The 109,744-nt window shown below is 54.2% G+C and overlaps 5 protein-coding genes and 2 long non-coding RNA genes across 18 annotated transcripts in view; 1 reads left to right on the top strand and 6 right to left on the bottom strand.

The window, feature by feature from the left end:
* Positions 1-3,110, bottom strand: part of LOC138121796 (tyrosine-protein phosphatase non-receptor type 1-like) — an 11,799-nt gene extending 8,689 nt beyond the window's left edge. The window contains exons 1-2 of one of the 2 annotated variants that reach the window (XM_069035634.1): positions 2,915-3,110; positions 2,215-2,443 (exon numbers count right to left, since the gene is read on the bottom strand). In XM_069035634.1, coding sequence (XP_068891735.1) covers positions 2,215-2,350 — 136 coding nt within the window. In that variant the 5' untranslated portion in view covers positions 2,351-2,443; positions 2,915-3,110. The remainder of the gene's footprint in view (positions 1-2,214; positions 2,444-2,914) is intronic. The other variant, XM_069035633.1, reaches the window with a different exon arrangement.
* Positions 3,111-3,941: 831 nt separating this feature from the next.
* LOC138121787 (uncharacterized) lies at positions 3,942-8,449 on the bottom strand. Of its 8 annotated transcripts, none has more exons than XR_011156263.1 (12): positions 8,344-8,446; positions 8,021-8,265; positions 7,570-7,632; positions 7,450-7,491; positions 7,281-7,355; positions 7,027-7,106; positions 6,843-6,945; positions 6,511-6,604; positions 6,386-6,426; positions 5,745-6,281; positions 4,975-5,337; positions 3,942-4,751 (listed from the first exon to the last, which is right to left on the bottom strand). It is a non-coding gene; the product is annotated as an uncharacterized lncRNA (long non-coding RNA). The 8 variants fall into 8 exon arrangements; XR_011156259.1 differs by lacking the exon at positions 3,942-4,751 and having other exon boundaries at positions 4,760-5,101; positions 5,207-5,337; positions 8,344-8,447; XR_011156261.1 differs by lacking the exon at positions 3,942-4,751 and having other exon boundaries at positions 4,760-5,337; positions 5,745-6,302; positions 8,344-8,449.
* Positions 8,450-50,658: 42,209 nt separating this feature from the next.
* Positions 50,659-62,329, top strand: LOC138121605 (uncharacterized). Its single transcript, XR_011156218.1, has 2 exons — positions 50,659-50,760; positions 61,682-62,329. It is a non-coding gene; the product is annotated as an uncharacterized lncRNA (long non-coding RNA).
* Positions 50,879-57,869, bottom strand: LOC138121603 (steroid 21-hydroxylase-like). The gene is made up of 10 exons (XM_069035295.1): positions 57,650-57,869; positions 57,246-57,335; positions 56,539-56,690; positions 56,028-56,123; positions 55,643-55,750; positions 54,851-54,937; positions 54,302-54,487; positions 53,297-53,457; positions 52,108-52,211; positions 50,879-51,547 (listed from the first exon to the last, which is right to left on the bottom strand). Exons 1-10 carry the CDS (start codon positions 57,834-57,836, stop codon positions 51,279-51,281), a joined length of 1,440 nt encoding a protein of 479 aa, XP_068891396.1. The 5' UTR covers positions 57,837-57,869; the 3' UTR covers positions 50,879-51,278.
* A 1,816-nt stretch (positions 62,330-64,145) lies between the features above and the next one.
* Positions 64,146-66,255, bottom strand: PPIA (peptidylprolyl isomerase A). The gene is made up of 5 exons (XM_069035297.1): positions 66,122-66,255; positions 65,097-65,127; positions 64,901-64,989; positions 64,551-64,723; positions 64,146-64,446 (listed from the first exon to the last, which is right to left on the bottom strand). Exons 1-5 carry the CDS (start codon positions 66,188-66,190, stop codon positions 64,311-64,313), a joined length of 498 nt encoding a protein of 165 aa, XP_068891398.1. The 5' UTR covers positions 66,191-66,255; the 3' UTR covers positions 64,146-64,310.
* Positions 66,256-66,930: 675 nt separating this feature from the next.
* ZMIZ2 (zinc finger MIZ-type containing 2) lies at positions 66,931-73,590 on the bottom strand. 3 transcript variants are annotated; one of them, XM_069035293.1, is made up of 19 exons: positions 73,507-73,590; positions 72,688-72,809; positions 72,377-72,491; positions 72,149-72,288; positions 71,808-72,000; positions 71,469-71,726; positions 71,219-71,392; positions 71,062-71,127; positions 70,816-70,987; positions 70,043-70,187; positions 69,358-69,568; positions 69,176-69,281; positions 68,857-69,014; positions 68,703-68,770; positions 68,453-68,521; positions 68,093-68,337; positions 67,837-68,012; positions 67,522-67,734; positions 66,931-67,408 (listed from the first exon to the last, which is right to left on the bottom strand). In XM_069035293.1, the coding sequence occupies exons 2-19, from the start codon at positions 72,735-72,737 to the stop codon at positions 67,301-67,303; spliced, it is 2,667 nt and encodes an 888-aa protein (XP_068891394.1). In that variant the 5' UTR covers positions 72,738-72,809; positions 73,507-73,590; the 3' UTR covers positions 66,931-67,300. The 3 variants fall into 3 exon arrangements, with proteins under 3 accessions (XP_068891394.1, XP_068891393.1, XP_068891395.1); XM_069035292.1 differs by having other exon boundaries at positions 72,086-72,288; XM_069035294.1 differs by lacking the exon at positions 71,219-71,392 and having other exon boundaries at positions 72,086-72,288.
* A 1,056-nt stretch (positions 73,591-74,646) lies between these two features.
* On the bottom strand, positions 74,647-106,966 carry OGDH (oxoglutarate dehydrogenase). 2 transcript variants are annotated; one of them, XM_069035516.1, is made up of 23 exons: positions 106,892-106,966; positions 103,321-103,569; positions 96,848-97,036; positions 92,926-93,028; positions 85,600-85,715; positions 84,357-84,511; positions 83,791-83,937; positions 83,241-83,331; positions 82,158-82,337; positions 81,000-81,128; positions 80,268-80,447; positions 79,967-80,119; positions 79,173-79,275; positions 78,831-78,959; positions 77,776-77,926; positions 77,553-77,680; positions 77,287-77,465; positions 77,074-77,145; positions 76,459-76,581; positions 75,824-75,896; positions 75,223-75,386; positions 74,944-75,098; positions 74,647-74,860 (listed from the first exon to the last, which is right to left on the bottom strand). In XM_069035516.1, the coding sequence occupies exons 2-23, from the start codon at positions 103,540-103,542 to the stop codon at positions 74,740-74,742; spliced, it is 3,063 nt and encodes a 1,020-aa protein (XP_068891617.1). In that variant the 5' UTR covers positions 103,543-103,569; positions 106,892-106,966; the 3' UTR covers positions 74,647-74,739. The 2 variants fall into 2 exon arrangements, with proteins under 2 accessions (XP_068891617.1, XP_068891618.1); XM_069035517.1 differs by lacking the exon at positions 92,926-93,028 and adding an exon at positions 93,147-93,237.
* Positions 106,967-109,744: the final 2,778 nt, after the last annotated feature.

A 109,744-nucleotide genomic window follows, 5' to 3' on the forward strand; every position in this document is an offset into this window, starting at 1 on the left:
TTTTCTGTTGTTTTCACATGAGAGACAAGGACTGGCACTGGGACTTTTGGCACAGAAGCTGGGACCGTACAAAAGGCCGGTGGCTTATTTCTCCAAGCAGCTGGACGTGGTCAGCCAAGGAGGGCCCGCCTGCCTGCATGCAGTGGCAGCCGTGATCCTGAACATAGAAGAAGCTCGCAAGTTCACACTGGGACAGCATATAACTGTTTTTGTCCCTCACATGGTGTCAGCAGTGCTCACACAGAAAGAAAATCACCGGTTAACCCCATCTCGCTTTCTCAAATACCAGGCTGTCCTGGCAGAATTGAAGGATGTGAGTATCCAAGTAACTAACGTTTTAAACCCAGCAGCTTACCTCCAGGGCAAGGCTGCTGAGGAGCCTGTAAGACATGACTGCATCAAAACCGTGGAGGCGGTTTACTCCGGCTGGCTGGACCTAAAGGACTCTCCGCTAGAAAATGCAGCAAACTGGTTCACCGATGGGAGCGGTTACGTCAAGAATGGTAAGCGGCTTGCTGGGTATGCAGCTACAACCACAGACGCTGTCATTGAGGCAAAACCGTTACCTGTGGGGACATCAGCTCAAAAGGCTGAAATAATAGCCCTAACTCGAGCCTTGGCATTGGCCGAAGAAAAACCTATCAACATTTGGACTGAGTCGAGGTATACTTTTGGGGTGGTACACACTCACAGGGCTATCTGGAAAGAAAGGGGTTTATTAACCTCACAGAAGAAATCAAGCACGCTACTGAAATTGTACAGTTACTGGAAGCAGTGGTAAAACCTTCAAAAGTGGCTATAATGCATTGTAAGGGACAGTCCCAGGGTAACGCTATCCCTGAACTGGGAAATGCTATGGCAGACAAAACAGCAAAGGCAGTGGCCAGTGGGGTTCAGATCCAAGCCCTAGCTCTAATTCCTTCTAGCATCCTTATAAGTTTAAAAAAAAAAAAAAAAAAAAAAAAAAAAAAACACCATATGACACCGATGATTTAAATTGGATACAAGAAGACAAGGGACAAATGAGCACAGATGGGTGGGCTAGGATAAAGGGTCTCATAATCATACCCAGAAAACTGTTAAAATTATTTATCCAAAGCGAACATTGCATCAGATCACCTTAGATTACAGTTCTTGAAGGTTTGAGGAGGTATGAGACAAACTTACAGCATGGTTACCCAACTTACCCGGCTTAAACAATTGTTTGTAATAGCTATTTGTGTTATTGCATTGTTACTTAGTGTTTGTATTAGTAGTTACTGTTGTATGATATTATGTACCTGGAATCGAGATGCCTATGCTCCATGGCACAAGCATAAACTTAGAACTAAGATAGAGAAGGGTTCTTACTTTAAAGACATGCCAGATTTGTAAAGAATTACAAATACCCAAAGAAAAGGGGGGGATTGAAGAAGGGGCAGTCAATAACTAACTCATGTAAGCACAAGTTAACTAGTGGGAGACAGCAAATGTTAGTTCAGACAGCAGATGCTAAAAACACAACCTAAGAGGCCAAATTCAACTTAATCTTGTCAAGATAGAGGGGACAAGGATTATCTCAGAGGCTGCTAAATCATTCATTATTTAAAGCCGTGGCTCAGTTAAAGAGCAATACCAATTAAGCTCCTGGATAAAAAGCCTGGGAGATCGGGGTTGGTTTTTTTCCATTGTTCCTTTCGGTGGCTTTTTGCAAGCAAACTATGAAGCGGACAAGCCGCAAGCGTGCTACAGTGCCCCTTGCTGGGACTCGCTCCGGGCTGGCGCTGTTCCACGGTGCGAGGGGACCGGAAAAGCCACGCGACCCACGGAACCGGCGGCACTCGCCGCCCGGGGACGGCCCCGCGCTCCCGGAACCGGGCGCAGCGCGGCTCGCGGCACGGAAGCGGCTCCTCCGGCAGGCGGGGGCGGCCCCGCACCGGGAGACCCCTCCCGCCCCCGGCGCCTGCCGAGCGGCACTGGCGCCGGGCCGAGGGGGACCCGGCGGCGCGCGGCTCGCGGCACGAAAGCGCCTCCTCCGGCAGGCGGGGGCGGCCCCGCGCCGGGAGACCCCCGCCCGCCCCCGGCGCCTGCCGAACGGCACCGGCACCGGCGCCTGACCGAAGGGGAGCCGGCGGCGCCCGAGCCCCGCGCACGGACGGCACGGAGCGGGCGGGACGACCCGGGGCGGCGCGGCTCCGTGCCGCATCTCCCGCCGGCCGGCCCGGCGGCGCTCACCTCGGCTCCGCGCGGCTCGGACCGGCGCGGCTCCGTCGGTCCCTGTCGGCGGCCCAGCCCCCAAATTCCCACTCCTCCTTAGAAATTCCCCAGGGGCCGGGAGTGCTCCCGCGCGAGACATTCGGTGCCGGGGCATGGCCGGAAGCGACCTCAAATGCGGTGGCACGCTCCGATTCAAACCTTTCAAGTGCTGGAAAAGCCGGAGTTTCTTTCAATTTAACCCCTGAAACTGAGGCAACGGGGGGTGTTCACCTCAATTCAAACCAATACAATGGTAAATAAATGTGTTCTCCCTTTCTATTTAATGGTCTAAGATATCAGAAAGAGAGGAGTTTTCCTCAACTCTCTCAAATGATGGGGAAAGGGCGATTTTTACCTTCATTAAAACCCTCAAAAAGCAGGGGCAGCAGGGCTTCCCCCTCAATTTAGAACTTAGGTTGATGAAAATGGAGGGGTTACCCTCAATTCAAACCCATAAAATGGTAACATCTGTGCTTTCCCCTTCCATTTAAAATGGAAGGGGGATCCCCTCGTTCAAACACAGACAATAATGAAGGAGGAGTTTCTTCCCTCCATTTAAACTCCTTTTGTTCTCGTAATCCCCATTTTTTTCTGAGGGCACGGGGGGAGGGACTGGCAAGATGAAATCGGAAGGGAAAAATAGAAAGAACCCCCCCCGCAAACCCACGCACCGGCTCACCTGCTTAGCTGCAGCTGCCTGGCGCCTCCTTTGGCAATGCTCCGCATCTAACTGCATCCGAGTGCTCCCCCAGACCCTGTGAGATGCTCTCACCGTCCTTTCGTGAGAGACCCCCCCAGGACCTCACCGTAAGCCCCTCTCCTCCAACATAGCCCTGCAAAAGTGAGCTGAGGTAACCCCTCCTAAAACAGGCCCCGGCAGGAGCCGCCCTCTCCTCACCGTCACAGCTCACACCTGGGGCTGCTCTGCCCCCTCATCGTTCTCACGGCTCACACCTGGGGTTGTTGCCAGTCCAAGTGTGAGGGCAGGTGCAGAAAGGATTTGCTGCTCCTTCCCTGGACGGCTCATTGTCTGCACCTGACACGCTGAGGCACCGGGCTTTCCTTTCCATAGATAATAGATAGTTGATGCCAGGTGCAGGTAAACTGTCAGGGTTGGTTTTTGAAATATTTTTTTAAACTAGAAAGTGTTCCATAAGTATGCATGTGACTTTTGAGATTTGATATACGAGACTTGTTGAGCTTTTGACGGGGTACCCTTCCTTCTCGGACCGGGGTAACGGAGCAGAGGAGGCTGCTGTTCTGCTAAGTTCTTTATTTCATAGTCTCATAGTTTTCTTGAAGGCAGAGTTCAGAGGGGGCTACATGACAAAGCCAAGCAGCAACAGCAGGCAAAAACAGCCTCTTCTATATGTTCTAGATGCTCCATATACTCTATATGCTTTATATACTATACACACTATACTTGATGCACTCTATACAATGTACTATACACTCTATATTTTTTCTTACAGAAGTGTGGATTATATTTGTTAACTGACCAATAAGATTAATACACGATTCTAGTTTCTCTTAACCTATCCTGGCCTGATTCTAACAGTCGTAAGCCTTACACAAGTACTACATAGGTATTACACAGATTTGCGTATGCAGTTTCTATCGGCTCTTATTGTTTATGTGAACAGTCTAAAAAATATGAACAGTATAATTCTATCTATATTTTGTCTAAAGTAAAGAATTCTGTGAAAAGGTAACACTGCTGCAGCAAGAACTGTGTTTAAGGTCTCTGCTACAGCTTTTTAATGTTTAAGGCACTTAGCATATATTTCTACTGAAGTTAAAAATCTATGTTTCTATTTCACTTTGGTGTGGCTTCATGTATCTCAGCCTGTCCAAAGGTTTAAATTCAATCCCCGTGCTTTGGCTTCCCTCTGGGCCTGAGTCCAGAGGAGCTTTTGCTCCGACAGAGACTAAATCTCTCACCGGTTTTAGAGTACTGCATTGAAAGTCTGTGCGCTTTCTCTTCTTTCCCTGTTCTGAGCGAGTTCTTTGGAACTTCTTTCTTCATTGAATTTTTTTATTTACACTTCAGCAAAATGTGGAAATAACATATACAAACACAAGTACGAATACAATCCATATACATGCTGGCAAAAGTCCAATTTACACACGGAGCAATACATGGAAATTCAGTGGCAAACACCAATACAGAACAATACAGGGCAATGCAAGCCAAATACCTATCAATACAATAAAACAATGCTACTGTTTCTGGAAAGTTTATTACATTTTCTTTTATTGTTATAAGAAACCCAAAACAGCAACATGTAGAGAACAGAACAGTCATCCACCACCCACACCTCCTTTAGCTTACACACAAACCCACCCTTGCTTTCATCTTGACCGCTCCACTAACCCTCGGCGCTCTATGGGAATGTGGTTCCCAGGAGCCTCCAAATCATCCTCCCTCACAAAACCCCATCGCCGGCACGGTCCGCACCCAAACCTTGGTGATGAACGTCGCCTCGCAGACCGGCCAGGACCGAAGGAAAAAAAACCTGGGGGGGGGGGGGGGGGGACAAACCTGGCTGGGGTTTTTTTAATTCAAAATTTAAAAATGTGTTGAAAAACCTGAAAGGCAAAAATCTCACATACAACATTAGAACCCATCAACACACATGCTCTCACAGGCAGACAGAAGTAGAAAGACAGACAACTCTCACAGACACACACAGTCACACACTCTTCAGCTTCCTGCTTCCTTTGTTCTGCAGCCCTTACTCAAAAAACTCTACGGATGAAGATGCTTCAGCACATCTTCCAGCTGCTGCTCCTCGACATCAAACGGTAGATTCTGGGAAAATTGGTAGCATCAGTGACCACAGAGATCCAAAGCCACCTCAGGGACCTGAGAGACAACATGAGGCGGTCAGTGAGGGGCCGAAGGCTAGGAGTTATCTCCACGCTAGGCCCATAAATTTTCTACCCAAAACCCCATAGAAAAGATATGAACCTTTAAGTTTTATAACTGTTCTTCTTAACCATTACCCTGCCAGGGCAGGGCAGCTCCAACTGCAAAGAGCACATGGACAAGGTGGTGCGCCGAATATAAGCAAAGACGACACGACGGCTTGAGATAACTCTCTGGAAGATTAATTCTTGAGCCCGATATGCTTTAAGGCAACAAAACCTACAGAACTACCGCGGTCACGTGAGGAGGGTCTAATATGCTCCATATAGAAGTCTAAGGGAATAGGACGTGAACAGAAGGCACTACCAAAAGTGAGAAGGAAGATGGATGAGAACATCTCCTGCACTTCCTCTGGTCTCAAAAAGTAAAAATGTAAAGATGCTGGAATAAGCCCAATCTGGGAAAGTATACAAGGAGAGAGACCCCCCCCCCCCCGCTGCCAATACGGCCCAGAACAATGCCGATAAAGCATCAAGACATAACAAAGCCCTAGGACACAGAAGAGGGTGGACACAAACTACACAACATAGACACAAACTACGTAACACAGAGAGAAGTTAAAACTGCCCAGCAGTTTCACCTGATGGACCCAAGATTCCTGCTGCAAGATGAGCCAGAAAGTGATGATGCCAAAGGAAAGACGGCTCTATGGCAATAGCACGTGACAGTGAAACAACTCCTTACGAGAAGTTAGTGCCAAAGCTGTTAAGAGGATGCTCAAGAAGTTCAGTAGGCCTAGAGAAAGAGGTGATGACTGCTGGGCAACCGCTCCGGACCCAAAGGCAGGCTCCTCAGGCAAAAAGATCTGCAATGACATCAAGACTCAAAGCACAAAGCTTGCAAAAACATGGGTATGGAACTGCTCTGCCCGGCAAAGGGTCAGGTGATGCTAAGGAGAAACCCTCTCCCTTTACTTCCAAGGGGCCCATCCCACTACAGCCCTCTCCTCTAAGCTAACTTCAGATTGCCTCCTGTGATTCCAAAGGTTTTTCCCTTCTCCCAACCACGAGTCCCAACACTTAGCTTTCAGAGATGAGAGGAAAAAATCCATCCTCGACAGAAAAGAACACGTGGGCGCTGTGGACATCAGTACAGTCCCTGTAGTCTGCTTTGGAGGCTGCAAAAATTCAGAAAGAAACTTCAGACTGCGATGAGACATCCCAAAAATGACCCCTTGTGCAACGCCCCCCTCCCTCGTAACTGCAAAGGCTAATCGCTTACTGGCCGTTTCCAAACTTCGGCTCCACACTGGCTCATGGTACCTAAGACGACAAAACAGAAAACATGACTATCACCCTCCAGAAGATTAATCCCCAGGGCTCCTCTACACTGCTGCCCTGGCGCACCTCAAATCTTCATCCGACTCTGGAGGGGGCCTGGACAATACCCGCAAAGTGAAAAGGTACATGCTTGGCACCTCAAAGGACTAAGGCAAAAGACCTGTGACATGAGATGCACAAAAGACAAAGAACGCACAATAGACACATGACATGTACCGGGACTGCTCTGCCCTGCGCACCTCGGCACTGTGATCAAAAGCAAGACTTAAGCTTTATGGGTCCTAAGGGGTCCCTTCTTGGGTATCCCCACCTCCAAATCCGACTCAAAAATATCTCCGGTGAGTGCCAACTCGACACCCCGCTTTCACCCCTACTGTGGGTCACAGGTCTCGACTTACCTCTTGGATATCTGGGGATGTCAATCTGCCTCGGGTGCAAACGGCGGCCGCCTCACCATGCAGGCAGCTGGTGCCTTCACCAGGCTGGTTATCTCTTAGTCAGCTACAATAAACAAAACCAAACAAACATCAGTGCATGAGCTTAGTGGCACCTCAGCCAAAACCCATCAATTCTGCCACTCACCGTCTCCTAAAAAGGCTGGAGTCCTCAGGCCGCACGCTCTGGCCGCGCTCCAAGGCCAACACCATCGTTGTAGGGTATAGCTGAGTTGAGTGGAGATGGGGTGATGTAGCATTGCTAAAACTTGAGCAGACCCGCGCTCCCCCTCCCTCCCTCCCCAACGTATTGCAACTCCTCGGCCATTGCCAAAGGCAACCTGGAGGGTACCCTCACATGGAAAAGGTAAAGGCTTCGTCACAGAGTCCCATGATACTCACAGAGTACTAACGAGGGCAGCGAGACAGGTCCGTCGGCCGGTCGGTGAGGGGTACGGCATAAGACGGTGGGACGGCCTGAAACACACAAATGACAATGGATGCTTAGAGCTGTATCAGAACTTGGCACCCAAGGAATAACATGTGGTTCTTTCCACCAATGACTTCTTACCTCATTCACTTGACCTTGACTGCTGAGATCTGGCTTTACCTCCTAAGAACAAAGACAAAGAACAATCCTGTAACACAGCCACCATTTATGTTCGCCCTGCAAAGACAAACAGTGACCGACCTTCAGGTGGGAACCCCCTCAGCCGGCATGGGGCGCTCTGCCACGGATTTAATCCGTCTGCATCTGCAAGAAAGTGATGACAAAAGTCAAAGGGCTGCATGAGAACTTCACAGCTCCAGCCATCTTGTGACAATCTAGAAATATCAACTAGAGGACAAACTGCACCCTACATTACAAATTTCAAGTCCCCAAGCCTTGTTCTATTACACTGATATGCCAGAGTATGCTGCAGGGCAGAGCAGCTCTGGGCCAAACCCATGCAGGCACCCATGACAGAGGAGATGACAAACGAGAGGATACAACAAGGAGAGAGAACTCAGGGTGGAAAGCATGACTGCAAGCACATCAAAGGGCTAAGGCAAAAGACCTGTGACACAGTACACCCAAAAGACATGGCATGCACTATAGACAAGTGACACAACATGCACTCGGATTGCTCTGCCCTGCGCACCTCAGCATTGTCATCAAATGTGAGACTTTCACTTTATGTGGGCTAAGGCGCCCCTTCTTGGGTATCCCCATCTCCAAAGCTGAAGCAAAAATCCCTCCCGGCGAGGCCCGACTCGATACTCCGCTTTCATCCCCTTGACTTATCTCTCAGACGTCCTGAGATGTGAATCCACCTGGGACGCAAAAGAAGACCGCCTCACCATCCTGGAAGCTCCTACCATCGCCGGGCTTTTGTCTTTTAGACGGCTACAATAAAGAAAACCAAACATCAGTACACGAACTTCGTGGCACATTGGCCAAGCCCCCAACAGTTCCACTACTCACCGTCTCCTAAGAAGGCCGGGGTCCTTGGGCCCCACGCTTTGGCCGCGCCCCGAGGCCGATACCGTCATCGCAGGGTATACCTGAGTTAAGATGAGAGGAGGTGATGCGGGATTGCTGAAACTTGAGCGGACCCTCGCTCCCCCCCCCCCCCCACCCCGACTTGCCGCAACTCCTCGGCCGTCGCCAAAGGCTACCGGGATGGTACCTTCACATGGAAAAGGTAAAGGCTTCATCGCAGAGTCCCATGATACTTGCGGAGGACTCAGGAGGGCGGCAAGACAAGTCTGTCAGCCAGTCGGTGAGGAGTTTCAGCGTAATACAAGGGGACTACCTGAAACACACAAATGACAATGGATGCTTAGAGCTGTACCAGAACTTGGCACCCAAGGAATACCAAGTGGTTCTTTCCACCAGTGACTTCTTACCTCATTCACTTGACCTTGACTGCTAAGATCTGGCTTTACCGCCTAAGAACAAAGACAAAGAACAAGCCTATAAGACAGCCACCATTTATGTTTGCCCTGCAAAGACAAACAGTGACCGACCTTCATGTGGGAACCCCCTCACACGGTATGGGGCGCTCTGCCGCAGATTTAATCCGTCTGCATCTGCAAGAAAGTGATGACAAAAGTCAAAGAGCTGCATGAGAACTTCACAGCTCCAGCCATCCTGTATGAGTCTAGGAATACCATCTTGAGGCCAAGCTACAACCTACACCACAAATTCCACATCCCCAGGCCTTGTCCTATTACACCCATACTCCACAGTATGCTGCAGGGCAGAGCAGCTCTGGGCCAAACCCACTCAGGCACCCGTGACACAGAAGATGACAAACAAGGGGACACAACAAGGAGAGAAAACTCTAGGCTAGATGATCACAAGGACCGAGCAAATGAGGAATGAGATGACCACGGCGAGACCGACGGTGAGCCAACAAGGCTGCAAGAACCCTGGCAGAAGAGGATGATAACAGAAGGGCTTATTCCAAGAACCGCAAAGATGGATGCCCAAGAATTGGACGGGTGGAATCCTCTAGCTATCTTCACATTCTTAAAAGTCCTCATCCTCTATAATGGATCATTGCAGTGCACAGCTGACAATGCAGCTCAGAACAAGACCCGAAAGGACACCCGACTCAACGTCGCTGAAGAGAGACGCGATCCTGATGCACCTCCAAGCTCACGAGTCAAAGGATCAATGGTATCGGCACCACACTGAGGAACACCAAGAACAGAGATGCTAAGAATAATGCCCAGCGTTTGCAATAAGCATCTCAAAGGGCTAAGGCAAAAGACCTGTGACATGAGATGCACAGAAGACAGAACGCACAATAGACAGGTGACATGTACCAGGCCTGCTCTGCCCTGCGCACCTCAGCACTGTGATCAAAAGCAAGACTTAAGCTTTATGGGGCCTAAGGGATACCCCTTCTTGGGTATCCCCACCTCCAAATCTGACTCAAAAATACCTCCTGGTGAGTCCCAACTCAACACCCCGCTTTCACCCCTACTGTGGGTCACAGGTCTCAACTTATCTCTTGGATGTCTGGGGATGTCAATCTGCCTCGGGTGCAAAAGAAGGCTGCATCACCATGCGGGAAGCTCGTGCCTTCACCAGGCTGGTTCTCTCTTAGTCAGCTACAATAAAGAAAACCAGACAAACATCAGTGCATGAGCTTAGTGGCACCTCAGCCAAAACCTGTCGATTCTGCCACTCACCGTCTCCTAAAAAGGCTGGGATCCTCAGGCCGCACGCTTTGGCCACGCTCTGAGGCCAACGCCATCGTCATCATCACAGAGTATACCTGGGTTAAGAGGAGACGAGGTGATGTGGCATTGCCGAAACTTGAGTGGGCCCGCGCTCCTCCCTCCCTCCGCAACTCACTGCAACTACCCGGCCGTTGCCGAAGGCAACCTGGACGGCACGTTCAAATGGAAAAGGTAAAGGCTTTGTCAAGGAGTCCTGTAATACTTCCGGCGGGCTAACGACAGCGGCGAGCCAGGTCCATCAGCCAGTTGGCAAGGAGTTTCACCATAATACATGGGGACTGCCTAAAGCACACAAATGATAATGGATGCTTAAAGCTTAGAGTGACAGAACTTGGCATCGAAACAATAACAACCGGTTCAGTACACCGGTCACCACTTACCTCACTAACTTGACTTTGACTGCTGAGATCTGGCATTACCTCCTAAAAACAAAGACGAAGAACGATGCTGTAACACAGCCACCAGTTACACTTGCCCCGCAAACAAACGGTGACTGACCTTCCTGCAGGAAACCCCCTCACCTGGTATGGGGCGCTCTGCCACAGATTTAATCTGTCTGCATCTGCAAGAAAGTGATGACAAAAGTCAAAGGGCTGCATGAGAACTTCACAGCTCCAGCCATCTTGTGACAACCTAGGAATATCATCTAGAGGCCAGACTACACCATACATTACGGATTTAAAGGCCTTGGGCCTTGATCTATTACACCTATATGCCAGGGTATGCAGCAGGGCAGAGCAGCTCTGGGCAAACCCATGCAGGCACCCGTGACACAGGAGACGACAAAAGAGGGGATGCAATGAGGAGAGAGAACTCTCAGCAAAAAGCATAACTGCAAGCACATTAAAGGGCTAAGGCAAAAGACCTGTGACAAGATGCCCAAAAGACACAGCACGCACAATAGACAAGTGACACATCATGCACTCAGGTTGCTCTGCACTGCGCACCTCAGCATTGCGATCAAATGTGAGGCTTTCCCATTATGCGGGCTAAGGGGCCCCTTCTTGGACATCCCCATCTCCAAAGCTGACTCAAACTCCCTCCCAGCAAGCCCCGACCCGACACCCCACTTTCATTCCCTCCGTGGGTCATATCCCTCAACTTATCTCTCGGACATCTGGGGATGTGAAGCTTCCTGGGGCGCAAAAGAAGGCGGCCTCTTGCAGGCCCAGAAGCTTCTGCCATTGCCAGGCTGCTGTCTCTCAGTCAGCTACAATAGAGACAAACAAACATCAGTATATGAGCTTAGTGGCATGTCAGCTAAAACCCATCAATTCCACTACTCACCGTCTCCTAAGAAGGCCAGGGTCCTCGGGCCACACGCTCTGGCCGCGCTCCAAGGCCGACGCCATCATCGCAGGGTATACCTGGGTTGAGGGGAGACGAGGTTATGCAGCATTGCTGAAACCTGAGTGGACCCTTGTTCCTCCTCCCTCCCTGACATGCTGCAACTCCTCGGCCGTTGCCGAAGGCTACCCAGACGGTACCTTCGCATGGAAAAGGTAAAGGCTTCATCACAGAGTCCCATGATACTTGCAGAGGACTCACGAGGGCAGCGAGCCAGGTCCATCAGCCAGTCGGTGAGGGGTTTCAGTGTAATACAAGGGGACCGCCTGAAACACACAAATGACAGTGGATGCTTAGAGCTGTACCAGAACTTGGCACCCAAGGAATACCAAGTGGTTCTTTCCACCAGTGACTTCTTACCTCATTCACTTGACCTTGACTGCCGAGATCTGGCTTTACCTCCTAAGAACAAAGACAAAGAACGATCCTGTAACAAAGCCACCAGTAACACTTGCTGAGGAAACACAAACAGTGACTGACCTTCCTGGGGGAACCCTGTCACCCGGTATAGGGCGCTCTGGCACAGATTTAATCCGTCTGCATCTGCAAGAAAGTGATGACAAAAGTCAAAGGGCTGCATGAGAACTTCACAGCTCCAGCCATCTTGTGACAATCTAGAAATATCAACTAGAGGACAAACTGCACCCTACATTACAAATTTCAAGTCCCCAAGCCTTGTTCTATTACACCGATATGCCAGAGTATGCTGCAGGGCAGAGCAGCTCTGGGCCAAACCCATGCAGGCACCCATGACAGAGGAGATGACAAACGAGAGGATACAACAAGGAGAGAGAACTCAGGGTGGAAAGCATGACTGCAAGCACATCAAAGGGCTAAGGCAAAAGACCTGTGACACAGTACACCCAAAAGACATGGCATGCACTATAGACAAGTGACACAACATGCACTCGGATTGCTCTGCCCTGCGCACCTCAGCATTGTCATCAAATGTGAGACTTTCACTTTATGCGGGCTAAGGCGCCCCTTCTTGGGTATCCCCATCTCCAAAGCTGACGCAAAAATCCCTCCCGGCGAGGCCCGACTCGATACTCCGCTTTCATCCCCTTGACTTATCTCTCAGACGTCCTGAGATGTGAATCCACCTGGGACGCAAAAGAAGACCGCCTCACCATCCTGGAAGCTCCTACCATCGCCGGGCTTTTGTCTTTTAGACGGCTACAATAAAGAAAACCAAACATCAGTACACGAACTTCGTGGCACATTGGCCAAGCCCCCAACAGTTCCACTACTCACCGTCTCCTAAGAAGGCCGGGGTCCTTGGGCCCCACGCTTTGGCCGCGCCCCGAGGCCGATACCGTCATCGCAGGGTATACCTGAGTTAAGAGGAGAGGAGGTGATGCGGGACTGCTGAAACTTGAGCGGACCCTCGCTCCCCCCCCCCCAACCCCGACTTGCCGCAACTCCTCGGCCGTCGCCAAAGGCTACCGGGACGGTACCTTCACATGGAAAAGGTAAAGGCTTCATCGCAGAGTCCCATGATACTTGCGGAGGACTCAGGAGGGCGGCAAGACAAGTCTGTCAGCCAGTCGGCGAGGAGTTTGGTGTAACACAAGGGGACTACCTGAAACACACAAATGACAATGGATGCTTAGAGCTGTATCAGAACTTGGCACCCAAGGAATAACATGTGGTTCTTTCCACCAATGACTTCTTACCTCATTCACTTGACCTTGACTGCTGAGATCTGGCTTTACCTCCTAAGAACAAAGACAAAGAACAAGCCTATAACACAGCCACCATTTATGTTTGCCCTGCAAAGACAAACAGTGACCGACCTTCAGGTGGGAACCCCCTCACACGGTATGGGGCGCTCTGCCGCAGATTTAATCCGTCTGCATCTGCAAGAAAGTGATGACAAAAGTCAAAGAGCTGCATGAGAACTTCACAGCTCCAGCCATCCTGTATGAGTCTAGGAATACCATCTTGAGGCCAAGCTACAACCTACACCACAAATTCCACATCCCCAGGCCTTGTCCTATTACACCCATACTCCACAGTATGCTGCAGGGCAGAGCAGCTCTGGGCCAAACCCACTCAGGCACCCGTGACACAGAAGATGACAAACAAGGGGACACAACAAGGAGAGAAAACTCTGGGCTAGATGATCACAAGGACTGAGCAAATAAGGAATGAGATGACCACGGCGAGACCGATGGTGAGCCAACGAGGCTGCAAGAACCCTGGCAGAGGAGGATGATAACAGAAGGGCTTATTCCAAGAACCGCAAAGATGGATGCCCGAGAATTGGACGGGTGGAATCCTCTAGCTAGCTTCACATTCTTACAAGCCTTCATCCTCTATAATGGATCATTGCAGTGCACAGCTGACAATGCAGCTAAGAACAAGACCTGAAAAGACACCCGACTCAACGTCGCTGAAGAGAGACGTGATCCTGATGCACCTCCAAGCTCACGAGTCAAAGGATCAATGGTATTGGCACCACACTGAGGAACACCAAGAACAGAGACGCTAAGAATAATGCCCAGCGTTTGCGATAAGCATCTCAAAGGGCTAAGGCAAAAGACCTGTGACATGAGATGCACAAAAGACAGAACGCACAATAGACAGGTGACATGTACCAGGCCTGCTCTGCCCTGCGCACCTCGGCACTGTGATCAAAAGCAAGACTTAAGCTTTATGGGGCCTAAGGGGCCCCTTCTTGGGTATCCCCACCTCCAAATCTGACTCAAAAATACCTCCTGGTGAGTCCCAACTCAACACCCCGCTTTCACCCCTACTGTGGGTCACAGGTCTCAACTTATCTCTTGGATGTCTGGGGATGTCAATCTGCCTCGGGTGCAAAAGAAGGCTGCATCACCATGCGGGAAGCTCGTGCCTTCACCGGGCTGGTTCTCTCTTAGTCAGCTACAATAAAGAAAACCAGACAAACATCAGTGCATGAACTTAGTGGCACCTCAGCCAAAACCTGTCAATTCTGCCACTCACCGTCTCCTAAAAAGGCTGGCCTCCTCAGGCCGCACGCTTTGGCCACGCTCTGAGGCCAACGCCATCATCATCGTCACAGGGTATACCTGGGTTAAGAGGAGACGAGGTGATGCGGCATTGCCGAAACTTGAGTGGGCCCTCGCTCCTCCCTCCCTCCGCAACTCACTGCAACTACTCGGCCGTTGCCGAAGGCAACCTGGACGGCACGTTCAAATGGAAAAGGTAAAGGCTTTGTCAAGGAGTCCTGTAATACTTCCGGCGGGCTAACGACAGCGGCGAGCCAGGTCCATCAGCCAGTTGGCAAGGAGTTTCACCATAATACATGGGGACTGCCTAAAGCACACAAATGACAATGGATGCTTAAAGCTTAGAGTGACAGAACTTGGCATCGAAACAATAACAACCGGTTCAGTACACCGGTCACCACTTACCTCACTAACTTGACTTTGACTGCTGAGATCTGGCATTACCTCCTAAAAACAAAGACGAAGAACGATGCTGTAACACAGCCACCAACTACACTTGCCCCGCAAACAAACGGTGACTGACCTTCCTGCAGGAAACCCCCTCACCTGGTATGGGGCGCTCTGCCATGGATTTAATCTGCCTGCATCTGCAAGAAAGTGATGACAAAAGTCAAAGGGCTGCATGAGAACTTCACAGCTCCAGCCATCTTGGGACAATCTAGGAATATCATCTAGAGGCCAGACTACACCATACATTACGGATTTAAAGGCCTTGGGCCTTGTTCTATTACACCTATATGCCAGAGTATGCAGCAGGGCAGAGCAGCTCTGGGCGAAACCCATGCAGGCACCCGTGACACAGGAGACGACAAAAGAGGGGATGCAATGAGGAGAGAGAACTCTCAGCAAAAAGCACGACTGCAAGCACATCAAAGGGCTAAGGCAAAAGACCGGTGACACAAGATGCCCGAAAGACACGGCATGCACAATAGACAAGTGACACAACATGCACTCGGATTGCTCTGCCCTGCGCACCTCAGCATTGCGATCAAATGTGAGGCTTTCCCATTATGTGGGCTAAGGGGCCCCTTCTTGGACATCCCCATCTCCAAAGCTGACTCAAACTCCCTCCCAGCAAGCCCCGACCCGACACCTCGCTTTCATTCCCTCCATGGGTCATATCCCTCAACTTATCTCTCGGACATCTGGCGATGTGAAGCTTCCTGGGGCACAAAAGAAGGTGGCCTCTTGCAGGCCCAGAAGCTCCTGCCATTGCCAGGCTGCTGTCTCTCAGTCAGCTACAATAGAGACAAACAAACATCAGTATATGAGCTTAGTGGCATGTCAGCCAAAACCCAACAATTCCACTACTCACTGTCCACTAAGAGAGCCCGGGTCCTCAGGCCGCACGCTCTGGCCACGCCCCAAGGCCGACGACATCATCGCAGGGTATACCTGGGTTGAGTGGAGATGAGGTTATGCAGCATTGCAGAAACTTGAGTGGACCCTTGTTCCTCCTCCCTCCCCGACATGCTGCAACTCCTTGGCCGTTGCTGAAGGCTACCCAGACGGTACCTTCGCAAGGAAAAGGTAAAGGCTTCATCGCAGAGTCCCATGATACTTGCAGAGGACTCACGAGGGCAGCGAGCCAGGTCCATCAGCCAGTCGGTGAGGGGTTTCAGTGTAATACAAGGGGACCGCCTGAAACACACAAATGACAGTGGATGCTTAGAGCTGTACCAAAACTTGGCACCCAAGGAATACCAAGTGGTTCTTTCCACCAGTGACTTCTTACCTCATTCACTTGACCTTGACTGCCGAGATCTGGCTTTACCTCCTAAGAACAAAGACAAAGAACGATCCTGTAACAAAGCCACCAGTAACACTTGCTGAGGAAACACAAACAGTGACTGACCTTCCTGGGGGAACCCCCTCACCCGGTATAGGGCGCTCTGGCACGGATTTAATCTGTCTGCATCTGCAAGAAAGTGATGACAAAAGTCAAAGGGCAGCATGAGAACTTCACAGCTCCAGCCATCTTCTGACAATCTAGAAATATCATCTAGAGGACAAACTGCACCCTACATTACAAATTTAAAGGCCTTGGGCCTTGTTCTGTTACATTGATATGCTAGGGTATGCAGCAGGGCAGAGCAGCTCTGGGCCATTCCATGTAGGCACCCGTGACACAGGAGACAACAATCAAGGGGATGCAACAAAGAGAGAACTCTCGGCGAAAAGCATGACTGGAAGCACATCAAAGGGCTAAGGCAAAAGACCTGTGACACAAGATGCCCAAAAGACACGGCATGCACAATAGACAAGTGACGCAACATGCACTGCGATTGCTCTGCCCTGCGCACCTCAGCATTGCGATCAAATGTGAGGCTTTCCCATTATGTGGGCTAAGGGGCCCCTTCTTGGACATCCCCATCTCCAAAGCTGACTCAAAACTCCCTCCCAGCAAGCCCCGACCCAACACCCCGCTTTCATTCCCTCCGTGGGTCATATCCCTCAACTTATCTCTCAGACATCTGGGGATGTGAATCTTTCTGGGGCGCAAAAAAGGCCGCCTCTCGCTGTCCCAGAAGCTGCTGCCATTGCCAGGCTGCTTTCTCTCAGTCAGCTACAATAAAGACAACCAAACATCAGTATATGAGCTACGTGGCATGTCAGCCAAAACCCAACAATTCCACTACTCACTGTCTACTAAGAGAGCCTGGGTCCTCAGGCCGCACGCTCTGGCCGCGCTCCAAGGCCGACGCCATCATCGCAGGGTATACCTGGGTTGAGGGGAGACGAGGTTATGCAGCATTGCTGAAACTTGAGTGGACCCTCGTTCCTCCTCCCTCCCTGACATGCTGCAACTCATCGGCCATTGCTGAAGGCTACCAAGGCGGTACCTTCACATGGAAAATGTAAAGGCCTCATCGCAGAGTCCCATGATACTTGCAGAGGACTCATGAGGGCAGCAAGCCAGGTCCATCAGCCAGTCGGTGAGGGGTTTCAGTGTAATACAAGGGGACCGCCTGAAACACACAAATGACAATGGATGCTTAGAGCTGTACCAGAACTTGGCACCCAAGAAATAACAAGTGGTTCTTTCCACCAGTGACTTCTTACCTCGTTCACTTGACTTTGACTGCTGAAATCTAGCTTTACCGCCTAAGAAGAAAGAAAGAACAATGCTGTAACACAGCCATCATTTATGTTTGCCCTGCAAAGACAAACAGTGACTGACCTTCATGTGGGAACCCCCTCACACGGTATGGGGCGCTCTGCCGCAGATTTAATCCGTCTGCATCTGCAAGAAAGTGATGACAAAAGTCAAAGAGCTGCATGAGAACTTCACAGCTCCAGCCATCCTGTATGAGTCTAGGAATACCATCTTGAGGCCAAGCTACAACCTACACCACAAATTCCACATCCCCAGGCCTTGTCCTATTACACCCATACTCCACAGTATGCTGCAGGGCAGAGCAGCTCTGGGCCAAACCCACTCAGGCACCCGTGACACAGAAGATGACAAACAAGGGGACACAACAAGGAGAGAGAACTCTGGGCTAGATAATCACAAGGACCGAGCAAATGAGAAATGAGATGACCGCAGCGAGACCGATGGTGAGCCAACGAGGCTGCAAGAACCCTGGCAGAAGAGGATGATAACAGAAGGGCTTATTCCAAGAACCGTAAAGATGGATGCCCAAGAATTGGACGGGTGGAATCCTCTAGCTATCTTCACATTCTTAAAAGTCCTCATCCTCTATAATGGATCATTGCAGTGCACAGCTGACAATGCAGCTCAGAACAAGACCTGAAAAGACACCTGACTCAACGTCGCTGAAGAGAGACGTGATCCTGATGCACCTCCAAGCTCACGAGTCAAAGGATCAATGGTATCGGCACCACACTGAGGAACACCAAGAACAGAGATGCTAAGAATAATGCCCAGCATTTGCAATAAGCATCTCAAAGGGCTAAGGCAAAAGGCCTGTGACACAAGATGCACAAAAGACAGAGAACGCACAATAGACACGTGACATGTACCAGGCCTGCTCTGCCCTGCGCACCTCGGCACTGTAGTCAAAAGCAAGACTTAAGCTTTCTAGGGCCTAAGGGGTCCCTTCTTGGGTATCCCCACCTCCAAATCTGACTCAGAAATATCTCCCGGTGCGTCCCAACTCAACACCCAGCTTTCACTCCCTCTGTGGGACACAGGTCTCGACTTATCGCTTGGATGTCTGAGGATGTCAATCTGCCTCGGGTGCAAAAGAAGGCCACCTCACCATGCAGGAAGCTCATGCCTTCATCGGGCTGGTTATCTCTTGGCGAACTACAATAAACAAAACGAAACAGACATCAGTGCATGAACTTAGCGGCACCTCAGCCAAAACCTGTCAATTCTGCCACTCACCATCTCCTAAAAAGGCCGGGGTCCTCGGGCTGCACGCTTTGGCCAAGCTCCGAGGCCAATGCCATCGCCATTGTCACAGGGTATACTGGGGTTAAGAGGAGACAAGGTGATGCGACACTGCCGAAACTTGAGGGGGCCCTCAATCCTCCCTCCCTCCACAACTCACTGCAACTACTTGGCCGCTGCCGAAGGCTTCCCAGACGGTGCCTTCACATGGAGAAGGTAAAGGCTTCGTTGCGGAGTCCCGTAATGCTTATGGAGGGCTCACCAGGGCAGCAAGCTGGGTCTGTCGGCCGGTCAGCGAGAGGTTTTGATGTAATACAAGCAGAACATCTAAAACACAGAAATGACAATGGATGCTTAGAGCTGTACCAGAACTTGGCACCCAAGGATTAACAAGTGGTTCTTTCCACCAGTGACTTCTTACCTCGTTCACTTGACCTTGACTGCTGAGATCTGGCTTTACCTCCTAAGAACAAAGACAAAGAACAATGCTGTAACACAGAAACCATTTACACTTGCTCTGCAAACACAAAAGGTGACGGACCTTAATGCAGGAACCCCCTCACCTGGTATGGGGCGCTCTGCCACAGATTTAATCTGCCTGCATCTGCAAGAAAGTGATGACAAAAGTCAAAGTGCTGCATGAGAACTTCACAGCTCTAGCCATCTTGTGACAATCTAGGCATATTATCTAGAGGCAAAAATACACCCTACATTACAGATTTAAAGGCCTTGGGCCTTGTTCTATTACACCTATATGCCAGGGTATGCAGCAGGGCAGAGCAGCTCCGGGCCAAACCCATGCAGGCACCCGTGACACAGGAGATGACAAACAAGGGGATGCAATGAGGAGAGAGAACTCTCAGCAGAAAGCATGACTGCAAGCACCTTAAAGGGCTGAGGCAAAAGACCTGTGACAAGATGCCCAAAAGACACAGCATGCACAATAGACAAGTGACACATCATGCACTCAGGTTGCTCTGCCCTGCGCACCTCAGCATTGCGATCAAGTGTGAGACTTTTCCATTATGTGGGCTAAGGCACCCCTTCTTGGGTATCCCCATCTCCAAAGCTGACTCAAAACTCCCTCCCAGAGAGCCCTGACCCAACGCCCCGCTTTCATTCCCTCCGTGGGTCGCAGCCCCTCAACTTATCTCTCAGACGTCTGGGAATGTGAATCTTTCTGGGGCGCAAAAGAAGGCCACCTCTCGCCATCCCAGACGCTGCTGCCATTGCCAGGCTGTTGTCTCTCAGTCAGCTACAATAAAGACAACCGAACATCAGTACACGAGCTTAGTGGCACGTCAGCCAAAACGCAACAGTTCCACTACTCACCGACTCCTAAGAGGGCCCAGGTCCTCGGGCCGCACACTCTGGCCGCACTCCGAGGCCTACGCCATCATCGCAGGGTATGCCTGTCTTGAGTGGAAATGCGGTTATGCAGCATTGCTGAAACTTGAGGGGACGCTCGCTCCTCCTCCCTCCCTGACTTGCCGCAACTCCTTGGCCGTCGACAAAGGCTACCCGGATGGTACCTTCACATGGAAAAGGTAAAGGCTTCATCGCAGAGTCTCATGATACTTGCAGAGGACTCACAAGGGCGGCAAGACGGGTCCATCAGCCGGTTGGTGAGGAGTTTCAGCGTAATACAAGGGGAGCGCCTGAAACACACAAATGACAATGGATGCTTAGAGCTGTACCAGAACTTGGCACCCAAGGAATAACAAGTGGTTCTTTCCACCAGTGACTTCTTACCTCGTACACTTGGCCTTGACTGCTGACATCTGGCTTTACCTCCTAAGAACAAAGACAAAGAACAATGCTGTAACACAGAAACCATTTCCACTTGCTCTGCAAGTACAAACTGTGACCAACCTTAATGCAGGAACCCCCTCACCTGGTATGGGGCACTCTGCCATGGATTTAATCCGTCTGCATCTGCAAGAAAGTGATGACAAAAGTCAAAGTGCTGCATGAGAACTTCACAGCTCCAGCCATCTTGTGACAATCTAGGCATATTATCTAGAGGCAAAAATACACCCTACATTACAGATTTAAAGGCCTTGGGCCTTGTTCTATTACACCTATATGCCAGAGTATGCAGCAGGGCAGAGCAGCTCCGGGCCAAACCCATGCAGGCACCCGTGACACAGGAGAAGACACAAACAAGGGGATGCAACAAGGAGAGGGAACATTCGGCAGAAAGCATGACTGCAAGCACATCAAAGGGCTAAGGCAAAAGACCTGTGACACAAGATGCCCAAAAGACACGGCATGCACAATAAACAAGTGACGCATCATGCACTCTGATTGCTCTGCCCTGCGCACCTCAGCATTGCGATCAAGTGTGAGACTTTTCCATTATGTGGGCTAAGGGGCCCCTTCTGGGGTATTCCCATCTCCAAAGCTGACTCAAAACTCCCTCCCAGCAACCCCGACCCGACACCCCGCTTTCATTCCCTCCATGGGTCACAGCCCTCAACTTATCTCTCGGACATCTAGGGATGTGAATCTTCCTGGGGCGCAAAAGAAGGCCACCTCTCGCCATCCCAGAAGCTGCTGCCATTGCCAGGCTGTTGTCTCTCAGTCAGCTACAATAAAGAAAACCAAACATCAGTACACAGGCTTAGTGGCACATCAGCCAAAACGCAACAATTCCACTACTCACCGACTCCTAAGAGGGCCCGGATCCTCAGGCCACACTTCAAGGCTGGCGCCATCATCGCAGGGTATACCTGGGTTGAGTGGAGACACGGTTATGCGGCATTGCTGAAACTTGAGTGGACCTTTGCTCCTCCTCCCTCCCTCCCCGACTTGCCGCAACTCCTCGGCCGTTGCCAAAAGCTACCTGGATGGGTACCTTCACATGGAAAAGGTAAAGGCTTCGTCACAGAGTCCCATACTTGCAGAGGGCGGCAAGACGGGTCTGTCGGCCAGTCGGTGAGGGGTTCAGTGTAATACAAGAGGAGCGCCTGAAACACACAAATGTCAATGGATGCTTAGAGCTGTACCAGAACTTGGCACCCAAGGAATAACAAGTGGTTCTTTCCCCCAGTGACTTCTTACCTCGTACACTTGACCTTGACTGCTGACATCTGGCTTTACCTCCTAAGAACAAAGACAAAGAACAATGCTGTAACACAGCCACCACTTACACTTGCTCTGCAAACACAAACGGTGTCCGACCTTCCTGCGCGGACCCCCTCACCCAGTATGGGGCGCTCTGCCATGGATTTAATCTGTCTGCATCTGCAAGAAAGTGATGACAAAAGTCAAAGTGCTGCATGAGAACTTCACAGCTCCAGCCATCTTGTGTCAATCTCAGAATATCATCTAGAGGCCAAACTACACCCTACATTACAGATTTAAAGGCCTTGGGCCTTGTTTTATTACACCTATATGCCAGAGTATATGCAACAAGGCAGAGCAGCTCTGGGCCAAACCCATGCAGGCACCCGTGACACAGGAGATGACAAACAAGGGGACACAACAAGGAGGGAAAACTCTGGGCTAGATGATCACAAGGACCGAGCAAATGAGGAATGAGATGACCACGGCGAGACCGACGGTGAGCCAACGAGGCTGCACGAACCCTGGATGAAGAGGATGATAAGAGAAGGACTTATTCCAAGAACTGCAAAGATGGATGCCCAAGAAATGGACGGGTGGAATCCTCTAGCTATCTTCACATTCTTAAAAGTCCTCATCCTCTATAATGGATCATTGCAGGGCACAGCTGACAATGCAGCTCAGAACAAGACCTGAAAAGACACCTGACTCAACATCACTGAAGAGAGACATGATCCTGATGCACCTCCAAGCTCACGAGTCAAAGGATCAATGGTATCGGCACCACACTGAGGAACACCAAGAACAGAGATGCTAAGAATAATGCCCAGCATTTGCAATAAGCATCTCAAAGGGCTAAGGCAAAAGACCTGACACACAAGATGCACAAACGACAGAGAACGCAAAATAGACACGTGACACATACCGGGACTGCTCTGCCCTGCGCACCTCGGCACTGTGATCAAAAGCAAAACTTTTGCTTTATAGGTCCTAAGGGGTCCCTTCTTGGGTATCCCCACCTCCAAATCTGACTCAAAAATACCTCCTGGTGAGTCCCAACTCAACACCCCGCTTTCACCCCTACTGTGGGTCACAGGTCTCGACTTATCTCTTGGATGTCTGGGGATGTCAATCTGCCTCGGGTGCAAAAGAAGGCTGCATCACCATGCAGGAAGCTCGTGCCTTCACCAGGCTGGTTCTCTCTTAGTCAGCTACAATAAAGAAAACCAGACAAACATCAGTGCATGAACATAGCGGCACCTCAGCCAAAACCTGTCAATTCTGCCACTCACCGTCTCCTAAAAAGGCTGGGATCCTCAGTCCGCACGCTTTGGCCACGCTCTGAGGCCAACGCCATCATCATCGTCACAGGGTATACCTGGGTTAAGAGGAGACGAGGTGATGCGGCACTGCCAAAACTTGAGTGGGCCCTCGCTCCTCCCTCCCTCCGCAACTCACTGCAACTACCCGGCCGTTGCCGAAGGCAACCTGGACGGCACGTTCAAATGGAAAAGGTAAAGGCTTCGTCACAGAGTCCTGTAATACTTCCGGCGGGCTAACAACAGCGGCGAGCCAGGTCCATCAGCCAGTTGGCAAGGAGTTTCACCATAATACATGGGGACTGCCTAAAGCACACAAATGACAATGGATGCTTAAAGCTTAGAGTGACAGAACTTGGCATCGAAACAATAACAACCAGTTCAGTACACCGGTCACCACTTACCTCACTAACTCGACTTTGACTGCTGAGATCTGGCTTTACCTCCTAAAAACAAAGACAAAGAACGATGCTGTAACACAGCCACCAATTACACTTGCCCCAGCAAACAAACGGTGACTGACCTTCCTGCAGGAAACCCCCTCACCCGGTATGGGGCGCTCTGCCACGGATTTAATCTGTCTGCATCTGCAAGAAAGTGATGACAAAAGTCAAAGGGCTGCATGAGAACTTCACAGCTCCAGCCATCTTGGGACAATCTAGGAATATCATCTAGAGGCCAGACTACACCATACATTACGGATTTAAAGGCCTTGGGCCTTGTTCTATTACACCTATATGCCAGGGTATGCAGCAGGGCAGAGCAGCTCTGGGCCAAACCCATGCAGGCACCCGTGACACAGGGGACGACAAAAGAGGGGATGCAATGAGGAGAGAGAACTCTCGGCGAAAAGCATGACTGCAAGCACATCAAAGGGCTAAGGCAAAAGACCTGTGACACAAGATGCCCAAAAGACACGGCATGCACTATAGACAAGTGACGCAACATGCACTGCGATTGCTCTGCCCTGCGCACCTCAGCATTGCAATCAAATGTGAGGCTTTCCCATTATGCGGGCTAAGGGGCCCCTTCTTGGACATCCCCATCTCCAAAGCTGACTCAAAACTCCCTCCCAGCAAGCCCCGGCCCGACACCCCGCTTTCATTCCCTCCGTGGGTCATATCCCTTAACTTATCTTTCGGACATCTGGGGATGTGAAGCTTCCTGGGGCGCAAAAGAAGGCGGCCTCTCGCCGGCCCAGAAGCTCCTGCCATTGCCAGGCTGTTGTCTCTCAGTCAGCTACAATAAAGACAACCAAACATCAGTATATGAGCTTAGTGGCATGTCAGCCAAAACCCAACAATTCCACTACTCACTGTCCACTAAGAGAGCCCGGGTCCTCAGGCCGCACGCTCTGGCCGCGCTCCAAGGCCGACGCCATCATCGCAGGGTATACCTGGGTTGAGTGGAGACGAGGTTATGCAGCATTGCTAAAACTTGAGTGGACTCTTGTTCCTCCTCCCTCCCCGACATGCTGCAACTCCTCGGCCGTTGCTGAAGGCTACCCAGACGGTACTGTCGCATGGAAAAGGTAAAGGCTTCATCGCAGAGTCCCATGATACTTGCAGAGGACTCACGAGGGCAGCGAGCCAGGTCCATCAGCCAGTCGGTGAGGGGTTTCAGTGTAATACAAGGGGACCGCCTGAAACACACAAATGACAATGGATGCTTAGAGCTGTACCAGAACTTGGCACCCAAGGAATACCAAGTGGTTCTTTCCACCAGTGACTTCTTACCTCATTCACTTGACCTTGACTGCCGAGATCTGGCTTTACATCCTAAGAACAAAGACAAAGAACAATGCTGTAACAAAGCCACCAGTTACAATTGCTGAGGAAACACAAACAGTGACTGACCTTCCTGGGGGAACCCCCTCACCCGGTATAGGGCGCTCTGGCACGGATTTAATCCGTCTGCATCTGCAAGAAAGTGATGACAAAAGTCAAAGGGCTGCATGAGAACTTCACAGCTCCAGCCATCTTCTGACAATCTAGAAATATCAACTAGAGGACAAACTGCACCCTACATTACAAATTTCAAGTCCCCAAGCCTTGTTCTATTACACCGATATGCCAGGGTATGCAGCAGGGCAGAGCAGCTCTGGGCCAAACCCATGCAGGCACCCATGACAGAGGAGATGACAAACGAGAGGATACAACAAGGAGAGAGAACTCAGGGTGGAAAGCATGACTGCAAGCACATCAAAGGGCTAAGGCAAAAGACCTGTGACACAGGACACCCAAAAGACATGGCATGCACGATAGACAAGTGACACAACATGCACTCGGATTGCTCTGCCCTGCGCACCTCAGCATTGTCATCAAATGTGAGACTTTCACTTTATGCGGGCTAAGGCGCCCCTTCTTGGGTTTCCCCATCTCCAAAGCTGAAGCAAAAATCCCTCCCGGCGAGGCCCGACTCAATACTCCGATTTCGTCCCCTTGACTTATCTCTCAGACGTCCTGAGACGTGAATCCACCTGGGACGCAAAAGAAGACCGCCTCACCATCCTGGAAGCTCCTACCATCGCCGGGCTTTTGTCTTTTAGACGGCTACAATAAAGAAAACCAAACATCAGTACAGGAACTTCGTGGCACATTGGCCAAGCCCCCAACAGTTCCACTACTCACCGTCTCCTAAGAAGGCCGGGGAACTCGGACCACACGCTTTGGCCACGCCCCGAGGCCGATACCGTCACCGCAGGGTATACCTGAGTTAAGAGGAGAGGAGGTGATGCGGGACTGGTGAAACTTGAGCGGACCCTCGCTCCCCCACCCTCCCTCCCCGACTTGCCGCAACTCCTCGGCCGTCGCCAAAGGCTACCGGGACGGTACCTTCACATGGAAAAGGTAAAGGCTTCATCGCAGAGTCCCATGATGCTTGCAGAGGACTCACGAGGGCAGCAACACAGGTCCATCAGCCAGTCTGCAAGGAGTGCGGTGTAATACAAGGGGACTACCTGAAACACACAAATGACAATGGATGCTTAGAGCTGTACCCGAACTTGGCACCCAAGGCATAACAAGTGGTTTTTACCACCAGTGACTTCTTACCTCATTCACTTGACCTTGACTGCTAAGATCTGGCTTTACCGCCTAAGAACAAAGACAAAGAACAATCCTGTAACACAGCCACCATTTAAGTTTGCCCTGCAAAGACAAACAGTGACCAACCTTCAGGTGGGAACCCCCTCACACGGTATGGGGCGCTCTGCCGCAGATTTAATCCGTCTGCATCTGCAAGAAAGTGATGACAAAAGTCAAAGAGCTGCATTAGAACTTCACAGCTCCAGCCATCCTGTATGAGTCTAGGAATACCATCTTGAGGCCAAACTACAACCTACACCACAAATTCCACAGCCCCAGGCCTTGTCCTATTACACCCATACTCCACAGTATGCATCAGGGAAGAGCAGCTCTGGGCCAAACCCACTCAGGCACCCGTGACACAGAAGATGACAAACAAGGGGACATAACAAGGAGAGAAAACTCTAGGCTAGCTGATCACAAGGACCGGGCAAATGAGATGACCACGGCGAGACCGACGGTGAGCCAACGAGGCTGCACGAACCCTGGATGAAGAGGATGATAAGAGAAGGACTTATTCCAAGAACTGCAAAGATGGATGCCCGAGAATTGGACGGGTGGAATCCTCTAGCTATCTTCACATTCTTAAAAGTCCTCATCCTCTATAATGGATCATTGCAGGGCACAGCTGACAATGCAGCTCAGAACAAGACCTGAAAAGACACCTGACTCAACATCACTGAAGAGAGACGTGATCCTGATGCACCTCCAAGCTCACGAGTCAAAGGATCAATGGTATCGGCACCACACTGAGGAACACCAAGAACAGAGATGCTAAGAATAATGCCCAGCATTTGCAATAAGCATCTCAAAGGGCTAAGGCAAAAGACCTGACACACAAGATGCACAAACGACAGAGAACGCAAAATAGACACGTGACACATACCGGGACTGCTCTGCCCTGCGCACCTCGGCACTGTGATCAAAAGCAAAACTTTTGCTTTATAGGTCCTAAGGGGTCCCTTCTTGGGTATCCCCACCTCCAAATCTGACTCAAAAATACCTCCTGGTGAGTCCCAACTCAACACCCCGCTTTCACCCCTACTGTGGGTCACAGGTCTCGACTTATCTCTTGGATGTCTGGGGATGTCAATCTGCCTCGGGTGCAAAAGAAGGCTGCATCACCATGCAGGAAGCTCGTGCCTTCACCAGGCTGGTTCTCTCTTAGTCAGCTACAATAAAGAAAACCAGACAAACATCAGTGCATGAACATAGCGGCACCTCAGCCAAAACCTGTCAATTCTGCCACTCACCGTCTCCTAAAAAGGCTGGGATCCTCAGTCCGCACGCTTTGGCCACGCTCTGAGGCCAACGCCATCATCATCGTCACAGGGTATACCTGGGTTAAGAGGAGACGAGGTGATGCGGCACTGCCAAAACTTGAGTGGGCCCTCGCTCCTCCCTCCCTCCGCAACTCACTGCAACTACCCGGCCGTTGCCGAAGGCAACCTGGACGGCACGTTCAAATGGAAAAGGTAAAGGCTTCGTCACAGAGTCCTGTAATACTTCCGGCGGGCTAACAACAGCGGCGAGCCAGGTCCATCAGCCAGTTGGCAAGGAGTTTCACCATAATACATGGGGACTGCCTAAAGCACACAAATGACAATGGATGCTTAAAGCTTAGAGTGACAGAACTTGGCATCGAAACAATAACAACCAGTTCAGTACACCGGTCACCACTTACCTCACTAACTCGACTTTGACTGCTGAGATCTGGCTTTACCTCCTAAAAACAAAGACAAAGAACGATGCTGTAACACAGCCACCAATTACACTTGCCCCAGCAAACAAACGGTGACTGACCTTCCTGCAGGAAACCCCCTCACCCGGTATGGGGCGCTCTGCCACGGATTTAATCTGTCTGCATCTGCAAGAAAGTGATGACAAAAGTCAAAGGGCTGCATGAGAACTTCACAGCTCCAGCCATCTTGGGACAATCTAGGAATATCATCTAGAGGCCAGACTACACCATACATTACGGATTTAAAGGCCTTGGGCCTTGTTCTATTACACCTATATGCCAGGGTATGCAGCAGGGCAGAGCAGCTCTGGGCCAAACCCATGCAGGCACCCGTGACACAGGAGACGACAAAAGAGGGGATGCAATGAGGAGAGAGAACTCTCGGCGAAAAGCATGACTGCAAGCACATCAAAGGGCTAAGGCAAAAGACCTGTGACACAAGATGCCCAAAAGACACGGCATGCACTATAGACAAGTGACGCAACATGCACTGCGATTGCTCTGCCCTGCGCACCTCAGCATTGCGATCAAATGTGAGGCTTTCCCATTATGCGGGCTAAGGGGCCCCTTCTTGGACATCCCCATCTCCAAAGCTGACTCAAAACTCCCTCCCAGCAAGCCCCGGCCCGACACCTCGCTTTCATTCCCTCCGTGGGTCATATCCCTTAACTTATCTCTCGGACATCTGGGGATGTGAAGCTTCCTGGGGCGCAAAAGAAGGCGGCCTCTCGCCGGCCCAGAAGCTCCTGCCATTGCCAGGCTGTTGTCTCTCAGTCAGCTACAATAAAGACAACCAAACATCAGTATATGAGCTTAGTGGCATGTCAGCCAAAACCCAACAATTCCACTACACACCGTCCACTAAGAGAGCCCGGGTCCTCAGGCCGCACGCTCTGGCCGCGCTCCAAGGCCGACGCCATCATCGCAGGGTATACCTGGGTTGAGTGGAGACGAGGTTATGCAGCATTGCTAAAACTTGAGTGGACTCTTGTTCCTCCTCCCTCCCCGACATGCTGCAACTCCTCGGCCGTTGCTGAAGGCTACCCAGACGGTACTGTCGCATGGAAAAGGTAAAGGCTTCATCGCAGAGTCCCATGATACTTGCAGAGGACTCACGAGGGCAGCGAGCCAGGTCCATCAGCCAGTCGGTGAGGGGTTTCAGTGTAATACAAGGGGACCGCCTGAAACACACAAATGACAATGGATGCTTAGAGCTGTACCAGAACTTGGCACCCAAGGAATACCAAGTGGTTCTTTCCACCAGTGACTTCTTACCTCATTCACTTGACCTTGACTGCCGAGATCTGGCTTTACATCCTAAGAACAAAGACAAAGAACAATGCTGTAACAAAGCCACCAGTTACAATTGCTGAGGAAACACAAACAGTGACTGACCTTCCTGGGGGAACCCCCTCACCCGGTATAGGGCGCTCTGGCACGGATTTAATCCGTCTGCATCTGCAAGAAAGTGATGACAAAAGTCAAAGGGCTGCATGAGAACTTCACAGCTCCAGCCATCTTGTGACAACCTAGGAATATCATCTAGAGGCCAGACTACACCATACATTACGGATTTAAAGGCCTTGGGCCTTGATCTATTACATCGATATGCCAGGGTATGCAGCAGGGCAGAGCAGCTCTGGGCAAACCCATGCAGGCACCCGTGACACAGGAGACGACAAAAGAGGGGATGCAATGAGGAGAGAGAACTCTCAGCAAAAAGCATGACTGCAAGCACATTAAAGGGCTAAGGCAAAAGACCTGTGACAATATGCCCAAAAGACACAGCATGCACAATAGACAAGTGACACATCATGCACTCAGGTTGCTCTGCCCTGCGCACCTCAGCATTGCGATCAAATGTGAGGCTTTCCCATTATGTGGGATAAGGGGCCCCTTCTTGGACATCCCCATCTCCAAAGCTGACTCAAAACTCCCTCCTGGCAAGCCCCAATCCAACATCGCGCTTTCATTTACTCCGTGGGTCGCAGCCCTCAACTTATCTCTTGGACATCTGGAGATGTGAATCTTCCTGGGGTGCAAAAGAAGGCGGCCTCTCGCTGTCCCAGAAGCTCCTGCCATTGCCAGGCTGTTGTCTCTCAGTCAGCTACAATAAAGACAACCGAACCATCAGTACACGAGGCTTAGCGGCACATCAGCCAAAACCCAACAATTCCACTACTCACCCTCGCCTAAGAGGGCCAGGATCCTTGGGCCACACGCTCTGGCTGCGCTCCGAGGCCAACGGCGTCATCGCAGGGTATGCCTGGCTTCAGTGGAAACGAGGTTATGCAGCATTGCTGAAGCTGGAGTGGACGCTCACTGCTCCTCCCTCCCTCCCTGACTTGCCGCAACTCCTCGGCCGTTGCTGAAGGCTACCCAGACAGTACCTTCACATGGAAAAGGTAAAGGCTTCATCGCAGAGTCCCATGATACTTGCAGAGGACTCACAAGGGCGGCAAGACGAGTCAGTCGGCCGGTCGGTGAGGGGTTTCAGCGTAATACAAGGGGAGCGCCTGAAACACACAAATGACAATGGATGCTTAGAGCTGTACCAGAACTTGGCACCCAAGGCATAACAAGTGGTTCTTTCCACCAGTGACATCTTACCTCATTCACTTGACCTTGACTGCTGAGATCTGGCTTTACCTCCTAAGAACAAAGACAAAGAACAAGGCTGTAACACAGCCACCATTTAAACTTGCTGAGGAATCACAAACATGACCGACCTTCCTGCGGGAAACCCCCTGACCCGGTATGGGGCGCTCTGCCACGGATTTAATCCGTCTGCAAGAAAGTGATGACAAAAGTCAAAGAGCTACATGAGAACTTCACAGCTCCAGCCATCTTGTGACAATCCAGGAATATCATCTAGAGACCAAAATACACCATACATTACCGATTTCAAGTCCCCAAGCCTTGTTCTATTACACCGATATGCCAGGGTATGCAGCAGGGCAGAGCAGCTCTGGGCCAAACTCATGCAGGCACCCGTGACACAGGAGATGACAAACAAGGGGATGCAACAAGGAGAGAGAACTCTCAGCAAAAAGCATAACTGCAAGCACATTGAAGGGCTAAGGAAAAACACCTGTGACACAGGACACCCAAAAGACACGGCATGCACTATCGACAAGTGACACATCATGCACTCGGATTGCTCTCCCCTGCGCACCTCAGCATTGTCATCAAATGTGAGACTTTCCTTTTACGAGGGCTAAGGGGCCCCTTCTTGGGTATCCCCATCACCAAAGCTGACACAAAAGTCCCTCCCGGCGAGGCCCAACTCGATACTCCGATTTCATCCCCTTGACTTATCTCTCCGACGTCCTGAGATGTGAGTCCACCTGGCTTGCAAAAGAAGACCGCCTCACCATCCTGGAAGCTCCTACCATCGCCGGGCTGTTGCCTTTTAGACAGCTACAATAAAGAAAACCAAACATCAGTACAGGAGCTTCGTGGCACATTGGCCAAACCCCAACAGTTCCGCTACTCACCGTCTCCTAAGAAGGCCAGGGTCCTTGGGCCACATGCTTTAGTCACGCCCCAAGGCTGATACCGTCACCACAGGGTATACCTGAGTTAAGAGGAGAGGAGGTGATGTGGGACTGCCGAAACTTGAGTGGACCCTCGCTGCTCCTCCCTCCCTGACTTGCCGCAACTCCTCAGCAGTCGCCAAAACGGTACCTTCACATGGAAAGGGTAAAGGCTTCATCGCAGAGTCCCATGATACTTGCAGCGGACTCAGGAGGGCGGCAAGACAAGTCTGTCAGCCAGTCGGCAAGGAGTTCAGTGTAATACAAGGGGACTACCTGAAACACACAAGTGACAATGGATGCTTAGAGCTGTACCAGAACTTGGCACCCAAGAAATAACAAGTGGTTCTTACCACCAGTGACTTCTTACCTCATTCACTTGACCTTGACTGCTGAAATCTAGCTTTACCGCCTAAGAAGAAAGAAAGAACAATGCTGTAACACAGCCATCATTTATGTTTGCCCTGCAAAGACAAACAGTGACCGACCTTCCTGCAGGAACACCCTCACCTGGTATGGGGCGCTCTGCCACAGATTTAATCCGTCTAGCATCTGCAAGAAAGTGATGACAAAAGTCAAAGAGCTGCATGAGAACTTCACAGCTCCAGCCATCCTGTATGAGTCTAGGAATACCATCTTGAGGCCAAACTACAACCTACACCACAAATTCCACATCCCCAGGCCTTGTCCTATTACACCCATACTCCACAGTATGCATCAGGGAAGAGCAGCTCTGGGCCAAACCCACTCAGGCACCCGTGACACAGAAGATGACAAACAAGGGGACACAACAAGGAGAGAAAACTCTAGGCTAGATGATCACAAGGACCGAGCAAATGAGGAATGAGATGACCGCAGCGAGACCGACGGTGAGCCAACGAGGCTGCAAGAACCCCGGCAGAAGAGGATGATAACAGAAGGGCTTATTCCAAGAACCGCAAAGACAGATGCCCGAGAATTGGACGGGTGGAATCCTCTAGCTATCTTCACATTCTTAAAAGTCCTCATGCCCTATAATGGATTGTTGCAGGGCACAGCTGACAATGCAGCTCCGAACAAGACCTGAAAAGACACCCGACTCAACGTCGCTGAAGAGAGACGCGATTCTGATGCGACTCCAAGCTCACGAGTCAAAGGATCAATGGTATCGGCACCACACTGAGGAACACCAAGAACAGAGATGCTAAGAATAATGCCCAGCGTTTGCGATAAGCATCTCAAAGGGCTAAGGCAAAAGACCTGTGACACAAGATGCACAAAAGACAGAGAACGCACAATAGACACGTGACATGTACCAGGCCTGCTCTGCCCTGCGCACCTCGGCACTGTGATCAAAAGCAAGACTTAAGCTTTATGGGGCCTAAGGGGACCCTTCTTGGGTATCCCCACCTCCAAATCTGACTCAAAAATATCTCCCGGTGAGTCCCAACTCAACGCCCAGCTTTCACTCCCTCTGTGGGTCACAGGCCACGACTTATCTCTTGGATGACTGAGGATGTCAATCTGTCTCAGGTGCAAAAGAAGGCCACCTCACCATGCAGGAAGCTCACGCCTTCATCGGGCTGCTTATCTCTTGATGAACTACAATAAACAAAACAAAACAGACATCAGTGCATGAACTTAGAGGCACCTCAGCCAAAACCTGTCAATTCTGCCACTCACCGTCTCCTAAAAAGGCCGTGGTCCTCGGGCCGCACGCTTTGGCCAAGCTCCGAGGCCAACGCCATCGCCATTGTCACAGGGTATACTGGGGTTAAGAGGAGACAAGGTGATGCGACACTGCCAAAACTTGAGGGGGCCCTCACTCCTCCCTCCCTCCACAACTCACTGCAACTACTTGGCCGTTGCCAAAGGCTACCCAGACAGTACCTTCACATGGAGAAGGTAAAGGCTTCATCGCAGAGTCCCATAATACTTCTCGAGGGGTCACAAGGGTGGCAAGCCGGGTCTGTCAGCCGGTCAGCGAGAGGTTTTGATGTAATACAAGGTGACTGCCTGAAACACACAAATGACAATGGATGCTTAGAGCTGTACCAGAACTTGGCACCCAAGGCATAACAAGTGGTTCTTACCACCAGTGACTTCTTACCTCGTTCACTTGACCTTGACTGCTGAAATCTAGCTTTACCTCCTAAGAACAAACACAAAGAACAATGCTGTAACACAGCCACCATTTACACTTGCACTGCAAAGACAAACAGTGACTGACCTTCCTGCGGGAGCCCCCTTAACTGGTACAGGGGCACTCAGCCACGGACTTAATCCATCTGCATCGGGAAGAAACTGAGGACAATATTCAAAGTGCTGCATGAGAACTTAACAGCTCCAGCCATCTTGTGACAATCTCAGAATACCATCTAGAGGGCAAACTACACCCTACATCACAAATTACAAGCCCACAGGCCTTGTCCTATTACACCCATACAGCAGAGTGTGCATCAGGGCAGAGCAGCTCTGGGCCAAACCCACTCAGGCACCCGTGACACAGGAGATGACAAATGAGGGACACAACAAGGAGGGAAAAGTCTGGGCTAGATGATCACAAGGACCAAGAGAATGAGGAATGAGATGACTTAGGTGAGACCGACAGTGAGCCAACAGGGCTCCAAGAACCCTGGCAGAAGAGGATGCTAACACAAAGGCTTTATCCAAGAACCGCAAAAATGGATGCCTGAGTTGTACGGGTGGAATCCTCTAGCTGTCTTTGTATTTTCGCAAGTCCTCATCCCCTTTAGTGGATTGTTGTGGTGCATAGCTGTCAATGCAGCTCAGAACAAGACCTGAAAAGACACCTGACTCAACACTGCTAAAGAGATGCGATTCTGATGCAGCTCCAAGCTCAAGAGTCAAAGGATCAATGGTATCAGCACCACACTGAGGAACACCAAGAACAGAGATGCTAAGAGTAACGCCCAGCATTTGCAATAAGCATCTCAAAGGGCTAAGGCAAAACACCTGTGACACAAGATGGCCAAAAGACAGAACACACACTAGACAAGTGACATGCACCAGGACTGCTCTGCCCTGTATACCTTGGCATTGTGATCAAAAGCAAGATTTTCCCTTTATGTTGGCCTAAGGGGCCCCTTCTTGGGTATCCCCACCTCCAAATCTGACTCAAAAATCCCTCCCGGCGAGTCCCAACTCAACAGCCTGATGTCACCCCCTCTGTGGGTCACAAGCCTCGACTTATCTCTCAGACGCCTGGGGATGTGAATCTGCCTCGGGCACAAAAGAAGGCCACCTTGCCGTCCTGGAAGATCCTGCAGTCACTGGGCTGTTCTCTCTCAATCAGCTACAAAAAAAACCCAAACCCAACATCAGTACATTAGCTTAGTGGCACCTCAGCCAAAACCCGACAATTCTGCTACTCACCGTCTCCTAATAGGGCCAGGGTCCTCGGGCTGCACACTCTGGCCGCGCTCCAAGGCTGACACTGTCATTGCAGGGTATACCTGGATTAGGAGGAGATAAGGTGATGTGGCATTGCTGAGACTTGAGCAGACCCTCATTCCTCCTCCCTCCCCAACATGCTGCAGCTCCCCAGCCATTGCTAAAGGCTGCTCAGAAAGACCCTTCGAATGGAAAAGGCATGGTCAAAAAGTCCCATAATACTTTCAGAGGGCTCACAGGGGTGGCGAGCCGGGTCTGCCGGTCATGGAGTTTCAGAGAACACAAGCAGACCACCTGAAACACACAAATGACAATGGATGCTTAGAGCTGTACCAGAACTTGGCACCCAAGGAATACCAAGTGGTTCTTTCCACCAGTGACTTCTTACCTCATTCACTTGATCTTGACTGCCGAGATCTAGCTTTACCTCCTAAGAACAAAGACAAAGAACAATGCTGGAACATAGCCACCATTTACACTTGCCCTGCAAACACAAACGGTGACTCACCTTCCTGCAGGAATCCCCCTCAACCAGTGGGGGGCGCTCTGCCATGGATTTAACCCATCTGCATCTGAAAGAAAGTGATGACAAAAGTTAACGCGCTGCATGATAACTTAACAGCTCCAGGCATCCTGTGTCAATCTAGGAATATCATCTAGAGGCCAAATTACACCCTACATAAATATCAAGTCCCGGGGCCCTGTCCTATTACAACTATAGGCCAGACTGTGCAGCAGGGCAGAGCAGCTCCAGACCAAACCCATGCAGGCACCTGTGACACAGGAGATCACAAACGAGGTGAACGGATGAGGAGAGAAAACTCTCAGTGAGAAGAATAACCACAAGCACATTGAAGAGCTAAGACAGAAGACATGAGATGCCCAAAAGAGACAGGGCGCACAATAGACAAGTGACATGACATGCACTGGGTCTGCTCTGCCTGGCTCACCTCGGCCTTGTGATCAAAAGTGAGGCTTTCCTTTCATGGGGCCTAAGGGGCCCCTTCTTAGACATCCCCATCTCTGAAGCAGACTCAATATTCCCTCCCGGCAAGCCCCGACCCGACACTCTGCTTTCACCCCCTCGACTTATCTCTCAGACGTGCAGGGATGCAAATCCTCCTCGGGCACAAAAAAAGGCCACCTCACCATCCAGGAAGCTCCTGCCATCACTGGGCTGATCTCTCTTAGTCAGCTACAATAAACAAAACCAAACCAAACATCAGTGCACAAACTTAGTGGCACCTCGGCCAGAACCCAACAATTCCACCGCTCACCATCCCCTAAGAAGGCCAGGGTTCTCGGGCTGCACGCTTTGGCCGTGCTCCGAGGCTGACGCCATCGTCGCCACATATTCCTGGGTTAAGAGGAGACAAGGTGATGCAGCATTACTGAAACTTGAGCAGACCCTCACTCTTCCTCCCTCCCTGACTCACCACAACTACCCGGCCGTTGCCAAAGGGTGCCTGGACAGCACCTTTGAATGGAAAAGGTAAAGGCTCCGTCGCAGAGTCCCGTAATGCTTCTGAAGAGCTCACAAGGATGGCAGACCGTGTCTGTTGGCCGGTCATGGAGGTGCTTCAGCATAATACAAGTGGACCACCTAAAACACACAAATGATTGTGGATGCTTAGAGGTGTACCAGAACTTGGCACCCAAGGATTAACAACTTTTTCTTTCCACCAGTCACTGCTTACCATGCTCACTTGACCTTGACTGCTGCTATCCAGCTTTACCTCCTAAAAACAAAGAACAATGCTGGAACATTGCCACCATTCACACTTGCCCTGCAAACACAAACAGTGACTGACCTTCCTGTGGGAACCCCCTCAACTAGTGGGGGGCGCTCTGCCATGGATTTAACCCATCTGCATCTGAAAGAAAGTGATGTAAAAAGTCAAAGGGCTGCATGATAACTTCACAGCTCCAGCCATCCTGTGTCAGTCTAGGAATAACATCTTGAGGTCAAACTACACCCTGCATAACAAATCTCAAGTACCGGGGCCCTGTCCTATTACAACTATAGGCCAGGCTATGCAGCAGGGCATAGCAGCTCTGGGCCAAACCCATGCAGGTACCCGTGACACAGGAGATGACAAACAAGGGGATGCAACAAGGAGAGAAAACTCTCGGCAGGAAGAATGGCTGCAAGCACATTGAAGGGCTAAGACTAAATACATGAGACAAGATGCCTAAATGAGACAGAACGCACAACAGACAAGTGACATGACACGCACCAGGACTGCTCTGCACACATAAGCGTTTTAATCAAAAGTTATACTTTCCCTTTATGGGGCCTAAGGGGCCCCTTCTTAGACATCCCCATCTCTGAAGCTGGCTCAATGTTCCCTCCTGGGAAGCCCTGACCTGACACTCTGCTTTCACCCCCTCAACTTATCTCTTGGACATCCAGGGATGCAAATCTACCTCAGGCATAAAAGAAGGTGGCCTCACCATCCAGGAAGCTCCTGCCATCACCGGGCTGTTCTCTCTTAGTCAGCTACAATAAACAAAACCAAACCAAACAACAGTGCACAAAGTTAGTGGCACCTCGGCCAGAACCCGACAACTCTGCCACTCACTGTCTCCTATGTAGGCCGGGGTTCTCTGGCCGCACACTTCAGCCACACTCCGAGGCTGACGCCATCGTTGCAGGGTATACTGGGGTTAAGGAGACAAGGTGATGTGGCACAGCTGAAACTTGAGTGGACCCTCAATCCGCCTCCCTCCATCCCCAACTTGCTGCAACTCCTCGGCCGTTGCCAAAGGCAACAGGATGGTAGCTTCGAATGGAAAATGTAAAGACTTCATTGCAGAGTCCTGTAATGCTTCCGGAGGGTTCATGAGGGCAGCAAACTGGGTCTGTCGGCCAGTTGGCAAGGAGGTTCAGCATAATACAAGTGGACCCCCTAAAGCACACAAATAACAATGGATGCACCAGAAATTGATACCCAAGCAATAGCAAGTCATTCTGTCTACTAGTCACTGCTTACCTCACTCACTTGACCTTGACTGCTGCTATCCAGCTTTACCTCCTAAAAATAAAGACAAAGAACAATGCTGGAACACAGTCACCATTCACACTTGCCTTGCAAACACAAATGGTGACTGACCTTCCTGTGTGAACCCCCTCACGGTGTGGGGAGCTCTGCCACTGATTTAATCCGTCTGCATCTGAAAGAAAATGATGACAAAAGTCAAAGTGCTGCATGATAACTTAACAGCTCCAGGCATCTTGTGTCAATCTAGGAATATCATCTAGAGGCCAAACTACACCCTACAGAACAAATTCCAAGTCCCCAAGCCTTGCCCTATTACACCTATAGGCCAGACTGTGCAGTAGGGCAGAGCAGCTCCAGGCCAAATCCCATGCAGGATTTGCATGCAGCAGATGACAAAGGAGGGGACACAACAAGAAAAGAAAACTCTCGACGAGAAGAATGACCACAAGCACATCAAAGGGCTAAGGCAAAAGACATGAAACACAAGATGCCCAAAAGACACAGAACACACAATAGAGAAGTGTCACAACATGCACTGGGATTGCTCTGCCCTGCACACCTCAGCACTGTGATCAAAAGTGAGACTTTCCCATTATGTGGCCTAAGGGGCCCCTTTGTGGGTAGCCCTATCTCCAAAGCTGACTCAAAAATCCCTCCCAGCAACCCCCTACCCAACACCCCGCTTTCATCCCGTTGACTTATCTCTCAGACATCCAGGGATGTGAATCCTCTTCGGGTGCAAAAGAGGGCCGCCTTGCCATCCAGGAAGCTCCTGCCATTGCCAGCCTGTTGTCTCAGTCAGCTACAATAAAGAAAACCAAATATCAAGGCTTGAACTTAGTGGCAGGTTAGCCAAAACCCAACAATTCCGCTACTCACCATCTCCTAAGAAGCTCGGGGTCCTGGGGCCACACACTTTGGCCGCGCTCCAAGGCTGGCACCATCATTGTAGGGTATACCTGGGTTAAGAGGAGACAAGGCGATGCAGCATTGCTGAGACTTGAGCAGACCCTCGGTCCTCCCCCCTCCCTCCCCGACTCGTCCCAACTTCTCAGCCGTTGCCAAAGTCTGCCCGGATGGTATCTTTGAATGGAAAAGGTAAAGGCTTCATCGCAGAGTCCCATAATGCTTTGGGAGGGCTCATGAGGGCAGCGAGCCGGGTACACCGGCCAGTCGGTGAGGGGGCTCAGCATAATACAAGTGGACCCCCTAAAACACACAAATGACAGTGGATGCTTAGAGCTGTACCAGAACTTGGCACCCAAGGAATAACAACTTTTTCTTTCCACCGGTCACTGCTTACCTTGCTCACTTGACCTTGACTGCTGAGATCTAGCTTTCCCTCCTAAAAATAAAGACAAAGAACAATGCTGGAACACAGTCACCATTTACACTTGCCCTGCAAAGACAAATGGTGACTGACCTTCCTGTGCAAGCCCTCTCACCCGGTATGGGGCACTCTGCCACCGATTTAATCCATCTGCATCTGAAAGAAAGTGATGACAAAAGTTAAAGGGCTGCATGATAACTTAGGACTAGAAAACTGCGAGACACCGCCATACCACTCCCGCCGAACCCCGCACGGACCGGCCGTGGTTGCTCCATCTGAGGTGTGGCTCAGGTGGTTATGCAAAGGTAAAGGTTACCCGTAAAGTCTTCTTTCTATTCCACCTACCCCCCAGTTTATTCCACAGGGCAGAGCAGTTCCAGGCTAAACACAAACTCAGACAACACATTATGCTACAAACAGTGGGACGCAAGGATGATAAAAACAGCTCTCGGAGAGAAGAAGGACGGTGAGAACCGAGATGACGCCAAAAGAGATGACCGATGGCATAGTGACAGTAGACAGAAGCGGCTCTAAGGAGCGGAAGAAAAGACTGTAATAGAGTGACCTATTATAAGAACTGTCAGTCACAATGATCAAGACGGCTGCAAAACAATGCTATGTTCAGAATGCTCCCTGTATCCTTACAATGTTATAAGCCCCAGGACATTACAACTCACGGCTGGGAAGGATGTATGGCAATACGGCCGGGAATGAGGCCTCAAAAGACATCTGACTCAACACTTCTGAGATGCGATTCCGAGACATGGCTGAGCCCATCGGTAAGAGAACAAATGATATCGGTGACATGCCGAGAAGTACAAATGTTTGAGAACCTAGAGATGATGGCTGACACTTGCCATAAGGTCCTTGAGGATAAAAGGCAGACATATCTGATCCAAGGGATCCTGAAGACATGCTAAACAACACAACACACCAGACAACACAACACAGACTGGAACTGCTCTGCACTGCATACCCTACAGTTGCAATCAAATGTGGAGCCTCTCCCTTTAGCTATCCTAAGAGGCCCCTTAGAGAGCATCCCTTACCCCTGCACTAATTATTAAGTTTTTCCCAGGAATTTCTAACTCACTACCCTGCTGCCATCCCATCACCAGGTCATAGCCCCTGACTTATCTTTTGGATGACCGGCAATATGAATCCACATTGGATGTGAAATGAGTCCTCCTCAGTCATCTTGGAAGGCCCCATAATAGCTGGGTTAGCCTCATAGTCAGCTACAATAAAAAAAAAAAAATCAAGATCAATGCACAAATCTAGTGGCATATAGGCCAAATGCCCACAGTTTGGCTACTCACCACCTCCTAAGCCCATCCAGGTCCTCAGGTCTCTAGCTTCATCCAGAATCAAAAGCTGTGGCCATTATTTCTATAGACACGTGAGACAGCAAGGGGCAAAGTTATATGGTATTTCTATGAGTGCGGTGGATGCATTTGTGTGCTTTAAGATGTATAAATGCATCTACTGTGCTTAGGAAAAAAGCCTTAGGTAGGCCCAAATAGACACCTTTTCCCACCCTATGGCCTTCAAAACCCCTTCTGGCACTTCCTAAGCCAGCTACCCTGCTCACACTCTCCCAGCTGCAATCCATAATTTACCTATCAGAAGCCACAATTTTGGATATCATCTTTGATATTGGCAAGGTCCTTTTATGACGCAATAAATGCACTAAAAAAATTTGAAGCTTCATACTCAATACAACCTGGAAGTTACAATGCTCCTAAAGAAAAAAACCAAGAAGAAAAACTGAAATTAGAAAAGCACCTTACCACCTCTGAACACTCAAGCCAATATTATGAGCCTAAATACTCACTGTGTTCAACACTATCTTCTTCCCAATGTCTTCAAAACCTCTGGTGCTTTAGAGGCCAAAAGCATTTACTGGGGGGGAAAAAAAACCTGATATAAGCTGAAAGGCCCCCTTCATTGAAATGAGAGGACATCTCCCCTCCCAGTCAATCCCAGGGAGGAAATGAAGCCCTTTGGCAAAGGCTGGGGTTAATATACCCCTGGCCGGGTCCGCCTCTCATTCCCATCATGCCCCAGAAAAGGGAGGAGGCAATTACCACAAGGTATAAAAGCTGTCAAAGGAGCTATAGCTGCTTGGCTCCTCTGATTTAAATTCAAAGTGAGTAAAGGGCTAGAGAGAGAAAAAAAAGCTCTTCAGGGAATTGATGATACCTTCTTTTTTACTACAGCTGCATCAAGTAAAAGGGCAGAGACCAGGTAAGAAAGTAGATAGCTAAGTGGGATAACTAGCTGTTAATTTGCAGAGTTGTTCCTTAGTGATTAGTAAGTAGTACTTCACATGTGACTAAGTAGGGTGGAGAAGAGTAGTAATTATATGAATGGTGAAGCTCTCATTGGGACCTCTAATTAGGGCTAGATACATTATAAATAAAAATAACAAAACTAATAGACTCCTGGGTGCTGTTAGGGTTACGTATGTGCTGGGCTTACTCCCATATGAGATATTTGGTACCGGGGCATGGGTAGAAGTGCCCTGAAATGCAGATTTAAACCCTTAAAATGCTGAAAAAGGGAGCACTTCCTTTAACTGAATCCCTAAAATGAGGAGATGGGGTGTTTACCTCCACTTAAGCTAATATGATGGCAAACAAATGGCTTCTCCCCTTTAATTTAATCCCCTAAAATATTTGGAAAAGAGGGGGTTTCCTCACTTTAAATCTTGCAAATGATACAGAAAGAGTAATTTTTCCCTCAGCTCAAACCCTTAAAAAGGGGGGACAACTGGGCTTCCCCCTCCATTTACACATTTGGATGATGAAAATGCAGGAGTTACCCTTAATTCAAACCCATAATATAGCACAGTCAAGGTTTTCCCTTTCCATTTAAACTAGAAAATAATGGGAAATGGGGATTTGCTGTCAATTGATAGCCCTAACAGCATAGAAGGGGTGGGGTTTCCTTCAAATGATACTATTAAAATTGCAGGGGAATGGGATTCCCCCTCAATTTTGATAGAGACAATTATGGAAAAGGAAGTGTTTTCCCTCAATTTAAGCCCCTTTTCTCCTAATAATACTTCTCTTTTCTGGGGCCTCTGGGGAGGGACTAACAAGATAAAAGGGGAAAGTTGAAAGTTTCCCTGTGGCACCCGGTATGCTCAGGTGCCCAGGTGCATCTGGCTGCTCCCTAGCTCCTGCTAGGATGCTCCAACTGTTGTTCCTGGAGGGACACTTGGGATACCTTCATCAGCCCCTGTGAACTAGTAGCTCCCTGTGCAGGTGTGCCCAGGCAACCCTCTGAAGGCAGCTGGTCATGCCTGGACCTGCTGTGCCTTGGAGCAGGGGGTGAGGTGGAGAAAGGTCCTGCCGGTTGTTCCCTCCCATACATGGGCCATTGTCTGTCACTGGGGTGCCGGGCTTTCCTTTCTGTGGAAAAGAACCGGCCTTCTCAGCCAGGTGCCTGTGGCCAAAATTGGGATTCTGCCTCCAAAACTCCCTATGTCCTAGCTTTGTAATTACTGAGGAAATTTCCCTCAGATCATAAGCGATTACAGGTAATTTTTCCTCTGCAATCATTACTGAATTGTGTTTCTGTGGAAGTGTTTGACACATCCCTTGAGGGGACGAGGGTTTGGCCGGGTTTTTTATGGCTAATCCTGACAGGCCCCGACAGAACCCGAGCTCCCCATCGCTGGTCTACCCCGAATTTCTGTGAACTATTGATATAGTTTATAAATACTCCCTTTGCCTGCTACTCAGTCTTTAGTCTTTCCCTGTCCATCCAGGGAGCAGATTACTCCATCCTTTGCTCCTGACAGCAGCTCTCCTGCCCAAATGCCGGTTCTCACAGACAAGAACTAAGCAGAAAACTGCTACAAGTGTTGGCTTTTAAAGTAAAATTCTTATTACATCTGGCTAAATGAGCAAAATAAATACAAGTATTGATGGTCATTGGGCGAAAGCTTTTCAGAACAGAAAATAACCATTTTGATAGCACAGATCCCATTTTGACAATAATGCATTCTTTGCGTTTGGGAATCCTGCCCATATAGGGCATCTGAAAATTGGTATTTTGGAATTTGATATTTTGAAATGGGGACATGTTGATATTTTGGAACTTAATATTCTGGTATTTTGAAAGGGAATTATTTTGGTATTTTGGAACTTAATATTCTGGTATTTTGAAAGGGAATTATTTTGGTATTTTGGAACTTGGTATTCTGGTATTTTGAAAGTAGGTTACTTTGCTATTCTGAAACTTGGTTTTCTGGTATTGCAGAACTGGATTACTTTGGCAATTTGGGACTTGGTATTCTACTGTTTTGGAACCGAATTACTTTGGTATTTCTGGACTTGGTATTTTGGAACTGGATAACTTTGGTATTTCAAAACTTGGTTTTCTGGGATTTTGAAACCTAGTTTTCTGATATTTTTTACCTTGGTTTTCTATTATTTTGGAACTAGGTTATTCTGGTATTTCGGAATCTGATTTTTTTTTTTTTGTATTTTTGTAGGCTGGTTTTTTGGTATTTTTGTGGGCTGGTTTTTTTTGTATTTTGTAACATGGGCTTTTAGTTTAGTATTTTTGTAACCTGGGCGGTTGCTATTTTGTAACCTGTGCTTGGCAGGGGCCTGTGGCATCCTAGTCCAGGCTCTCGGCTTCATTTGCCTTCTTTGACAGTGATTATCCTCTCATGGGAACTGTTACATCACAGACTGTACAATGAGACAGACTTCCCAAAACAGAAATAAATTCCAGCTATGGAAAATCTCACTGCCGCATTTAGAAACACTTCAGCAAAGACTTTGGAAAAAAGCAAAGGTGATGTATGATTACCTGGGGCCCCAGAAAACTGAGGTGAAGGTGAGGAACAAGCAGACAGCAAACAGCTTCCACTGCTTCTTGCTCCAGACACTACTGCAAGTGCAGCTTCCCTGGAATTTCATGTCCAGTGTGTCTCTTCCAAGCTCAGCAGGCAAACGAACAGGTACTCCAGGATTTACTTCGTTTGTACTTCAGGCAGCACAGACCCTCCACGAGGAACTGGAATCCAAGGGTAGATCTAAAAATGGTCCTTCCTCCCACTTACCGCTCCACACTTTCTCCTTCCGCAGGTAGGATGCAGGTGCCTCACAGAGGCAAGAACACTGCCTTTCAATTCAGTACAAAACCTGCCAGAAAAAAACAGGACACCAGGACCGAGAGCCAGCAGCAATTCCTTAGTGTTTCTGTTCACAGCTGTTCTCCTGCTGCTTTTCTTGATAGGGGCTTTTCTTTCAAGGTCATTCCTGTATGGTTTTATCTTGCCAAATGTTTTAGAAAGTTGAGTTTCTTGAGAACTGTTTCATCCTGACATTTTCAGTGCTGCGCTTGCCACGATCCTTTGGATGCCCTCCCTAACTGCGCATCCAATTCAGGGAACACCAGTTTAGCCCTGGGCTGGGAAACAAAAGACAACAAACATTTAAAAATCGTCCCTGCCTTGAGGGTGTTCAGGCCCAGGAGAAAGCCCTTCCCACCACCCTCTTGGCCTCTTCCCAGTCTGAGTAACTGGAAATGTGCATTCAAACCCGAGTTAGACAGATTGGGGTGTGTTTCGCACACCAAAGACCACAGCCCCAAGCACTGGGAGCCTAAAGATGCTCTGGATTACAATTCACAGCCTCAGTGAACCCTGCAGAGTAAAGCCAAGTGGTTTCTCTTTTGCTGAGGGAGGAAAACGCATGACAGCAAGGGCTGTCACAGCTGACCCGGCCCTCGTGGGGTCAGCTGAACAGGATAACCCATTGAGTCTTGCTCTGCTGTTGAAAAACACTACAAACCCTGTGGCTCAAGGGTTCAAAATCTACTTTTTAGGTCAGCCAAAAGGCCTCTGGCTGAGACAATTCACTGAATTCACTGGCAGATCCCAAGATCTGTTTCCAAGTGCATAAAAACCTACACCTACAAAAAGGTCCCAAGCACAGTGGAGTTAAAGGTGCTCTGAGCACGGGTTCCTTTAACTTCAGGGAAATGATCCCGAGTCTGGCTTTGGGATGCTCCCACCTGCACCTTGTGTTCTCCACACCAGCCATCCTGCCTGGGAAGGCCAGGGGTTTTGGACGCCCTCTGGGAACCCCCAGGCCCCCTGCCAGTGAGCAATGGTGCTGTCTGTGCCTGCAGCCCTCACCCCAGTTTTTGTCAGTGGGTGGTTCTTGATGTGGCAGTTGGGGACAGGGGTAAGGAGTGGCCCTGGCAGTGCTGGGGCAGCAGTTGGACCTGATGGTCTCAATGGGTTTTCCAGCCTCAGGGATTCTATGGGACAGCCTGTGACTGACCCAGCTGCACAGACAGGCACAGGGAGGCTGTTACACACAGATTATATTGCCATGAGCCAGAGCACTTCAGGGCATCCTTGAGAGAGTTGCAGAGAGCAGGAAAAAAAATACACAGTTACGGCACTGATCGTGCTCTGTGGTTTGCAAGTGGGGCATGATCACCATTTTGGTTTTGTCTTGATAGCTCCAAAGAAAATAACTGTTGACCTGGCAGCAAAGATGCCACCTTCCTGATACTCCTGGCCCAGAACCATGGCCCAGCAGGCAGCTGCGGCAATCTGAATTATTTGTGCAGTTCAGAAGCTGCACATCCCTAGACCAATCCCTTGGGAGCATGAACCTTCCCACAGGCATTTTGTACTTTAGTGTGTACTTTCAGCACACTGGGACCATTCAAATCAGAATGAGGTCACTTGATGACAGCACAGCATTAGATCAGAGATATTGAGAGACTCACCAGACAACATTCACTATGGACTCTCTGTGGATGCTAAAAGGCAGGAGCAGAGAAATTTTTCAGCTCTGTAGTTTGTGACGTTTTTCCTTTCTCATCCTTTAGCAGAGAAACAGAGAGATCCAGCTTCTCACAGCTTCTCTGTGAGAGCTTTCGTTCTCATGAGAACTGGATGGGTGGTAACAGTTTGTAAGAATGTAAACTATTTCTACACCTGCTATTGTTGTCAGAACACTAGAATTGTTTTCAGTCTTGTGAGAATAATATTTGGAAATGGGTCTCTTACTGCTTGGCCTATCACCTTGAGAGGTGGTGAGTGAATAAGCCAATCATGTAATTTCTTAATTGTGAACTACACTATAAAAGAGGAGAAATTCATTAAATGAGGTCTTAACTCTGCTTTGGCCATATCTTTTAACCTGGACCTATGTCGTGATTCACTGTTCTCTGGGGATAACAGCGACAGACTCTCCATTCCCATTGTTCTGGCTGCAGCATCCTCATTTCTCACAGGTCTGTTTCAAGGACTCCCCTCAAAATATGGATTGCTGGTCCCAGTAGGGAATCCCCAAAGGCATTTTTACTCCCTGCAAACTGCAGCAATGACCAAGAACAGGTTCTGTCATAGGAAAAGCAGAGGATTGTGATGATTACACAGCTCTCCCTGTGAGGGCTTCAGTTTCTACCTGCAATTCTTGAGCAGCTCTGCCTTGGTCCCACCCGCATGCTCCAAAATGCCTCCGTGGGATTTAACTCCAGCTCTTTGGATCTGCCCATCCCCACGGCTCTGACAGACAGCACAGCAGGGGAACACCTGAACAGGTACAGCCAGGAGCACACCAAGGCCATCAGGCCTTGCAGCACAGCTTCTTGTGCTTCAGGGCTTCCAGTTTTTTGGTACAGATTCACTGGAATTTAACCTCATCTAGCAAAATCATCTGGCAAGACTTAACATTAACTCAGGAATTCCAGTGCATCCCTGCACCACTGAGATTGCAACTACTGTACAAGCTGTGAGAGGCAGTGAACAAGCAGTGGATGGAAAATGATCCTCTCCTGGTCCCTGCTGGATTCCAGGAGCAGGGATCCTTTCCCTCTTTCCCCCTACCCCCCACGGTGCCCTCCTCCCCCTCCCGCCCCACCCCGCACCCTTTCCAGGCTTTGTTCCACAGCTTTTGCCTCCGGACCTCAGATCCTTTCATTCTCCAGGAGCTCCCAGCAGCTCCACAGCCTTTCCTCTCCCATCCTGATCCTTTCTCCAGGAATAGAGCTGTGCATTTCAATTCCCTTCTCTTTTCTCTGACAATTCCCACCAACCCAGACCTAAAGCTGACACAAGGAACACTCGGTGCCCACAAATCCAGACCTGGCCATCCCTAAACCAGCAACTCCCGGACAATTTGGGTTCATTCCAACCTAACACTGAGGACTCACCTAATCCTTCAGAATTCCCAGGAAATATCCCATTGCCTTCAGCTCCCAGGGGATTCTGCTTCGTGCTCACACGGATTTGGGACTTCCCTGAAAAACCCGTGCAGGGCACGCTGGAATCCCCGATCCCGTGAATCCGGGGAGTGTGAAAAGCTCGGTCCAGCCTGGGCCCCCAGAAATTTTTGCCAAATATCCCCCAAGTCCTCGGGACAACAGAACTCTCTGGTACTGCATTTTTGGCATTGTAAAGCCTGGAATTACTTTATTCCTAGTGCTGGGCTCTGCATACGGCCGAGAAAATCCCAGCCTCCACACAGACCCAGATTCCAAACTTTTTGATACATTTTAGCAAACCGAGAAATTCCCCTTCCCTGCTTCTTCTTAAGGGCATCCTTCTCTTCCCTTACCCGGCCTGCTCTCTCCCACTGGGGGTGGGTTTTTCCCTTCCCATGCTAATTAGTCCCTACTTCTAGGAGGTTTAGGTACCTTTCTTCCCTGGGAGGGATTTCTTAACACAGCTACCAAGGCTTTGGGAGTCTTCTTTATCTTCTACTTTCTGGAAACACACCCTCTGATCCATAAATGCCACAATCCAGATGCCCAACTTCAGCAAGACATCCTTTTTACCTAAAAACACTCACTCTCAACTCTTAGATCTTTTAAAGTTTTACCCCCGCAAAATTCCCCTGTTTTTCCACCGCTGAATTCCTCCGTCCTGATTCCAAGAATTTCTTGAATACCACGGGGCTTTTCTCAAGATTTACCCCCACAACCTTCCCTACGTGCCCACTGCTCACCACCTCATTTTTCCCTCAATGTGTTCGTTCTCCACCCCAGAGAGTTTGTCAAGTGTTGCCTCCAAAATGTTCCCCCTCTGTCCACTACTGAGTTCCCCATTTTGCCTTCAAAATATTCATTCTGTCCCCTCCAGATTGCATCCACTTTTACCCCCAACATTTTACTTCCTCTACAATATTGATTAAACCTTTTCCACCCCAAAAATGTGCATTCCCTCCCTTAAACAGCACCTCAGCTTTTCCCTCAAAAATGCCCCAGAGAGAAACTCCGATTCAGCCCCCAAACTCCCATTTTCCTACACAAACAGTTCTTGTGGCCCCTCTCAATTCCCCCAGGCTTTCAGCTAAAGGAATAACTGGAAGCCTATTCCCTCATCTCTGCCCTCCTTTTGCTTTCCTGGAAAACCTTGCAATTCCACACTTTCTCCAAGAGATCTGCTGGGAGTACTGCAAGGTCTGCTCTGTCAGAGAGCCAGGGGGATTTACAGCACTTGTTCCTCTGCATCTTCACCCTTTCATCAGGTTTCCCCTGGAACAGTGTTGTGGGAGAAGCTTGGAATTACCAGAAATGGATCAGGTTCACATTTTTTCCCCACCAGTTTTTATCTGGTTTGAAATTCCTGGAATTACCCTCAAATGTGCCCTAGAACAGCCTGAAAGCAGAAAACCACCTCCAGCAGCAGCCGGAATGATCCCATTTCTGTTCTTACCTGGTCCTGCCAGAGCTCCCAATGGCCCTTCCCATTCCAAAACAACAGCTATGCAAGACATTCCTGCTGTCCGTGAGGGTGAGGTGCCAGTTCTGGATGTTCTTTGCTGTGGAATAGGACAACAAACAGAATGTAAATGATCTTGGTGGTCCCTTCCAAGCCAAACCACCCCATGATTCCATGCGTGGATCAGCACCTGTCCCCACTCCATTCCAGAAACCTCCTCCCACTAACCCAGAACTTTCCTTTTTCTGCTCAACATCAGGGATTTGCTGCCGAGTGCCCTGGGCAGGGGACACCTCAGCCTTCCCTGGGACGCCTCAGCCTTCCCTGGGACGCCTCAGCATTCCCTGGGACACCTCAGCATTCCCTGGGACACCTCAGCATTCCCTGGGCTGCTGTTCCACGCCGATCCCGTGTCCAGCGCCGTTCCGGGCTGCAGTGCCGGGCTCTCCCCACAAGGCGGCAGCACCGGGAGCGAGCAGCCCCGGCCGGTCCCGCTGTCTCGGGGCAGCTGCGCCTTTAACCCGCCCGGAGCCGGCGGGGCCGTGAACACAGCGGGCAAAAACCCCACCGATCCCCTTTATTTCACCCTCGGAGGCACAGGACCGCAGCATTTCCTGGGCTGGAAGGGACCCGCAGGGAGCATCGAGTCCAAATCCTGGCCCTGCACCCCAAGAATCCCACCCTGTGCCCGAGAGCCTTGTCCAGACCCAAACTCTGCCCCCAAGACCCTGAAAACACAGAGGGGCTGGGAGAAGGGTGACAATGGAGGATTTTTTACATAGTTCTCCTTGTACGATTGTTATATAATCTTATTAGATAGTCCAGGAACCCATCCCTGTCCCGGGACACCCTCCCTGTGCCGGGGACACCCATCCCTGGGCCGGAATACCGGCCCCCCCCCCTCCGCTCGGGACTGGCCCCGTTCCCCGCTCACCTCCGAGCCCGGAGCACCCGCCCCGGTTCCCCCGGCCCGGCCGCGCTGCTCCCCGGGCTCCTCGCCATTGCCGCTGCTGGCGAAGAAGGGCGGAAGTCACCGGTACCGCACCAATACGGCGATCGGGTCAATGGCGTTCTGACCTTCTCAAGATGGCGGCAGGCAAGGACCCCCCCGCCCCCCCCCCCCCCCCCGCCCCGCCCCCGGCTCCGTCTATTCGGCTGCCTGAATGCTCCCGCCTGCCCCAGGCGCCGCTGACCCCACAGTCGATGTCCGCATAGCGGGAAACGCCTCAGAAAGATGCGTGAAAGCGCTGGGCTGGCGTCAGCGTCGGCGTCGCGCTCAGGCAGTCGAATCGACCTTGCCTTGCTTTGCCTACCCCTCCCTCGCCGTTGATCCTATTTGGACATATGACTTGGGGTGGGGCGGGCGGTCTCCCCCCCTCCCTGCCCCTCCTCGTTACTTTGTCCCTCATGTTTTTGCGCCGGGGGGAGCGCTCCTCGCCTCCCGCTCCCTGGATATTGCGGTTCGGGGCGGGCACTCTCCCGTCCAGCGTCACCAACGCCCCGCTCCTCGCGTCTCTCTCCCTCGGGGTGTTGCTCTGGGGAGGGCGCTCTACTCCCCTCCCGCCCTCAACAGCTCTAAGCCAATCAGAACTATCGGTTGCCAGGCACACCAGTCCTTGACCAATCAGAGTTCCCCCTGCTGTACGTCACCTGTTGCCAGGCAGACCAGCACGCGCCGTGTCTCGCAGAGCTGCGACCCCAGCCCGGACCCCAGCCTGTCCGGGGAGGTGGAGATCGCCCACACCGGGATCCCCTAATGCTGACCCGAGGTTTGCGACTGTGGCGGGTGCCGAGCGTGGCCAGTCAGGGTGGGGGCGGGGCTGGGCTTCGGGGATTCCGGAGGTTTCGGGGGGGTCCCAGGAAGAGCCGGAACTTGCGGGATGGGGTCAAAAGTAACAATTTTATTGGGAGGAGGTAAATGGGGTCCTCTCACACTGCACTGACCCTGGCATCGGGGGAGACCCAGGCATCTGGGGTGTTGAATGGGGGCACCCAGGGGTGAGGCAGTGACAGGTAGGATCAGGTGCGGTTAGTAAGGGTCATGTGGGTTGGGATGGAGTCACGCAGGGTTCAAGCAGGGTCAGATGGGGTTAGGTGGGGGTCATAGCCAAGGTGAGGCATAAGGCTGGCAGGGGGTCAGGCCGAGGTCAGGTGGGGTCAGTCAGGGGGTCAAGGTCAGCCATGTTTAGGCAGTATCACACAGGGTCAGATGAAGTCAGGTGTATTTCAGGGAGGGTCAGAAAGAGTCAGGTGAGTCACAGAGTGTTCAGGAAAAGTAATAAAGTGGTCAGGTGGAGTCAGGCCAGGGTGAGGGTGAGCCCGGGGGCTGGCAGGGCACCATGCGCAGGCGATAGGGGGGGCAGCGCAGCACCGTGCCCGGCGACCCTGTCAGCCCCGGCAGTCCCCCCGGACCCGGCTCCAGACGGAATTCCCTCAGGATCAGCCCCAGGAACACGAAGAGCTCGGCCCGCGCCAGCCCTTCCCCGGGGCACGATCGCGCCCCGCAGCCGAACGGCAGCAGCGACCGCGAGGGGGCGCCCGGGGCCAGGAACCGCTCTGGGGGCGACGGGTCAGGTTTGAGGGGGCTCCGCGGGGACGGGCGGAGCCGGGGCGATGGGGGGGGAACCAGGATTTTGGGGTGGACCCAAAAGTTTGGGGGTTTCAGGTTGGAGCCCGGGGTTCAGAAGGGAGACACAGGGGCTTGGGGTGACCCAGGGGCTTGGAGGGACCCTGAGGTTCAGGGGTGACCCCAGGGTGTCAGAGGGGATTCGCATGTCTGGGGAAGGTTCAGACACCCGAGGGGGCTCTCAGGGGTTTGGGGTGGGGTGGAGGGGGGGAAATGGGAGTGGAGGAACAGAGGCACCCACCGGTTTTGAGGGGTACCCAGATATATGGGGGGCCAATGGGGATGGAGGGGAGAACCACAAGTTTGGGGGAGGGGGTGTGGGTTTGAGGGGACTCAGGCATCTGGGGGGGGGGCACTCATGACACCAAGGTGTTCCCAGGATACCCAGGAGTCAGGCGAAACCCTGTGGTTGGGGGAACCCATAGTTTGATGCTTGAGGAGAACCCAGGAGTTCGAGGGGGACGCTCAGGGTGCAGGAGTACCCACATACCGGGCAGGAAGGCCTCAGGGTGCTGCCAGATGTCAGGGTCCTGTTGGGCTGCCAGCAGGTTGGGGACCAGGACAGTGCCGGCCACCACGGGGAGCCCCCCAAGACTGGAAGGGACAGGGGGCACTGAGATGGACTGGGGTCTGCTAGGGACTGCTGAGAGCTACAGGGGCCGTACTGGGGCTCTCTGGGGGCTACTGAGTACTGCTGGATGTCTGTCTGGGTCTACAGGGTCCATACTGGGATCTGGTAGGTGCTACTGGGAGTTACTGGGTGTCTGTTGGAGTCTACTGGGGCCGCACTGGGGCTCTCTGGGGTCTTTCTGGGATCTACTGGGTGCCTATTGGAGTTTACTGATGCCATGCTGGGATCTACTGGAGCCACACTGGGATCTACTAGAATTTATTGGGGGTCTACTGGCATACTGGATGGGATCTGCTGTGAGCTACTGGGTGTTGATTGGTGTCTATTGGAGCCATACTGGTATCTACTGGGTGTCTACTGGGGCCATACTGGGTGTCTACTGGGGCTCACTGGGAACTGCTGGAGCCATAGTGAGCTTTTCTGGGGGCTCCTGGATGTCTATTGGGGTTTAGTGGGGCCACACTGGGACTTACTGGGGTATACTGAGAACTCCTGCTGGGATCCTCTGGGCTCTGCTGGGGCCTACTGGGGCTATCATGGAGTCTCCCAGGATCTACTGGGTGTCTATTAGGGTCTACCAGGGTCATTCCAGGACCTGTTGAGGCCTAGTGCGATCTACTAGGGTTATACTGGGGCCTACTGGGGGTCTAAAGGGGTCTACTGGAGCCATACTGGGACCTGATGAGTTTTACTGGGATTTACCGAGGTCTGTTGAGTCCTACTGCGTCCTACAGGGACTTAGTGGGCCATACTGGTCTGTTGGGGTCTACTGGGGCCCTACTTCTTCTACTGGGCCCTGCCGGGAGTTACTGGCACCTACTAGTGTACTGGGGTCTTACTGGAGCCATACTGGGACCTGATGGATCTTAGTGGGACTCACTGGGGTCTAATGGGCTCTGCTGTGTTCTCCTGGACCCTACTGATGATACCAAGTGGTCCCTACTGGTCTGTAGCGGTTCCTCTCAGTTCCCCCTCACCCAGACTGGTCCAAAGCGGCTCCTCCCAGCATCCCTCCCCCACACTGGCCTGTAGTGGTCAGTCCTGGTACCTGGTATGGCGCAGGGCACAGTGGGGCAGCGCCAGGGGTGCAGGGGGCCGCAGCCTCAGGGTCTCGCTGACAGTGGCCTGGAGGAGGGGCAGGCGCCCCATGTCCCCAGGCCCAGGGGGGCCCTGTGCCCCCTCCAGCTCCGCCCGCAGCCGTGCCTGCAGCTGCACAGGTGGAGCACAGGTGTGCTATGTCTGTCATGGGGTGTCAGGGGAGGGGGCATGTCCCAGGGGGCACACAGTGGCAACGGGATGACAGAGGGTCTTCCCAGAACCCCAGACCCTCCCAAACTTACAAACCTGCCCCTGGGAGCCCAAACCATCCCCAAACCCGACCCTCTCCCTTGGGGACCCCCTTGAACCTCCGGATCCTTCCAAACCCCCAAACTTGCCCTGGGACCCAAACTCCTCCCACCCCCCCAAAACCTGCTCCTCCCTCCTCCTTGGGCCACCAGACCTGTCTCTTGAGACCCTCTACCCTCAGACCCTGAGCCACCTCTCCATGGAAACCCCAAACCAAGGAGCCATGTGAGGACACAGACACAGCTCTGATATGTCTGTGACACCCATGTGGCACCTCAGGACAGGGTGGTGGGACACTAGTGGCCACAGGGGATGCATGGGACATGGGTGGGGGATATGGGACCCCTTGGGGAACATAGGCAGGGACACGAGTCCCTTCCAGGAACGTGCATGGGGACTTGGACATGGCTGTGACATGCATGTGACATCTCAGGGTGGTGCAGGGGGATAGTGTCAGCCATGGGGAGGAGGACATGGGGGACATGGAACCCCCAGGGACACACATAGAGCCTTGGGACCGTACACGGGACACGGGGACACATGGTGCCACACATGTCATCCGGGGGCAGAGCGTGGAAGCCCATGGAGAAGGGAACATGGGGGACATAGAGAACACATATAGGACATGGCTGGGGACATGGGACCCCTGGTGACACACAGGACCCTCCAGTGCTGCACAGAAGACACGGAGGGACATGTGTTTCACCTCAGGGCGGTGCAGCAAGAAGGCCACGGCCCAGCCCAGAGCAGCCGCTGTAGTCTCGGTGCCCCCAATGAACAGGTCGACCAGTGCCATGTGCAGCCGGGGAGGACTCAGGGGGCCCCCCCGTGCCCTGGGATCACGCCCCAGCAATGCTGCCAAAACTGTGTCTGGGGGAGGGGAGGGGCACTCCTGGCAAAGGGATGACACGTGTTGGAGGGTTCCCCTGATCCCCGGTTGCCCCCCAAACAACCCTTTTGTGTGGGAGTCCCTTCCAAACCCCTGAGTCCACCCAAAGCCCTGGTTCCTCCCCCAACCCTTACATCTCCCCAACCCCGCATCCCCCCCAGGCCCGCGAGTCCTCCCATCTCCTTGGGTCCCCCCAAACCTCTGTTTCCTCCAAAATATGTGAGTCCCCCCAAGCCCCTGGGTACCCCCCAAACTCCTGGGTCCTTCCAGACCCCAAGGTATCTTCCAAACCCCTTGGTCTCCCCTCTCTTCCCACCAGACCCCTCCTGACCCCTGGCTGCCCCCCACCTCCCCGGGACTCTCCACCTGGTGCCGCCGGATCTGGGCCTCCACAAAGGTGTCACGATGCTGGATGAGCCGCAGCAGCTTCCGCAATCCCGGGTTGGGCAGAGCCTGGGCATAAGGACTCCTTAGGGACCCCCAACCCCTAAGGAACCCTTGACCTCAGAGAGACACCTCCTCCCCCAGAGATGCCACATAAGTCTCCTGAGCCCCAGAGAAACCCTATGGCTGCTCCCCTGGGCCACATAGACCCTACAGGTGCTCTCCTTGCCCGTGTAGACCACTCCAATGTCCTATAGGCACCCTCAGCTCCATAGAGACACTTCACCCCATATAACCACCCCAGCCCTATAGAGCCCCCAACTGCCCCTCCCAGGCCCACAGACCTTCCCAACACCATATAGACCCTGTAACACTCCCCTTAGCCCCATACAGACACTATAACCCCTGTCCAGCCCCATAGAGACCCCATAATTCCCTTCCTAGGTTTATACAGCCCCTTCCCAGCCCCATAGAGACCACCCAAGCTCCATATGGATCCTATAAGCCCCCTGTCAGCCACCCATACCCTTCCCCAGTCCCATACAGATCCTATAACCTCTCTCCCAACCCCATATAACCCCCCCAGCCCCATATCCCTCCCCTGGGCCCCACAGCCCTCCCCCAAGACTCATAGCACTTCCCAGGGCCCTACTGCCTCCACCAAGGGCCCATAGCCCCCTGTAGCCCCCCACAGTTCCCTCATGGGCTCCATAGACTCTCATGCAGCAAAAAGGCCGCGGCCCCATATGCCACCCATAGGCCCTGCAGGCTTACCCGCAGCGGGGGCAGCAGGTCAAGCGCCCGTACACTGCTGTGCCCCCAAACCTGCAGCAGCTCCCCCAGGCAGCGGGAGAAGGCCCGGAGCTCTCCCGGAGGGGGCACCTGGGGGAGGACACATCTATGTACTGTCCAGTACTCGAGTTCCCTCTAGATCCCCCCAGAACACCCCCAACGCAGTGTCAGACACTTGGGTCCCCTCAAACTCCTGTGTGCCCCCAAACCCCTGCCACCCACCTACAAATTGCTCAGTCCTCCCAAACAGCTGCATGTCCCTTCCACAAACTCCTGGGTCCCGCCCCCAAACCCTCGGGGCCCCCGTAAAAGCTGGAGTCCTCCCCCAAGCCCCTGTCTCCATCCTGGGGCCCCCCCAAGTCCCCACCAGGTCCCCGAAGAGGAGGCGTGCAATGGTGCTGCAGGTATGGAAGGTGAACACCTCAAAGGGGTCCAGGGGGGCCTCCCCATGGGAACGCAGCTCCTGGTGGAAAGAGGAGGTTAAGGGAAGCCCTGGGGGAAATAAGGTGGGGCTCTAAGGTGGCTTAGGGGGTGGCAGGGGAGAAGTGGGGAGCTCTAAGGGAATTTTGGGGACTCACAGGGATAATGCCCTTTTGGGGCACAGAGGGTGGGGCTTGGGTGAGTCAGTTTTGGGAGACGGGGAGTGTGGTGTGCGTGCAGGGTTTGGGGGGAACAGTTTGCAGATGCAGGGGGCATGGTTAAGGTGCGTGGGTAGGGTTTTGGTGAAGGGAGTGGGGTTTAAGGTATCAGTTTTGGGGTGCATGGGGCAGGGTTTTGCTGGTCAGTGTTGTGTGGGGATCTGTTTTGGAATGCAAGGAAGATCTGTTTTGGAGATGTCAGGGGATTGGTTTGGGGAGAAGTTGGTTTCAGGGTCTCACCTCACACAACTCCTGGCCCTGCAGCCAAAGGAGGGGCCCAAGACGCCCCCCAGCCCGTGCCAGTGCCCCCCGCACTGCTCCCCGCTGCCGCCGCCAGCCGGGACAGGGGCCTCCCAGTGCCAGGTCCCGACCCCTCTGTGACACCAGCGACCCTGGCATTGGGCAGAGGGGGGTCAGGGACCCCCAGAAACTCTCCCAGCCCCTATAGGGACCCACCTCCATCGCACATGGGGTGTTCTGCAGGGCTCCTCTATCTCATAAAGCCTCCTTCAACCCCACAGCTACATCTTCCATAGGACCCCCCCTATTCCCACCAGGGACCCTGGGGGTTGAAGGGGGTGTCTGGTGGGGCAGAGACCCTCAGAGACTGCCCTAGCCCCTATAGGCAACCCACCCCTCCAGAAGTGTCCCCACCCCTTCCCAGCACCCATGTCCCCAACCCCATAGGGACCCCCCCCCTCCAAATCCCGTAACAACCCCTCCAATCTCATAGGGACCCCCTCAAACCCTATAGGGGCTCACCATCCCATAGCCCCCCCCCAACCGCCATAGTGACTCCCTTCAAATCCCCCATAGGGGTTCCCTACACACACTCCATAGTGACGCCCAAACCCCAGAGAGACACTCTCAGCTCCCATAGCGACTCCCCGAACCCCTCCAATCCCCCCATCTCCCCATAGCCCACCCGGTCTTCCCTGCCCCCGTACCCAGATAACTCGTGGGACGCCCCAGCCAGTCCCCCCAGTGCCGGACCAGCGCCTCGCGGATGGTCCCCACCGAGCTCGGCACCAGCACGTCTGGAGAGAAGAGGAGGGGCAGGGAGAACCCCATAACTCGGGGGGAAAGGGGTCCCAAACCAAGCGGGGAGTCCTAGGGTGGAATTTTGGGGGGAGCATCGGGGGATTGGGGTCCCAGGGAAGGTTTGGGGGGCTGAGAAGAGGTCTGGAGTTTGGGGGGGGGGGTCCCCACGGCAGGGGGAAAGGGCAGACAGGGTTGGGGATTCGGAGAGTTCGTAAGGACCGGGGAGAGGGAGATTTGGGGGGGGGAGGGGGGACCGGGGGTCCCAGGGCAGGTTGGGGGAGGTCCGTTTTGGGGGGCCCCCCTCACTCACCGCGCCCCCCCAGGCGCAGGCGCAGCAGGGGCCCGTGCCGCCGCGCCAGGCGCCTCAGGTGCAGCGCCCCTTGCGGGTGCAGCAGGTGCAGCGCCCCCCAGCGCGGAGTGCGCCCATCGCCCCGCCGCAGCAGCGCCGCCAGCGGCAGCAGCAGGAACAGCAGCAGGAGCAGCGCCGCAGCCGCCATGGCCCGCGAGGGGCTGTCCGGAGAGCCCCTATATCGGGGAACACCGAAACCGCGCCCCATGGAGCCCCACCCCCTAAGTCCTGCCCCTCGCAGGCGGTGCACACGCGCACCACCCCCCCTCCGCCACTGTGGATGTGGACTCTAAGCCCCGCCCCATAAAGGGGGCCCCTGAAAACCCCGCCCCTTGAGGCTCGGCCCTCATACAGGGGACTCAAAGTCCCGTCTGTCGTTAAGCCCTGCCTCTCTCCGGCCCCTCTGCCTTTACAAAGAGGAGCCCTGCCCTCCGCCCCTGCAAGCAGCCCCATCCTCTATAAAATGGACCCGTAGGCCCTGCCCCTATAATCCGTGCCTCCTGATGCATTGATTCCTCCCATAAAGCAAACTCCTAATCCCTAACCTCTCAAAATGACCCCCACCACTATAAAAGCGGCCCCTTAGGCCCCGCCCCTCAAGCACCACCTTATAAAGGGGACATTTTAAGCCCCCCCCCTCCCCCCACCTCGAGGCCTGGTCTGCAATTACGGGGTTCACCCCCGAACTCTTCCCATCAACTTCCCAGGTGCGCCCACTCATTCTTCCCCCTTGGGGACCCCCTGAGCCCCCTGTGGGTGCCCCCCAACTGAAATTTCCCCAGAACCACCCACCCTGGGGGTGCCTCACCCCTCAAATCCTCCCCCCCAGGTGTTCCCCCATCCCAATTCCCCCAGCCCTCGTGGGAGTGCTCCCACCCCCCATTAAGTCCCCCCACCCAGAGCCTCGTCCATGGGTGTGTGCCTCCAATCTCCCCCACTCCAGCAGCAGCATTTGAGGATCAGAGACATTTATTGGGGTGCAGCAGCACTGGGGGAGGTCCCCAATAGAGTGTGAGTCCTAGAGGGGTTCCCGTGGGAGGTGGCATTCCAGTGAGTGGGTCCTGGGATGATTATAGGTGGGGACCCACAATAATCTGAGGGGTGCTGAAGTCAGGAAGGGGATGGGACCCCACACCCTGGGATGTGTCACTGGGGGTGTTGTTGGGGACTCCAGGGGTGGGCTCCCATGGTGGGGGTCCTCGGGAGGGGTATTGTGGAAGGGGGTCCCAGGTGGGGGGTCCGTGGGGGGGGGTGTCTTAACCTATTGGGGATCCCTCAGAGTCCCCAATAAGATTAGGGGTGTGAAGGCGTCAGGAGGTGGAGCCCAGGGCGGTGGTCCCTGTGGCAAGGTGCCAGGGGTTGGGTCACGGTGTGAGGATCCCAGGGGTGTTGATCCGGAGCCCCTGCAGGTGTTGGGGAACAAGATGACGCAGTGGGCAGTGAGCACAGGTATGTGTCCTCCATCACCTGCACTCCGAAGCCCCTCAGCACCCCCTGACCCCTTCACAGCATCTCCCAGGGGCAGCAACCCCCAAAACACACTCTTGAGGCACAGGGTCCTTTCAAATCCAACCACAGGCAACTCAAACACCCTGTGCCCCTAAAAGTGGGGAGTGGGCCCCAGTATCCACTGACCCTTCCCCCATACCCTGACAGACCTCGCCCTGGGGGAAGGGCCCGACCCCCCCCAGCACTCCCTCTAAGCCCCCCATCCATAAAGGCCATAGACTCCCCCCTCAGGTCCCATAAGACCCCCTCCACAAACCTCTCAGCCCTCATGGCCCCCCTCCCTTAGCCCCAACGATGTCCCCTTAGCACCCACAGAGATCCTTCTAGACCTCCCTAATCCCCCAGAGACACCCCCAGAACCCGCAGGATCTGCCACAGCCCCTCTGGGACATTCCCACTGCTCCCCAGTACTCTCAGCTCCCCTCCAAGTGCCCATAGAACCCTCCCAGGCCCCCTTCCTCAACACCCATAGGAGGATCCCCCTTGGACCACCCTTGGGCCCCCAGCCCTCACCTCCTGCAGCGCCAGCAGGGCCGTGCCAGTGGTAAGGGGGCCCCCGGGTGAAGAGCAGACAGAGTTCCTGCACCTGGGACAGGGGAAGGGATAGGGGAACAGGGGGACATGGGGATGTTGGGGGATATAGGAGGACATGGGGGATGTGGTGACATAGTGGGACATGGTAAGCCATGGGAGGCCATGGGGACGTGAGGGGGATATGGGGGACATGGAGACATCAGGGGTCATGGAGGGCACAGGAGTGGGGATGACATGGAGTGGGGCTGTGGAAGACATCAGGATATGGGGAGACATGGGGACATCCTGGTCTGGGGCCATCACCCTGGGGATACCTTGCAGACATGCTAGAGACATGGGAACACCCTGGTTGTCACCCTGAGGACACTTTGGGGACACCCCAGGGACAGGGACACACTGGACAGGGACACCTTGGGGACACCCTCGAGGATGGGGATGTGGGGACACCGTGATGGGGACATCTTGCACCTTGGGGACACCCCAAGTAGGGGGACAAGGGGGTAGTGACACCCTGGGGACATCTTGGGGATATCCTAGGCATGGAGATATGGAGAGCATCCCCCTGGGGACACCCTCTGTGGGGACAGGGGACACAATGACACCGTGGGGGCATGGAGAGAACCCTCTAGAGACACCCTAACGGGACAGGGAGACAGTGCCACCACAGCAGAAGGGGCACAGGGAACATCCAGTCTGGGAGGCCCCCGGAGGATGGGTGGACACAAGGACATCAGGAGGCACACAAGGACACTGAGGGAGGACAAGGCCACCACGTGGTGGGGGGAGGGCAAGGACATGGTGGTGCTGGAACAGTGTGGAGTGGAGGCGCTTTATGTAGGGGTGTTCCCAGGGGGTCCCAGGGAGTGTTTAGGAGGTCCCAGGGTGGATTTGTGTGGTCCCAAGGGCTTCTCAACAGGTGTTTGTGTCTCAGGGTGGATTTGGGGGATCCAGGGGGGGTGAGGGACCCCAGGGGGTCCTGGGGGGGGCATTTGGGGAGGATCCTGGAGTGGATTTGGGGGCATCTAATGGGGGTTGGAGGGTCCCGGGGATGTTCCCGGGCACTCTGGGGTGTACTAGGGTAGATGTAGGGAGTCTGGAGGGGGCTGGAGGGTTCCAGAGGCTGTTTGTGGGGATTCTGAGCGTGGAATTTGATTTTCCAGGGTGGACTGGGGAGGAGGGAGGGGAAGGCAGTCTGGAGGGATCTGGAGGGTCTCAGAGAGTGTTTGGGGGAGTTCGGGGGGGGGTGGGGGATGGTCCAGGTTAGATTTGGGGGCTGCCAAAGGGGTCTCAGGGAGTAGAGGGTGTCGGGGGGGGAGGGTCTTGTGGTGAATTTGAGGGGTCAGGATGTCTTTGAGTGGATTTGGAGTGTCCATGGGGTTGTTTGTGAGGATCCTGGGGCTGATTTGGAGGGTGCAGGGTAGATTTGGGGGGTCTAGGGGAGGTGCAGTGTCCTGGGGATGTTAGGGGATGAGGGGGATTTTGGGTTCCCAGGATTGATTTGGGGGGACCCTGGGTAGATTTGGGGGACCTGGGAGGGTGACAGGGGTTGGAGGGGGGTCCTGATGGATGTTGGGGGTCCTGAGATGGATTTGAGGGGCTCCTGAGGGGCTGTTGGAGGGTAGCAAGGTGTTGCTGGGGGACTGGGGAGATTCAAGGGCATCCTGGGAAACATTGGGAGTCCTGGGGTGGATTTGGAAGGGTCCCAGGGGCTGTTTGGGAGGGTTCCCAGAATGGATTTGGGGAGGCGCTTAGAAAATCTGTGGAGTCCCAGGGGACTTTGGGAGTCCCTGGGGGATATTGAGGGGTTCCAGGGTGGGGGGAAGTGGGGAAGGCAGGTGTCACAACCCACCAGTCAGGGGTGCAATGCTCGTTGTAAATTCTCATCGGGCTGAACGAAGACACCAGATATGTGTCGAGGGGGCAGCCTCATGATGCACAGTTACCCCGCAGGTCCAGACAAAGCTCAATGCACATGACCCACGTGGAGGAACTTTATACAGAGCAATCGGTTATGTTTCCCAGTTCAGTGGCAGCGATGGTCTGGAGAGACAGAGGGGCATTGATGGTGGATGACGTGGCTCACCTGTTCCAGGAGTACAAAGACAATCTGTCTTCCTCCCTTGTACTGGCTGTGGAGAAACTGTCCTGGGAGTTCCAGCAATTCAGTATCCCATCCTTCCAGAGCAATGTCCTGCCCCAACCCATATGGACCAGGCTCTCAGCTATCAACAGGCATCCTTTCTTCCTCAAGGGGGGATGGAGAAGGTGCAAACCATGGGGTACCGTTCTGACACCAGCAGCCATCCCTTGCACCTGGACAGCTGACTGCTTGTCCCAGCACCTCTAAGAGCTGGACCATGTCATTACCTGTGCCTGGAAAACCAGTCCATCCCACAGAGTACCAGGGAACCCTCCCAGCCTCGTTAGGCACCTAACACATCTGCCTCCACCTGATCCCCACGGCTGCCCAACGCAACCAGATGTGCACCACAGGACCAGCCCAGAGCCCTTCAGCCCCCAGAGGAACAGAACCCACTCATGGACAGCTTCAGGGAGAAATTAGTGGTTTCAGAATAAAGGCAGAATGATAAACACAGACCAGGAGCAGTCGTCTCAGTTGTAATGGCAGCAAACCCAGGAACTCACCAGTTCTTGAGTGAGGTGGGGGATGCACATACTGGGAGTGATGGTAGCAGTGTGTGTGGGCATGAAATACTGTTCCTGGACACACTGATATGAGACTGGGGGCCAGGCAGGCTGAGGAGGGTCCCAAGCCTGAGGAGGAGGCAGTGCTCTGTGTTTACCTCTGCTTAAGCTGAAGCCCATACTATGGCCTTGGCCAAACTACTTCAGTTTCTGGGCATGTTTTGCATCACTTTGTCCCAGTCTCAGGTTTTCCTGTATTTAATGCTGCTGTTCAATATTCTTTCCCTTCAGAGCTGCAGCTACAGTCTCCATTCAAAGGAGAGCTGTTCCTCTCATGAAGAAAATGCAAGAGTAGAAGAACCGGGCCTGGATGTGGATCCAATGGCCATGACTTGCTGCTATGGGCCAGAGGTCCAAGAATCTTGCTGCTGGGGAGGCAAAGCTCCATGACATTCATATGCCCCTTCCCGGGGAGCACTGGCATGACTGTGCCAGAGGTCTGTGCCAGGTGTGGAGAAGTGTTGTGGCTCAACAGGTGGGTGGCCCCTGTGGGGGCTGCCAGTGTGAGGGAGATGCCAGTGGAGAGCAGGAGCTGTGGGGAGCTTTCCCTGCGCTCCAGGCCAGCCTGGGTGGAAAGTCCTCAAGGGGTGCCCAGGCCCCGAGGGCGGCCAAGGGCCCAGAGCACTGTGAGGCTGAGGCATGAGCTGGAGGGGCACTGGGCACGGGGCCGTGGAGGGATGGCACCCCAGACCCCACAGGGAGCAGGGCAGGTTTGCCCGGTGCATCACAGAAAAGCTTCCCCCGTGCTGCCACCTTGTCTTGCTGCGTCACCCCCTTGCACCTCCTCTACGCTGCAGTCCGGGGCCAGGATGCCCCTCCGCTGCCACCCGGCCCTGGCGGCTCCCAGACAGCAGGGGATAGGGCAGAAGCTGCTGCCGGCTTCATCTTCCCCTCAGACCCTGCGTGATGCACTGCCAGCTCTGGGGTCACCTCACTGACACCAGGGTCTCATCCAAGGCAGAGCCCACGGCTGAGTTGTGGCGGTGCAGCTCCAGGTGCAGCAGATGGGAGTTCAGCACCCTCCAGGTACTGCGGGTGCACCGCAAAAAGGGGCAGGGGGTCAGACCTTGCCTTGCTGGATCCACAGGGTCCTGAAGTTTACTCCCATCCAGGCACCCTCAAACTGGAAGCACTGGAATCACCCTGGAGATGGGCACCCAGCCTTGAACTGGGCACACCAATCACCCCATTGACAACTGGAACTGTGGCAAACCTGGAATTTGAGCAGAGCTGGCCATCCCCAAGCTGGGACCACCACCCCCCAACAGGGACCACTGGGATCCCCATCACAGAGAACCACCTCCAAACTGGGTTGCCTTAACAGGAAGGTCACAGACTGGAACTCTCCCTTACTGCAACACAACTGGGATCATCTTCCCAGGACAGCCCACAACCAGCTCTGCCAAATGTTGGAACACACCCAACAAGGCACCCCAAGGTGGGTGTCACTGTTCCTCCCATACTTGCTGCAGCCCCACAAGCACAGGGCAGCAGGTAGAGGAACAGAACCCTTCCCCAGCTGAAGCACTGAGGACCCCCATGCTCAGTGCCAAGACCAGCTGAATCTGTGCACTCTGGGTCCTACTGGGGACCCAGTGTAACCACCCCACTGGCAGGGATCCCTCCTCAACACCTCCTTTTTCCTCCCCCACCAGCCCCAGACCCTGCCCTCCCCAGCTGAGGGACAGAAGGGAACTGCTATGGTGTATGTAGTTTAACTCGTTTTATTTAGACTCAAAGATAACTGCGGCCCAGTGGGACCGTGACCCAGTAGAAACGCAGCAGTACATCAGGAGTGGGGCGGGAGCGGGTGAGCTGCAGCGGGGTGTGGTGCCCAGGCTGCCCTGGGAATGGTCAGTGGTGAGAGAAGGGTTTACGAGAGCTGCCCGCAGTCAGTGATGGTGATCTTCTTGCTTGTTTTGCCATCTTTGGAGCCACAGCGTTCCATGGCCTCCACCACATTCATCCCCTCCTTGACGCGGCCGAAGACGACATGCTTGCCATCCAACCTGCCGGAGAAGCACCAGTCACAGCTGGTCCCCAGTGTCCCCCAACAGAGGACATCTCCCAGCTGGAGATCCCCAAGGTTCTCCTCCCATAGCCTATGACTCACCACTCGGTCTTAGCAGTGCAGATGAAGAACTGGGAGCCGTTCGTGTTGGGGCCAGCATTGGCCATCGACAGGATACCAGGGCCCGTGTGCTTCAGGATGAAGTTCTCATCAGGGAACTTCTCCCCATAGATGGATTTGCCTCCAGTGCCATTGTGACGCGTGAAGTCACCACCCTGTGAGAAGGCAGCATTTCAGGTCATAGGTGCAAGAAAACACTCTGGAACTGGATGCAGGCAAGAGGCAGAACCAACCTCCCACCCTAAATCTCCCAGCATTCAATTCCAAAACTCACATGAGTGCCAGATCGCCTCACCCACCCACCTACCCACTGCAGCAGGAGCACCACGCACCTGGCACATGAACCCAGGAATGATTCTGTGAAAGCAGGACCCCTTGTAGCCAAATCCCTTCTCACCAGTGCTCAGAGCACGGAAGTTTTCTGCAAAGGAAATAAAACCACACCATTAAAAGCTTTTATTTGTTGAGCATTCAGGGCAGTACTAGGGCTTGGTGCAGCTGCAGTGGAGCCAAAGTTGCTTTACCAACCTGCTGTCTTCGGGACCTTGTCTGCAAACAGCTGTGAAGACAAGAAAGACATTTGTCAGTCTGGGCTGGTGACTGGCCACTGCCCCCCACTCCGCGAGGCCGCCCCCAGACTGCAGGAATCCCCCCAGGCGCTGCTCGGAGCCCAAGGACCCCCCTCCAGGTGGCAGCTTCTCGGCCGTGCCAGCAGCTCTAGACCCCTCCCTGCCTTACACCGTTATCTGGAAGCTCCGAACTAACAGCTGCGGCTCACCAGCGGGGCAAAGAAGCGTTCGTTCCGCTGGCCTAGATTACATTAAACATTAATATGCCTGAAGCCTTCTTGGGCGGGGCGCGCGCGCCGCCTCCCAACGCTTCAGGAGGATTTTGGGCTGGATGCGCCACCCGAGCGAGAGCGCGGCCCCAAATCTGCAGCAGCCGCGGCGCCCGGAGCCGGCCGAGCCGTGCCAGGGATGCCCCGCGCCCCGGGCGGGGTGACAAATGCTTTGCCCTCCAGCGACAATCCCGCGGCGATCGGGTTGCCGGCACTCTCCGCCGGCATCCCCAGATCCGGGCAGCATGGCCCGGGAGTTCGACACGGCTCATCCCGATGCTCCGGGGGCCCTGCGATAAAATGGCGGCGAGGCAGCCACGGCCGCGACCCGCAGTGGGGGGAACTGCCGCGCCCCCACCGGCCCCGGGGCGGAGCGGAGGCGCGGCGGGAACACCGTGGCGGCGAGGCCAGCGGAGGCCAGCGCTAACGGGGCACCAGCGGTACCGGACCAGGTGCGGACTGACTCTCGTGGGCGATGGCGCGCGCCGGGCCGGCATCGCGCCGCCGCTCCTCGAGCTCCCCGAGCGCGACGCTGAGGGGCCGGTGGGGCCCTTTGTTCGCCCCGCCGGGCCAGGAGCGCCGCAGCCCCGCAGCCACACCAACGCGCCCCAGCCGCGCACGCGCGGCGCCTGCTGACCCCCCACCGGCCCCGCGCGCCCGGCAAGGAAATGGCAACGGCGCCCCCCACCCCTCCCCAGTCGCCTCCCGCGCCCACCTCGAAGGTGACGCGACCCAGGGGCTCGCCATTGGCGGCGATGTCGAAGAAGACGACGGGGTTTGCCATAGCGAGACACGAGCAGGGCCACAGACAATCCTCCGTGCAGCGGGCGCGGCGCAGCAGAAGGAGCGCAGCGCCCCGCCGCCCCTTATATAGGGTAGAGGAGGGCCCGCCTCCTCCGCAGCGCTGACCAACGGCCGCTGGAGAAGTGGCGGAGTGGCAGGGCAACCAACCAATCGACGGCGCCGCGTTTGAAAGAGGGGGAAGGGGGAAAAAAGCGCGGGCGGGGCGGGGGCCGCGGTCCGGCCCTGGGCAGGGCGCGGCGCGCATGCGCTGTGCGGAGAGTGAGGAGCGGCAGGATGGGGCGGGCGCAGGACCGGCAGCGGAGGGGAGGGGGTGCGGCGCTGGGCCGCCGTGCGGGCTGGTTCCCGGGGGGCGGCGGCGGGGATGCGGCGGCACCAGGGCTCGTGGGGTTTGGAACTGCCGGAGCTCCGGCCCAGCTCTGGCAGCTTACCGCCAGACGTGAGGAAACACGCGATTCCCCTCCTCCGCCGTCGGACTGCAGCACCGCCCGGCCGGCCCCGGTTAATGATTGACGCCACAGGCCCGGTTCACCGCCCGGCCGGGCCGTCGCTGCTCGGGGATGGGGCAGGATTCCCTCGCTCCTCAGGACACACCCTCCCCCCCTCTGCCCGGAGAGAGGGCTGGATCCCCCCCGCCAACCCAGGATCTCCCCTGCTTGCCCGGAGAGGGGTCGCGGGGCCAGCCCCACAGAGGGATGACAAAAGATCGGGGAACACACATGACCCTGCAGAAGGATCCTTTAATAGCCATCGGGGACATACAGGGCAACTCGGCGGGGGAGCAGTGGGAGCTGAGCTCTGCACCCCACACCAGACCCGTGCGGTACAAGGGGCAGCAGCATTTGCACATTGATAGGGGGGGCACGGGCAGCCCTGCAGTGATGCACTTGCCTTTAAATATGGGGAGTCTCAGGGGCGCAGTAGTGTTTCTACACTATGTACAGCCTTGTGCTTCTGGGAGGGCTCAGCCCCTCTGTCCCATCGCAGCCCTTTGAGAAAGCCCCCGCAGTGGGGGGTCCCAGCTCTGCAGCGGGCAGGGGCACACAGTGCTGCCCCCCAGCCCCCGGGGTGGGGGTGGGGGGGCAAGGATGGCTCAGTTATTCTCGAAGAGGGAGAGGAGGTCATCGTTGCTGCTGCTGGGGAGGTCGGGGGGCCCCAGGTAGGAGAGCAGCTCGTCAGGATTCGTCAGCTCGGGCAGGAGCTGGGGGCAGCAGTGTGTGATGATTGGCTCCCCGCAGCTTCTGCCCACCCCCCAGCAGCAGCTGGCATCCCAAGCCAGCAGCAGGACCCTTGTCCACCCCCCTGAGTACTCACGTCGAGGGTAGGCTCCGAACCATCACCCGCCGTGGCCATGCTGGATGCAGGGGGGAAGACGAGGTCAGCAGTGTGGGCCGGGGGTCCCAGGGGTTGCCGTGCCACTGCGCTCCGGGAGTGCAGCGTGGGGGCTGGCTGGCTGCCCGAGGGAGTGTTGTGCAGCCCCGTCTGCACTGCGGGGTGGGACGGCTCCATTCGTCCTGGTGGCGGAAGCTGGGGAGTGGGGGGAAAGAGCTGTGAGACCCTCCCTCCCCTGGGACCCCCAGTGAAACATGGGGGCTTTGGGGAAGCCCCTCCACCCATAGCCCAGCTGACCTGTGTGGGCAGAGGGGGCACAGGAGGCTTCTCAGGGGCCAGAAGGCCGCCTGGGATGTTGGGCTGGTAGGAGATGGAGGGGGGGCCTGGTGTGAAGTCACTCAGCGTTGAGGTGCCAGGGACGCCAGGGGCGGTGAAAGGCTCCGGGAAGCCCCCAGGTCCCAGAAAGCTGGAACCTGTGAGAGGAAATGGGGCAATTGGGGGACACACACAGAGGGATGGGGTTCAGTCCTGTCCCCCATGGGTCCCCCCGTACCCGGGGTGCTGTAGTCGGTGGCAGCCCCTGCTGGAGGTTGTGACAATGCTGGGAAGGGCACAGAGCCAGGCCCCAGGGCCGCGATCATCTCCATGATGTTGGGCAGCACCATGTGCGCAGGACTGAGTGTCCGGCACCGCTTCAGCGCTGGCCCCTCCGGCTCCTCCTTGATGTGGACATCAGGTTTGATTGGGACAGGTTTCCAGCTGCAGGTCGGGTCGATGGTGATCTCCTCATGCTCCGAACTGGGGGCAGCAGGAGGGCAGGGGAGGTGAGGTTGGGGACACTGGCTGCACAGCTCCCCAGGGGTGGCACAGGACCAAGCATGGATGGACAGACAGCTGAAGTGAAGGCACTTACTTCTGGATGTAGATCAGGATGCCCAGCATGTACTGGTCCACCTCCAGCCCCTCCAGCAGGGCCGTCTTACTGCAGGCAGGGTGAGGGCAGGGTGAGATAAAGGAACCCCCACCAGACAGGAACCTACCCCCAAGGCAAGAACTACTTCTCTCTCAGGGCAGGAAACATATCCCCCACAGGCAGTGAAACACACACCCCTGCCCTGCAGGCAGGGACACCAGGGCATGGCCCCACTGCGGTCCCCACTCACTTGCAGACAGGACACCGCCATGTCCCCCTCTCGCAGTTGAGCTGCAGGTATGACTCCAGGTCGAAGCACTGTGGGGGAGAGCAGCAGCTGAGATGGAGGGGGACAGGATATTGGGTGGGGGATACCCCCAGCACCCTGTTGTCACCATCCCTACCTGTATGTGCCGGCAGTCATGACCCCTGGCTGGAAGCTGGATCCTCCGGAAGGTGATAGGGCACTTGAGGGACACCTTGATGGCCGTCTGCTCCACACCGTCCTCACCATTGGGCCCTGGTGTCCCCGGGATGGTCCCACTGCTGAAGTTGCGCTTGACTGGAAAGGTGGGGGCAAGAGGCACCAAGGGTCAGAACCAGGACACTGGGATGGGAGTGGCACCGTGGTGGCACCTGGGCAACAGTGCACCATCACCCCCATCCTGCTTTGGCCCCCCTGCTATGGTGCATCCTCCCGACCCCCAGGACCCAGGTGCTCACTTTTGGTGATGCAGTGCTCAGCGGGGAGCAGGCGCTTCTTGATGAGCCCCTGCAGCACCGAGCGCACCGAGGGCCGATGCACCAGCTGCAGGACGAACAGGTGGGACTGCGGAGAGATGGGGGGGCTGAGCTGTGGCCCCAGCCACCACCCTCCCTCTGCTGGTACCCCCCCGGTGACTCACACAGCAGCAGGCGGTGACAGTGATCTGGATAGTGTTTCTGCCGGGCTGGCAGACATGCTTCAGGTAGAGCGGCTTGTGGGAGGTCTTGTTGTCACCACGTTCAATGGTGAGCGGCGTGGCATTGACGCTCACCTGCACGGAGGCCGGCCAGTTGGTGTTCATCTGCCGGTCCTCGTGGTGGTAGCACTTGAACTGCAGCTCCAGGTCAGGCCTGGGGGCAGGCAGGGTGTGGGCAGGGGGTGTGCCCGCACTCGAGCCACCGCACCACGTGTCACCACACCATGCTGCTCCAAGCCATGCAGAACCATGCAGTGCTAAACCACTCCATATTACACTGTCATATAGCACTGTGACAAACCCCAAAAGTACCACCACATAGCCCTGTGCCAGGCCACACGTCCCACCATGCTCTGCCATGCCGAGCCATGCCCCAAACCACCATGCTGCGCCACAACGTGCCAAACACCATGACACCACGCTGAACCATGGCAAGTACAGCTGTGCCAGGCCACACCTCGCACCGTGATGCAGGGCAGCACCATGCCAAGCTATACCAGGCCACGTAACCCCGTGGCACACAGCACCATGCAGTGCCCAGCTGTGCTGCCCAGCACAGCCCCGCATCACACCACATGGTGCCGTACAGCACTGTGTGACACTATACAAGGTGCCCCAGAGCCCCCACCTCATCATGAGGGTCTTGTAGACAGAGTCACGGAGCTGGAAGACGTGGTTGCTAACAGCCAGGTTGTGCTGCAGGCGGAAGGGCTCCAACACCACGCCGTCCCGCACCGGGAAGGTCAGTCGCAACTCCTCGCCGGGGGCCGGCCCTGGGGGGTGCCGCCATCAGGGAAACCGACACCTTCCCCCCGGGCCCCAGCCGCACCCAGGCCATGCCCCAGCCGCGCCCCGCCCACTGCACAAGGATCCACCTCGCAGGAAGCCCAATCTCCACTAAGCGGCCCTGCCCACCCCGGAAACCGCAGCCCCATGGAGGAAGCTCCTCCCGCCCAAAGTGGCCCCACCCCTGGGGGCCACCCCCCTCCCACCCCTATGGAGGAAGCCCATCCCACCGAAGATTCCTCCCGCTCGCTCTAGGAAACCACACCCTATCCCAGCCCCTCCCAATCCAGATGGTCCCACCCTAAAAGAAGCCCCCCACCAAAACCACCACTCCTGATAAAGCCCCTCTCCCTGAGGCCACACCCTTTCAACAAGCCCCTCCCAGTACTCTGTCCCCCCTCACAGGAAGCCCCACCCCCTGCCTCAATCAGCCCCCAAACCCTGGCAGTGGCCACGCCCTCTTCTCTGAAGCACACGCCTCCCCCCCCCCCCCCCATCCTCCATTTAAAGGGGCAAAGGCCACAGGCCTGCCAGAAGCGAGGCCCACCCCAGGCTGCTGGAGCATGGGGGTGATCTCTGTGAAGTGCCCCCCTCACCCGCACCACGGACACCTACCCGAAGGGGATGGGTGCAGGGGGGCAACGCTGGGCTTCATGTCTGCCAGGAAGGGTGACTTGACTTCCTGACCAGGGGACGCATAGGCGGGGATGCTGCTGCCTGGCGTCATGGGTGGTGTGGGGTTCCCGGCCAGCGGCGAGCTGGGGTACCCCGGCAGCGACCGGCCTGGCTGTAGAGGCACCATGCACCCTCAGCGTCCGGCCAGGCCAGCACAGCCCCCACCCCACCCGCTGCCAGACTCACCCCATTGATGGCTGCTTGAGTGTAGGTGCTGAAGCTGGCACTCTGCCCGTTGAACTGGTCAGCTGGCTATGGGAGGAGGAGGGTCTCCAGGGGCTGGCACCATGGGATGGCAGACACCCGGACCTCCACCCCTTGCCCACCGTTCCCCCTGTGATACCTTGTAATAGGGTCCAGCACTGCCTGAAGCGGAGAGGTACTGGCCCATGCTCTGCTGCAGCCTGTGGCCAGGGTATGAGGGGGACGGACCAGAGGACTGGGGGGCGCTGGGGGCATACTGGGCACCAGCTGCAGCGTACTGCCCGCCCTGGAGGTACTGCTGTGCTGGGTACCCCTGTGGGGCCAGGGAGTCAGCACCAGTGGGAAAGGGGGTCCCCATATACCATAGCCTTCACCAACACAGCACTCACCTCATTGGAGTATGCCCGCTTGAGGCTCTGGCGGGGCAGCTGCTGGCTCTGGGGGGGGGGGCCAGGGTAGGTGTGCTGAGGCACTCGCTGCCCGCCATAGAGGGGGCCAGTCCCGGGTGCCCGCACTGGGCTCATGCTCACGGGGGAGACACCAGAGGGGGCCACAACACCTGCCATGCCAGCCGGGCTCATGCTGTTGGGGCCACGGGGCCCGGCATGGGGCAGGAACTGGCTGCTGAAAGACTGCCCTGTGCCCATCTGCAGCAACAAAGAGAGAGAAGTCACGGCAGGGTGGGGGCAGCTGTCAGCTCCCCAGTTCTGCCACAGCCAGGTTCTTACCGCGCTGTACTGGCTCAGCTCCTGGCTCTGTTTCTCCTGCAGTGCTGCCACCGTTGCCGTGGCTGTGGCCGTGGCTGTGGCAGCAGCCGCGGCCACGGCAGCAGCAGCTGCTGCCTGGGTGAAGTCAGCAGTGGCCCGGCTGGCGTGCGAGGGGAGCCCCATCCCTCCAGGGCCACTTGGGCCACCGTTGTAGCTGGAGAACAGAGAACCAGGAAGGGACATGCAGTGGCCCTGCAGCAGGGAACATGCCAGGCCATGAGGGACAGGGCTGGCCTTACCTGGCAGCGAGGCCCGGCCCACTGGGGTAGGTGTTGCGGCCATAGACACTTGGCTGCACATACCCCTTCCCTGGCGCCCCCTCGGCGAAAGGCTGCTGTGGCAGGAACGGTGGTGAGCTCATGCCTGAGCTGGTGCCTGCCATGCCAGGCAGCAGTGGGGTGCTGGAACTGCTTCCCCCAGGGCCCATGGGGCTGCCAAAAACCTGGGGGGTGCAGTGGGAGGCAGCGGGTCAGGCACGGGCAGTGGCATCCAGGTGCAGGGGGTCCCTGGGGCAGGGGTGCTGCTGGTACCTGGCTCTGGGAGGGGTTGCTGACACCCCAGACAGTGGTTACCACGGAGAGGGATCCCGGCGGCTGATTGGTGCTTGGTTGCCAAGGAACAGCCTCGTATGCAAATGAACCATCACTAGAAAGAAAAACAAATTAATGAAGATGAAGGACAGAGGGATGGAGAGAGAGAGGGGACTGGGGGATGGAGGGATTGAGGAAACGGAGAGATGAAGAATGGAAGGGATGGAGGGACGGACGGGGATGGATGGACGGATGGATGGATGGGGCAATGGATGCATGGGTGGATGGAGGGACGCTGCCCCGACGCCCACCCGTGGGGCGCAGGCGGCAGCGAGGGTTTCATGGGGTTCATGGAGCTCATCAGCGGGTGTGGGCTGGGTCTTCCAAGGCCGCGGCGAGCACTGCGGGACGGCGGCACCGTCTGTCACTGGGGCTGCGGGAAGCAGTGGAGCGGCCGGTGAGGGGCGGCCGCCCCCGGAGAGGCCGGGGCGTGGGGGGGGGGACGACAGCCCGTAGGCTTCGCGACCCCCCCCAGCCTCCGCGGCCGGGACTTGGCGTCCGGCCCGCGGCTGGCACGGGGCGCCGGACAGCACGCGCCGCCCCCGCTCCGGGCCGCCCCCCCGCGCCGGCCACCGCGGCGTCAGACACCCCCCCGGGGCGGCGGGGGCTTCCCCCGCGCCTGCGGGCGGGAGCAACCACGGGGACTTCCCGGGGAAGGGACGCGGCCCCCCGCCCGGCATTGCACCCCGCTGCCCGGGGTATTTCCAGCCGGGCCCGGCAGCGGGGACCCGCAGGGTCGCCGGCGCTTTCGGTTCCTCCCGGCGTCGCGGGAGGGCGGCGGAGACGGGGTCGCCGCGAGGAAAGACACGGAGCGCGGGGAACACCCGCGGCTCCCGGCTCCCGCCACCACGGAGCCACCGGCCCCCGGCGCCCCTCGCCGGCGGTGACAGCCCCCTCCGCTCCTTTCCCGGCGGCACCGCAGGGACAGGCCCCGGGGCCGGCCCCCCCCCCCCATTGCCATAGCAACCGCCCCCACCGCCCCCGGCACGGCGGGGGGTGGCCCGCGGGGGCACCGCCAGCCCCGCCCGTCCTCCCCCCCCCGTCCCCCCGCCCGGCGCTCCCGCTCTCACCGCGGCGGCGGCCCAAGATGGCCCTGGCGGCGCGGGGCGCGCGCGGCTGCGCGGAGGCTGCGCGGGATCTTCAGCCGCGCGCGGCCGCAGCTCCGCGGGGGGCGGGGCCGGGGGCGAGGCCGGGCCGCCGCCGTGCACAATGGGGCCGCGCGCTCATCAGTATGCAGGCCCCGCCCCCGGCCCGCCAGGCGCGGGTAGCCGAGCGCCGAAGAAGGGTCTGGGCGGCGGCGGGGAGCGCGGGTGAGGGCAGCAGAGGAGTGCGGGTGCCCGTGTGCGGGGCGCCGGGGGCAACGCGCGTGTGGCAGCACGACGGGCGCTGCTATCGCAGCGGCGGGACCGCGAGACGCGCGTGCACGTGGCACCGTGCACGTGTGTGCGCGTGTGAACGGGTTGCGCGCAGGGACGCGGACCCACGCGCGCCGCACGGATAGTGCGGTGACACGATGTGCGACCCGGTGTGTGACAGCACAGCCACGGGTACGCGCGGGGTTGTGGCACGCGTACCGTACCCCCGACCTTCCTCCTGCAGCTGAAGGACCTGCGTCGCACCGAAAGGCCGTGGTGGGTTCTGGGGATACCGACAGCGAGTCCCAGCTGGCGCTGCCGCCGTCGCCCCCACCCCCCAAGGACCTCCCACGGGAGGACGCGGTGGGCTCTGCAGACGCCAACATTGAGCCCCATCCGGGGGATCACATCCCTCGACTCCCACCCAGGGTCTCCCACGAGAGGACATGCCACCCAGCACCAGCACTGACCCTGCGGGGGCTCAGAGCTGGGGGATAGTGCAGACTCAGAGGGGAAGAAGGTGCTCCCCCAGGACAGGTAAAACTGAGAAGGGCACAGCACTCTCACACCTATCTGGGCCCTCAGGGCATGCAGACGCCCTATCTCCCTCCTCCAAGAGAGGCAGGCAGTGGCTGTGCAGGGGCAAGTCCAAGACTGGGAGGAGCTGGGAGGAACCTGACTCATTGCCCTGGACACCCCCATAGAAGAGTCTTGGGGACCAGTCCATCCAGGGGTCTGGGGAGCCATGGGTCTCACCCACCAAGGCAGCAGGCAGGCCCCAGCCCCTCTTGCTCCCAGGGTGGCTGCACCAGCGCCGCCCTGATACGAGGCAGACAAGGACTCCAGGCACCAGTGTGGGGTTGACAAGGTCTGTAGTTGAGGGGGGAAGGCGAGTGAAGGACAGAGACGGACAGACAGATGGAGGAGCATGCTGCGCCTCGTCAGCGCTCAGGCCAGGTCCTTGAAGGCATCGAGGTTGAAGGCCATGTCGAGGAGCCGCTGCAGCTCTGTCAGGTGAGTTTTCTTATTGCCGGTGGCAGGGGCAGCTGCTGGCTCCCGCCCTGCATACCTGCCGGGGAGAAGGTGGGCTGTGAGAAGGGTCTGTATCGACGAACTCCCTCCCAGCCTCACAGCCATCCCCTGCATCCTTACCAGACAGGCTTGGCACGGTTGATGGTGGTGCGGAGCCGGGGTTTGACATAGTCATAGTAGCCCTGGTTCTTGTGCTCCTCCTGGCACCACACCAGCTCAGCAGCTGGGTATTTCTGGGCTTCCCGCTGGAGGAGGTCGAAGGGGAATGGGGAGAGCTGCGGGGGACACAGAGTGCTGTCACAGGGTATATGGGGCAGCATCACAGGGGACACAGGGCAGCGTCTCAGGGGCTGCAGAACCCCCAGCCCACAGGCATGGCAGTGGCAGGACCCTGCTCACCTGCTCCACCCTGGTGATGGCCACATCGGCCTCCATCTGCCGGGCCTTGCGTTCACGGGTCAGGTCATAGTACACCTTGCCAGTGCAGAACAGCACCCGCTTCACCTGCTCAGGGTTCTGGGCTGCAGGGCCACTGTCAGGGATGACACGGAGGAAGTGGGTGCCTGCCAAGGAAGAGAACGGCACCCTGAGCCACAGCAGTTTACAGCACTGTGCCAGCAGCCACTGCACCCACATCCCATGCCAGCCCCTTCCGGGACCCCCAGACGCATTGTCAGGCCTCTGAGGCTGAGTCAGCTGACCTGGGTACAGGTGCAACTCCCACTACAAACCATCACATGCCACTTGGGGCTGCCAAATCCCAGCAGCAAGTGGCTGCCAATGGAGGAAGCTCCACTGAGCCACGTTTCCCGAGGGTGCCAGGCTCGGCCCTGATGATGGGGGGCTCCCATGTGCCAAGGAGATGGCCCTGGCCTCACTCGGCCACTCTCCAGCATGGGGAGGCTTATGCCAGGCGGACTTTACCCAAGGCCACAGGCTCCTGCCCTTCACCCTGCAAAGCGGTGTGGGGGGAACACAGGCAGCTCTGTGCTACTTGTACCTGGCAGCATGTCGTCGAAGCTGGAGCGGGCTTCAGGGTGGCGCAACAGCGACTTTGGAGTGAAGATTATCAGCTGGAGTGGGGGATAAGAGGCAGAGCAAGGTGGTCAGCCCTGCCAGAAACACCACCCCTGCAAACCACTGCTGGAGCAGCCACCTGCCTGCCCCCCCACCCCCCAGTCCTGCCTGGGCAAGGGAGCAGCTGCCAGAGATTTGCTTCTCACTCAGCTGCGGTACTCTGCCAGATTGGGCACCCATTCCTGACAGCACCAACCCTCCCAGTCAGGGTGTCCCCTGGGGAAGAGGCGGAGGGGCTACCAGGGACCTGCCTGTCCCATGGCTGTAGCTGACTGGAAGTGGCTGAATTAGGTTATGTATCAGTGTCTGTTGGCTCCAACAGCCCTGACCTCCCCACCGAGTTTGGGAAGGGATCACAGCCCCTGCAGCCCACATGAGCCAGCAGCTGCACATCGAGTGCCAAGCCAGTCCTGAGCACCATGAGGTCCTTGGCCAGGCAGAGGCCTACTGCCTGTGTTTGAGGTGCACGAACAAGCAGCCCCCAGCCCCATCCCAGTCTGCCAGGGACACAGCGCCCTGCCTGGGCACCAAGCTGGGCACGGAGCTGCTGGTACTGACCGGTTTGCGGAAAGGCAGGAGGATCTGGCGCCGGAGGACATGGAAGAAGTTGGCTGGAGTGGAGCAGTTCACGACAATCCAGTTGCACTCATAGAGCTGACGCACATCGAAGTCATCCAGCTTCTGTCTCGGCCAGCACAGATTCCGTGAGGGGATTTCACGGAACACATGGTACCTCTTGGCCTCGTGGCTCCAGCAGCAGGGAAAGGAGTGGTCCCCAGCCCTCCCTCCCTCCCTCCCTCCCTTTCCTTCCTTCCTCCTTCCCTTCCCTCCCTCTCCAGAGCACACAGAGACTCAGAGAGACCTGGGAGAGGCTCCAGGGCTGTGCCCTCCACCTTGGTCTGGCCATGGGGGTGGCCAGCAATGCCCTCCCATGCCACTTTCAGGGCCACCTCAGACTATTCCACAGCCCCAGGTTTGGTGGAGGTGCAGCCGGGGCACCAGAGGCAGGCCCTTTCCCCGAACCCTCCTGGCACGTGAGCCCAAGGCATCCCATGCCTCCTGCCATCGGCTCCCACTGTGCTAAGCCCACACGGGTGTTGCTGCCCTCCACCCAGCCCAATCCAGGGCACAGGAGGGCCAGGCTGAGCACCACAAACAGGGGCCACCACTCACAGGGAAGACATCGGGATCATCATTGCACATCTGCAGGAATCGCTCTGGGCGGGCAGAGGAGTGCTCGGGACCCTACAAGGACCAAGCAGGGGGATGGTCATTGCGGGCCAAGTCAGGCATGAGAACCCGACGTCAGGCACTGCCATGTCATGAGCACTGCCATGCCACTGCTGTCCAGGGCTCTGCCTCCAGGGTGAGCAGGGGAGTCCTTACCATGCCCTCCATGCCATGGGGAAGCAGCAGCACAATGCCATTCTGCCTGACCCACTTGGCCTGCCCGGGACAGATGAACTGGTCGATGATGCACTGAGCAGTGTTGTGGAAATCCCCAAACTGGGCTTCCCAAAGCACCAGGGCGTTGGGACTGGCCATGGCAAAGCCCAGCTCAAATCCTGAGAAATGGAAGAGCAGTGAGAGGGTTGGGTTACCCTTCCAGAGCAGCCTGACCCTGGGCAGTGAGCACAGACCCACTCACTCACCCAAGACACCGTACTCTGACAGGGAGCTGTTGCAGACAGTGTACGGAGCCTGGTTGGGCCAGAGGTGGTTCATGGGGATACAGGTCCTCTTGTCCACGTTCTGATCATGCAGGACATGGTGGCGATGGCTGGAGAAGGGAGAAGAGTTACTTCGTCATTAGCCTGTGGATCCCTTCCAGAAGGACTGGAATTGCCTTTAAAGCCTCCAAAAGCAGGGCTTTACCTAAATGTCCCCCTCTCAACGTCCTGGCCACTCAGGCGGATGTGGATGCCCTCTTTGAGCAGGGAGCCAAATGCCATGTACTCTGCCAGGGCCCAGTCGACCGTCCGGTTCTTCACCATCTCCCCACGGGTTTTCAGAATACGGCTCAAACCTGCTGGGACAGGAGCCATTTCATAGCCAGCATGGGACAGAGCTCCAGTGACACCAGGTTTGTTCCACAACCAGCCCACGGACTGACAGACTGCAAGTGGCATGGGCAGAAGAATGGATTCACCTCTGCTGGAGGGATGAACCACAGATGAGGAATAAGGACTGCAGGGAAAGATCAGCTCCAAAGAAGAGCTTCCCTTACCCACACCTCTCTCGTGAACAAGTTCTCATAGACTCAGGAGTCTGGGTGAGAAGGAACCCTAAAGATCATCCAGCCCAACCCCTGCCACAGGGGTTTCTTCCACTAGAAGGGACATCTTCCACTAGACCAGGTTGCTCCAAGCCCTGTCCAACCTGGCCTTGAACACTTCCAGCCACAACTTCTCCGGGAAACCTGTGCCAGGGCCTCACCACTCTCACGGGGAAGAATTCCTTCCCAGTATCCCATCTAACGCTGCCCTCTGCCAGTGGGAAGCCATTCTCCCTTGTCCTGTCACTCCATGCCCTGGTGCAAAGTGCCTCTCCACCTCTCTGGAAGCTCCTTTCGGCACTGGAAGGGTCTCTCAGGTCTCCCTGGAGCCTTCTTTCCTCCCGGCTAGACACTGTCAGCTCTCTTGGAGTTCCCGCAGAGGGACTCCAGCACTGGTATCATTCTCAAGGTATCCCTCTGGACCTGCTCTAACAGGTCCAGGTTTTGCTTGTTCTGGGGTCCCCAGAGCTGGACATGTGGTCCAGGCAGGGTCTCAGGAGTGCAGCGTAGAGGGGAAGGATCCCCACCCTTGACCTGCTGCCCACACATATTGAAGCAACCCAATACGTTCCTTCCTTCCAAGCCACATCCCAGCCCTATCTCACATCTCTCCGAAACAAATGCCCCGTCTGGTACAGCTTCCACAAGCTCCTACCTCCATGGATAGTGAAATCCTCCACTGGCACTGAGCTGGCCACTTGACCAATGTGTGTCAGGTCCTCTTCATTGAGGCCAGTGGAAGGGCAGGTCATGCTCCGGGGCTGTCCATCCAAAGTGAAGAAACCTGTCAGAGGAGAGACATCATGGTGCAGGAGATGTGTCAGATCCATGGGAAGACCTCAGGTCATGGACACCCTTCAAGCAAAGGTGGGGACACCAGGAATGGGGAGAGCACCACCAACCTCCCCTCTGGGGTGGTTTACTAGAAAATCTCTGCCATGGCTCTAGAGAGGTCAGGTGCTTTGCTATGGCCTCCAAATCGCTGCTAGTGCCTTACCCGGCCAAGGTGAGTCCAGCCAATGCTTGATGTGCAGTATTTTCTCATCCTTGGATCTGGCATGAGCCTCCTCACAAATCTTATCGTACTTGGCAATTTCCTCCTGAAAGGCAGAACCAGGAGGCAGAAAAACATTAACGGGGGATTTCCAAACAAGGGCGTTGAGCCTGAGGACCTCGGTGTAAGCTTGCAAGGGTGCTGGAGGGCAGAGATGGTCCCCACAGCAGGGGAGTCCCAGAGCTGTGCAGTTCAGCTTCAGAGAGCACAGCCACAGCTGGGACCCCTGTACCCCAAGGGACAGCTCTGCTACACTCAGAGCTGACATCTTGTTTTCAACCCTACTGATGCTGAAAGGTGGTGCCAGGGCAAGCAGGGCTGGCGGAGCGTCTGCGTCGCAAGCTGCACGAGCAGCAGAACCGGGACAGGATCTGCCCCAGATATCCGTGGCCACAGGAATCCTGAACGCTGGGACGTGCCTGTGCTGCAGTGGCCCAGAGCCACATGGCCTGTTCCACAGTGATCACAGGCAATCCTTGAACTAAATGTTCCTGCACTTTTCAGAGCTGGCACAGTTCAAGGGTGAGCCTTGGCTCTGAACTCCATCACTGCCAGGTCTGCAGCGCTCGCCCAGCCCCAGCACAGCTCTGCCACCTTTAGGTTACAAAGCACAAGCGCATGTTTCCTGTGGGCCCAGGTGGGCCCTTCACATGGCTCACACCCAGGTCTGAACCACCTAAGTAGTTTCCCGTGGAGATGCCACCTGCAGCTTTCCTTTCAGGCCCCACAGATGGTACCTCGTACTCCGGCTGATTTACCACCCCCTGGGAAATCAGCAGCTCTGCGTATTTTTGCAACACTGGCTTCTGTTTCCGGATCTGTTTGTACATCAGGGGTTGCGTGAACATGGGCTCATCCATCTCATTGTGCCCATTGCGCCTGTAACAAACCTGCCAGGAAAAGAAAGAGCCTTTGAATACAGCTGCCTGTGACCAAAAGCACTCGGGAGCTACCTGGATCATATGAGGGAGGGTCCCAAACAGCCCAGGAGGGACTCGAGCACACCCCAGCTTCAGGGACTTGTGCCACATTCCTTACCAAATCCACCACCACGTCCTTGTGGAAGGTGCTTCGCCATTCTGCTGCCACATTGCACACATAGACAACGGCTTCAGGGTCGTCTGCATTGACATGGAAGATCGGCGCATTGACCACACGGGCTACGTCGGTCGGGTACGGGGAGGAGCGGGCCATCCGCGGGTCTGTTGTGAAGCCAATCTGTAGCAGGTGAGGGGAAACAGGATGAGCACAGTGTTACCAACTGGATTTGGGACACGGCTTTGTTAAGCAGCTCCTTCTTTGGACACTGATGTCATGGCTGGCTTGGCGTGATGCAGCTGCGCTTTGCTGGCCCAGGAAACTGTCCACACAGCTCCAAGGGCAGCTCAGCTGCTGCAGCTGGGCTGTGGATGCACAACCTGCCTGTCTCCTGTGTCTGGACACAGTGGCACATCCTGGTACCTGTTGCACCTGTGGGGACAGGCTGGTACCAGCAAAATGCCTTCAGTTTCCGTGGTGGCAGACAGGATCAGCCCTGTCAGACCTCGCACACTGAGCATTAGGTTCTATCACCTCTGCGCCAGACTGGGCTCAAAAGCTGCTGCCATTGAGCAGCTGGGTGAGAAGTACCCTCTGCTGACCGCAGGTTAGGGCTCCTGCCGGGACCACTGGCAGGAAAACAGCTGCTGCTGGTTCCAGCTACTCCCTGGCCCAGAGCCTGCAGAGACAGCTGTGCCAGAAGCCCAAAGGCAAAGGGGATTTGCTCCTCACCTGGTTGTTGACCACAACATGGACAGTGCCGTGGGTGGTGTAGGAGGGAAGGTCGCTCAGGTGAAATGTCTCATATACAATGCCCTGCCCTGCAAATGCAGCATCTCCATGCAGGAGGATGGACATCACCTGGGAGAGAGGAAGCCACGGCAGTCATCAGGGACAGCGAGCAGGACACCAACCAGGAAGGGGCCCAGCTCTCCTCCCCATGAGCTTTCAGCATCCTGGAAAGGACATAGAGCAGCTCATCAACACATCCAATTCTTTCCCAGGGGACGGGAATGGAGTCACCCATGGCTGACACACCCCTGGGCAGAGGCTGTGGACACCAGCCCCACCCCAGCAAGGGCAGTGCCCTTGGGGCACCCTGAGAAGACAGCAAAACAACACCTGGTATGTCCCAGCTGGGCAGCAAGTCCCATTCCCAGATACATACATTGCAAAGCAAAGCTTTTTTCTCACTGGGGGAAGAAGAGAAGAAAGCCCTGTTCCCTCACACTTTCAGCCCAGAAGCCCCATGGGCAGGAGCAGGCCCAGGAGCTTCAGAGCCACTGACGTTATTTTGTCACCATCCCAGGGCTGGCTGAGGACACCGCCTGCCAGGCGAGGACAAGATCTGTCTATTTACATCCAGCCCTTGGGGTGTAGGAGGGAGGGAAGCACTTTGGATCTCACTCTTCCACTTCTTGGGGTTGGAGACAGGTCTGCAATGAATCACACAGCAAACAGCTCCCCACAGTCCCTTCCCACTGGGATGTGGAGAGCTGCCTCCTGTTGCCAGCTCCAGCTTTCCCAGTCCCAGGAATGGTTATCTCTAGTCACATTGAGATCCTGCTGCCAAGCCCTCCAAGGTGTGGTGCTTGGATTGCCTTGGAGTGCCCCTCATGTCCCTGTCTTCCAATAAGGGGTTGTGCATTTGCTGTGCACACAGCCCAGCTTAAGTCAGTTCAGAGATGAAGAAAGCAGCAATGGGAGCCTAGGGTGGGCAAGCCCCTCCCAAAGTTATCTCCAAAGACAGAGGAGAAGGATGGGGAAGCAAAGTCAGGGAGACAGCAGAGGAAGGGGCACATCAGACAAAAAGCAGACAAGTTACTTCACTTTTCCACCAGCCTGTCTCCATCAAAATCCATTCCCTACACGTATCTGAGCAGCACTCACCTTCTTCCCCTCCGTGTCCCCACAGTAAAATTGCTCTGCCTTAGTCTTGCCTTGAACAACAGGATCAGCTGCTTCCAAGTGAGACGGATTTGCCACCAAGGAAAGGGTGATGTTCCTGTCAGTGACACGGTTAATCCGCCGGTGGTACATTCCCAGGTGGTACTTCACATCACCGGAGCCCTGGTGGAGGGGAGAAGAGAGTCACCCCCAGGAGCACGAGTGGCTTTTGGGATGTGCAAGGAGACAGAGGAGTGCTGACCCCAAGGCTGGAAGAGGGGGGCATTTTTTGGAGGTATTGTCACAACACAGCAGGCACTCACTGCAGGAGCTGAACTGGCACCCAGGAAAGCCTGTTCCAGGTGCCAAACCACCACCAACTTACATGCATCCAGCCCATCTAAATACAGCTGAAGGTGCGGGGAATGAAGCAAGTGTGGTGGGTTCAGCAAAGACCCTGAATAACAGGTAACACTTGCCTGAGCTCTACCCACACTGTGGCAGCACGACCATCCATGGCACCATTCCCAGTACGCTGCCAGGTACCCCATCAGGGCACCTCGAGGCCACAGGCCGCTGCTTTCTCACCTTGAAATCCCACTGAAGGTCATGACAGGATCAAGCCAGCCCAGCCCAGCTTCCCAAAATCCAAATCATCCCAGCTTATGATGCTGAAGCTTTGGAGCATGAGTTTATTGCAGCAACAGAGCTTTTGGAGTTGCTTTAGAACCCCAGATGGGGACCAGGGGCACAAATTAACTTCTGCTCCTGGCCACCTTCCGCTCCTCTCAGCATCCACCCCAAGGCTGCTTCATGCCCTGGAGAGCTGCCAACAGCCCAGCCTGTGCTGGAGACACCAGCAGCAGCCAGGGCACATGTCACCCCCAGGACGGGCAAGGACAGACCGACCGGCACTGGCACCTCTACAAAGACTCCCATCACCCAGGTGTGCTTGCAATGTGGAAATCCTTGGAACACCAGTACCGCTGAGTGACACCAGAAGCAGTGGCACAATCCAGTCACAGCCCTTGGGCACTGCTCAGGGACAGGCAGCAGGAACCCGCTGCAGGCAGGGGAGAAGCTCACCTCATCAGCAGCCTCCAGCTTGGAGTCGAACTGGCAGAAGATCTGCTCCAGCTCTTTCCTGATCACGTTGGCAAGAACATTCAGGCGTCCCCTGCAAAAGAAAGACTGCTGCTGATGGCCATTGAGTGCTGACAGTGATCTACAACCCCCACTGCGATGGCCCACAACTCCTGCAATGGCTGTGGGGTGAGCCAGAGATGGAGGCTTCCCAGAAGGAGCCTGAAGATCCCTCAACACAGGGATGGTTTGGCCAACACCACATCCTACATACTTGCTGAGATGCCCCAGAGTGGGCAGGTGTTGGGATTCCACGATGATTCCAGCTCTGCCCTCAAGCCACCACCCCTCTCCAGATGAATTTACAAACAAGCTGGAAAGACTCTGATGAGCAGAGAGCAGCCAAGGTCTGAGCTCTCCAGCTGAGGTTCATCACCAACCAAGACCAGTTAGGTGATGGCAGAAACCAGTGTGCCCACCAGTACCAAACTCTGGCAGTATCTCCCCACCTCCTCCCTACACCAAGCAGCACCATGGCTTGAGGCAAGGTTACCTGTGGGGCATCCCCATGATCACATAATCCACTCCCTTCTCACTTGACTTATCAATAATGGTCTTTAAGGCTGGGATCAGCACTTCACATCCCTCCAGACCAAAACGCTTCTCCGAAGACCATTTCCGATGGAGGAACTCCTCAAACCTAGCAGGCAAAGGGAGGGATCAGTGCCAGGGCTGCAGCCGAGGGCAGAAACCAGAGAAGGGATGGGAACTGCACCAAGGGAGCCACAGCACTGACTGATGCTCAAGCTGGTACCATGCAGCACACAGCAGTCACTTCAGTGTCTTCCCACAGAACTCAGCTGGCCATTTCCCCCCACTCTAACACCGTGCTGCACTTATCCTTATTTTTAGACCTTTTCTTTCAGGATCATCCACATTTGCAGGCTGTTTGCCAGCACCTGAGCCTGCCAGGCTGGCAGCTCACTGGCGTCAATCTTCTCATTAAGCTGATGGCAACAGATGTTGTCAAGATGTGACTCAGCTGGTGACTGCATCACTCCGGATGGGAGCAAACCTCCTGGGGAAGATATGGAGAAGGTGAAGCCCCCCACAGGGTACCTGGTAGAGCGGACCAGCCTGGCCAGCAGCGTGCGCTTCTCTTCATTGGTGAACTGCATGATGCCTGGGGTCTCAAACTTCTGCCGGATCCACTGGCACTGCTCCAGGTCATTGATGAACATGAACTCCACACCAATGTGCTGGCAGTATGCCATCTGCCCCAACGGGAAATGGGGGGCCATCAGACAACAGCCAGGGCTTCAGCACCTCAAACCCCCAAAGGACAGGCACTTGCAGCACCCCACTGGGTCACAGGGCCAGGGGCTCTTCATTCCCCCCTTTACCCTTTAATCCAAAAAGCTCTTCTGTGCCAGCAGAGACACCAACCCTCATGCCTGGCAGCTGGAGGGGGACCCCAGCTGCCAGCCCTGCAACAGCCCTGCTTTAGGAGGCTTGTTTGAGTTGCATCCCCAGGAAAAGGGATGCCGCAGGGCAGCTCGGACTGTGCACAAGACCCAGCATCAAGCTGTTTAATTCCCCTTCCCTGAGGGGCCCACAATCAGCCCTTCAGGTCCTTTACATCCACCTCAGAGGAGATTTTCCCTCTTGGTGGCATCACCTGTGAGCAGTCCAAAATCCCACATCACAGGGCAGGGGAGAATCAGAAGAAGTTCCTCCCGCAACACATGGGGAGCCCATTCCTGCAGCTGAACTAAGTTGTTGGCACTGTTTTGTTTCTTCCAAGGTCAACTAGTCTCAGCAGAGACCATCTGAGCAGCCTGCAGCGTGCCTGAGAGCTGCCTGCAATCAGTCCAAGCACAGGAGGGGATGAAATTAGGCAGAAGAGGGGAACTGCCTGCATGAGCTGGGAGCCCCAGCCCCAGGGGTCTCAACTGCACCAAGACCCTCTGATGGACCCCCATGCTGGATAGTAACACTGCTGCAGTGCCTGGAGAGGGGACCACTGGCCTCCAGCCACTCCTGTGCTCTGCCAGCACCAGCTGCTGCTTCAAACTGCAAAGCATAGCTGGAGAGGTTTCAAAAAAGGCAATATCCAGTTGCCTGGGGTTTGCTACACCCTGGGCAAACCAAGTGCATTGCTGCAATGCAGCAGAAAGCTGGAGGCCATCAGAGCTGAGCAGGTTACTCAAGGTGGCTCTTGTGAGTGGAGCGAGTGCTGTGAAGCAGTTCCCAAACTGAAAATCTTACAATGTGCAGGTTGACCCAGGACTTTCCAAAGACAACCGCTCTGCCCCTGCCCCTGGCTGCACAGAGGTCTATGCCAGACCCCTGCCCTCCTCACCTCCAGCCGACGGATGATTTCCCGGAGTGGAAGAGCCGATTCATTTCCACCGATGAAAGTGGTTGTGGGCAAGTGGAAAACTTTGTCGAGGTCAGATTCATCCAGACCGTAAAAGCCTGCAGGATTTGTCATGGGTGGGACAAGCACGAGAAAGAGGGAAGGAAGAGGGCCGGGGATGCCGTCAGGTGCATTTGGGAGAGGTGGGGAAGGGACAAAAAATAGCAGCATAAAAAAAAAAAAAAGCATGAAGGAGGTTTATAGGGATAAAAACCAAGCCATAATTAAACAAAAAGACATTAAGCAGAGAACAATGAGTTATTACCGAAGGCACCGCAGGAAATTAACCACAAAGCAATGTATATGCATGGAAACAGGCGATTAAAATCCATGATGAGTCAGGGAGTTTGGAGCCCCAAGAACACAAAAAATACACCACAAATTGTAACAGAGGGGAGAGAAAAGAAACAGGAATTGAGGAGTCACTGAGCACACTGGAGGTATTGGCACATGGTGAGAATTAAAAATGGAGTCAACACAGAGAAGGAAACAGTTAAAACACACACAATCAAACAGACAAAACCCCAAGGAGGGAGAGACAGAGAAGCAAAGAAGAGAAAAGGCAACAGGGCTCTGACAGACTCTCCTGAGTAGCTCAGCCTGGGAGCAGGGCGGTCAGCAGCCACTCAGGGGTTTGGCTGCCCAGGTACCCTTTCACCCCAATCAACAGCTTTTTAATTAGAGCTTTTGCCTAGCTCTGCTCAGCAAACCTCCTCCCTTTGGTGCTGGCAGCTGAAGGTTTGGAGGCAGCTTGTACTCATGGTATGGGGGCTATGGGGAGCTGGGCTGGGCCTGGAGAGGGGCCAAGCAGGCCTCGAGCTGGAGGTTGGGATTTAGGGCTGCAGGTGAGTCCCACTGTACCCCAAAGCCATCAGAAGTGCCTCACTACCCACTGAAATTCATGGTTGTCTTTGGGAAAACTGAGGCATAGAGGAGGAGGGACAGTGCTGACCTTGCTGAACCGATGCAGAAAGGCAGAAGCAGGGCCAGGAACTGGGGAGTCTGAGGACCCTTCTGAAGCAGGAGCTTGGATGAAGGAGTGGGTCTATAGCCCTGGCACCTCTCTTGGTCTCCTGCTCATCCCTCCCACGCTCCCAAACAAGGCCTGGTCCCAAGGTGCTTCCTCCAAACCAGCCCAGGATCCCATCTGGGGGTTCTTTTAGAGAGGGGATGGGGAACGTCATCTAAACACTGCAGGGCAGTGTAACCCACCTTCCTCATGGAATGGGAGGCAAAAACTGGCCCCTCCTGTGCTGGCCCCTTCCCTGAACTTCATCTTAAAAGTCTGTCCCTTGCTGTCTGGTCAGGAATAGACAGTGAGCAGTAGACAGCCCAGTCCCTGGAAGTGTTCAATGCCAGGCTTGGAGCAACCTGGTCTAGTGGACTGGATGGTATGAAAGGCCCCTTCCAGCCTAAGTCAGTCTGTGATTCCATGATGATGGGGCTGGTCATGGCTCATCCCTGTGCAGCCTTGAGGGGCAATTCCAGAGACTGGGAACACTCCAGTCAGCCTGTGGTGGATACATTCCTGGCTGCCACTGCTGTCCATCCCCTCTGCTGCTCACACCACCCTCCTGGACACCAGAGTCCCAGGAGAGGGAACAAAGCCAGGCCCCAGAAGCTCTGCTCTGGAGCTATGCCTAGGAACATTGAACCAGGCAGGAGTTGAGTTTGGCCCCATGCCTCTGGGGCTTCTCTTTGGTTGCCATGCAAACACAAATCCAGGAGAGAGGCAGCAGGGAGCATCCCACACAAACTGCCTGTTGAAGGGTTTCAGGGAATCCTCAGTAATTTGCTGAAGCTTGCAGACCTGCAGCACAAGGTTTTGGCTTGTTCTGCTGTGATGCTTTGAAGACACCCTGGCACACTTTAGGGAGTATCAGATTTTACAGGGAGTTTTAGGACATCTAAGCATCTTTGCTTCTGCTTTGCTGCAGCCTGCCAGCTCTAACAACACTCGGTATTTATAGGCAGCAACACCATTGGATGGAGGAAGACAAGGGACGAGCTGCCAAATTTTCCCTGCGAGAAAACCAGGAGAAGACAGATTGGATTTTTAGGAGCCTTGAACCAATGAGGGAGATTGAGGCCTTGTAAAATTAATATTCACAACAAAACATGTACTCTAGCAAGCCAGGCATGCAAACATGGTATAGAAAAGGCCAGCAAGGCTCAAAATGAGGATTTCTACAAGGCAAAGTGTCACTAACCACACACCTACATCAAGACTTTGAGTAGAAATTAAAAATAAAACATGTCGCAAAACTCAGGAGGGGTGGGAGATGGGAGGGGTCCACTTTACCAGCTCAGTTCATGCCCAGAATAACCTATTCAAAGAGAGTCCTGCACTCCAGAGGGTTAAGGGCTCATTAATTGCATACCTCCTACTGTTAACACTCTCAGCCGCTCCTTGAACACTGCGAGGTCTGGGGGGGCAGGGAGGGAGGGGGTGCAGAAAGGAAGAAGATAGAGAGACGCAGTCAAAGTTAGTAAAAAAACCCTGGAACTGTGAAAACTAGTCATGGAAAGCACAAGTCAAAAAAATACAGTATTTAAAATACAGTCAAAATCCATCAGAAGCAAAAGGGCAAGGATGGAGGATGACTACACGCTAGGCAGAAGAGAAATCTTGGTGGGAAGTCTGATGAGAGGAGGGAGGAGCAGGAGGGGAAGGGGGGCATCTGACACTGGGGAGCAGTTGAGCTGCATGGTTTGAGATCTCCTCTCACACCTTGATGGGAGAGGGGGTGGCCTAGCATCTTCATCTGCCACGACCAAAAGCATCGTGCCAAGCTGCATCACAGGGAGTGGGACCCTCTGCAGAGCAGGGAGCTGCCTCCCACCACCACCTGCTCCACAGGGTTTGCTCTGCTCGTGCTACTGGGAGGATTTCAAGGTCAACCCAAGAAGGCAAGGGTGCTGCCTTTGCACAGAGGAGGAGGACTGGGGTGTTAATAAGCAGGCAGCTCACGAGGAGGACAGCGAAGACGGTGGCGAGGCAGGCATGCACGGCCGTCTCTTCTGGAGCGTGCTCGGTGTGGGCGGGAGCACCGGCACACTGGAGCAGTGGGCAAGCAGACAGCACCAGCGCTGCCTGCCCGGCTAGGTTAGGTGACCCAAGTGCCTCCATCTCACCTGGGTTACAAAAAAGGCCTTGGAAACACTTGTCCTTTGGGTCAGCAGGGAAAATCAGACAAAGTGGGGAAAAGGAAGATGGGAGCACTTCAAGCCCAGCTCCCTTGCAGGGGGCTTGCCTGGCTCTTCCTGGGCTGGAGGAGGATTTCCATCAGTTCCCCTTGGCATGAGGCAGAGACAGCTGCCTTCCATGGGGAGAAAGACAGACAGCCTTCCACAGGGAGAAAGACAGGCGGACAGACACACACAGCCTTCCACACACCACCCAGATTTCAGCATGCTAAGGTACTATTTCTTTCTTTCTATTTTCAAGGTCATACTGAGTTCCTGTAGTCATCTTGTCCTTGTTTTACACACTTACCATGCCAGACCAGCTGCAGTGAAAGATCAGGATGAGATTACTTTGTTTTTTAAATAGAAAGGACAAGAGAAAGGGGAATTTGGTGGCTCCAGCCCCACCACTCCTCCGACTGAGTAGCCCTGGGCAGGTTTTCTCCCTCTGACAATTTTCCCAAAGATCACACTGCTTAATCCAAAGAGGGCTTCCAAACCAGAACCAAACCAGTTGCTAAACAAAAGGCAATTGAGAAGAAGGATCAATTTCTGAGACTAACCATCCAACTCCTTTGAATCACAGCACTGTCACTGAAACTGTTGGCAGCAGTGATCACACCACAAAAGCTGACCTTTAAAGGACTTCACTGTTCAGAAAGAGGAAACAGGATTGTTTCCAAGTTTCAAAACCACTCCTGTTATTAAGTGCCCTGTCAAGTGTCACATACTCTTTCAAAGCAAAAAAAAGCCAGCAGGATCTGCTTAGAAATTGGCTTTTTCTGCCACAAGCAGGCAACACCCAACCTCAGGCCCAGCTGGAGTTCTGTGTTCTGCACCACCGCAGCTCCTTCCCCACTTCCTGAACACTATTTGCAAGCTAAGTTCACCCAGTTATAGTTAGGATTGACCAGATGAGGTTTTCCAAGATAAGAATACCAGGAGGAAATCTACTCAGTATAAATAATACTTACAGCAAGATAAAAAACAGTCCTTTGCTAAGCTCTAGCCACCTGAGTCTGGGGTTCTACCCCAAGACACAACCTCAGCATGAGCTGGCAGCTGCCACCATTGTATCTTGTCCCCAGATTTATTTATAATCATTATTTCCTATGAATTCATGCATTCCTGGGAAGCAAATCAACACCAGCAGCCACAATGACAGGTATTTTAATATGAAAGCCCCAAAGGAACAGAGATTAAGCTTAAGGGCTTGCTCAGACCCATGCTGAGGTTCCTTCCAGCCAATGCCTATGGACTAGCTATGCCTGAATGCTTCCCACCACGGTGAGCCACACTAGGACACACTGCTTGGCTTGTGGCAACTCACCCCGGGGAAGCAGGAAAAATGGAGCCTTGACTGCTTCCCCTGGATGATGGCTGGCGCTGCCAGGAAAGACTTGCTCTTGGATCACATTGGGCTCTGCATCCTCTGAAGCCAGGATATGGCTGGAACATACCTGGCTCCTGAGGAACCAGCAGACTCAGCAGCTCTCTGAGCTGACTTTCCCTCTGAGCTGACCTTCCCCTCAAGCAGACCTGTGAGTTTAATGTACAAGTGGAGAACAGTAAGGAGCAGTGTCTCTCAAGGCTCTCTACTGGGATCAGTAGGGTTTAATTCCTCCATTGATGACATGGACAGTGGAATGATGGGCACCCTCAGCCAGGTGACACCACTGAGTGTTGCAGTGACATGCTGGAGGGACAAGATGCCATACAGGACATACTTGGACCCACATACTTGGACAGGCGGGAAGAGAGGGACTATGTGAACTTCGTCAAGTTCAACAACGCCAAATGCAAGAGCTGGGGCAATCCCCAGTCCCAGCATGGATGGATGGATGGATGGATGGATGGATGGATGGATGGATGGATGGATGGATGGATGGAAAGCAGCTTTGTAGAGAAGGATTTTGAGGTCCTGGTGGATGTGAAGCTGGACATGAGCCAGCCACGTGCACTGACAATCCAGAAATCCATACATGTCCTGGGCTGCATCGGAAGTGTGACCAGAAGGCTGAGGGGAGGCGTTCTACTCCTCTGCTTCACTCAGGTGAGACCCCACCAGTGCTGCCTCCAGCACTGGGGTCCCCAGGGCAAGACAGATGTGGATCTGCTAGAGCAAGTCCAGAGGAGGTCACAGAGATGCTTGAAGGCCTGGAACCCCTCTGCTATGGAGACAGACTGGGAAAGCTGGGGGTGTCAAGCCTGGAGGAGAGAAAACTCCAGGAGATCCTGTTGTGACCTTTCAGTGCATAAAGGGACTTACAGGAAAGGAGCAGAGAGACTTTTTACCAGGGTTTGCAGTGCCAGGACAAGGGACAAGGGTTGCACACTGACAAAGGGCATGGCTAGATTGGACATAAGGAAGAAATTCTTCCCCGTGAGGGTGGTGAGGCCCTGGCACAGGTTGCCCAGAGCAGCTGTGGATGCCCCATCCCTGGAAATGTCCAAGGACAGGTTGGACAGGGCTTGGAGCAACCTGGTCTAGTGGAAGGTGTCCCTGCCTGTGGCAGTGGGATTAGACTAGGTGACCTCTTAAGGTCCCTTCCAGCCCAGACCATTCTGTCAGTCTATGACTTCCTGAGCAGCACGGTAACTCTGCTCCCCACACCCAGCTCCCTTTCCTGCTGAGGGACAGCTGTCACTGCCACCACTCGCAGTTGACTCTCTCTGGGTTTCATCCAGGCCCTGCTCTACTCAAAAGGGATACACATCCACCAGGCGTAAGGCTTCAGGGCTCTCCTCTCCTGCTCTGCTTCAGAACTGTAGTGCCCACAGCAGAGGCTAAAAACCCTGAGCTGGAAAAGCCTTTCCTCATCCTCTCCACTACCCAACCATGGTAAGTGACTCCAAGTTCACCTAAAAAGTCTCCCTGCTTTCCTCGAAGTGCTGACTATGAGCACGTCTTCTCCCACAGCTGGGCTCACAGCCATCATCTCCCCACCTCTTGCCATCAAAATATCTCAGGCACAGGACATGCTCCAAGCTGGAGCTGGACTGCCCCTGAGGTTCAGCCAAGGTTTGGTCCTCCAGAGAAGCATGTCAGAGTCCAGACTGTGGGATGAAGCAGCTTCCTCATCATCCAGTGAACTGGTCCAACCAAAACCTACTCCCTTCCCTACCGCTCCTGGCACACTGTAATCCTGTTGGAAGGTCCAGCAGGTCCAGGGCTGGTGTCCCTGTGCTGGCAGACGAATAAGGAATCAAGGCGATTTACATGCACCGTGCATTCTGATTGGCTGTTTCAATTGGCGAGGTTAGTAATCATCACTGCTCTTCTACTCTATGTTAGGAGCATGAGCATGCCTCTGGAGCACTCCGAGTGCCAGGGAACCACCCTGGGAAGCACCAGTGAGGTGACAGAGTTCAGCAACCTCATCCTGGCTGGGAGAATGGTAGCAAACTACAGAAATCAGCTCTAAGGCACACAGAGAGGTGCTGGGTTTAAGCACTTTCAGATCAGGATTTCAAGTCCTGGGGACCCCACACACACGTCTCTACAACACCCATGCAGCTCTCACTCAAACACATTTGGATTTCCGCCTCTCTACTTGGACAGGAATGCATCCCAAAGCTTCCTTGTTATGATCACCAGTAGGGACTCATAGCTCAGTCTTGGAAAAACGGCAGTTAAAGGATTTAGAGATGCTGGGGCAAGCTGGAAGTTCAGGAGGGCAGCCTCAGCCCTGCAGAGATGAACCCAGTGCATTCACCCCCAGCTCTGAGGGTCCCCAAGTGCAGCAAGAGGAGCTGAGAGAACAGACCTCCAGCTCTCACCAACACAAAACCTCTCTGCTTTGCAATTCCAGAAGATGCAATTGCTTCCAGCCCTTCTGGGTTTTTTGCTTCTGGGTCAGCACGATCAGTGATGGCACTGGTTGAAGAAACATGAGCTGAGTACTGGGGTGACAGCCGGAGGGTGGCAGGACTGCACTGCTGCTGCTGCCGGCAACTACAATTTTAGAGTGATCATTACTAAGGAAACTTCAGATCCCCGACTTGTGAAGCAATCTACCTAAGAAGCTGTGAAAGAGAGGGGAGCTCAAGCAATGCAGCACCAACTGCTCTCAAAGCCCTCACCCAGTTTGTCTGTGGATGTGATAATATCGGCTGGAAGGGAGGAGTCCAGATCTGCATCCAAGATGCCCAGTGGATCGAGTTGTGCTACATGATGCCCTCGAATCTATGAAATGCACCAGGAATGGAAAGGAGAACAGGAACCAAAAGGGAGAGAAAAACAAAAGAGGGGAGGGGTAAAAAAGTTAAATTACATTAGAATTAATTTGCAGAGTAATTCTCACCGACGTTTGGAGAAACAGTTACTGGTGCATCATCAAAATTTACACAACTAATGCCGAGAGGATCAAGCTTTGCAATGTGGTGACCCCTGACCTGGAAGCAACAACACAGATTAGTCATTAAAACAAGTTAATTGAAGAAACATTCCTAAAAAAAAGAAGTTAGAAAATTTCATTCAGAGTTTCCCTCTTCACATTTTGTGCAGAGCTACCCCAATTCTAGCTGCAGCTGAAGCCTGGAGAAGTTGGGTTTAGTGTCACCTACAGCACACAGGAGAGTGCCAGCAGCCATCAGGACTGCTCTACCTCACACCAGGTTTGGCAGGGGTACGGGGCAATGGCAAGCTCCTGCACAGCAGAGACAGGGTGTAAGGGTCTCCTGATGCTTTCCCAGTGTCCAACTCGAGCAGCTCCTCTCTACAGATGCAGTAACTTCACACTGATGATCTCCTCCTAAGCATCACAGGCACATGAAGAGGCAATTTGCCCAGAGAAGCTGTGGTTGCCCCCTCCCTGGCAGTGTTCAAGGCCAGGTTGCATGTGCCTTGTGGAGCAAATTGGAAGGTTGCAGTAGGTGTCCCTGCCTATGGCAGGGGGGCAGCAGGGTGGAACAAGATAAGCTTTAAGGACCCTTCCAATACCAAGTATTCTGGGATTATATGAATTTTCCATATTTTGGTATAGGTGCTCTCTTGCCAAGAGGGCCGAGAAAACAGGTGCTTTCCACCAGCAGCAGTAGCTCCTGAAAGGCCAGGGAATGTGTCTGAGGAACGTTTGCCCAGCTGTGCAGCAGGTCACAGCATCCCTCTGGAGAAAGGAGTCCACGGTAGAAGCCGTAGCACTCTCCTGTGAAGGGCCAGGTGTGGAAATAACAAAGAGCTTTTGCACCAAGGGAGTCCCGACAGCTCCTGGCAGCAGCAGTCAGGCCAGGAATTCCTGTGCTGGGTCTGAATCCACATTGGGTGCCACAGAGAACAACAGGAGGTGATGAGGAGTTCTGGGTTTTTGCTGCCACAGAGGTAGGTACCCATGGACAGATCCCAGCACATCTCACTGGGCAAACTCAGGTCATCTTGGTGGCCAGCACCCTCCAACTGGTGAGCCACAGGTCATTCGTTGGCAGTTTCAGGCTCAGCGATGCTGGGAATGGGGCAGAAATACAACTGCCATGGTACAGGGTGCAGAGCCTTCCTTCCAAGCAATACCCTGGGCATCAAATCTGCTACCAGCTAGGAAAAGCACTCAAATACAAGTGGATTACTAAACCTCTTGTACAAACCAGACACATTGATCTGACCTTATTTACCAGAAGGCATTCCTATTCAGAGCATCCCATGGGGATTTTAGGATGGGATTTTTGTGGTTTTACTAGCCGAGGAGTCTGAAATCAGCCACCGGCATCAAGGCAAACTGTAAAGAAAGCACCATTACCCCCTGCTCTCTGCAGGGCCAGGTGACACCACAGCCCTGAGCACTGATGGCCACAGGAAAGCTCCTCTGGGCCAGTTCTGTCTATTCTATCAGTGTGAACTATTTGCTTGTCTATCTTGCAGCAAAGCACAGGCGTGAGCCCATCACATAGCAGTCAGCAGGATGGAAGCTCCCCATGGCTAGGATGCTCTCAGTGGCACCAGGAGGCTACTTACTCCAGCAAACAGCTTTGAGCTGAGGACACCTGGTGGCTTTCAGATTACCTCAGAAATTCGCAGGTACACAGAAAATCCTCAAATCAGTGTGGGAGCAAAGAAAACACCTCTTTCCCCACAGAAGCCATGCTGTTTGTTAGCGTCCATATGCAACACAAGCCAAAACAAGGAACAAGATGCTCCAAGGGCTGGAGCCTCTCTGCTCTGGAGTCAGGCTGGGAGAACTGGAGGTGTTCAGCCTGGAGAAGAGACAGCTCCGGGGAGATCTCGGAGCCCATTCCAGTGCCTAAACAGAGCTGGAGAGGGACTTTGGACAAGGGCCTGGAGGGACAGGACGTGGGGGAATGTCTTCCCACTGCCAGAGGGCAGGGTCAGATGGGATATTGGGAAGAAATTCTTCCCTGTGAGTGTGGTGAAGCCCTGGCACAGGTTGCCCAGAGAAGCTGTGGCTGCCCCATCCCTGGAAGCGTTCAAGGCCAGGCTGGTCCAGGCTTGGAGTGACCTGGCATAGTGGAAGGTGTCCCTGCCTGTGCCAGGGAGGTGGGAACCAGATGGTCTGTAAGATCTCTGCCAAGCCAAACCACTCTACAACTCAAAATTAATAATGATTTGGACATGCAAACACAGTTGCAATTAAGGAGTCCTCAATGATGCCGCAGCAGAGTAGTAATTGCTCACCTGTAATTACAGGGAAAACCAAGCTCGATCCAAGAAAGAAATTCTTGTGTGATGTTTTAAGTAGGTTACCAATCACATGCAGGGCTTCCTTCACCTTCCTACTCTTTCATACCTCCATATACCGTCCTGAACCTCCCCACCTGGACATCCTGCTGCAGCTACAGCTCTACTGTGACACCAGGGCACAGAGGGAGGTGGGTTTCTCACTACAAATAGCTTAGAAAAATACATCCAAGAGCCATCATCTTCCTGCGCTGCCATTCAGAGCCTGAAGAAGAGACGAGCATGCTGAAGAGGTTACGGATTTTGTGTTCAAATCACTGACTTTGAGCTTCTGCCTCCAACTACATCAGTCACTGCATGTTCAAACTCGGCGTCTGCCCGCTTGTTCCACTGGCAGGAGCTGCCTGAGAGCTGGCAGGGTGGTCATCTCTCATGGAATCAGCCATGCAGGCCCTCGCAAACAGGTCCCGATGCTGACATCAGCGCTGCAGTTGCAGAGGCAGGCAGGGCAGGGGCACTATCTTGGAGCCAGAGAGCAGGGCCAAGGCTGGGCAGACCTTTGGACTTGCCCAGTGCTATAGTTCCTGCCATAACTCAAAGCCTTTTACACTGGATTTCCCCCATACCTCAGCAGGAACACAACTGCACAGCACTGCAAGTGCTTCATCACAGGAACAGGTGAGAAGCTCACGGTCACAACTGCACAGTATCTGGGTTCATTAACTTCTCACCACTGCCATAATTACAGCCCCCATACTTGATAAACCAGAGCACAACAAAAAGTAAAACTGTAACACAGATGTAGAAACACATTTAAATGTTCTCCCAAGTTAAAATACTTGCTGGCCTTCCCCCAGCCAGAGGATGTTTCTTTCCTGCTCCAAATTCGTTTCTCCCAGAAGGCTGACTTGACAGCATTGGTCTGAGCTGCAGCCCATCAGCACCAGAGGCCTCTATCAGGTTGCGAATCACATGGCAGTGTTTCCTGAGTTTTTATTTTAGGACCTTGGAAGTTCTGTCAGCAGCAGGGGGGAAGCAGGATGAGTGCTCCATGCCACTGCTAAGCATGACAGGAGCCCACAGCACAGGAGCAGCATTCCAGAAAGCAGCAAACTACCATGTGTGGAGAAGACCTCCCCCTCCCTGCCACCCTGTTTGGATGACAATAGCTTTAATCTTCCTATTGTCTGGCAAAGCATCAGCTGAGCTTCTGCCCCAATAGATCAGCTGCTCCTATTCCAAACCAGGCAGCCCAGCTCCTATCCTTCGTGCTCTCCATGCAAACACGCAGATCACTAACACTAAATCCAGCCCACCTCAGCCACCGCAAGCCCCTCTACAAAGGATGCGACCCTCCTCGGCACAAAGTCCACTTACCTGATATGCCCTGATGAGAGATTGCACTGCAAGATGGTCCTCCACCAGTTTATCCACGTTAGGCTGTGCCTGAACCAGGGACTGGGCTTGGGACAGGGTAGAGAGGCTGGTAGTCAGTGGAGGGGGGCTTTGGTAAGCAGTGCCTGGAGCAGCTCCAGCATTGGCATTGCGAAAAAAGATGTCCCATGACTAGAAAAAGGAAAGAAGAGAGGTGACCAGGGTCATCACTTGCAGCCCAAATACCTCCTCAGCTGAGGTTACAGAGGTCTCAGCTCTAGTGCCAAAGTCGGGGACAGAGCTGCCTTCTCCCCTGTACCTCAGCTCCATGCAGCCACTGCTGAAGGCACCCACCTGCCTTGAACAAAAAAGCACTAAAGCTCTCCCACTATTCCAGCTACATCGCTATCCCACTTCCCATCCATACAGATTGCTTCTCTTGGCATGAGGCCAACACCTGAGCCACCCCTCTCTTGGCAGTGGCACCCAGGACAGGACACAGTGATACCCCGTCCCTTGGCTCTGCTCTCAGAACCGCTGCTCTGAGCAACGAGCCCCAGCCTGGACTTCCAGCCCATTTCCCTCTCCCCAGGGGAAGCCACTGCCCTCTAAATACCCCAATTATTTTCTGAAAAATATTTTGGCCTTGTAATCAAATACACCTCTTCATCTTTCCATGGTCTGAATGGTCTGAGACCTAAATCCCCACATCAGCTGTGTTGTTCAGCCCTCAACCAGCAATGTTTTTCTTTTTCTACCTCTTCTTCAATTTTTCCCCGTCCTTTTGGTGACACCAATGCCAGCACTATGGAGGTAGTCCCATACCAGCTCTCCCATGCCCAGAATGAGGCAGCTGCCAACAGGCTCTGCTCCTGTTCCCTCTGCAGATGGGCATTTTTAGGTGTTAAGAAAACAAACCAAAACACTTGGAAAGGAAAAAAGCCCTTGACAGACTTGGTGTACTGTCATACTTTTCCAGCACTGTCTGAAAAACCTGGAAGTGTCCCAGGCCAAACCCAAGTTAACCTGTCTCCTTGCAGAAGCACCAACAGATCTGGGGAAGGAGAGAGCCTGGCCAAACGAAGTCCAAGCCACATCCTCCCGTCACGCTTGTGCCTTGTCTCATGTGCCGCCAAATGATGGCAAAGGATGAGGGCACAGCAGAACAGCAGCTGTGTGCCAGCACAGACCCAGCAAGCTAGCTAGGGCAAACAAATCCCGTGGGATTTGCATGCTGGTTTCAGCCCAAGGGTCTCTCCACCGACTGGGAGCTTGGCATCCTGCACCTTGGAGGGCACCAAATACAACCTTGGTGATCACAGGTGGGCAAAGCCCAGCCATCCCCAAAGTGTTTAAATGAGGTAGAAAAGTGCCCTCAAAGCAGGGTTTGTTTGGGGCAAAAAACAGTTTTTGTCCCCTGGAAGCAGCGTGGGGAGGACTGAAAACCTGCCCTTTGCTGGAGTCACCTCAGCTCAGCTGCTCCCTCCAAGAGCTCCTCCAGCTGCAGCACCCATCACATGTCCCAGGAAGGTATTTCCAGCCCCAATTTACCCAAGCACCCCATCGCCCCACCACATGACTGCACAAGGTGAATAAATTTAGAAACAGGTCACGCTAAAGGAACATAAATAAAATCTGGAACATTTTGACACTGTAACTGATAAACAATCACTCCCCCAAGGGGAAAAAAAAAGGGAAGACAGAAAACACCCAACCCTGTTCTGACTGCTAAAGGAAATTTCAGTGGGAAAAGAGGAGGATCTGCTTTATGTTCCATCCCTGCTCTTCCCTTCCCCAGGCTCACTGAGCTCCTGGATGCCCCCAAAGCCATCAGCTCCTGCAAACGGAGGGACAAGGACCCAGGGATGGCCTCTGTGCCCTTGGGATGGAGAGGAACCTGGCTGGCTGCTTTGCTCCGTGGTTTAAGGTTGTTTTGTGTACTGGCAAATAAAGACAGGCAAGGGCAAAGGAGCACCTGTCAACCTGGGAGGGGGCTGGGGACAGGGACAGAGCCAGGGGTGTCACCTTTATAACCTTCTCCCTTCTGCCATTCATACCTCTTGGAGTTGCAATTTGCTTCTGGTTTGGAAGAGAAAGTTCCCTTTAAACTCTGCAAACAAGGTGTGTCACTGGCTGGGTCAGCTTGGGCACTTTCACTGAGTGCTTTATTGCTTCACAGCATGATGTCCGGATGGCACAGGGCAGGCTAGGGCCCTGATAAGTGCCATAAAAACATCAGCTTTCAACCTGCTGATGTGGTTTTGAATTCAAGAGAATCCAAGGGCCATCCCAAGAGTTTCTGGGGAGCACAGAGGTGCCTCTGGAGCTCACATCTCCCACGGGAGAGGCTGAACAGCCTCATCAGAGTTATCCTGTTTTATCACAGGAAGGAGAACTTCGCCTTAATCTGGCATTTGACAAAGGTAATGGCAGTAATAAACTCATGGGGTTATTCCCCTCTGACTTCTCTGTGCCTGTGGCAACTCTGAGAGTGCTCCACTCACTTTTATACACTGCATAGACACATACAGGATATAAGATACACAGACACACATTTTGGGTACGAGAAAGCTCAGATTCAGAGCATTTTTAGACAGTCCCACAGACACAACACAAAGCATTAGTCTGGACTGGCTTTCCCAGCGCTCCTCCATGCACTGGCAAAGCGGGATTGGTGAGCCAGCTGTCTGCCACACACCAGGATAGTTCAGGCTTTAGAGGGACCCTGAGCTCGGTTCTGTGAGTGGAGCTCAGGGCTGGCTCTTCTGTTGGGAACAGCCCCAAACCAGCTCACCAAGCCAAACAAGCACCTTCTACGAGACTCAGCTCCCAAAGAAGGGTGTGGGCTCATACTGTCATGTCCCAGCTTCCCAGCTGGGAGGTCAGGCATGCACAGCAAGAGGACAGGGGTGACATTTCCTATCCACTGCAGGCATTGAGGGTGCTTCAGGCTGGGAGGTGCATAAGGGACACACAGCTTCCACCTCCAGCTCAGGCTGCTTCCTGCTCCTTCCCCTGCCATGGGCTCCAGAAGCACCAACCCTGCTTGGCATGGTCCGCAGGGAGAAGAAGAGGAATATCAGAACTTAAGGCTGAAGGAGGAGAAGTAGCCCGAACCAAATTTAGGGCAGATAATCTTTGCTGAGAGCAGGCAGTCAAGCAGCAACCAATGGGCTCATGCTATGCACATTGCCGTGTCCCTTATCAACCTAGACAAGGACCTTCAGTTTTCTGAGCTGTGATGGGGTCACCCCTTTTAATTTAAAATCCCAAACACTGGCATGTTAAGGAGTCTGTGTTAAGGGCTGTTTCATGTACAGATCCATGAGGAGAGCTGGGTCCCTGTCCCCTGGTTCAACCCAAACTCCAGGGGTGCTGCTTAAGGAAGCTGAACCTACCCCAGGTGTACGCAGGTACCACCCACCTGCAGCCACAGCTCTTTGGCCACCTTCCTTGAAGCACCCATGATGTTGCTTAGGATATGGGAAGACAGTGTGGTCTGTGCCAAGCACCCAAGATGGTCAAACAGGGGGCAGAAGGATGGTGTCCCCACATCCACGGGATGAGGTCCAGGACCAAGCAGCACCGACCCTGTGGCAGCCCCCTGGCACCCATCCCCCATGCCCTCATCTCCCCTTTCTCCCACTCTGCTCTAATTTTTATTATTCTATTGTTACTATTATCCAACTCTGCTCATCGGACTTTGAAACTGGAGTTCAGCTAAAGGATTCCATGCAGAAAATTCCCTAAAATAACCTATTTTTTACCTTCCCTATTTTAAGCAAGCACTAAAGCTTGTGCTGCAGTTTAAACCCCTGGTGTCTACAAGGAGGAAATGGATTCTGTGTGCTCAGCTGGGACCACCACATCAGCTGGAAGCCTTAGAGGTTTTTGGTGACAACAGCAAAGACACCCCAGCTCTTCCCACTTGAACGTGTCCCTCCCTAGTGGGACGCAGCACAGCGAGGAGCAGCTGGTCTCTGTGCTACACAGGGACAGAAAAACCTCAGCCAGGTCGGCGTGACAGCGTGACTCCTTCCAAGAGCTCCACCCTATGATCTGACCCTTCATCTGGCAGGATGGAGGCCAACGCTTATCAAGGACAGGAGTGGCACTTTCCTCCCCCAGGAGGGCACACAGGCTGATGAAGACTGCGAGCCAACATGACCAGAGATGGCTGCAAGCCCAGCCCGAGCACAGCAGCTCAGCATCCCACCAGGAACAGGGGACCCATGGAAAAGTGAAGACAGGACAAACGAGTGCAGAGAGGAGCTGGGAAGGAATCTTGGTAAACAGGTCAGTGGAACGAGGTGGAGTCCACACAAGAGACAAGGCCAGAATGAGGCCAAGTGCACCAGGAAGCACCAGCAAAGTCCACATCAACACACGCATCAAGCCCACCAAAAGTTCTGGGACCTGGAGCTGGATTTTGTAGGATCACAGAACAGTTTAGGTTAGAAAAGACACTCAAAGGTCATATAGTCCCATCTCCCTACTCCAACCCCTTTCTGTCAAGCAGGACTCCAGCTTGGTTTTGTTGGAAAAGCAGTCTTTGAGACTTGCTTTTTTCATCATGAGTCTCAGGTTTGCTTCCTGGAAATGGCAAGACTTCATTTCATTTCATTTCATTTCATTTCATTTCATTTCATTTCATTCACTGATCTTCCTGCTGTCACAAATGAGTCCCAGCCACGCTGGAGGAAAAATCCTATGTCAGTTACTCCACTGCTCTCTGAGCACTGGAAGTACTTCCAGAGCTGTTGATTTCCAGGGGATCAGTCACTCAGAAATCACACACTTGGAATCCTTCACCATAAACACTGGACTTGGGGCCTGGAGAGGTGGTAAAAGCTCCACCCTTACAGAGGCTCAAAACCTGACTGCACAAGGCCCCAGGTGACCTGGTCTAGCCATGAAGATGGATGTCACCAACAAGCTAGAGGCCACCTCCAAGCTGGATGCTTGGACAGAAGCTCCAAAGTCTCCTTCCAACCTAAATTCTCCTCCAACTTCTTCAGCCAAGTGTGCACATGCCCTGCCTACCTACAGACAGGCTGACAAGCCACATTAACGAGGAGACAAGACCAGAAGCAAACCAGAGGTCTGGCCACAGGACCCAAATTCACTTCCCAGCCAGCTTCCATGGTCAGTGCTGATGTTTACTCTCATATCCACTCGGAGTGACTTTCAAGACTGTCCAGAGTCTGGAATCAAAGAGCTGGTACCATACCATGATTCTCTGCCAAAGACATGATTGTGCCTGTTGCTGGGACAAGGTGGTGTAACCCTCACTTGTTTTTAAATCAAGCTACAGTATTTAAGCTCATGGCTTTTAATTCAATATCGCACCTCTGAAGGAGGGGCTGTACCATGCGCTTGGGCAGCTTTCAAGTCGCTATTTGCAAAGGGCACAACCCAAACTAAGATGTTTTGTGACTTCCGATTCTGTAGTTTGGCTCAGCCGTCTGTTTCCCTCCAAAGAAGCATGAAGTCAACGTTTTTTGTGAAAATCCTACGTTAAGAACGTTTTAGCACCTACATTTTGGATGGGTGGGATCAGTGCCATTGAAAACACATCCACACTGCCATGAGTGCTGGGACATAGGATTCCTTATACCCCTGGTTGCTCATTCACTCATTCTATCCTGGTTTGCACATGACTCATGAATAAAGACACATCAGGACATGTTCAAAACTGTCCTAAAAATCCCCTGGGTAATGCTGAGACTTAGTCACTAGAGGAACATTTTCCTTGTGAAACACTGGGAATGGGGAAAAATGCTGTCAGGTTTCAGAACTCCTCCTCCCAGCTGAGCCCTCACCTGCTGGGCTCAGTCTTGCTGGAAGAGCTTCAGGGATCCAGATCAGGACAGACCTCTGCACATACTGCCCACAGCTGGATTGTTTTCCCAGTTTTAAGTTCAGGAGCAGCTGGTGGGAATTCCTCTGGCCACCAGACCTTGTCCCCCTCCTAGTCTGCAGATCAGCAGTCTGGCTTTACACACACAAGCTCAAAGCCAAGCTTAGCTACATCTGCCCCAACACAGAACACCACCCGTGCCTGAGACAAAAAGGAAACAAGTCACAGTGTGGAGAATACCCTCCTTGGCCCTCTTCCCCATCCTCCACTCTGGAATAAACCCTCTTGATAAGCCACCAGAGATGGAAAAAATACAGTATTGGGAGCTTGCTACAGGTGGATGCCCAGAAGCCATTCCTTGTATCCGCTTGTGATCCAGGATGCTGCCCGTGTCCCAAGCCCACGGCGTTCCCTCTTGAACAGAAAAAGCTCCTCTTGGCTCTTGCTCAAGGAATCACTGCTGTTTCTTTGGGGCAAAGTGAGGCAGAAGGACCGTCCACAAACGTCTGGCCCCTACAGATGAATTCACTCCTCCTCAAGAGGTGGCACTTACCTGCACCCACTGCTCAGACACACAGAGAAGTGAAGGTGACGTCCTGGCAACGTTGATCCTTACCTTATGTACACTTTTGGGATTTTCCAGCCAAGCATAATACATTTCCTCCACATAGTTAGAACTAGTCCCACTCAGAAACGGTTCAGCAGCCACTGGTGCACTGTAGCACCTGAGCTGTTGGAACGTCCTACGTGCTGCCAGTCTGTGTTGGGAAATTGTCTTTACAGTCTGTGAGGCCGTCAACGGCCTCAGCTTTGCCGCACAAGTCCTTAAGTTAAGCATTTTTGTCCTCTTGCCTCACACAAGTTCCTGTTGAGAGAGAACAGAAAAGTGGGTTACAAATAACTGCAGGAGAGCACTGAACAGAGACCACCCCCTCCCCTGAGCACGGAGAACTGAGCTTAGGATCAGTTTTTAATTTGGAGTAATCCATCCACCCTGTCTCACAGCCAGGTCCCTCATGGCTTGGAAATGCAGTTTACACTCAGTACACTTGGCATGGCCAGGTCTGCCTCTCCCATCCCTGGCAGCGTGGCATCTCCATCTCCCCTGTCATGACAGTGCGAAGCAAATTTGCTTGGTGGGTACCCAACACTGGCTTCGAATGAGCCACTGCACACCAAAGCCACCCACATCTCTTAATTTCAGCTTCTTCCGTCGCTCTGCCTCCCAGGTAGGTCTGGGCTTCAATTTCTGTGACCACTCTGCTTGGCCGAGGTTTTCTTCTTCTTGGTTTGTTGTGACGTGCACCAGGATAAGGCTGGGAAGAAACCATTTACAGGGAAAATTGCTTGCAAAGCAGGGGTATAGTAGTGCAAAGCACTTGAGAAGTGGACTCCAGGACAGACTGCTTCTCCTCAAAAGCCCAGACCCAAGAATGTCAATGCAGATGAAAGACCCAGAGAGGGACTCTCCCCTGCTCAGAGAACCCAGAAAAGTAACCCAGAGGCAGTGTGGGACCTTTGAGAGGTCCCAACTTGCAGTTTTCAGTAGGGCATGTACCAGGAGGCGTGGGGTTAGCCACGGGGTTGGCCACAGGGTCAGCCATGGGGTTTACACACATCCAACCAACCACCGCAGCCCAAGGAAAGCACTGGAGCAGGATCATCCTGAAGGAAGTGCAGGCACTTGGAGCAGCTCTTCTTGGAGCTGCTCTTCTTGGAGCTGCCCTTTCCACCCAGCTTCTCCTGCAAGAGGCAGGACCCAAGGCTAGAGGTGACCCAGCTGGCTGGTTGCCATATCCCAGAAGAGTTTAATGAGCAGCAGCCCAATGTCAAAGCAGTTATCATGCGTTCACCAGATTAAAAAGAAATTTCACAAGGGACTAGAGAAAACAACACACCTCCATGGCCAGCGTTTTGCTAGCCAGCCTTCCAGGTTTGTCTTGCTGAATCTAGTTCAGACACTGATCTCTTCTCAGTAACAGGACCCAAGGGTTGTGTCAGGGGAGGTTTAGGTTAGATATTAGAAAAAGGTTCTTCACCCAGAGGGTGTTTGGGCACTGGAACAGACTCCCCAGGGAAGCAGTCAAAGCACCAAGCCTGGCAAGAGTTCAAGAAGCATTTAGACAACACTCTCAGGCACAGGGTGTGACTCTTGGGGATGGTCCTGTGCAGGGCCAGGAGTTGGACTTGATGATCCTTGTGGGTCCCTTCCAGCTGAGCATATTCTGCGATCCTGTAGTTCTGTCTGCCTGGCACGACAGGGGCTACACTTCCCATCACAAACCATAAGGTTTTGGTTCAAACAGCCTGAGGAAGACCCAGAGTCACCTGAATTCAGCCAAAGTGTTTGACAGATTTACCCATAGGAAAAAGGGAACCACTTGTCCTTTCCACCCTGCCCACAATCACACCTGGCAAGAAAGGTGCAAGACCACGAGTGCCACAGCACTGGGGATCCACCCTCTTCAGATCTGCACAGCATAACACACACAGGTATTTATCTGAAAGGCTGAGAAAGTCAGGGATGTTCAGTGTAGAGAAGAGAAGGCTCCAGGGAGACCTTAGAGACTCTCCCAATCCCTAAAGGGGCTCCAAGAGAGCTGAGGAGGGACTTTAGACAAGGGCCTGGAACAACAGAACAAGGGGGATTGGCTTCCCACTGCCAGAGGGCAGGGTTAGATGGGATACTGGGAGGAAATTCTTCCCTCCAAGGGTGGTGAGGCACTAGCACAGGTTGCCCAGAGAAGCTATGGCTGTCCCATCCCTGGAAGTTCAAGACCAGGTTGGATGGGGCTTGGAGCAACCTGGGATAGTGTAAGGTGTCCCTGCCCATGGTGGGGGGGGGTGCAACTGGATGATCTTTCAGGTCCCTTCCTACTCAAAGCATTCCACGATTCTGTGATATTTCAGAGAATCAACAGAATCAGGTGCCAGAGCATAGGCATGCATAGGGCAGGGAAAAAGCTTTAGGGCAGAAGCAGCATCAACATCTCCAGTTTCATGTCCAGTTTCGGTGTTGCCACTCAGCAGCATCCAGTGACCTCTCAGGAAAACAGTGAGGTTAATGCCGGAGTTTGACCCAAAGTAAGCAGAACTAGCTTTGAGGATCCTCTTTGAGGATCTCTTGCAGGAACGGTTGGCTAGGAGCCTGGACAGAGACAAGACAAGCTTGGAGCTGGGACAATTGCAAGTTGGATCAAAATAGAGAGCCAGAAGCAAAGACATAGCAAACCGAGTCTGAGATAAGGGATATCAGGGTCAAATAGGAATGCAAAGGTCACACTGGGAGTGATGACTGAGGAAAGTGCAGAGGGGCAGCCAGCCACAGCCCAAACCTCACCAAAAGGTCAAACCTCAGGAATACCCACAACAGACGACGGCCCAGAGCTCACCAATAAGCAGATTAAAGAGCTAAATGTGACCCACCCGCAATCGGGATGGGGACGTCAGCCTAGAGGGCGGGTACTTGGGAACGACTTGGAATTTAGGAATACGTCCTAGGTTAAAAACAGCATAAACTCCACTTTCCAGGAAGCAGCGGGGCCAGAGCCACCGGCTGCAGCCACAGCTGATCCAGTACCGGGCACCTTCAGGCCCGCGGCAAGCGAGGGCCTCACGGCGGGCGGGGTCCGGGGCAGACCCTCTGTGGCCGCTACACCGCCGACCCCGGCCCACTAGAGCCCACCAGACATCTCCAGGGAGCGCCACGGGCTCGGACGGCATCCTCCGACCGGGCAAACGGAACGAAGCCACCCTGCAGAGAGGGCGCGGGGGGGACCCGTGAGGCGCGAGGGAGCCGCGCGTGCCGGCGGGCGCGGGAAGGGGCACTGGGACCCCGCTCCGCCCCCTGAGCGCGCCAGGACCGCCCCCGCCCCGCGCCCCCCAATCACCGCCCGCCGCCGCCGCCCGGACTCGGTGCTCCTCGCTGTCTGTAGGGCCGAAGCCAACAGCTGGGCTTTGCCATTGGCCGCAGGGCTGTCCATCTCGCCATAGTCCCGCCCCCCCGGCTCCCCTCCTCCCAGGCGCCCGGGCGGCGCCAAGGACACCGGGGCGCGACCGCGGGCCCCCGGCCCAGCGCGGCCCCCGGCGCGACCCCCGCCCCGCCCCGCTCCGGCCCCGGCCCCCGCTCCCGGCCCTCCGGCCCGGCTGGGCCCGGCTCCACCGTCCGGCCCTGCCGTGGAACCCACCGACACGTCCGTACGCCCCGCTCGCGGCCCCGGCTCTGACAGCGGCCCCGATCACTGGCCCCGCCCCGCCCCGCCCTTGCGTCACTACGCCGCGTCGCCCCGCCCCTTTTGCCCCGCCCTTCCAGCCCGGCCCAAAGCGGCTGCGCCGTCTGGCGTGAAGCAGCGGGGCGGAGCGGGGCCAGGCCTTGGCGGGGCCTGGGGTCCTCTGTGAGGTCTGGGGACCCCCAGAATGGCCAGAGAGTTCTCACCGTGGCCTGCAGACCCTTGGTATAGCCTGGCAACACCCACCGTGATCCATGGCCCACAATCCTCGTCGTGGCTTGGTGACCCTCACCATGGCTTCAGGATCTCAACCGTGGCCTGGGGACCTCTACCACGGCCTGGGGACTTCCGCTGTGTCGTGGAGTGTTGGAGAATGGATTTATTGGGATCAATAAAGGAGCTGTGCAAGCTATTAAGCTGAAGGGTTTTAGGGCCTGAGTGCGTGAGACACTTTCTGTGGGAAAGTCTCTGTGAAAAGCAAAACAGTTCCAGCCTGAGAAATTTCAGGGAGTAACGTACTTGCAGGTGTGATATCTAGGAGTATAAGGGAGGCAAGGGCAAGATTCCTCTGAACATAACAAGATTGTGGAAGACTGCCAATATAGTCTGATTGTGTAGAAGTAGAAACATGTCCTGATAAGTAGGCCCCTTGAAGCTAACAAGCTGGTATACTATTTAAGTGCCTTTAGACTGCGAATAAATCGGAGTGTAGTTTTCAACCATATTGGCTGGTGTCTGTTCTTCTCCCCCCGCCGGGGATCCGAGCTCCCCGTCCCGCCGCGGCTTCCGACCTCTGGCTCCCGACATCTGGCGCCCGAACACGGCACACTGAACTCGGAACATCGAACTCGGGACAGCGGCTTCGGAACTTGGAACGCGGAGTACGGGACTTTGGACTGGGACTGGTATTTTATTCCCTTTGCCCTGGCGGGAGCCTAATGCGGTGCCGGGGCAGCGCCGGCGGGTGTGGAGGGTCGGCCGACCTCTAGCCTGGGCCACCTTAACATCGGTGGTTCGCCGCTTGGCTGCTAAAGGCTTGCCTGGACGCTGCAGTACCCTGATACTTGGGGCGCGCGGAGGCGCGGGTGGTATCAGCGTAGTCCGCGGGTTTTTCGGTTTTTAGTTCGCGGTTTGCGGTTCGCGGTTCGTCCGCGGTTTTGTTTTCCGCGCTGAGGCGCGGGTTCGCGCTGATCGCGGGTACGGTTCGCGCTGGTCGCGGGGTCGCGGGTTATCCGCGGGTAATAGTTTCGCGCAGAGACGCGGGGTTTTCGCTTTGAATGCGGTTTCGCGCTGAGTCGCGGGTTTGTGGACGCGGTCATGGAAACTCAGGCAGCCTTTAATGTGTTTTTATGCTTTTTAGAAAAGCAGGAAATTAAGGAGATAAACCTTTATAAGGAACTAGTTAATCCAAGATCGTTTAAAATGAAAGCTACAGAAACAAGAGCTCCCAAATCCACCTGGAGAGCAGTAATTAGTACTTTCTCAGAAGTAAAAACAGGAAAGACAGTTGCCGCGGTTGCCATAGAGACTGTAGAGAGCGGCAGCGCGAGCTTTAGTAGCTCCGGGAAAGTATCAGACGCGGGACTTACAGAGCGGCAGCCAGAGACCGCGGCGGAGTCCAGGATAGCGCGGTCCTTCGGGCTGGCCGCGAGAAAAGCCATTAAAAATACAGCAGCGCGCGTTAGCTCATTGCGAGAATTACTAAACCCGACAGAGCCGGATGTTAACTCTCCGACGGCCAGAAGAGTAATGGCCGCGAGAGCGGGAGCACAGACACCAGACCCAGGGGGCGGGGCGCGGGCGGGCCAAAGAGACACCGGCAGCCCCGGTGCCCGGCCGAAAGCAGCAGCCCGGCCAAAAGCGGCGGAGGGTGACCCCCCCGCGCCGAACTGCGGGACAGCCGGCAACAGCGCGGCTTTTACAGTTTCATCGCCTGCAATGCCAAAGCCGGCCGGGGCGACCCGAAAACAGCCCCAAATGAAAGAGAAGTACCAACAAGTAATGCAAAAAGTCATCAAAAAGCTTGCTAACTTATCTATACTAAGCATTTTACAGTTTGTCTTTACAGCAGATGTCCTGTGTTCAAAAGCATTACATCAGTATCCTACAGTTGTTAACCCCTTCACAGTTCCTGCTCTGGGAACGAACGTGGACTGCAACACTGCAGAATGTCCTGCAACAACAGGGACAAGTCATCGCTACATCACTGACCAGAGAGGTGCCCAGCAAAGTGGTGCCATGCTACAGGACCCCGAAACAAGAAAGCACAGTCAGCATCAGTTCCTGAGGGACGTGTTGCCACTACCATAACAGCTGGGACTCTGAGACCTGTCCTGAGGACCCTTGAGAGAGGCTGAGACGTGGCTGAGTGAAGGAGCTGAGGACTAGCCAGATCCACCACTCTCCATAGCGGGAGAAATAATGAGACTCGGGCGAAAATAACAGCTGCCCTAGGTGGTTGCTAGTGACTGGTGGTGGGTGTCGGGGAACTCTTTCCAAAGACAAACCTAAGAAAAATAATTGCATGAATTTTTGGGTATATTGCAAAATGTTTTTGAGTATAACACCAAACTCAGCAGTAAAGTGAAAAATTGTTTCTTTTTGAATATCTCGAGATAAGAGTAGTTCTGATTTCTGTTAATTTCTGTTAAGGTTAAATTCTTTTAAGTTTAATTTCTGTCAAGCTTGAGTTCTGCAGAATTTAAGTGATAAAGTTAAGCTGTGTAAGGTTTAAGTAGTGTTAAGATTAATTCGTGTTAAGTTAAGTATTGTTAAGTTTGAGCTAAGTTAAGTTAAGTAAGGTTAATTTTA

The sequence above is a fragment of the Aphelocoma coerulescens genome, chromosome 22, assembly GCF_041296385.1.
Source record: "Aphelocoma coerulescens isolate FSJ_1873_10779 chromosome 22, UR_Acoe_1.0, whole genome shotgun sequence".
In the NCBI taxonomy this organism is placed as follows: Eukaryota; Metazoa; Chordata; class Aves; order Passeriformes; family Corvidae; genus Aphelocoma; species Aphelocoma coerulescens.

Bases quoted from the DNA above. Each gene is read 5' to 3' on its own strand.
- LOC138121603 (XM_069035295.1), bottom strand. From the start codon at position 57,836: ATGGCGGCTGCGGCGCTGCTCCTGCTGCTGTTCCTGCTGCTGCCGCTG. The intron at 56,124-56,538 runs GTGAGACCCTGA...TCTTTCCACCAG, and splicing joins AGGGCCAGGAGTTGTGTGAG to GAGCTGCGTTCCCATGGGGA. The intron at 51,548-52,107 runs GTATGTGGGTAC...CGTCGCCCCCAG, and splicing joins CCCTGAGGCCTTCCTGCCCG to AGCGGTTCCTGGCCCCGGGC.
- OGDH (XM_069035516.1), bottom strand. From the start codon at position 103,542: ATGCTTAACTTAAGGACTTGTGCGGCAAAGCTGAGGCCGTTGACGGCC. The intron at 77,466-77,552 runs GTGAGTGAGTGG...TCCATTTCTCAG, and splicing joins GTCAGAGTACGGTGTCTTGG to GATTTGAGCTGGGCTTTGCC. The intron at 77,146-77,286 runs GTAAGGACTCCC...TGGTCCTTGTAG, and splicing joins CCCATGGCATGGAGGGCATG to GGTCCCGAGCACTCCTCTGC.
- ZMIZ2 (XM_069035292.1), bottom strand. From the start codon at position 72,737: ATGAGCTCCATGAACCCCATGAAACCCTCGCTGCCGCCTGCGCCCCAC. The intron at 71,128-71,218 runs GTATCACAGGGG...CTCCTCCCATAG, and splicing joins GTGCTGGACCCTATTACAAG to CCAGCTGACCAGTTCAACGG. The intron at 67,409-67,521 runs GTGAGTACTCAG...TGCTGCCCCCAG, and splicing joins GTTCGGAGCCTACCCTCGAC to CTCCTGCCCGAGCTGACGAA.
- PPIA (XM_069035297.1), bottom strand. From the start codon at position 66,190: ATGGCAAACCCCGTCGTCTTCTTCGACATCGCCGCCAATGGCGAGCCC. The intron at 64,724-64,900 runs GTGCGTGGTGCT...GCCTTCTCACAG, and splicing joins TTCCTGGGTTCATGTGCCAG to GGTGGTGACTTCACGCGTCA. The intron at 64,447-64,550 runs GTGAGTCATAGG...CTTCTCCGGCAG, and splicing joins TGCACTGCTAAGACCGAGTG to GTTGGATGGCAAGCATGTCG.